At 21.9% G+C, this 125,258-nt stretch overlaps 22 protein-coding genes across 22 annotated transcripts in view; 11 read left to right on the forward strand and 11 right to left on the reverse strand. All coding sequences in view use genetic code 6, as the record gives it.

Annotated features, from left to right (window-relative positions):
- Positions 1 to 2,132: 2,132 nt before the first annotated feature.
- TTHERM_000488179 (transmembrane protein, putative) lies at positions 2,133 to 5,458 on the reverse strand (the record flags this gene model as incomplete). The annotated part of the gene is made up of 15 exons (XM_012797798.1): positions 2,133 to 2,481; positions 2,730 to 2,819; positions 2,897 to 2,989; positions 3,059 to 3,148; positions 3,378 to 3,467; positions 3,574 to 3,663; positions 3,724 to 3,807; positions 3,947 to 4,036; positions 4,221 to 4,310; positions 4,375 to 4,464; positions 4,584 to 4,673; positions 4,818 to 4,907; positions 4,975 to 5,067; positions 5,285 to 5,334; positions 5,387 to 5,458. The coding sequence occupies 15 exons, from the start codon at positions 5,456 to 5,458 to the stop codon at positions 2,133 to 2,135; spliced, it is 1,551 nt and encodes a 516-aa protein (XP_012653252.1).
- Positions 5,459 to 6,182: 724 nt separating this feature from the next.
- On the forward strand, positions 6,183 to 6,779 carry TTHERM_00488180 (hypothetical protein; the record flags this gene model as incomplete). Its single annotated transcript, XM_001016793.1, has 1 exon — positions 6,183 to 6,779. The coding sequence occupies one exon, from the start codon at positions 6,183 to 6,185 to the stop codon at positions 6,777 to 6,779; it is 597 nt and encodes a 198-aa protein (XP_001016793.1).
- A 960-nt stretch (positions 6,780 to 7,739) lies between these two features.
- TTHERM_000488184 (dynein motor region D1 hydrolytic ATP-binding site protein) lies at positions 7,740 to 34,230 on the forward strand (the record flags this gene model as incomplete). Its single annotated transcript, XM_012797799.1, has 44 exons — positions 7,740 to 8,045; positions 8,215 to 8,307; positions 8,366 to 8,476; positions 8,546 to 9,290; positions 9,636 to 9,887; positions 10,004 to 10,309; positions 10,608 to 10,661; positions 10,715 to 11,859; positions 12,007 to 12,046; positions 12,353 to 12,656; positions 12,720 to 12,903; positions 12,967 to 13,431; positions 13,481 to 13,781; positions 13,979 to 14,636; positions 14,702 to 14,759; positions 14,822 to 15,010; positions 15,377 to 16,498; positions 16,926 to 17,153; positions 17,218 to 17,510; positions 17,567 to 17,691; positions 17,745 to 18,005; positions 18,062 to 18,446; positions 18,632 to 19,159; positions 19,361 to 19,631; positions 19,691 to 19,918; positions 19,979 to 20,179; positions 20,234 to 20,509; positions 20,982 to 21,688; positions 21,741 to 21,962; positions 22,096 to 22,654; positions 22,784 to 23,142; positions 23,193 to 23,461; positions 23,633 to 24,343; positions 24,660 to 25,555; positions 25,663 to 26,515; positions 26,789 to 28,272; positions 28,761 to 29,675; positions 29,725 to 30,246; positions 30,433 to 31,474; positions 31,674 to 32,386; positions 32,445 to 32,636; positions 32,919 to 33,245; positions 33,297 to 33,512; positions 33,718 to 34,230. 44 exons carry the CDS (start codon positions 7,740 to 7,742, stop codon positions 34,228 to 34,230), a joined length of 19,629 nt encoding a protein of 6,542 aa, XP_012653253.1.
- Positions 34,231 to 35,666: 1,436 nt separating this feature from the next.
- On the forward strand, positions 35,667 to 41,710 carry TTHERM_000488189 (cytoskeleton-associated protein, putative; the record flags this gene model as incomplete). The annotated part of the gene is made up of 9 exons (XM_012797800.1): positions 35,667 to 35,727; positions 35,847 to 36,283; positions 36,353 to 36,820; positions 37,518 to 38,494; positions 38,610 to 39,310; positions 39,569 to 39,879; positions 39,966 to 40,374; positions 40,426 to 40,919; positions 41,078 to 41,710. 9 exons carry the CDS (start codon positions 35,667 to 35,669, stop codon positions 41,708 to 41,710), a joined length of 4,491 nt encoding a protein of 1,496 aa, XP_012653254.1.
- Positions 41,711 to 42,480: 770 nt separating this feature from the next.
- On the reverse strand, positions 42,481 to 44,171 carry TTHERM_00488200 (erythrocyte-binding protein; the record flags this gene model as incomplete). The annotated part of the gene is made up of 2 exons (XM_001016795.2): positions 42,481 to 43,512; positions 43,575 to 44,171. The coding sequence occupies 2 exons, from the start codon at positions 44,169 to 44,171 to the stop codon at positions 42,481 to 42,483; spliced, it is 1,629 nt and encodes a 542-aa protein (XP_001016795.2).
- A 2,428-nt stretch (positions 44,172 to 46,599) lies between these two features.
- On the forward strand, positions 46,600 to 51,395 carry TTHERM_00488210 (hypothetical protein; the record flags this gene model as incomplete). The annotated part of the gene is made up of 3 exons (XM_001016796.3): positions 46,600 to 48,997; positions 49,165 to 50,036; positions 50,094 to 51,395. The coding sequence occupies exons 1-3, from the start codon at positions 46,729 to 46,731 to the stop codon at positions 51,393 to 51,395; spliced, it is 4,443 nt and encodes a 1,480-aa protein (XP_001016796.2). The 5' UTR covers positions 46,600 to 46,728.
- A 1,249-nt stretch (positions 51,396 to 52,644) lies between these two features.
- Positions 52,645 to 54,847, reverse strand: TTHERM_00488220 (transmembrane protein, putative; the record flags this gene model as incomplete). Its single annotated transcript, XM_001016797.2, has 3 exons — positions 52,645 to 52,814; positions 52,864 to 53,105; positions 53,166 to 54,847. The coding sequence occupies 3 exons, from the start codon at positions 54,845 to 54,847 to the stop codon at positions 52,645 to 52,647; spliced, it is 2,094 nt and encodes a 697-aa protein (XP_001016797.2).
- A 746-nt stretch (positions 54,848 to 55,593) lies between these two features.
- TTHERM_00488230 (AMP-binding enzyme family protein) lies at positions 55,594 to 57,784 on the reverse strand (the record flags this gene model as incomplete). The annotated part of the gene is made up of 3 exons (XM_001016798.2): positions 55,594 to 55,757; positions 55,806 to 56,050; positions 56,106 to 57,784. The coding sequence occupies 3 exons, from the start codon at positions 57,782 to 57,784 to the stop codon at positions 55,594 to 55,596; spliced, it is 2,088 nt and encodes a 695-aa protein (XP_001016798.2).
- Positions 57,785 to 58,327: 543 nt separating this feature from the next.
- TTHERM_00488240 (hypothetical protein) lies at positions 58,328 to 60,529 on the reverse strand (the record flags this gene model as incomplete). Its single annotated transcript, XM_001016799.2, has 4 exons — positions 58,328 to 58,494; positions 58,548 to 58,792; positions 58,854 to 60,189; positions 60,445 to 60,529. 4 exons carry the CDS (start codon positions 60,527 to 60,529, stop codon positions 58,328 to 58,330), a joined length of 1,833 nt encoding a protein of 610 aa, XP_001016799.2.
- Positions 60,530 to 61,475: 946 nt separating this feature from the next.
- Positions 61,476 to 62,453, forward strand: TTHERM_00488250 (transmembrane protein, putative; the record flags this gene model as incomplete). The annotated part of the gene is made up of 2 exons (XM_001016800.2): positions 61,476 to 62,164; positions 62,243 to 62,453. The coding sequence occupies 2 exons, from the start codon at positions 61,476 to 61,478 to the stop codon at positions 62,451 to 62,453; spliced, it is 900 nt and encodes a 299-aa protein (XP_001016800.2).
- Positions 62,454 to 62,983: 530 nt separating this feature from the next.
- On the reverse strand, positions 62,984 to 65,159 carry TTHERM_00488260 (AMP-binding enzyme family protein; the record flags this gene model as incomplete). Its single annotated transcript, XM_001016801.2, has 6 exons — positions 62,984 to 63,165; positions 63,221 to 63,465; positions 63,518 to 63,669; positions 64,224 to 64,338; positions 64,393 to 64,443; positions 64,516 to 65,159. 6 exons carry the CDS (start codon positions 65,157 to 65,159, stop codon positions 62,984 to 62,986), a joined length of 1,389 nt encoding a protein of 462 aa, XP_001016801.2.
- A 920-nt stretch (positions 65,160 to 66,079) lies between these two features.
- Positions 66,080 to 68,293, reverse strand: TTHERM_00488270 (AMP-binding enzyme family protein; the record flags this gene model as incomplete). The annotated part of the gene is made up of 2 exons (XM_001016802.2): positions 66,600 to 68,293; positions 66,080 to 66,545 (listed from the first exon to the last, which is right to left on the reverse strand). The coding sequence occupies exons 1-2, from the start codon at positions 68,258 to 68,260 to the stop codon at positions 66,080 to 66,082; spliced, it is 2,127 nt and encodes a 708-aa protein (XP_001016802.2). The 5' UTR covers positions 68,261 to 68,293.
- Positions 68,294 to 68,848: 555 nt separating this feature from the next.
- TTHERM_00488280 (AMP-binding enzyme family protein) lies at positions 68,849 to 71,006 on the reverse strand (the record flags this gene model as incomplete). The annotated part of the gene is made up of 4 exons (XM_001016803.2): positions 68,849 to 69,012; positions 69,067 to 69,311; positions 69,364 to 69,890; positions 70,035 to 71,006. 4 exons carry the CDS (start codon positions 71,004 to 71,006, stop codon positions 68,849 to 68,851), a joined length of 1,908 nt encoding a protein of 635 aa, XP_001016803.2.
- A 1,175-nt stretch (positions 71,007 to 72,181) lies between these two features.
- Positions 72,182 to 72,715, forward strand: TTHERM_000488289 (hypothetical protein; the record flags this gene model as incomplete). Its single annotated transcript, XM_012797801.1, has 1 exon — positions 72,182 to 72,715. One exon carries the CDS (start codon positions 72,182 to 72,184, stop codon positions 72,713 to 72,715), a length of 534 nt encoding a protein of 177 aa, XP_012653255.1.
- A 2,789-nt stretch (positions 72,716 to 75,504) lies between these two features.
- On the forward strand, positions 75,505 to 91,079 carry TTHERM_00488290 (hypothetical protein; the record flags this gene model as incomplete). Its single annotated transcript, XM_001016804.2, has 46 exons — positions 75,505 to 75,639; positions 75,701 to 75,853; positions 75,916 to 76,004; positions 76,098 to 76,284; positions 76,336 to 76,384; positions 76,468 to 76,609; positions 76,672 to 77,021; positions 77,073 to 77,226; positions 77,283 to 77,472; positions 77,527 to 77,575; positions 77,630 to 77,774; positions 77,919 to 78,271; positions 78,322 to 78,475; positions 78,528 to 78,717; positions 78,777 to 78,825; positions 78,877 to 79,021; positions 79,154 to 79,491; positions 79,544 to 79,691; positions 79,779 to 79,968; positions 80,030 to 80,084; positions 80,135 to 80,273; positions 80,361 to 80,707; positions 80,854 to 81,007; positions 81,060 to 81,240; positions 81,305 to 81,353; positions 81,410 to 81,566; positions 81,614 to 81,915; positions 81,960 to 82,005; positions 82,071 to 82,177; positions 82,226 to 82,514; positions 82,568 to 82,644; positions 82,696 to 82,745; positions 82,799 to 83,009; positions 83,270 to 83,696; positions 83,793 to 83,984; positions 84,035 to 84,189; positions 84,246 to 84,551; positions 84,951 to 85,282; positions 85,357 to 85,504; positions 85,557 to 85,926; positions 85,976 to 86,837; positions 86,914 to 87,924; positions 88,176 to 89,840; positions 90,109 to 90,712; positions 90,768 to 90,858; positions 90,980 to 91,079. 46 exons carry the CDS (start codon positions 75,505 to 75,507, stop codon positions 91,077 to 91,079), a joined length of 11,637 nt encoding a protein of 3,878 aa, XP_001016804.2.
- Positions 91,080 to 94,251: 3,172 nt separating this feature from the next.
- Positions 94,252 to 94,815, forward strand: TTHERM_00488310 (hypothetical protein; the record flags this gene model as incomplete). The annotated part of the gene is made up of 1 exon (XM_001016806.1): positions 94,252 to 94,815. The coding sequence occupies one exon, from the start codon at positions 94,252 to 94,254 to the stop codon at positions 94,813 to 94,815; it is 564 nt and encodes a 187-aa protein (XP_001016806.1).
- Positions 94,816 to 102,290: 7,475 nt separating this feature from the next.
- Positions 102,291 to 104,369, forward strand: TTHERM_00488340 (60S ribosomal protein L18; the record flags this gene model as incomplete). Its single annotated transcript, XM_001016809.3, has 4 exons — positions 102,291 to 102,579; positions 103,036 to 103,094; positions 103,274 to 103,298; positions 104,077 to 104,369. 4 exons carry the CDS (start codon positions 102,291 to 102,293, stop codon positions 104,367 to 104,369), a joined length of 666 nt encoding a protein of 221 aa, XP_001016809.2.
- A 2,129-nt stretch (positions 104,370 to 106,498) lies between these two features.
- On the forward strand, positions 106,499 to 110,919 carry TTHERM_00488350 (coatomer subunit beta; the record flags this gene model as incomplete). Its single annotated transcript, XM_001016810.3, has 10 exons — positions 106,499 to 106,771; positions 107,005 to 107,459; positions 108,312 to 108,725; positions 108,778 to 109,262; positions 109,366 to 109,577; positions 109,636 to 109,868; positions 109,922 to 110,467; positions 110,564 to 110,685; positions 110,741 to 110,823; positions 110,881 to 110,919. The coding sequence occupies 10 exons, from the start codon at positions 106,499 to 106,501 to the stop codon at positions 110,917 to 110,919; spliced, it is 2,862 nt and encodes a 953-aa protein (XP_001016810.3).
- A 1,313-nt stretch (positions 110,920 to 112,232) lies between these two features.
- Positions 112,233 to 114,256, reverse strand: TTHERM_00488360 (DNA-binding protein Mel-18, RING finger protein; the record flags this gene model as incomplete). Its single annotated transcript, XM_001016811.2, has 7 exons — positions 114,083 to 114,256; positions 113,877 to 113,976; positions 113,456 to 113,710; positions 113,098 to 113,337; positions 112,643 to 113,033; positions 112,425 to 112,578; positions 112,233 to 112,373 (listed from the first exon to the last, which is right to left on the reverse strand). Exons 1-7 carry the CDS (start codon positions 114,143 to 114,145, stop codon positions 112,233 to 112,235), a joined length of 1,344 nt encoding a protein of 447 aa, XP_001016811.1. The 5' UTR covers positions 114,146 to 114,256.
- Positions 114,257 to 115,382: 1,126 nt separating this feature from the next.
- TTHERM_00488370 (hypothetical protein) lies at positions 115,383 to 118,051 on the forward strand (the record flags this gene model as incomplete). Its single annotated transcript, XM_001016812.2, has 6 exons — positions 115,383 to 116,060; positions 116,197 to 116,451; positions 116,515 to 116,542; positions 116,596 to 117,522; positions 117,577 to 117,803; positions 118,040 to 118,051. 6 exons carry the CDS (start codon positions 115,383 to 115,385, stop codon positions 118,049 to 118,051), a joined length of 2,127 nt encoding a protein of 708 aa, XP_001016812.2.
- A 1,586-nt stretch (positions 118,052 to 119,637) lies between these two features.
- TTHERM_00488380 (cell surface immobilization antigen) lies at positions 119,638 to 120,342 on the reverse strand (the record flags this gene model as incomplete). Its single annotated transcript, XM_001016813.1, has 1 exon — positions 119,638 to 120,342. One exon carries the CDS (start codon positions 120,340 to 120,342, stop codon positions 119,638 to 119,640), a length of 705 nt encoding a protein of 234 aa, XP_001016813.1.
- Positions 120,343 to 124,196: 3,854 nt separating this feature from the next.
- TTHERM_00488400 (cell surface immobilization antigen) overlaps positions 124,197 to 125,258 on the reverse strand; it is a gene marked incomplete at both ends in the record, with an annotated part of 1,342 nt that continues 280 nt past the window's right edge. The window contains 3 exons of the mRNA XM_001016815.2: positions 124,197 to 124,876; positions 124,977 to 125,003; positions 125,228 to 125,258. The exon at positions 125,228 to 125,258 is cut by the window's right edge and continues 123 nt beyond it. Of these exons, the coding sequence (XP_001016815.2) occupies positions 124,197 to 124,876; positions 124,977 to 125,003; positions 125,228 to 125,258 (738 nt within the window). The remainder of the gene's footprint in view (positions 124,877 to 124,976; positions 125,004 to 125,227) is intronic.

Consider the following 125,258-nt stretch of genomic DNA (forward strand, 5'->3'; position numbering starts at 1 on the left):
ATAAATAATAAGATTAAAAATAACATTTATCTGGCTAAAAATATCATTTTAATTATTAAGCAGCATATTAATCTACTTTTTAACTTATATTTAAAAAAATATATTTTCATTTTGATTCTTTCATTTAAAATAATTTCAAGTTGGTATTAAATTAATTAATTAAGGAAATAAATAAGAATTTAGTTGGATTTAATAATTTTAATTTCAAAAAGCATTCATTATATTAGTTTGCTATTAAAAAAGTAAATAATTTAATAAAATTTAATACAAAAAGATAGTATAAATAATAAGATTAAAAATAACATTTATCTGGCTAAAAATAACATTTTAATAATTAAACAACATATTAATCTACTTTTTAACTTTAATTAAAAAAAATACATTTTCATTTTGATTCTTTCATTTAAAATAATTTCAAGTTTGTATTAAATTAATTAAGGAAATAAGTATGAATTTAGTTTGATTTAATAATTGAAATTTAAAAAAGCTTTATATAAATATACCTAGTATTAAAAAACTAAATAATTTAATTTAATTTACCACACACAAAAAGGTAGAATAAATAGAGTGAAATGCCTATTTAATTTACAAAAGGCGAAATGTAATATATCTTAATAACATAATAAATGCAGCTAAATAAGCTTAAAACAGCTTTATTTTTGAGTTTTTAGAAAGCTTTAAATTCGCAAAATATAAAATTTGAAATAATAGATACCGTATATTCTTATAACATGTCATTTTTTTTGAAAAAAATAAATTTTGAAAATTTTTTCAAAATGGGATGAAAAAAAATTCACAAAAAATATTTAAAATTTTAATTTTATTAAATGTAAAAACACGGTATATAAAACTCGCTTTTTGTAAATTTGTATGGCAACTTACTCTAATATGATTAAAAATAAATTTATCTTACTAAAAATATCATTTTAATAAAACAACAAGATATTAATCTACTTTTAAACTTATATTAAAAAAAATATATCAATTTGAAGACCTATGTTTTCTGATGTTAATTACTTAGTTAGATTTTCTATTTGCAAAAGAACTTTTAAAAAACTTTCTATTAAGATGATATTTTTATTGTTTATGTTAAATACTGATAATTTAATTTAAGATAAAAATAGATAAGTGATTTGCTATATTTAGATTTAAGCAAGTAACAAGAAATTAATTGTTGTCTAAATTTAATTTTTACTCTAGACTCAATTTAATTTTTCCGATCTATCTAAAAAATTTACACCTTAATAAAAATGTTTACTATTTGTGATTGTAACTAAATTAAAGAAATTTGTAATATTTATTTTTGCTTAAAAACTCGGTACTCTATTATAAAGTTGGTTAATATTAGTTGTCTTTTATTATTGTTTAAAAGGGATGGATTTATTTTGCTTAACCTATTATTATTGCTCACAAAATACACTTATTTTTTCATATTGCATGTAAAATTAAACAAAATCTTTTATATTTTATTTATCTTTTCTATAATAATGTTTTTTTTAAACTTTATAAGCAATATTATGAGAAAATCCTCTATCTAACTTATAGTAGAATATATTAATTTTTAAATAAAATAAATTTATTTCAATTCTTCTTAATATAAATAAGAATTTTTGTAAAAAAATTAAATAAATTGATAACTGACTAAAGAGAAAAAAACTAAACATATTAATATTAAATGGATAATATTCTAGAAAAGCAATTAATTATACTAAAATCTATTTGAATTACATAATTAAATATATTTACTAATTGTTCAAAATAAATAAAATGTATTAAATTCTAAAAATTTATATCTAAACATTTTTAAAAATACATTTGATGTAAATAAAATAAGTAACTAGACATTCATTTTATGTTGAGTGGAAATGAATTAATTTAATTTATAATTTCTTATTTACATACTTACTAACATAACATATGTAATGCTTTCAAATTATTATTTGTTGTAACCTTAAATATTTATTTAATTTAATTAAATCTTTATATTATTTTCAAATGCAAATCTTAATTACTCGAAAATAAAATAGTTAAAAAATATTAATATTCTATTCACACATAAATACCATTTTAATATCTCATTTAATATACTTAATTAATTTTTTAAAAATGTAAGTAAAACAATATCGATAACTTCAATGAAAAATATTGTTCAATAAGCAAAATATAATTTTATGCTTTTTGAGTTTTTAAGCTTATTAGTAAACAAAATTAAAATTTTTTAATTATATATCATGCATGCATATGCCATTTTTTTAATTATGCTTATTCAGACTAAATTTTTATTTATTAATAATAAAAATTATTTTTGATTAAAAATAAAAATTTACTAACATTAAAATATATTAAATGAAATATAAAAATATTTAATTATTCTAATAAAATGCTTGTTACTCAAAAAACAAAGATAGATGAGAAAGACAGCTAAGATTAATTAAAAAGTGACCAAGGCTTGAGATAAACTCTTTGCTAAATACTTAATTACTTATTTTAGAAATAATAAATAAAATGAATTTATAAAAAATTAATTAAATACTATGAATTAAAAATAAAAATTAATTAATTGAAAAGTATGAAATAAATTTAGTTATATGAGTATAAAAGATATTTTCTAGATAAAATAAATTAACATTTTATTTTTAAAGTAATCTAAAATTAGCAGCGATAAATGAATTTTTTACATTAAAATTAAATTTACTTTATATTAACTATTTTAAAATTTCTGATTTTACCTTAAGTCAAAAGAAAACTTTCTCAGTTTAGTTGTTTTTTCTAATTTAAAAATTCCATTCTAATTTTCACTAACATACTATTTATTCCAACTATTTATTTTTAAAGAAGAAAAAAATTATCAAAAATAATTTATCTTTAAAATATAATAAAATGAAAATTAAAACACTTTTTTAAATTAAGATGTAAATGTTCTAGAGCAGATCCTTCAACCAAAGCCGAGCACATATTTGCTAAGTCTGTCATGTTAACCATATTATCTCTTTAAAATAATATTAATAAATTAAAATACTTATAGAATAAAATTAACTTCATGTAATTAATTAGTTACGAGAGAAATAGATGTAAATCATTCAGATTTTTGCATTTTGAAATATTCTAACCTAAAGCTGTTGTCCCTAAAGATCCAATATTGTTGTTGCTTTTGTTATATTTAAAATAATAAAAAACTTATTCATAAATAAATTCAAAACAAACAAAATGTTGTTTGAAGAAATAATTTAAAACGCAAAAGTGTTTTTATAAAAAAAATAAATAAATAAAATTAAGAAAAATAATGACATAAGGACAAATTTCGTTTAATAAGAATAATATCGATTTCATTTCTTCAAATTAATAAAATATGTTTTTACATAAATAAAGTTATTTACCTCAAATGAAGATATAAATAAGAAAGATTATTGCATTAGCTAATACTTTATGCTAAATTAGATAAGCCATCATTTCCAATTTAATTTCGCCTTTTTTATTAGAAGAAAATGATAAGTTTTAATTTAGTAAGTAAGCAAGAATTAATTAACTTAAAATAATTAAATTTAAAATTTTATAAAATAAAATAATTTATACTCGAGTATAAGAGATAACTTTTAAAGATTTAATAATTTAGCTATTAAAGATCCTAAACTTTATGCTGCCTACTACCCTATTTATGAATCACTTTATTATTTAGTAATAAAAATAAATTAAAAACAATTAATTAATTGTAAATTATTTTACTTAAGATCCATTTTTAAATGAAAAATATTAGAACAATTTTATAGTCCTAAGCATAATCCAGTTAAATCTTTGATTTCATTATTGCTATTTAAATAAATTTTTTAATTTATGAATTAAAATATTGTTTTAGATTTATTTTTTAAAGAGAAATTTGATTAAAAATTGTTAAGTAACTTTTAAGTTGAAATTTAAATAAATAAATAAATAAATAAAGTAATTTAACCTCATATCCATATCTAAAATTTAGAGTTGATAGCAGTTTTATAGCGCAGAGCCTAAGAATGAAACTCCATTTTCAGTATAGCCCAATCCACTTTTTAAAATAATTTATTGTATTTGTAATTAGTTCATTTTAAAATAATAAAATAAAATATTACTACAAAGAAAATATAAAAATTTTAAATCATTTTATTATTGTAATCTTCAAATATAAAAAACAAAGATAGTTAGAAAATTGTTTAATTAAAAAAATTATTTCAATATTTGTATTTTTATACCTAAGACCAAGAGTTAAGATTTGAAGATTTGAGCAATCTTTTAAATAGCTACATAAATTGGCAAGACCCTCGTCTTTAATTGCATTATGACTAATATTTAAAAAAATAATTATTAGTTTTATTATAAGTAATTTATATATATAAAATTGATTACGATAATTTTAGATCTAAATGCTCGAGTTTCTTTAGTTTGGACAAACAAGAACCTAATGATGTAGCTGATTATGGTTATAAATGGTTAGCCCTTTTTAAATATTAGATTAGATTGAAGATTTAATAAGCTAAATTTCTTAGTTTGTAAATATTAAATTTAAGATTATTTACTATAAACGAAAATACCAATTAAGATATAAATTAATTTACCTTACAAAAAGTTTTAAATATGACAGAGCAGTACATTTTTCTAAAGAAAGACTCAAATTATTTAATCCTTTATCATCAACGGAGCAATAACTTTTAATTTAAATTATAAAAATCAATAATCCTAACTAAAATATTATGAAATAAATTTGAATAAAATATGTAACTTTACTAAGAAATTTAAATTTAAAGTAAGATTTTTGTAATTATCTAAAGATAAGCTAAAAATATATATACTCTATATCTATTATCAAAGATTAAAGATGAGTGCATTGTTATAAACCTTAACTTATCTTTGATATTTCATCAGGACCAATTTATTTTTGTCTTTTAAAAATTAGTAGATTTAATTTTTTCATATTATAAAAAATAATATTGAAGTTAGATTAAATACTCTTAAATATCAATATTTAAAATAGATAGATTTTCGCAGCGAGATAATGCAGTAGCTAATTCAGAAACATTCTCTTAACTTAATAAACAATCCCTTTTATTATAAAATAATAAATAAATTTTCTTTTGTTAATTACTTTAATAATAAGAAACTCAATGTTAAAAAATGTATTTTCAAAGTCAATTCAATAATTAAAATTTTGAAGAAATTATATTTTAAAGTTATAATTTGATAATCAGAAAAGTTACTTGTATTTAAGTAAATAAGTAAGTACTTTGATAAAGTTTTAAATTAATATAAAAATTTTTACTTAAAATTAAGACTGATTCTTTAATGACCTTTCAAATTAGAGTTAACAAACTTTTTTTTTAATAAAAATGTTTTAAATGTGACTGATTATTAAATTTATAACTTATTGGAAGTCTTCAAATGACTTATCATATTGAATATCGTTTTTTATTTTTCTACAAGAAATGATCCCCATTTTTTAATTAAAATATTCAAAATATTTCAAATAATAATTAATTCTGTAGAAATATATTATGAAAATAAATAAAAAATAGTTATTACTAAGAGTAAATAAAATAAATAGATCAATTATTCAAATCAAAATTTAGTATATTTTATATTTAAAATATATTATCTTATTTATTAATTGATAATTCTAATTTATTAAGTGTGGGTGCCAATTCGTTTTTATTATTAAAAAATTGATTTTATTCTTAAAGTGAAACTAAAATTTATTTCTTTGTTAATGTAAAAATTCATAATAGCACCCTCCTTGAAGAAACTGTAAAATATTAATGAAAAGTGATAGTTTATCAAAAATATGATGAGCTACAAATGAATTTTCGATAACCTGACATTTTTATAGTAACAAAATTAAAAAGGGTACATGAATATTTAATTTGTTTTTTTTTTAAAACTACAAAAATAAATCCTTTCTTCCATCAATTTATTTTTTATTTTAAAATAAAATATTTATACATTTATTAATACTTTTATGATTAATTTCTATTATTCAAAAATAATAAATTTAGAAACATAGAATATTAAAGCATTAAATCAATTATTTTATTTGTATTAAAAGTGATTTGCATATTTTAAATCAGCAAAGTCACTATACTTAAATTGATAGTAGAAGAATTGAATCTAATTTGTTAATATATAATTTAAATTAGTTTGAAAAAATAATTATAAATAAATAAATGAGTAAACTTTTGTTTAGCATTTTTGTCTTTTTTTAGTTAGCAAGCAAAGTGCTTGCAGACGTAGATATTAAAATTTACAATCTTAAATACAGAATATCTGTTTAAGGTTGGCTTACTGAGTTCTAACCTTAGCAGGATGGATTTGATGTATGCCTTTAACTAGAGGGAGCATGTTGTTTTTTTTATAACTAAACAATTACACCAACATTAACAACTTTTAAGGGGTAAAAAGCTATCCAATTTTAGGGAAAAGCTTAAGGATATTCACCTTAAAATTGCTATAATAACCAACTAACTATCTTAGTTATCGGATCGAATGGGGACTAAGATCTTACTAGCACAGTTGGATAATACACCTATGTTTCAGACATAAATAGTTCTACTGGATAATTGTATGAAGGTGCTAAATTTTAGTTTGTGCTTGATATAGATGATCAGCAAAGTCTTTATGTGATTAAGCTACCTTGTCTTTCCAACACTTACGGGGATAATAGCTCATATAATTAGCTGCAAGTATTGTTGCCATCTACAACACTATCACAAATCAAATAAGTGTCACTAATAGCTCTATTAATAGTCTTTTCAATACTTTGATCATCACATAAATTCTAAATTTTAGCTTATGCTTGATGTTAATGAGCAAAACATCCTTTAAGCAATTAAACTGAATATTCTTATATTTTTTAAGATGATAAAATATATTTCTTCAAGTAGTTTTAGCAAATTCTACTTCAGCTTATAAAATATAAATTATTGTAATCTTGTCAGTTATTGTTTGTTGTTTGTTTTTTTGTTTAATATTAAAATGAACTAACTTAAATAACTAAAAGAAATTTTGATAACAATAGCAGAACTCAGTGAATATAGCATAATTTATTCCACAAATATAATTTTTAACTTATTTTAGAGTTTTCGCATTTATTAATTTGATTGATTTCATTTTTTCATTTAATTTAAATTATAGTTTGTAAAAAATCTACAAAAAAATTAATTCATTGTTTTTGCTTGCTAATTCATTAACTGTTTTAAATTAATTATTTTTTGCTTTCTAAATACATTTTGAAATAAATGCTTAAATAAAGATATTTTGTAAAATAATTTATAACACTCTGATAATGTTTATATTTATATTTGAATTAAATATATTAAAAATTAATATTTTAAAGGATAAATAAATAAAATATTTTTCTAAATGATTTACTTAAAATTTTTGTTTAAAAATATTTATTCAAAAATGTTGATAATTTAATTATTATCTTGTTTGAGAAAATAAAATAAAGGTTAAGTTCTACTAATTAATAAATTAATATGGATTATATAGGTTTAATTGGTTTATAAGTAAATTAAATGATCAATATGAATATTGATTTGAATGTAAATCAATTAGAAAATTTAATAATTAATCAAATAGGTTCTATCTAGATTTACTAATCTTTTTACAATTTTTAGATTAAATAGAATAACAGATAGATAGTTATATATTTAGACAACAAAGCGTCTTTAAAAGCTATCTTACACCTCATTTTTATCTATATTTTTATAAATTTTACTAGAATGAATTCTAAAGAAGGAGAATTTTCAAGGTCCCTTTTCAGTTTGTTTAACTAGAGCGTTAATTAGGGAGATTAATCCCATTTAGATTTCTCTGCGTTTGAAAATTAATAATCAATAATAAGTAGAAAAGCTAAATTTATCTTGAACTAGTCTAGTGATAAGAGATATTCAAGCTAGGAATAAATTGATAATGTTGCTAAGATTAGAGAGAATTACCCCTTGGAAAGTCTAAAGGCAATAGATGATTTTATCACTAACAGCAATGGGATTAGGAGGAAAGTACATCTAGGAGAATTAAAAGTTTAAGTAAAAAATATCATTCATTCACTTTAGAATCTCATGCAAGCAAAATAAATCGAACACTCAAAAATGATTATTAGTTTATTAAAATAACTTTTTTGGATGGAAATTATTTTAATTTTGTTTTAAAGATTGAAATTGTATTTATTTAAATACGCTTACATTTATAAATTAGAAAAGAAGATCTCCAAAGGCTATAAAATTAGGCTATTCTTACTTAAATAAGAGTAAATTAGAGGAGTCTATGAGAATTAGTGAATTGCAGACAGTAATAATGTTAAGTTTTTTCCCAATATAAACACTACATTTTAAAAAAATATTTTTAGAACTCTATCATGAACGCAACAAGCAAAGTCACAGAAAATTCAATAATTTCAAATAAATCTTCCAAATATGCTGAGCTATTTCCAAATGTACAAAAAAAAAATCAATCTGAAGTAACTCAAAAATTATCTAATAAAATCAAAGACATTTATTTACTTATTTAAATAAATAAACTAATAAAGGAAGACTAGATTATTGAGAGATCGAGGAATAATTCTTTGAATATTAAATAAAATGAATAAAGAAACAGCTTTAACAGCACTAAAAGCAGAATTTCACTTCATTATACTCCGATTTCAAATAATTTATTTATGAATTAAAATAGAATGAGCAAAATTTCAAATTTAAGTCTGTATTTAAAGGATTTATCAAATAAAAATGCTCTTAAAACAAATGAAAGCTATGATATAACATTCTCATAGATGTTGAACAAAAGTTAAAAAGACTTTTCTATTTTAAAAGACCATCATGAGATATCTTAGCCAGTCATTCCAGTTTAAAATAATGCAAATTTTTTTGGCATTTAGAATAAACAAAATTAGAATTCAATTTAGAAAAAATCCATCTTGAACTTTCTTAAAAATAAAAAGGAAGCAAATACATCGATTAACAATGACACTATATGTAATTAATCACAAGCATCATTCTACAGTAAAAAGAATAAAGTTTTAGATTTAAGCACATTAAATTTATTCTAAAAAATTAAATCTTCTAAAAATGAACCATAGTACTAAATTAAAGACTATGTTTTTTCATTTGAAAGGTAGCTCGATAATTCCCAATTTAATGATGAACATAATGAAAATATGAGAGACTAATACTTTAAACTTAAAATTAAAAATATTAACAATTTTAATCAAGAACCTCTCTCTAAGTATGATATATTTTAGTCTGATGAACATTACTTAGAAGATAAGCTAGAAAAAGGTATTTTTTTTCTTTAATTTATATTTCAATTCTAAATTTATTTTAGAAAAAACAAAAGAAAAAAATATATTAAAATCAGATTCAAGAGTTAATAAAATATTAATTTCTAAAAATCTACAAAAAATGGATTTATAAATTAACTATTTAAAAAAAATTTATTTATTTTAAATGTCCTCTTGTTTAATTATTCAAAAATAAATGAATAAATTTTAATTAAAATAAATTTAAAATCAAAAAACATAAAATTAAAAATTAAAATATCTAAAATATTTATTCTTTGACTTAATATAGAGATAATGAATGAATAGATAAGTTTAATTTATTTTAAATTATAAAATGAAATAGGATTTTTGGTCAATGGATTTTCTAAGTGGGTTTAACAAGATGGTTCAATTATTTGGAAACCTTGTTTAATTACTAAATATAATAAGGAATCTGGATTATTTAAGATATAATGGGTTGATAATGCTTTGCAAACAAAAGAAGTACGCAGGCTAAATCTTCTGATTGATACTGAAAATTTGCAAAGCTACAATTAAAGAGTAGTTGATGCCTGTAAAATTAGATAGTAAAAATTATAGTCAGAATCAATAAAAGGTAATATATTTAATTTAATCATTAAACAATAAATAAATTTTACTATAAAATTTAACTTTAACTTATTTTTTAGTATTATTTTATACTAAACATGTATGTATAATATTTTTATATAGATATATTATAGGAAGATTCATAATTCGCAAACATTCTCATTTCTAAAAAGCTTTTTTACAGCATATTAAATAAGAGTTTAATTGGGTTTAGTGAAGCTGTTTAGAACGAATACAAAGATTATATCAAATAATTAATTATAAATGAGTATAAATTCTCAGTTCAAAGCTTCATTTATTATTTAGGAGAGGTTGAAACTATTGATGAATTTTATGAGAAGCAGTTTTCTGGTTTTTATGCTAAATTTAGCAGAATGAGAGAGAAACAAGATTTGGCGATCATTGAGGAACACGTTACAGTTAAAAAAGGTAATTAATTTACTAAAAATATTTATTTTTATTTAAAATAAATAAATTAATTAATTTTAAGAATAAAAGATTAAAACAATAAAAAGTGATTAAAATTAATGCCAATTTGAGTATCAAAAGAATTATTTGGAAATAAATTAATACTTCAAATAAACTTAGAGATATATTTTTAGTAATATTTATGGATCATCTTCCATTAATGAGCTCGATTGCAAAGAAAATATTCTTAATATTATGCTGGAGTCTTTTTAAGTTATAGGATAAATTTAATTTTATAATTTGTTCAATTTTTTGTAAGATCAAACAAAGGATGAAGAAAAAACAGAAGATTTTAAATTAAACTATTTTCAATGTAAATTCATTATAGTATAGTTCAATTGTTAATAGCTTTATAATGTAAAAAAGATAACCAAAAGAAATTCATGAAGCAAGTCGATAAGATAGAAATGGCTATATATAATGCTGAGAAGAATATCGATAAATGCTAAACTTTCTTAAAGGAGAAAAGCAAGCATATTATTTATGTGGTAAAAACATCAAAGGAGTTGCCAAATTTTGATTTGCTAATCAAAGAGTTTACTTAGAAACAAACTATTATTTATAATATGGCTTTAAGAGGTGCACTTAAGCTTTGTTTCACTCAATCATTATTGAAAAGTTTGGAATTCATTGAGAATTATTATTCAATACTTCCTCTTAATAATATTTCTTTAGAATTTTAACTATTATTACCACTCTCCATCCTTTAAAAGAGGAGCAAGGCCTAAATTGAGTTGAATTTGAAAGAAAATACTCAAAATTATAATTAGATAGACAATCATTCACAAAAATAGTATGAAGACGAAGAAGAAAGCACACTTCCATTTAAATTTGATATGAAAATGATATTTTTAACCTATAAAAACATAACAAGTAAGTGCCTTGATGAGTATTTGGGAGGAAACATAGATTTCCAAATTAACAAAAAAAGTATTGTTAAATCCTTTATTAAGCTTAAATTTTCTTTTCTGTAAAAAAGCAGAAAAAATCCACCAATTAAAGATATAATTTCTTATATCCTGAAGAATAGAAATAAAGTTTACTCTCAAAAATAGCTTAGTCAATCCATTCATAAAATAGATGGAATTGATGATAAAAATGTGTATGACATGAATGACGAAATTTAAGAAGAGACTATAAGATAAAGAAGCTCAAATGTTAGTCAATCAGGAAGCAGCTCCTAAAGCAATAACAATCCCTATAAGCAAATCATATTAAGAAACATTAATAAGGATGAAACAGAAAGTCCTTTATCTACTCCTAGATCACCACATCATAGCTTTTTCACTTAGCCTGTCTTGCAATAAAAGAAACAAAAATAAAAGGATACTAAAATTAATTTTAAAGACATGTCAAAAATTAAAAGCCTCAAAAAAATGCAAAACAAATAAACTCTGTAAAACCAATCTTAATTCGAATTTGAAATGAATTATGTCATGTATGATATCCTAAGACTCAATCTCTCAGAATGCAAAAATTACGAAACATTTCTTTAGAAGAGCAAAAATAGAGTAAATAAAATAATTAAATTCTTCAATTAATTAAATTAAAATAGGATTAATAAAACTAAAATTAGTAAATTTTTTACTAAATAATTTTAGTTAAAATTATAATTTTTTCTTATTTTTTAAAAAATTTAACAAATTAATAAAAAATAGGAAGTAACTTATAAAAGACTTGGATGGTTCTCAACTGAAGGTATTTAATCAATCAAACATTTTCTTGAAATTTTAAAATTAATTATGATATTTTTTATAGAAAACCAAATGATAGAACTTTTGAAAATAACTTACTATTACTTTAGTTAAAATCAAAAGGAATTAAACATTTTTAAAATAAATAAACAAATAGGATTTTAGTCTGCGATATTTTTTATATAAAGAATAACTATATTAAAAATATAAAGCAAAATATTAAAAATACTTTATTTTTTATATAAAGATTTAAAAAAATAAAAATTAATTTAAAGAAATTATTAATTTTACTTTCTTATTTATTTAATAGACATGAGAATTTAAATCGAGCCTAAATTACAACATATTGAGGAGCAACTTTATGAAAGCTTTTAAGTTCCTATTGATAAGGTTTTGAATTTAGAGGAAATCTATGGGTGCTTAACAAGAAAAAACTTTTAAGATTTGAAAAAAGAGCTAGAATAGGAATATAAAAATTTTGATAAAGAGTTTTAAGTTTTTTTAAGGTGGAATATTTACCCAGTTTACTCTCTTCTTATATTGATAAATTAGTTTGATTTTTATCTGTTTGAAAAAGACTATCTTCAAGAGCTTATTGTTATATTTTAAAACAGGTAGAAATAATTTTTCATCTTTTTTTATTTATTTATTTAAAATTTTTTATTTATTTATTTTAGTAATCAAATCAAATTTTTGGGAGAAGAAAGATAAAATATTTTAAAGGATAAGATTTTTATTTCAAATAAAATACCTGATGAAATCTAGCTTGGAATTTTTACTGTAGATTTAAAAGAGATAAAGTAATTGTTGATAAAAAAGATGAATTTCTACATACAAACAATAGACAAAGCTTTGAATATTGTAAAAAATTAATATTTATTTTTTGAATGAATAACTTTTATTTATTTTTAAAATATTATTAAGAAATTCGAAAATCTTTTGAGCAAATTGCATGATGAAAAAGATTTAATTTTAAAATAACTCAGAATAGATCCTTATAGTGTGGAAAAGTATATTTCCCTTATGAATAACTTGCTTGATAAGAATTTGAAAGAGTAGTTTAAGGAGTGTCAATATAAGGCAAGGTAAGCTTAAATAGCTTTTTAAGTAATTGAAGATAATTATATTGAATATGATATTGAGCATTTTAAAAGTCTTTTAGAATCATAAGAATGGATTAACATTCTTATTTAAGAGTAGAAAGTGGCTTAACAAAAATTAGAAAAAAATAGAAACATTTTCCACAAAGATTTCGAAACAAGGAAGCAAGAGTTGTTTGAGGAATTTAAGGAAATTTATCAAAAGTAAAAAGTAGTCATTCAATCTCTAGAGCTTTCAAAGTATGAGCAAAACTTAAAGAACTGCAAAATTATTGAAGACTCATACAAGGTTTTTAATTAAAATTTAACAAATTTAAAAACTAATTTATATTGAATAGGTAATACTAATGAAAGGAATGTAGATAAATGAATAAGAAACTTAGCTTGGATATGAGCTGAGTGACTTTACTGAATTCGAAAGAACTTTTAATGAGTTTAGCAGGTATGTATAATTTTGGGAATTCACTGAAAAGTGGTTTAGACTTAGTGATAATTGGAATTCTTTGATTTTTGAAGAGGTGTTTTAAAATGAAATGAGCTAAGAAATCAAATACGAAATAATTAATACTTGCAGAGAAGGGAGTTCTTTACTCTAAAAGCTAAGACAATTTTACATTCAAGAAATTGCAACTCCAAAAAGTAAATTATTTTTTAATCAATAAATACAAATATTGATATTATAGATGAGTACTTACTGTACATTTATCTTTCTTTGGTTACAATTTTCCATGTATTATTTGAATTTATAAAACGGATAAAATAAATTTTGGAAATTACAAATAAATTTTTGGAGTAAGTAATAAATTAGATTACTAATATATAAAAATATTATTTAGGTAATGCTAAATAAAGTGGAAACAAATTTGAATTTGGAGACACTGATTTTCTTCAGCTAATTTCTCAGGTCGAGGAATCAATTAAGAAATTCGAAGAGTATGTTCCAGTGACTGTAATTTTAATTGATAAGTTGTTTACTTAGGAATACCAAGATTTGTTCTTAAAGCACTTAAATTTAAAAATAAAATACGAAAAGCTTACAATAAACAAGCTGAGAGAATTAAATGTAAAGGAGCACATTTAGTTTATTTACTAGCTTTTTAACTAGGCCAAACATGAAAATTAAATAAAGGAAGATATTCTTAAAATTTAAAATATCATCATAAAAGAAATCATCCCAATTTGTGGTGTTAGCAAGATTCCAGATTTCCCAACTAACTATATTTAGAATGGCAAGAATATAATTAAAAAACTTAATGACATATAATTTAGCTGCAATAAAATAATCAAAGATACCCATTTAGTAGCTTCCAAAATTGATTTTTCCTATCTTTTTGTTAAAAACATAGAGACCCTCATTCAATCATTCATAGAATTACTTTAAACTCAAGAAATTATGGTAAAAGTTTGCTCATTTTTTGGTTCTTCCTTTGACTTCATTTGCCCCTCTTCATTAAACATATGCAAACAATACGAAACATTCAAAGAAGATTACAAGTAAAATACATTTTTTGTTAAAAATTAAATAAAAAATAAATAAATAAATAAATAAATAATAATAGAAATAAATTATAGAATGTAAAGATGCACTTCCAAAGAGTAACTGCAGATGATGAACATGTATTTTTTATTCAGCTAAAAGTAAATCCTTAATCTAAATGAATATTTTCTAATTATAATAGGAGCTGGTAATTTCATAACAAAAGCTAGAATAAATAATACAACTCAAAGAGCTAGGAAACAATCTCCTTTTGTTTCAGAATCAGTTTATCAGCTAAGTCAGAACTAAAAGCCCTAAATTTTATATGCTCTCAGACAACTAAATTATTCAAATTTTACAATCCACTCATAACACAGAATTAATTCAATATGTAATTTTTGTTTTTGCTTCTCTAAAAATATTTTTAATTAAGTCCTTTTAACGTTTGTTTTAATCCAATTTAAAAATAAATATTTATTTAAAAATTTTTGAATAATTTCTTCTTACAATTAAGAATTTTAAATTTAAATAAAAATTTGATATGACAAAATAATATCTTCTTTTTGATATTTTTTTCAACAAATTCTAATGTTTATTCTATATTATTCTCTAAAACACTTAAAATCATAAAGCTTAGCTGTTCGTTTATTTGTATAATTTTATTTATAATTACTTGCATGAAATCAAATAATTTTAATGAAAATAGATTTTTAATTTGCTTTTAATTTATAAAAATTTACTTAAAAATATTTTTTAGATAGTTAAACATTGCTTTCATGGTATTAAGCAGATAGAGATTGAAGATTTCGATAATAGATTAATAGTTAACTAATACAAGAATTTCAATGATGAAGATTTCCATCCAAGCGATTATATATAAATACCTAAATATAATAGACCAAGTAATTAAAAGTGTGACCAATAAATTATAAACCAGATGAATGAGTAAAAACTTAATCCTGTTATGAAATTATTGATTATGCTTGAGGAATTCTCAACAACAACAGTCCAAAAGAATATTTACTAAAATATGTAGGCTGTTTTTAATTTGAATTATGATTTTGTAGGATTGATTAAGCTTTATTTAAAAAAATAAATAACTTATTAATCTATCCAGCTATTGTTAGATTTGTGCTTTTACCATGATCTTACTGTTATAATATCACTAGTTTAAGATTCATCTGGTTAAAAAGAATAGCAAAATTAATCAAATACTTTGAAAAGTTAGTTTATACTTTAGCAATCTTAATCATAATAACCAATAGACTATTTAGACGTGATGAAATCTCATATCAAATAAAATTTATAAATCTTTATTGATTTCATAAAAGAGAGAAAAGAAATGAGCCAATACATCCCAAAAAATCTTAGAATCATTTAACAGAAAATTATTTTGCAGGTTCTAAATCAGATAGAAATACTATACTAGATGAAGAAATAAAAAATAACCTCCTTAAACTGCTTCGAATACCTTGCTCATCCAAAAATTTCTTTGGAATGCAGTCTTTCTATGGAAGATTAGATGCTTAATATTGAAAATAGGCATGATAAATTTAAAATAAAGCAAATAAAACAAGTAACAAAGGAAGGAATTGTTTTAGATCAAAGTGATATAAGTAAGAAATAAAATTATAAATTTCCTAAAATAAGCCAGAAATCAGATTTTTTAGATGCGATTATCAACAATAATAAAACAAATAAAAAAATTAGCATAATTTTGTTAGCTATGAACTATAAGATAGAATATTGCTATTAACTCTAAAGAAATGATTAGCTTTTCATCTAAACATTAACTTCTCAAAAGATAGTCTTTGCCTCTCTCTAAGCTATTTACACTCTTTATTCCCCTCTCATTCGCTCTCAACCAAGCTCTGGAAAAGTAAGTTTATTTCAAAAAAATTATTTTAAATTTAAACAAATTCACACAAATTATACCCAAATATATTTCTTGAAACTTACAAAAATCTAAACCTAAATATCAAACTTACTGTTTAAAAAGGAAAATAAAAAAAAAATTTATATTCAAGTAAATTTTTAAATTCTTTAAATCCTTTTTTAGTTAGACTCAAAGAAATAAATTCTAAAAAAATTTTTGAAATTAACTTTATTCATAAAAGTAGTTGCTTATTGGAAATTCTTCAAAATACAAATAACTGATAAGTAAGTATTCGTATCTCAAAAAGAGTATTAATATTTTAAATAAAAAACTATTTAATGTAGAAATATGAATGAAATAAAATATAAAAAATTTTAGAAAAAATAAATAAATAAATAATTATTTTAAATAATAAATTTAAAAATAAAAGGAAACACTCATTAAATAGTTTGCGAATAAAATTGGTAAACAAATGTACAATTTTTAAATTGAGTAAGACTATCCTATAAAGTAAATTTATAATATAATTGCAGGGGCTGTTTAAGGAGGATTTCTTCTTTGCTTCTGTAATATTGATTTAACTCCTTTGAATTAGTTGTCAATCATTTCTTCTTTAGTGTTTCTTGTCAGGAAGGCCTTAATTGAAAGATAAAATACTGTAAAATAAATTAATAAACTTTTTACTTTTTCTTAATTTGTTTGTATTTAAAAATATAAAAAAGATAAATTTTGAAAATGGAATAGAAATAACCCATATGAATTAGCTACCAATAATCAGTAGCTTTAACATTTCAAACGATGAAAAAGGAATTAAATTTAATGAAATCCCTAACTCAGTTCTCGAGTCTTTTAGGATAGTGAATTTCGTTCAGTAAGATATTATAGTAATTATCAAAGACTACTTTTATTTGATGAATTTCAACAAACCTTAAGAATTAGCAGTTAAATTTAATTACTTCATGATCACTTTTTGTGAGTCTTTCTTTACTAATTTTTAGACAGACTTTAAATCAAGGTTATTAATTAATAAACTATCCAAAATATTTTAAATATTACTTATATTATAATTAGCAACATGCTTGACTAAAATATTGTGAAAATGATAAATTACAATAGTTACATTAAAATTTGCTAAAAGGCTCTCGATATCATAGATTAAAGAGATAGTTGTGATGAAGAAAATCTAACTCCAATTGGTAATATTTTTGTCAATAAACCTTTATAAATGTAATTTAATTCAATTATGTAGATGCTTTGAAAGCTTCGCTTGATATATTTTTTGGAGGGATACTATCTTTGTAGATGTTTGAAATTTATCAAGAGTTGTTTCCTAGATTCTTTACTGAGAAGAGTTCTTTGTTAGTTGTTGACATTGTTGAAGATAAAGATATTATAGATCCAATAAAAGAATACTTTTTATCGAAACAAATGGATTTGCATGAAAGTTTTATATCTATAGCAACTAATTTTATACATCTCATTAATTAAAAAAATAACATTATCATTGGAGGTAATATGAAATATTTTAAATTAACATCAAAATAAATTATTTTTTATTTAATAAAGGAAAATGTGGAAGTGGTAAAACTAAATTCTTGTAGATAGTTTCATTTGTTTAACAAAGAATAATTCAAGAAGAGTTCTCAGTGAATATGATTCCAATCGATAACTTAAGCAAATAATAATTTGAATTAATAATTAAGAATATTTGCTATTCCAGTATGATTAATTAAAAGTATATATTGGATGAACTTCGTGATTTTGCATTCACTAGAGAAGAATTCAATTCATGGGTTTCAAATACACTTAATCACTCTAACAATGAAAAGGCAAAACAAAAATGCTTACCAACTTCTAAGGATTGGATCGTTTTTGATTGTGGAAGTTTTACCTAAACAGATCTACAAATAGCTTATTTAGAACCGCTCTTAAAAAGTATTGAGTCTAAAATGTAAATTTTTATTTTTATTTTAATTTTAATTTTAACAGAGGGTCAGTCGGTCTATTTTTAAACTATTAAATTTTTTACTTTTTAAATATTATTTACAAATACTCACTTAAAAATTCTCATATCCTAAATTAACCCTCCCTCTTCTTAAATATTAATGGCAAATAAATAATTTTAAAAATCAAAAGATTTAGCTTTATAGAAGGAGAAAAGTATAATTTATCAAATGAAATGTAGTGCATAGTTGAAATAGATGATTTAAGCAGAATTTCTCCAAGATTTTTAAGCACTTTTAGTTTAATTTACTTGTATGAGCCAATTACTCCTTGTAAAGATGAGTTTTAGACATGGTTAAAAAACTTAGTCGCTATTCAACCTAAATTCAATGCTTACTAAAAATATTTAAATCTATGCTATTCAAATATATTTGAGGATGTTCTTGGAATGCTTACTGTCCAAAATGGAGTTTCTGTTGTTGGAATACCAAATATAAACAAATATTTTATATTTTCTTTCTTGAGTTTAGTAGAGTCTTTACTTAATGAAACTAGAAAAAGAGAAATAGCTCTTGGATTGTTTGATAACTCTGAATTAACTAAGTATGAGCTTTGCAACATTTAAGATCCTGAAGAGTTAAGAAGACTCTCAAATTCTCATTCAGAAGTGGAAAATTACGAGTGCATAATAGAACCTAACAATATTATCAATGATGAAAGGTAAATAAATATTTCAATTCTATCAAACTATTTTTACTAAAGTTATTCAGTAAATAACAAATTAAATTTCATACTTATTTTACAGATTTTATTTATTTTATTAAGTATTTTAAAAATAAATATAAAAAATTTATTTGTTTGAAAAAAATTTAATTTTTGAAAATAATAATCGATTTAAAATAAATATTTATTTTTTAAAAGGAAAAAAATGTAAGTTGAAGCTATATTTATATTAAGCATTTGCTTGACACTTGAAAGTATTATTTAAGAGGACAGAAAATAATTGATTAGTGAGAAAATAATCAAGTCTATTAAAAATTATAGAAAATTACAGCAATTTAAAATATATAAAAGAGACAGATTCGCTTTTGGGTTAGTGGAAACAGCAGAAATAAAAAACTATTAAACTACCTTGTTTGATTATTACTTTGATTTAATTAATTTGAAATGGGTTAAATGGTAACAAGCTAAAGTAAAATAAATTCTTATCAATTTTATTTAATAAAATTTTATAATATATTAATTTTTTAGCCTACCTTTTACAGTTAAGTTCTACAAAATTCATTTAAATCAAATATAATTCACCCAAGGGAAATATGTAGACTCAATCCTGAAGCATAGAATATGGAATAATTAAAAATCTACATACAAAATGAGTTAGAGTCTACATTAAGTTAACCATTTAACAACAAATTCTTAGAACTTTAATGCTAAAAAAAAAATTTGTTTACTATTTTAACTCTTTTAAATTACAACCAAGTAAATAATTTTATTCAAAATATTAAAAAAACATTTGCATAAATTTAAATAATTTAAAAGAAAATTTTACTTGCATCTTCTTCATACAAAGGAAAGACAACAATTTTAAATAAATTGTATGAGGATTCTATTAGAAGGAGTGATAACAATATTATTAAAATAAGTGTAAATGAGAATCTATCTGTTTAAAAATTCTAGTACTCTATTGAAAAGAAAATCCCCTTTAAATATTAAAATAACTAGAGCGATTATCCACCATAAGTAATTTTATATTTTTAATTCAATAAATATTGTTAATACTAAATAAAAAAATAGAATATTATTTTTATTGATGATCTTAATTTATCAGAAAAATATCCAAATATTTTAAACCCTATTAGTAGTCTAAAATGTCTACTCGACAGCTAAGGTTGGTACAGCTAAGAAATAAATAAATTTGTTACTTTCTAATCACACTCTATAATTTCCTCCTATCATTTTCCTAAATCATTTGAAAATACAATCACTCAAAAACCCTCTTATATTATGTAGAAATGCTATTTTCTCTAGTTAGAAGACTTCTCATTATAAGATATTCAAACTATTGCAAATGTAATCAATTATATCTATTAAAAGTATTTCTAATAAGATGAACAAAAAATTTAAAATTTAGCCTATTAACTAAACAATTATAAAAATTTTACAAAACAATATTTTAAAATACATAATTTCCCTTAAAAATATAAAAAAATTAGAGGAATTTTATACAATTTAATATTTTAAATAAAATTAACTCTATAATTTAAAAGTTTTTTAATAATTATATCGCTTAAATTAAAAAATATTTCTCATTAAGATATTTATTTATTTTAAAATTTTTGTTACTAATCACAATAAACAAATTCAATATCATCATTTTATACTAAAAAGATAAAATTTTGTTAAAAATACTTTATAGCACAAAAAATTAAATTTTAGTTTATCAAAGGAAAAATTTATAATTTAATTTGTCAGTTTAGATTTAATATAAGATTTAAATTTTTTATAAACAAGTAAATAAATAATTTATAATAAAAATAAATAGGTTAAGGTGAAAAATATAATGTAAAATGTTAAAATAGATAGCTAATCAATGTAGGAAAACCTAAAGTATGGTTTAGAGTGTTTTATTTTGTAGCTTTTTAAGAATTCAGATCAAATTTACTAAATAAAACAGAGATACGGTGTTAACTTAACAATAAATCATTTTATGCAAGCTATTGAGCAAAATAATGCTTGCTATTTTGAGTAAAATAATCAGGGAAATATGAAACAGTTTATGGCTTCTATAATTTACACTTTTAATTCAATATGTTGTGATAATTTTGAATCTAATTCTAATTAGCTGGATAAAGCAATATAATACTACTCTAAACACTATGATTATGTAATGGATAAAAAAATAGACTATAAACCTAGCTCAATTAAATCATTCTACTCTAGAACTTCGTATAATTTCTAAATCGGTGGAACTGATAAATCTTACTCTGATATTTAGTCGTAGGTGGATTAACCAAAAGAATTTAGTTAATTCAGTCTTCATGAAATCGAAGAAGATGTTTCAGATGATGAAAAAAAAAATTCACCAAATAGCCAAGAACTAAAACTGATAAAACCAATTCTAACGTTAAATTCTAGCAAAAGAGGATCTGTTAAGATTTAGTAGTAGAAAAACTTACTAAGAAAACCTAGATTTTCATATAATTTTGAGCAAACAAAAACAAAATTATTTTAATTAGCAACAAGTCCTAAGTATATTTTTTATTTAATTATAAATTTTTCTCAAATTAATTCAATATAATAGGAACTCTATTAAAAATAAAAATGATATCACTAATCACTTAAATTTATTTGCACAAGAATTAAAGTCAAACTAAAAACCAAAGATTTAGAATCAGTTTGTTATTGAAGATACTTTTATATTTGATTTCTTTAACTTGCCTGAAAATCTTATTTAGTTTTTTATTGGTTTGCCATTCCAAATGTTTTCATAAAATGACGCTATATAAAATTTAATGAAAAACAGGTAAAGTTTATTCCTCTTTTTAAGTTAGCTTAAAATTTTTCCCTCTTCGAATATTTCATCAAAGAGGATATTTTTTTATATTTCTTTTATTAAATTGAATGGAAGGGATTGAATTTATTTTTTAATTGAAAAGATATAATCTAGGGTTAGTTGATAAGAAACTTATTGATAAGGATGATTTTTAATATGAAGAAATGCAAACTTATGATTAAAATTCATTTGTTAGGGTTTCAAGCAAAAATTATAAATAAGTAGAGAAAAGCATTTACTTGGATTTGATCAGTAAAAGCAATTTAAAAGAGAGATTAAGATTAATTTTAAGTATGACCTCTAGCACTTTAGTGATGAGAATGCTCTAACTAATGTATAGTTTTAGTCTTTGTAAGCAAATGAACAAAGATGAGAAATTTTGGAATATTTTAGTCAAACATTATCACGATGAAGATGAAATAAAAATAGTTGTAGATTCAATTATATAAATTCAAGGAGACTCTGTTATTGAAATTTCTTCATTATTAGAGACTTAGTAACTAGTTAACTAAATTATTCCTTAGCATTTTAAGAATAAATAAAAGAATACAGTTTATATCCACATAAAGTAGTTCAATAACCAATAAGAACTCATCAAAATATTTGAATTCTTCATGATGCTATTTAGTAGTAGTTAATACCATTAATTATTTGATGATAAAGTATTTGAAAATATGTTGATTTCTTTTTCATGCTTCCAAACAAATTTAGAACTGATTCATCAAAAAATTCAAAACTAAATTAAAACTTAATTTAAGCTAATTTATATTTTAAAAATAAATTCCTTCTAGTCATAAAAAATTCTTCAGAACTCATTTTTCTAAAATTTTTTGACAATAAGCCTAGCAAAAGATTCTTTCTAAAGTAAATATATCAACGCTGTTGATGAGTCCACAGTTTACGATAAAATTAATGAATATTCTCCTTACAGTCTAAATTATCTTGATTAAAGTAAAATAAAAATGACTAAACAAGCATATGAAATATACAATTCACTGTATAGACATGAAGTTTTTACAAGCCAATCTAGCATCTATGTTGAAAACTAATACAATACTTGCTAAAATAAGGTTTTTATACTATTTACTTAGTTGAAAATCATATTCACTAAAATTATAGAAAACTTTAAGAAACAAGACGGGCAATACAAGTAAATTTGCTGTTATTTTTGATTAAAATTAAATTTATTCATTAAAATAGAGAAATAAATGAAGCTATGAATAAGCAGGAAAAGTTTTTAGAAAAGCAGTTAGAGGCACGTCTAGAGCAGCAAAAACAAACAATAGCCTAAATTACAGATTCTAAATAATAGCTTGAGTAAGCACAAATAAAAATTGCAGAAACTAATTCCAAAATATCTTAACTTGCTGAATAAAAGATTTTAGTTTTAAATTTGATTAAAAATTTTAAGTAAAGTTTAGAAATTGATTTACTCAGGGCTAAACTTTAAATCTCTGTATAAAATATAAGTAAGTAGTTTTTTCATTTCATTTTCATTGATTTTTTGTAATTAAAATTAATTAATTAATTATTTTAAACCCCCTTTTCAAGTAGAAATTTATTCAAAATAAAATTTGAATGATTGATTTAAATCAGAATATTTGAATTAAAAATAAACAAACAAATAAATAAATAAATAGATTCAATTAGAGAAGAGAGTATTTGGTAAGAGATTTGGTAGCATTTAGTTAAACATGAGAATGAGGACAGCTTTTATTTTATTCTTTTCTTGATAATTATTAGCGATGATGATTTTTTTGCTGATAGATATATAAAATTCAACCAAGAGGAAAAGCAAAAAATAATCTTAGATATTTACATAAAGAAAGTAAATGTAAAGCAGATTAAGTAAACTTTAATAAAATCTTACAACATGTTTGTAGAAAACACAAATTTTAACTTTGATAAATCAATTGAATTTGAAAAACTCAAGCTTATCTCTTAAATACATTAGTTTATATAAAATCCTACAAATGATTAAAGCTAAAGCAATGACTAAGAATATTATTTTGAACATGAAGAAAAATTTTAATATATTAAATAATTCATGTTACAAATGATGATATTATCTAAACTGGAGGAAGATAAAATTTTGTAAGTAAAATAGTAAAATTCCAAATTAGAATAGATTAACTAGAGCATTCTTATTCTAAATGAAGAATTAAATAAAATTAAAGAATAAATCAACAATATCAATTTATTTATTTAGAGCAAGCAAAATTTCTTTTAACAAGAAGAGAAGTAGTTAAATGATTTTCAAATATTTTAGTAAAAAATATTAGCAAGATTCACTGAAATCAGATAAAAAGTCCTTAAGTCAATTAAAATGAAGTAACTTTTGTTATCAATTGGTAAAAAGCCATTAAATTTAACAAATTAGCAATTTAATAAATTAAATATATTTTCTTATTTTATTTTTCAAAAACTATATTTCTTCAATATAATCAATCTATTTTAAATTTTTTGCTCTTTAAATTCCGTATTACCTTCAATTTTTAATTTTGCCTATTGAGAGAAGGTATAGAAAAATATGAAAATTAGATTAAAAATGAAGGATTAAATTAGAATTTTAATTTTAATTAATTAAATATTTTAAGTGTTTAAAATATATAAATTGGTTGCTGCTATTAAAATAAATACTAAATTTATATTAAATAAAATTTATAGATGATCAAGTGTTTAACTAATAAGTGATGGTTGTTGCAATGTATTTGGCTTTTTTCAGTGGCTTAGAAGAGAAGTTCAGGTTTAAAGGACTTGATTTGCTTAGTTTTCTTGATGAAAACATCATTTTCTTTGCTAAAAGATTAGTTATTTATACAATCTAAGGCTAGAAGTTTTATTATGATATGATTTCTCAACAAAATTACTCTGTTTCAAATTCTGTCATTTACTAAATTGCATGGATTGAGTTTATTATTAAGTATTAGTAATAAATGCCTTTTATCATTGTTAAAGACTACTCAGGAGTAATAGAAGAATATTTTATTAAGAAGAATCGTGAAGCTGATTCTGCAGAAGACTAAGAACTAAAAAATATTATTCACTTTATTTATTTCAAAGATGATTTCCAAACTGCAGAGGAATCTATTCAAAAAATATTTTAAAGAAATAAAACCTAGAAAAAAGATGCTTCTCAAATTCTTAAGAAACAATAATCTCAATAATATTCTAACACTTAACTTTAAAATATTTTGATCCTTGTAAATCCCCAAGACTCTTTTCTAGAAAAATACAAAAACCTTATCAACAAAAAATACTGCGATGTCTTTATAGACTCTTTAACTTAAAATATTTCCAATAATCAAAATTCAAATTAAAACTAAAAATAACAAAATGAAGCTATCTTTTGTTTAATTATTCTTTACACAGACTAAGTTTATTTTTAGTCTAATCTTGTTCAGCAAATATCTGAAAAATGTATTGTTATTGACTGTTAAATTAAATAAGAATTTAGTTGGAGATATTTGCAAAAAGATATTATAATAAATGAAATATACTATTAAGAAAAGCTTAAGCTCATTAAAAGGGAATAGATCTTAGAAAATTAAAGACAATCTTAAGTAAATTTAAATATTAAACATTTTTTATTAAAAGATAAAATTAATTTTTTAATTTTAAAGAAAAAACTATTTTTTGAAATTTAATTTATATTTTTATTTTTTGAAAGGATGCGAAATAAATTGATAAGGTGAAAAGCGCTATAATCCATCTAAGCTAAGAAAACTGTGGACTTTTAAATAGCTTAAACTTAGATGAATATGTTGTTAATTTGAAGAGTCTGGTTAAAAAAACATAGAAATAATTGTTTTTTAAATTGAAGATTTTGGATCAAACGTATTATCCTCATGAAAGTTATGAAATAAGGGCAAATTGTGTTGGATAAACGGTTAAAAGAAAGATTTAAACATAAGAAAATTCAAAGGATGATCTTATCTCATTAAGAGATAATAATTTTAAGAGCAGTTAGAGTATAAAGTCTCATTCTTAAAGATCTTAGAAAGATAATGGTGCTTTTAAATAAGCTGGCAGCAGCTTGATGGCAAGAATTCATTAAAAATCTCAACAAAATATAAAAAGAGTAGAAGCTAAGCAAAACAATAATACAAGCTTTACCGAATATGAGAGCCACTCTGATATAGAAATTAATAATTAAGGATACAACTTCAGTTAATTTTAAACAAGCAAGAAGCAACACAATGTTTCTGAGCTAATTAGATACTGCTATTTAGTTAAAGATCTAGAGTATTTTAGCTAGTAGCTCAATGATCTTGTTGGATTTATTTATGTAATCAAGCAAACTATTGATTCCCTTTAAGGAATTATTGGAAATGTTTATGGATTTTCAGATAGCTATTTTACTCTGATTAATAAGCAAGTTTGTTAGAATCTTAGAAGAAACTATATAAGCTTTACAACTGAAAAAATACATGATTTCAAGAAACAGTATGCTCATTTCTTTTATTAAACCATCATCTGCTCACTAAGAGAAGATCATAGAGATTTATTTAATTTTTATTTAGGTAAAATTTATTTAAAAATAATTTAATATATAAACCGTAGGTACCCTTCTATAAGGAGGGTTCAAAAATAACTAATTTCTAAATTTTACTCATCTTATTATTATAAAATTTAGAGTAAAATTAATTGGCTTAATATCATAAAAATTAAATATTTTAATTACAGGATTAGCAATATTTAAATAAATAATTTAGATTTATAAATAAAATATTAATTTTTATTTTTTTATATTTTCAAAAAGTTAAATTTTATTAATTACTTTTTTAACTAAATAGGATTAAATTATTTGAAAGCCTCTGAATAAGTAAATGATATATTACTTAAATTACTTTTTGAAGATGGGGAGACTCAAGACTAAGATACAAATTTAGAGTTCTATGATAAGAAAATAATAAATAAATACTAAACAACTGAAAGTAAGTTTAACTCCTATTTTGGAATTAAATGTAAACTTTAAATACCTAAATACATGAACAATTTATCTGCTTTTATAGAAATTCCTTTCAATTTACCAACCTTAAAGTATTGGACATATCGTACACCAAGAGATAATGATAAGTTTGATATAACTGAGAAAAACTTAAAATCGTTGAGGAAGTAAAAATCGGAAGGTGAATTATCTATTGTTTAAGAAAATGAAGAACAAGCCTATTTAAATTAACTTTCTGAAAAGGGGATTCTAGACATTCCAAAAAAATATCAAACTTCAAAATAAATTAAGGTTAATACAAACAACATCAATAAATCTGCTAAAAATGCTAAAAGTTTAATATAAATTTAAGAAGGTAACACACCAGTAATTGCTTAGCCTAAGTTGCATAAGATAAAAGACGATTTAATAAAAATATAATATCCGAGCCAAAAAAGTATATTTTCAAAAGTAATAGACTAAAGTAAGGAGCACAAAGAAGAAGAATAAGAAGAAGAAGAAAAAGAGTTAAATCAATCTTCTTCATTATCATCATCAACACCATATTCTTCTTCTTCTTAAAATTCATAAAAGGTGAAAAAGTAATAAAAATTATCTGGTGAAGATTAGGACTCATTTTCTTCTTAGTCATCTCTTTCATCATCTCTATCATTAGAGGATTCTAATTCTCCCTCATCTGCTTCTTCTATTTCATCTAAGGAATCATCTTCTTAAGTCTCTTCTGGTAAATCTTCACCTAGTTCATAAAAATCCTCTAGCTAAAATCTAGTTGAAGACTCTTATGAAGAAATGTCATAAGAGGATAGTAAAAAAAATAATAAAAACAAAAAAGAAAAAGGCCATTCTCACAATAAAATTAAATAAAAACTTGTTGGAAATAAAACAAAGTTATCAATATTTTGTATGAATTCAAGTTAACACATACCATATAACTAAGATGATAGCAGATATGATATTTAAAACACAGAATTTAAGCTTATAGAATCGATTAAGAAGCAGTAGCAAAAAGATAATGAAAATAATACAAACATTTCAATAGAAGATGATTTAAAAGAAAAGCAAGATGATTTAAATCAATTAAGTAAAAAGAAATAAAAAGATTATCTAAATGAGATGTTCAAAGTTAAAAAGAAAATAAGATTAGTTATCTAAGTAAAAACCGTGGATGACGAAGTTAACTCAGCATCTTTACTTAAGGAACAAAATAAATCAAATATTTCAATAGATTAGCAAGTCAAGCATAAAAAGAATAGAAACTCTAAAAATCTAATGATTGAATAGCTCATTAAATTTTACAAAGATTCCTCCGTACAATTTGATACACCACTTGTAATTATTTTTTTAACCTATTCGAATCAGTATATTCCATCCACTTCAAAGCCATCTATTTATTTTTTAACTTTTATTCATTTAATTTAAATTACTTCTATTTTACTATTAAAAATATTTTAGAAAGCAAATTGGAAATTTTATTAAATTTTTAACAACTATAATTTTAAATTTAAATTAATTGATTTATATTATCTGAGCATGTAATTTAACAAAATTTTTAAAATCTCTAACTCTTTTCAATAATTTTATTTTTAAAATATTGAAAAATTAGTTTAAATGAAATTTCATTTAATAGATCATTCTTTCAAATCGCATTTATTGAAATCATAAAATATATTTTTAGAATTTACTAATAAAAATCAAATAATTTTTTTAAAGTGGTAGTTGTTTAAATATTTAATTGCAATAAACATGATATTTTTCTGATTAACAAAACTATCAATTATGTTTTGAATTTTAAATAAATTTTTGTTTTTTGATAAAAGATTTCTCTTTAGATCTAGAAATAAGATATAGGTTAAAAGGAATCAAGTGAGAAAGAAGAAATAACTTGTACAAGCAGATAGTATAAATTTTTCTAGAATTTTATAATGATGATTATCAACTAAGGGTTATCTACATACAAAGATATCATTCGAATGGGAAATTTTAATTAGTAAGGCTAATAAAAAATGAATAATATAGAAATAAAGAGACTAAAATATTCTTAAGAGTACTAGAGGATATAAGAGAGGCTTAAGCAATAGCAAAATATCAAGGTTGATAATAAATAAAATAAATTCTATAGTTTACTTGAGGATGCTGTAAACAAGAAAATCCTCAGTGAAATTTAAACATTTTAAAACCAACATCTCATAGAATCTGTAGCAATAAGAGGAAAGTTAAAGCTTACTCAAGCTATAATAAAAAGTCAAATGAACTAAAAAGAGAAAATAAGATTTTAGCAATAAATAAGATTAATAAGTCAAGAATAAGAGACTTAAGAAATTCCATAATAACTTTAAAGGCAACAACAAAAATGGTAACAAGATTTGTAAAGAAACAGCTCAAGTTAAGAAGAAATTTAAATAAATTAATAAAATGAAAATCAAAAAATTTAATTTGACACACTTTTCCTTCCATAAAGAGTAATTAGGAATTTCTATCATTACTTAGCTATTTTAGATAAAAGCAATAGTTTTTTGCCTTTTTAGAAAGCTCTCTCTATTTCTATAAGTGAATAAGCTCTTCTAAAACAGTTTATTTACAACACCAATTTTAATTATGCTCATCGTTAAAATGTGTTTAAGATTCCGCCATTCTTAAGTTAACTTAATATAAATCCTGTTGAAGCTTGTTTGATTGTAAAAAGTATGAAGCCATAAGATCTTATTTTCTATTTATAAAACCTTTTCGCATAAGTAAAAATTTTTTAATTAAATTTTTAAAATATTAATTTTGTTTTTGTAGTCCTTTTCATCGAATTTCTCCAAGATCAGTACCTAAAATCTTGAAACACTTTGCAGAAGTAACTCATTTGAAAGGCCAATAATACTATTTACTGAAGATTTGAATAGCAGTATTTCTAAGTTGATCGAAATTAAAATGCTTAAACATTCTTAATAGTAACCAAGCTAAAATAATAACTTAAAGCTCTATAAAATAACTTTAGATGGATTAAATTTTCAAAATCTTTATGATAAAATTCTTGATCTTGTAGTTTAGGGTTGTTGGATTATTATAGAAGGCATTTAATACGTATCCTAATCGATATAAGCTGAATCTGTAAATGCTATATGCAAAATCTATGCAAATAAAAAATTTCCCATCGATTTTAAGATATTTATCATTTATAAATGCTAGTAAGACAACAAATATTTGGAACATAGTGACTCTCTTTCACCGTTAAAATATCTCTTCAACCTAAGCCATAAAACTTATATTGCTACTCCCTCAGCCATCAAGCAGAATCTCTCAAACTTCTACTACTGCGTAAAAAAATTTATTTTATTCTTAATTAAATAAAATAAAAATGGGATTTTACTTAATAAAAATAAAATAAATGTTTCTATCAAACAAATTTAATGAAAATGAAAGAATTTTCCCATTTAATTTTCTTAGATAAAAATAACATTTTTAATTTTTTTGATGAATAAATTTGATAAAATATCTATTTAGGAAATAAATCAACATATGATGAATGTAGAGAAAATTCTAATTGAAAGCTAAGAGTTACCTTAATAATATCAAAACAATATTGAGAAAAAAACATCCTAGATTCATCATTAGATTTATTTAAGGAGGCATCAAACAAAAGTGGAAAATCCAATAATATTTAAAAACATAGAAGGCTTGGATAATATTTATGAAAAGAATAAAAAAATATAATGTGATTTACAATAAAAAAGTTTCTTAAACCTGCATTCTTTTGTGGTACCAGAAACAAAGAACGAGAAAATAATTAATATGATTATACACGGTGAAGAAAGAAACAAATTCAATAGCTTATTTGTCTTTAGCATAATTCGTCAACGAGAGTAACTTATTCAGAAAAACAATCCAAATTTTATCAATTTGAATTTCCAGTATTCTTCAGACAATGATTTTTATCAAATGATTACTGATTTGCTTAATTTTATTGGCTATCACAAACCAAGTCCTTTTAGATTTATGATTGACTACTTTTCCTTTATCTTTAAGGAAAGAGAGCCTTTTAATACTCAAGCACCTTATGAATAAATTATAAAGTTGCTATTTTAAGATTTTGTATGTTACAAATTAGATAAACAAAGAGTAATTCAATTAAATAACTAAAGTTATCCATTACTTAAATACACTCCTGAAATATATACTTTTACCATGTCATACTAAAAGAAAGATGTTTAAAGCTTTTCTTCTTAAAAGATATTCCTAAATATATTAAATCTCCCATCATAAGACCCAGTAGAAATTTTAGGTCTTAGCCAAAATTTACAATTTAATCAATAGCTTGTACAAAGTTAACAAATGCTAAACAGCATAAATAACCACACTGAATCTCTAGAAAAGGAAAGAGAAAATAAGAAACATGCTATGAAAAGTATTGAAAAACATTTCTCTAGCAAGTAAAACCAAAAAAATAAACACACTCCTGAAGAAACAATTATTGATAATGCACTTCTAATTAACATTATCAATTTCAATCAAAAAGCAAAAGAGCATGAAGAATTAATCAACCTATGTAAAATTACCTCGAATATTTAATTAATTAAAAGCACCATAAAAAATTTTTGATAAATAATTTCAATTTTTAATCCATTTATTAATTTAGCAAATTTTCTCTGAGTTAATAAAAAATCAAAAGAATTAATTAATAATAAATTAATTATTTTAAATTATTGAAAAATTAGATTAATATAAATAAAATTTTTTTAATACAGTATAAAGCATAGATTAGTTATTTGAATAAGGAGAAATTTCATTAAAGTTACTGAAATTAGAGAGCTCTATGACTGGCTTAAGCTCTCCTGATGATGGAGAATCCATAAAACATGAAAATAATATGGATGATAATCTAAGTAGGGCATAAAGAAAAAGCATATTTTAAACAAAAAGATCTTCCCTACGTTAAAGCTACATGAATTCATCTGAACAATTTATTAACAATACTTTAAATTCTTAAAGCAACAGTAGAAGACCATCATTCAAATAAAAAAGATTTGGAGTTTCTATTTTAAATCATATTGTACAAGGTAAGAGAAATAGTGATGTGTCTATCTATAACAATTAAATGGAATAACAGGAAGACTAAATTCAAGAGAAGGAAAAATTAATTTAAACAACTGAAGAGTTAAAATTAAAAATGAAACTTAGTCCTTTAATGAGTCTAACAGAATTAAAATTAATTAAAAAAAGCTCGTCAGGTAGAAGTTCGATTCTAGCTTCTCCAGAAATAGTGAGAACACCAAATGCCCAACAATATATATAGATTTAGAACTAAATTAACAATTTTTCTCCAACTAATAAATTAGATTAAATGATCCACTAATAGACTTAGTTAGTTCCCAATCCTTAAGCACTAAAAATTAAGAATTAATTTAATAAAACCTGTTTATACGATAGAATCAAAGACTATCTTCCTGTAAAGAAAAAAGTAAATAAATAAATATTTTTAAACACTAATAATTTAAGTTAAATAAATATTTTTATAGCAATAATAAATGAATGCATAAAAAGATGTTTTGAAAACATTTTCATAAATGCACAAGAACCTTAAAGAAAAGCCAAGGCACAGTCATAATATTGAATACTCTAAAATTCATAATTATAAGCTTAGAAATATTTTACTAAATAACGATTTCACAAATTTAGTCTTGATGAACGAAGTTTTCACCTGCAATAGAGTAAAAATTTGGTTATTCCATATTTTATCAGAATTTTAAAATTATTTTATTAAATAATTTGCTTTCTTGTTTGTCTAGATAAAATAATAGTGTTTCTAAACAAAATTTGTTTTAAAAACTTAAACTAATAAAAAATAAAATAAATTTTTTTGATTAAAATTAAATTTTTTGTATCTTATTGATAAATAAAAAAATTAAATAAATGAGATTTGAGTACTTAGATTTTTTTAATATATTAAATTAATAAAATATAAATGAATTTATTTTTAAAATAAAAAATAGATTGTAAATTGCATAAGAAATGATATTAAAAACATGATTGGGTATCTCTAATAAAATTAATACAACTAATCCAATGAAAGAATTTCTTCCTTGATTTCATAGATAAAGAAAAATGCCGTGCCAAGGTAATGGGAATTCTTCTCCCTTTTGCCAACTCAAAGCAACTTAATTGATTTTTTGAAGCAGATTTTGATAAAGTACGAACATATTTATGAAATTGTTGTTTGGAGAAATTGTGAATTATTCCCTTCGCTGAGCTTGTTTAAAATGTTTGATCCTTTTTGTTTAATTTATTCCTTGCTTTATGATGAATCAAAAAAATTAAATGTAAATATGATTTTTACTTTTATTAGCTAACTTAACATAATTTTATTTTAGGTACCTATACATATGCTTAAAATATAACTTTGCAAACTAAAGAGACCACCAGTAAGGCAGAATCCTGAAGAAGGTATTTGTATAAGAGGAATAATGCTTAAAGCAGCTTCTCTTAATCCAATAAATGATTATTTACAGCCTGAGAGCCTTTATGAATTTGAGTAAGAACTTACTTATTCTATCATTAAGGTGGTTTTGAGGACTGATACTAAATATGTATTTATTTTATTATTTTTATTACTAAAAATAAATATTTAACTTAATTTAAAAAGCTCTTTATTTTTCAAAATAATAATTTTAATTTTTAAATAAAAATAAATTATTTAAACGTTAAATCAATTAAATTTGGATTTAAACTACTTAAAATGTTTGTCTTTTATTTATATTTTTAATTAATTAATTTATTTATTTATTGAATAAGGATGATGAGATATATATTCCTATTGAATTTATGGATTAAGTTCATCACGATTTAGAAAATAGATACATAGAATAATAATAGGAATTTTCAAATAATTACAAATAATATGAAAAGGAGTTTTTAAATGATTCCCTATTGCCTAAAAAATAGAAGAATTAAGGTTAAAATGTTATTGGAAGAGGTGGTGGAGGTGGTAATTAGAAGGAAGGGTTTGGTATATAATCACCAACAAGAAGATTCTAAACTAATTACAAGATTTAAAATGTTACAGTCCAAGAAATTCAGTTAAATCAATAGAATAATTAAGTAGAAGAAGAAGATGAGGAAAATATAGATGAAACAGAAAATAATATCATTCATTTTATACGTCTACCAGTAATTAGCAACAACATCTAGAAAACCTTAAAATATTCTCACCTGAAGATTTATTTCTTCTTCAAAAGCACACTTCCTCAGGTTTACTGGTCTTAAAGAGGGACACAGATTTGTTTTCATAAGGCTTAATAAATTTGATAAACTAAATACATCCTTAATCAAATATTTTAATTTTTTTCAATAATAATTAACTTATAAAAATTTTAAATAAATATTTGCTTAACTAACCAGCTAATTAACTAATTTATATTTATTTATTTGCTTTCAATTTAAAAATTTTAAATTATTTTCTTATATTTTATGTTTAGTTGTTACTCATCTCAGCATTCTAAGTTTAAATTATGCATTTGTATTTATAAAAAAATTGAATTCTTAGTTGATGTTTTTTTAAAAATAAATTTGTAAAATTTATTATAAATTAATATTAACTTTATTTATTTTTATACTCTAAATTCTCTTGAATTCAAAATAATTTTGAAAAATACAAATTTAAATTTTTTCATTTTTAAATAAGTTAATTTTTAGGTATTTTAAAGCCTAGGGTAGTTCTTAATATATGAGTAAATACAGTATATTAATACCTTAGATAAGAATTTATTCAATGCCTTATTCAATGAGAGTAAAATTAAAAAATGATAAAATAAATATTATAAAAATTAAAAAAAATTCATTTTTAACATTTATAGAAAGTTTAAAATATTATTGTGGTGAATTTGTTTTCAATATTTTAACTACTTGAAACAATAGTATCAATAGTATTTGTTTAAAAACTATTTTAATTAAATTTCTATTTTCTCTTACTATTAATAATATATCTAACTACTTTCTAAATTTAATGCTATTTGAATATTATTTCAATATTAGATGTAAAATAATTAATTGGTTAAAAATGAAGATTTAAAAATACCTCTTTTTGAATCAATAAAAATTAAAAATTAGATTTATATGAAATCTATTGAAGAGAGAATTTAAAGCAATTTAAATTAAATATTTATTCACAGTTTGCTACTTTTAATTTAATTATGCTAATTAGAATAATTAATTTAAAATTTGACTTGAAAATTTGTTGATAAACATATCAAAAGATTATATTAAATATATTTATTTTAGGGAATTAATAGTTAGATAAATAAATAATAACTTTTATTCTATTTTATGTAAGATTTTCCTCTATTAGATTTTAGAATAAGCTTAAGAATAATATTTACATTTATTTTGCTTGTCTAATAAATTCTTGTTAAATTAATAATTAGACACCCGCGAAAATTGTGCTTAGAAATATAAAAATCAAAAATTTAAAAAAATTTCAAAATTTTGGTCTCTTTTGGTTTGTTTTTTATTAATATTTGTGATTTTGAAATTAGTTTGATTTTGCATGCAAATCAAATTAATTTTTACTTGTTGCTTGCTTGCTTTATTTTTTATCTGCTTATTGTTTCTCGCTGCAAAATTAAATTTTTTGATGTTAGCAGAATTAATAGTTAGTCAAAAATTAAATAAATAAATCAATCAATTATCAAGTTAATAATTAAAGAAAAGCAAGAATTAGGATTTCAATTATTTAAGATTGTTTGATGGAGTTCGAAGATAAGCCAATTGGAGGCACTAAATTTGTGCTAGATGAGTATCCTCCAGGTAATAAATTAACTATTTTGCAATATTAGCTTTGCTTAAATAAACAATTCAGAAAGATAGAATATTGCTTTTGAGTTTTTTGCTGGTAATCCTAAGGTTGTATTTATTATTTTTAATAGGTTATGATCCTAATGCAAAAAAAGAAGAGACATAGGAAAAGCTACCTCTTCAAACAAGAATTAAGAGTACTGTCTTTAAAAATAGAAAAGAAGCAATTGAGGAATTAATAGAGTTGTTTAAGAAAACGGAGGATGTAAATGACGCAGTTTTTAGTGAATATACATCAATGTTTTCTAAATTTGTTAGTGATTCCAACCCTGCTTGTTTGGAAAAGGGTCTTCAAGCAATTTAGATTTGGTGCGAGAAAATGGAATCTTTGTCATCTCTTTCTGAGCCTTAAGAATTCCTTAAACTTACTGTTGAAAAGGCTTTGTCATAGGGAAAGCAAAATATAACAGACATTATTTACGAAATATTTTCAATTTTCATAGAAAAAGGACAAAAGGATGATGTTTTAAACTCCCTTAAGATATGTTTTCCTCACAAAAATCAAAAAGTAATTTGAAAATATTTTAAACAGAGTTTTAAATAATTGAAAACATTATTTTTTCATTTTTTCCATCAGGTTCAGTGCTGTTCCATTTAAGCCGTTTTAGAAATTTTAAAGAGATTCGGTGCAAGAAAGTTAGATTATCTCAAGCAGTTCCTTCCAGAAATTTAGAAATTATCTGAAGTAACTATCTCAGGTGTCAAAGCAGCATGTATGACATTTTTTAAAGAAGCATTCAAATGGTTGGGAGAAGGAATGAAAATCTTTACAGATAAGTTAAGTAGATAGTAACTTGAAGAACTTGAAAAGTTCTATGCAGAATACAAAGAAGAAGAACCTTTGAAGCCTACAAGAGAGTCTGCCCTAAAAGAAGAACAAGAGTTAACCAAAGGTGGTAAAGGAAAAGCAGGAGCTAAAATTGATGCATATGATATGGCCATAGCCCAAGATATATTTTCTAAATTTAACGAAGCATGGACAGAAAAAGTCCTTGCAACTTAAAAATGGAGTGAAAAGAAAGAACTTCTTGATGCCTTAATAAAAGTAATAATAAAATTATAACCTAAATTAGAATTTAACTTGCTAAATAGCTTAGAGTATCAATATATAAATTTAACATAAAAAGAAATTCTAATAAGATCATAATACTTAACTAACACAAAAATGGAAAGATAAAAATTAAAATATAATGTGATCTATTTTGATTATTTTGATGAGAGATATGACTTAAGTGATAAAGCAATTTGAGCAAATAAAATTTTAGAAATTCTACATAAATATTTCATATCAAAATGAATTATTATCAAATTTAATTAAATTTAGTTTTGATTGGTTGATTGAGGATCTCAAAATTAACCTAATAATATTTTTCAAATTGTAAAAATTGCAAATAAAAAAGCCTCTAAAATGAAGAAAATATTTTAATTCATTCAAACTAGCAAGAAAAAAGGATTTATATTATCACTTTAAAAATTAACAAAATTAGCATTTATTCGATAAAACAACTAGATGAAATGAATAGAAAATAAATTGAAATTCATGGTTTTTTAAATCAAAACATTTATTTTAAAAATTGTTTTTAAAATTTACTGTTTATTTAAAAAAACTCCACTTACAATTAATAGAAATAAAATCAAAAATATAACTATTTTTTAAATTTTAGATTAAAAATAATTTAAATATTTTTAGAATATGAGTTAAGTTTTTTTATAATTTTAATTTTTTATTTATTTTATAAAAGGCTGCTTCAGTTCCAAAACTTGCTCCAACTAATTACTATCCTATTGTTTAGATGTGTAAGAAATTATTGAATGATAGCAATGTCAATATTTAGGTTTGTGCTATTAAAATTGTTGGGTTATTAGCATCAGGACTTAGAAAACAATTTTCGTAGAGTGCTAAATTGCTGAGTTCATAGATAGTTGAAAAATTCAAAGATAAAAAGCAATTTATTGTAGATGAAGCATTAAAGACTTTAAAGAATTATTTTTACTGTATTACTTTGGATGAATTAACTGAAGATTTAAAGGAAGCTTTGAATGATAAAAATGCAGGATCTAAATTAAATGCTATAAATTTGTTAATTAATTGCATTGAAGATGAAAAATATAAAAACACTTTTAAGCTGTTCTTTTAACAATTGAGAAAATTACTTGATGACAGCTCAGAAGATGTTAGAAACAAAACTATTCAATTAGTAGGAAAACTTAAAGGTTACTACACAGATTCTTACACTTAGAGTATCACATTAAATTTGAATCAATAAAAAATGTCTAAGATCGATTAATATGCTTCTTAAGTCCAGCCATTTTAGTCTTCTGAAATGAATAATTCTCAATTAGGGTCATAAATGAGTGACAGAATATCTCCTCCTAAGCCAGCTTCAAGTGGAGCAACCTTAAAAAAAAATGCTGCAAATGGTACAAGCAATAACTCTACAAACAACAATAAATTTTAGAAAATAGGATTATAGCCTGCATCTACATAAAATGGAAATAAGGCTAATACTTCCATGGAAATAGAAAACGACAATATTCATAGCATATAAAATTCAAATCCAAACGCCAGAATGGATATTTCTAAAGAATTAGAAAAACCTCTTAGAAAAATACAAGAACAAAAGCAACAATCTAAAAAAGAAGGTTTAGATATTTTAGAAGTTCTTTTGCAATAAGCAAATTACAAAATATCTTCAAACGGAATATCTGAATTGGTCATGTAAAATACTTTGATTTTAATTAAATGCACTTCATTTCAATTCAATTCAATTTTATTTATTTTTATTTTTAAATATTTGTTTGAATTCTTTTTCATTGATTATTTATTTTAAAAGTGCTTTGAAAAAGTGCCTTTCTGAAAGCAACAAAAGTTTAGTCAGACAATTTATTTCTTTTGTGGCTAAGTTTGGTGAGGCTCTTGGAAAGGAAGCTAAGGTTTTTGCCAAAACTCTTGTACCAGGAATAATGCAAAATTTATCAGACAAACAAGCTTTAGTCAGAACAGAGGCACAAAATGCACTTGAGAAATGGGCAGAATTAATTGGAATCGAATAAATAATTAATTTTATCCCTCCATTTTTAGGATACGAAAGCTTAGAAATTAAAAACGAGTTGATGAATTATATTATTAAAAACTCAGAAAGTTACTTAAAAAGTGATCTTAAATCATTCACTGTCCCGATTCTCTAGCGTTTAACTGATAAAACGAAAGAAATCAGAACACTTGCAGAGCAAATTCTCGAAATTACTCTATAAGTATTCCCTATTTCTCACTTCTACGACTCTGTCAAAGATTTCAAGCCAGCAGTCGTTCAATAGCTAAGATCAATCTTTGAAAAGTACTCAGGTGGAAAACCTGACCAAGGAGTTAAAACAAATTAAGTAAATGAAGATACGAATAGTTACTCATAACAAAACAATCCCTACGTCAACAGATAAATGCCCATAGAACATAACACCAACCAAAATGCCTATAATCCACATAGAAACAACATTCAGGCAAGAAATATTCAACAACAACAAGCTCCTCCATAATGTAAAAAATCATAAATTTTAATTAATTACTAAATTGTTTATTTTAAATTATATATTTATTTACTAATCAATTATCAAAGTATTTTTTAATCATTTTTAATTAAAATTTTTGTTTTTTAATAAAAAATTATTTGAAATTATTACATTTGAAAATTTTTTTAAAGAATATACTCAAGTAACAATTAATTTCACTTTTTTAGTTAATATAAAATGTTTGGATTTAATTATTAATTTTTGTAATTAATTAAATAAAAAATAGTAAATACATAGACTCTCAAAGAAAAAAGAATTGACATGGAAGAATAAAGACCTTGGCCTCTTGAAACGATTCATGATGATTTAGTGGAAGATTTAATAGAGAACTTTAGATAAGTTGGAATTCCTAATGAGTTGAGAATGAAAATGTTTTCTTATAATTCAGCTAGTGTGATTGAAGCAGCTAAGTATGTTAAAGAAAAAATATCTAGCGCTTCATAGATATCAGATATTCTAATAAAATGGATTTATTTGAGATTGTGGGAATAAAGAAATATTGAGGTTTGTAAAGTCATTCTTGAAATGCAAAAGCAAGTAAATATTTTGTCAATATTTTTCTTAAAAATAGTTTCAATAACTCAAAAATTTGACTTTGAAAATAAACATTTTTTAATGAATAGATATTTGATTGCTTAAAAGGTGAATAGTACTATTTGGCTGATTATGAATTGAATATTATTTTGTCAAGCATGTATTTATGTATGGAATTGCATAGCAAGAGCAGTGAAATTCTTAATTTGATAGTGTCAGCTCATGAAAGACTGAGATTGATTTGCTCTTCTTCAAAGATTATGAAATTTTGGGTCAATCGTCTTTAAGTTAACAGTAGTTTTTGTGAATTAATTATATTGGTTCTGAATAGTGGACTTTTTACTTCTGAGCTAAGCAACGAGTTAGGAACACTTAGTAAAATTGAGGCTATTGCATAAAACTAAGATATAGTTACTGCTTTATTGAATACTTATGGTGATCATGTCATGAAGGCTTACGGATTCTAGTTATAAAGCAACTCATTCTAAAGTATTAAACGTAATCAACTAGCTAAAATTTTAAAAATTATAATTTTTTTATTATAAATAGAAGAAAATAAAACCAACGAAATAGGCGAAGATTAAGGTTTCTTGGAGATAAAACAAAATCTCTATAAACTTGGAAATAAAGATATAAATTTAAAGCTCTACACAGTTCATTTTTTGAATGAAGCATTTTAGAATCCAGAAAAAATATAAATCATGATTAAACATAGTGATTTAATTACATTAGAAATTACTAAGTATTTGAGCACTTGTATGATAGAGCTTAAATAAAAGGAAATCCAATATGAATTTTTCAATTCTTTCTTGAATCTTTTCATTAAAATCACCAATACCAAGTAGTTCTTCTGCTCTATCTCCTCCGCTTCTACCAAAAATGTTGCTGAAACAATCTTAACTGAGCTCATATAAGCTGATGAAAACAAAGAAGATAAAAACTCTTAATAAGCAGTTAAGCAATTAAATACATTGATGCTTAGAGTTTTAGAAAATGGAGAAATTAACAACATGCTCTAAATATTATTTGACTTGCTCATCTTTGTAAAAAAATTATTATTAAATTATTCTAATTTTGGTTTAATTCAATTATTGAATTTTCAACATTTTCAATTCAGAATATTCTAAAACAATTAAGGATTATTTTATAATTTATCATTAAAAGATTTATGAAATATTCAAATTTTTTTAATTTTAAATAGTATCGTAGAAAGAGTGAATATTCTAAGTATATTGCTATTATAATAAGATGTATTCTTAAGCTTGCAAAGGTTCTGAGAGATGATATCAAGGAAGTTAACTTGGATAGTTTGTTCATTAAATTCCATTAATATATCTCTGAATTTAACCATGAAAATTAAAGAAGTGATGATATTGGTGTTAAAGCAGTAAAAACTATGATTGATTAAATAGCTAAAGCAGTAGACATCCCTGTTTTAATGCAACACTATAAAGTTTTAGAAAACTAGCCAATTAAAGACCAGTAAATAATCAAAATGATAGAAATTATCTCAAACACAACCACTATTCACCAATCTCCTCTGACTAAGGCTACTCCTGTAAGTAATGGAGGAATAGACAAAATGTCCTAGCTTAAGTTGAGATACGCTTAAATGCTTGCAAATAAAAGCCCAAACTCATAAATCGAAGAAGAAAGTGTATAAAGAAGTATCCAAAGACTGAACAACAGCATTCAACAAGCAAATAATATGCCAGTTCTAAATAACATTACAAACATCAACCAATAAAACATAATTGAAAATCAAAAAATAATAGAAGAAAATAGCTAAATAAATGACCAAAACCATAAGACGAATTTATTTGCCAATCATTGAAACTAAACAATAAAATTTTCTAGTATTAATTAACTAATAAAAAAATTAATTAATTAACAAATAAAAATATTAACAACAATTTCTACTTCTACTAAACTTTAAATATATTTATTATTTATAATTAAAAATATCAATCTAATTTCTCTAAGTACTTTTAATGCGTTTAATAACTTTGTATTTATCTATTTATATTTACTTAGTATTATTTATCATTTTATATGGAGAAATTATAAACAATCTTATTATTTCTCCTATTTTTATCTCATTAATATCTTAATGTAATTATCATTATCTAATATTTATTTATATACTTATTTATTAATTATGAGGAACTTTTAAAACCTATTCCTAATATCAACCAAAATGTTTTTCTATATTTATTTTCTCTTAATAAATATCAAGGTGTTTTATGATGTTTGTTAAATTTTTCATGTAAAATATAACGAATTTTTTTCTTTAAATATTTTATTTAGAATAATTAGTTTATTAAATTTTCTTATTTTTAAGTTAAATAATTTTATTTATTTTTTCTTTCTTATTGATAACGAATTTTTCAAGTAATAAGTGTTAAATTAATAATTTCTTATATAAAAATAATCAAGAAATTTGACACATTTATTTTATTTGGAGTTAAATAATTAAAATTTAATATTTATTTTATATAAAAAGAGATTAACTAAATTTAATTTTTTGATTTTTTATTTAATTCATATTTACATTTATTTATTTATTATTTATATTTTAATTTTTTAATAGTGTATTACATTTAATCATTTTTTCTTCCCTCTTTAAAAGAAGTCATTTATTGAAGTGATGGAAGTCTTTTTTTAATTAGTGCTTTAATCAGCACAGTTTTGTGTTTGTTTTGTTTATTAGCTTTTGTTTAGAAGAGAGTTTTTGTTCATAGCAATTCCAAATAAACCTTATCCGCTAGTTTTTTTTAGAAAAGCTGGAGCTTCTGAGGCTTATTAATTTGTTTAAAACAATTTACTTTATTCATATTTTGGTGTTTTTTTTAATTGATTTTCTAAATTATATTCGAAAGTTCTTTTTTTTATTTAATTGTCAACTTCATTGATATTTATGTTATTGCTGCTGTTTTCTTTACTCAAGCTTTCCTTTAAAAAACCAATCGAATCCTAGCTTTAACTTATCATGCTTTCTAAAGCAGTTTCTTTTTTCTCCCTGTTGTTATTCATAGAGTACTATCTTGTTTACTGAATTTAATCATCCTCACTGACCATTTTATTCTTTTAATCTTGAATGTAAAATGGATTCTAAATAGAAGCTAGATCATTACTTGAAAGAGAAGAAGAATTTTTATTCAGTTTTTAATCTTCAATAGAAAAAATAGAGAAATTGCTATTTTCTTCATCTAAATTAATCATTCCACTTTATTTGTTGTTATTATTACTATGACTGCTCATAAATATATTTTAATTTTAGTTTATTTGAGATTTAAGATTTGTTAATTTATCTTAAAATAACTTCTTCTAATTATTCATAACTTCTTATAATCTTTTTACTTTTTCTTAAAGTCGAGAGATAAGAAGATTTTATTCATTTAATTTGTTATTTTTAAACTTAGCTTCGCTCTTTTAAGATTCAATCTCTTGTTGCATTTATTTTATTTGGCTTTGAAGCATTTTATTTTCCTAAGACAGTTCTTCAAAAGCTCCTTTCTTCATTCTAAGCATCTCATAAAATTTTTATGCCTGTTCTTCAATAGGCTTATTTTTTTTAATATCCTCAATTACTTTATGTTCATTGCTTCCACCTTGTTCCATTTATTCCTTCAATATCTATTTATCCAATTAAAATAATAACTTTAAATAACCCACTAAAATACATAAATAAATATTACTTGAATGTGCCTTAGCTCAGATAAATTCTTTTTAAGCTCCTAAATAGTTTCTAAATCGCTATCATGCAAACTTTGTAAGTCTTTTCTTTTATTTTCTTCCAATTCAGCTTTTTATTTCAATTATTCAGCTTTAATTACTAATTTTTTGTAAGTAGAAGATAATTCTTTATCAGATTTCTCAAGATTTTGAATTTTATCTTACTACTCTCTGCACATTACCACTAACTCATCTCGATGTCTTTTAACTGAAGTAAACTCCCTGGTTTAATTTTCAAATTTATTCATAATTTCTACAACATTTTGTCTTTCATTTTATGACAAACTGTTATAAAAAGCTTAAATTTATTCCTCTGCTTCATCATTACATTTCAAATCATAATTCATACCAGTTATATTTGCCCTGGTCATTCTCTTTCTACAGCATGGACACGTACTAGAATTTTCAAAATTTTAGAATATACATAATTAATGGAATACATGTCCACATGGAGCGCATGCTAAATCTTAAACAAGTTCATCTAAACAAATAGGACAATCTGGAACTTCATACACTTTTCTCTATAATCCCTTTGGCTAATCAGCTTGATTTTAATTCATATACTCTATTTTTTTAAATTGATCCAGAATGATTCTAAAATAATTTTATCCTCAGAAATTTTGAATGGCCTAGCACTGATAATCCTTCAAAAGAAAACCTCTTTCAATACTTATTTTAGTTAATTTACAATCTTTACAAATTTATTCACAAAAGTTATTCAAAATTTGATTTTTTTTTCTCTATTAAAATGCTTCCCGCAATTTAGTGTTAATTTTGATTTCACAAAAACAATATTATAAGCAGCGAGGTAAACATTATATTATTAAAAGATTCTATTTGCGAGCCATTAAAATCCTCATTAAATCTGATCTCTTCTTGCTTATGAAAAAAGTAATAAAACATATTAATAAAATTAAAAAAACAAAATAATAAATAAATAAATAAATTTTTAAATTATGAAAAAATTGTTAACTTAAAATAAAGGACTTTATTTATTATTTATAAATTAATGAAATCTAATTCATGTTTTTTAAAAACAAATAATATTATCTAAAAATAAAAATTCTATTAAAATTATAAATTAAAAATAATTCAAAAATCTTATAAATTTAAATCTATATTAAGCCTGATGTTTTTTAATGTAAATGTTCTAATAGTTTACAAAGAATATTATTATCAATTAAATAAATAAATTATGATTATTAATAAACTATTACTTTATTGATTATGAAAATTTTAAAATGAGTTTTATTACTGAATTTGACGAGACAAAGAATCCAGGATTTGGAAGAATATATTAACTATCAAACTTTAGATTTTGAAGCAATCATCAATAGTATCTCTTCTAATATCGATATTGAGGTGTTGGAGACTCAATAAAGAGATCTAGTAGCCTTAATATTTTTAAGTAAATTAAATTGATGCTTAAATTAAAAAAATCAGAGGAGAGTATTACAAATAAATTTGTAGAAGAGCTCCAGATAATCTATCTTGAGTAATTTAGTCTGGTATTTAATTTAAGTAAACATATGTTTGGTTAAGAATAGTAGTTAAAAAATTTTTAAAATTTAATTTCCTGAAAATATTATGATTTTTTACCAAATCAAGATTTTAAATTTTAATAAAGAATCAATTAAAATTTTTGTAAAAAAACATATTTAACAAATTTAGCTTATAACAAAGTATTATACAAAATAAAAACTTAATAACTTATTGTCACAATATTGATTGATATTTAAATCAATTAAAATTATAAATATTTATTGCTGATTTTTTGAGTTTAATTCTACAAGTAAATATATAATCATATATTTAAAATTTTTTATATGGTTAAAGGTCTAATAGAAATTATTAAGATAGAAAATCTGATAAAAATCCACTCTTAAGAAATTAAATTAAGAAATAGAAAGATTTGATAATAAATTTTTAATAATTAATTAATTTTTTCATGCATTCATAGACAAATCATTTGAAAAAATGTTAATTAATCTATCTTTATAAATATATATTTGTATATCAAATTATCTGTCAGTCATTAAATCAACCTCTCTATTTACTTTTTTTTAATTTTCAAATTCTTTCTTTTATTTTTCAAATAATTCACACAGAATTTGTTTGTCTTTAAATAATAATAATAATTCAGCTCAATTATTTATTTAGTTTTAATTTAATTATAAAATCTATAGTAAATAAAATCGAAAAATTGATTTTACTAACAAAAACAAATTATTTTTTTTCTCTAGCTTATTTTTTGTTTGCAATTTTATAAATTATTATTAATATTAAGCAATTTGTAGACTTTTTTTTTAATATTTATCATTTACAATGATTTCAACTGGATAATTAATCAAATAAATTTACATTTTACTAAATATTATTTATTTTTATATCTCCAGTGAAGAATTATAATTAAGATTTGTTAATATCTGATAACATTTAATGATTTGGAATTGATTTAAAAGCTCAAATGCATCTTACTGTATTTCATTTAATCTTCTAAATTGCATAGCTTATATAAAAAGAATGAAATTATTTATGACTATTTGTTCAAATTTTTTGATATTTTTGATAAAGAAACTTTTTAAAATAAATTGATAGATTTTATAATAGTTATTATGAGTTATAGTAGCAAGATAATTGATTTGAAGTTCTTAGCAAAAACTCAAAGTATTTTTTGATGATTAATGAAAAAGTAAATCTTAAATTTCTGAATTATTTATATTCGATTCATATGAAAAATTAAGGCAAAAATTTCTTAAGAATTAATTTGTATTAATTAGGTGTTTTGCTTGTTTGACTGCTTTTTTTGTTTGTTTGTTTGTTTTTGAGGTTTTTTGATTGTTTATTTCAATCAAATTAGTTAGATTTGTTAAATAAATATCAAAAAACAATGAAGCAGAAAGAATATGAATTAAATTTAATAATTTTTAATGATTTCAATGAACGAATATATCATATATTTATATTAATAATAAATTAATTGAATGAATAATTCAATCAACCAATTAATCAAAGAAACAAACAAAATCAAAGCTAAAGTCGATAATTGAAAGAACGAACAAATATTCAATTAAAAAATCAAGCTTGAGCTATTAACAAAAGGAAATTATATGTAATATGAAAAATTAAATTACTCAAGACAAGGTTTAATATGAAGGCTGGGAAAATAAAAGGAGGTCTGCGAATTAAGACATTGGATAAAATAAGTCAGGCTAATAGTCTTAATATAGTAAAGGCATATCACAAGCCAAGAATCTGTTAGCAGTTGTCAAGTTAGATATTGGAGAAGGTCAAACAGACGTTATTAGAGTTTATTAGGGAGATGATATAATTAAAGTTGTAAAGAATTTTTGTTAGCAGCATGAACTTGATGAGAAATGTGTGGTGCACATGGTGAGACATATCACTCATGAAATAAACCTAGCATAATCAAAGGAAACTAAAAGACAAGCTGTCTAGCATAATCATTAAAATGAATAATTTTTACCATAAGATGCTTAGTAATAATCAATTTAGAGTAGTGAGAAGGAAGATATTTAAAGTTAAACAACTAATTCTTCTTCAAAGCAAAACTATCTTTAATTTAATAATCCACTTTCACCTGGATAGGCATAGGGAATTAATTTAGACTAATTTTCTTCTACATCAACGAACAAAAGTCATAATAAAAGTAAAGAAGGATTAGTTAGAAATAATGTTGTAGAAAAAGGCTTGCTTTAATAAGAGGGAGAAGTTTTAGATGATTAATTGGGAAGCGATAACGATAATTATGAAATATATAAAAATCATTACTTTTCCAAAAATCCAGTTGATTTTAATCCAAGTTAATCTAGACACAAGAATAAGGAAGACATAAAGTAAATACAAAGTAATAGTTCATTAAACAGCTAAGAAGTTTATTAGGCTAGAAATTCTCATAAGGTATAGAATGAAGGCGGATAAAATTTTAAAAAAAGCCAAAAGGAATATCAAAATATTTCAACAAATTACGATAAAAGTGCTTAACAGCTTAATTAGAATAAAAAGCAACACTAAAAAATGTAAGAAAATTATGAGAAATGGCACAAATTTATTGAACTAAAAAATAATTTAAATGCAAGGTCAAGAGAAGATTTAAAATCAGCAATAAATAATTAAAGTAATTTGAATTCTTAAAATAACCAGTAGGATGATAAGCGAGCTAGATCTTAATCATAAAGATATCAGTCACCCATGGCTTCTCAACATACTACTTCTTAATTTTACAATAAAAACTCTTAATTAAAATCAGATAGGAGACACGCAGTTAGTAATCACTAAAACAACAGCTTTGAAAATACTAACGATTTCTTAGACGAATATTAAATACTAGAAAAAATACGAAACGAAGGTTTATTACCAAATAATTTGACAAAAGCTTAATAAAAAATGGTTATTGGAAATACTAAATTCTCTCCTAAACGCAAACAAAAATTTTTAACATCAGGATCTTCTGGCTAACCATCTTCTTCCTCTTCTTCCTACACAGAAAAAAATTTAAAGAATATCGCTACTTAACTTTCTAATATTGAAGAGATGAATTCTTCTATAAGTTAAAATACAAGCAGAATAGATGCCACAAATAATGCTAATTTTTAGAGTAGTAATTCTCTCTTGTCCTCTTCTGTAAATCAAAATATATTGGGTAGTAATTTTCATTAAAACGCTTAAAATCTTCACAGTAGCACCAATTTAAACAAATCAAATAAAATTGATGACCAAATTTTAAAAAAGCATACAAAAGTGTTAAAAACTCCCACCCGAAATTCTAACAAATTCGATTAATCACATCAATAAGTTTCTCCACTTTCTTAAAGAAATAGTATTAAAACTTCTTAATAAGTATAACAACAATTGTTAGGTTCTCTTTAAAAAAGAGTGTAGGGAATAGTCCCTCTATTAGATATAAAAAAAGCATAAGCAGATAATAGTGGGAAATTACACACTGATTAGCATCAATATTCACAAACTCAAAGAAGCCCAAGAAATATATAAACATAAAGAGATAATTATGTTAACGAAGATCCAATAAAAATTAGTGGTAATTTAACTGATAGAGACCAAAAAGGAAGACAAGAAGAATAGCATTTAAAATATAAAAATAAGGTTCCACTGACAATCCGAATGAAGCAAAATGGTTCTCCAGATAACAGTCATAAATCGTCTTTTAACATAAGCTCAAAACTCTACAATTAACAAAAGCAATAGGAACTCAATCAAAAAAATTAGCAAGAAAGTCTTGAGAATAACAGCTTATTGAAATACTTGCAAGAGAGTTCAGGTAAATCCTCTAATTAAGACAACATAGTAAAAGTAGACTTAGAGTCTTATCAAAGACACAAAAAAGTAAAAACCTTAACACCTCAAAGTATTGCTTGCTTTTTAATTAATTCTGATTAATGATATAAATTCATAAATTATGAAATTATCTTTATTAACACTAATTTTTGCTATCAAATATTATAATTGATTACTAATTTTATTTATTTAAAATTAATTATTTTAACTCATTATTAATTAATTTATTTTTATTAGCTGATAAATCTCATAAGAGAGATGATTGCTACAATGATTACTTCTAAAATACAAGTTAACTTGACAAATCTACTGATTTAGCTTCTTCTAAATAGAGCAGAGTAAAAAACAGTAGTTCTATACATTAAACATAAAATATTAACGAAAGAATACAAAAATCTCCAATAAGAAATAATATCTCTAATTTAGAAAAGCAAAATACAACTTTTGACGTTCCTTCTGGTCATAATATATCTTAAATCCATAAATTACTAACAAATGGGTAAATTTAAGCAAACAACTCTGTTATTCATAATCCGAGCTATGAAAATAACAGCAGAAAAGAAAGTAAAGTATCTAAAAACGGTCCCTTTATTTTACCTGGTTCAAGAGTTGCTGGAAACGAACTACAAGCTAGATTATCTCCTCCAAATAAAATAATTTAATAAAATTAAAATTTAATTTAAGATTAAAGTTCTAGCTTTAATCATCCTCATCATAATGAATTGCTTGTCAATAGATTGCTAAGATAAAAGGAAATTTAAAAACCTAATGAAACCTTTGTAAATAACATTATTGATAATAGTAAATCTTCAACTTAACAACCAAAAGAATAGCAAAAAAAATAAGATGTTGTTATTAATTAAGTAAATACTGTGAAAATGGAGTTTTAAGATTTCTTATACCAAAAAATATTTAAAAAAATGGATAGTGATGGTGATGGAACGATCTCGGTGCTAGATGTTGATATTAATTCATTAAAAACAGACATATTAGAGGTTTTACAAAATTTTCTTTTAGATTTGGCTGATAATGGAAACATTAAGTACACATTTAACTCATTTTTAGAATACATCAACAGCAAAAAGTAAATGATAGAAGCTCTTCAATAAGTAAATAAATTTAATATTTTTTAAAAGACTAATTTATTTATTTTTTTTTAATTTTAGATTTACAACAAGAAATATCTCAATAAAATGGACCAAGCTATCTAACATATGATTTAATCATAAACAAAATAAATAGAAAAGCTCCCTGCTCAATCTCCTAAGTAATAATTTTTATAAAAGTAGGACTAGCATTAATTAAATAAGATACTTTTGCAATAGCAAGAATAATAATAGTAACAATAGATATAATAACAATAAATGTACTAATAATAATCATAATAATAAGTTTACTAACAATAGTAATAATAATAATAATAATTGTATCAATAGCAATAATAATACCAACAGTAGTTAAAATAACAGTAATAACATGTTTAATCATAAAATAAAATTGTAAATAATAACTAAAATAATATATAGAAAACTTAAAATCAAAGTTAAATTTAGCAAAGTTATTTGCCATTGCAGTAATAAATAAACTAATTTAATGAATAAGTTCTATTATAGTAATAAAATTAATAGCAACAATTAGGTAAAAAGGGAAACGATATTACATTCAATTTTATTTAGCCTCCATCAAGAAACAGTTTACAAAGTGACTAATTAAGTTAACCTAAATTACACTAAGAGTTTTCATTCCAGCCAAAATTCTTTACTCAATTAGACAAATAACAACTTCATTAAGGATAATAATAAATTTAAGAAGAGGATGATAACAATGAAGAGGATCCTATAACTCATTTTGTAGATCTTTCAAGTCACTTAAAGAAGAAAAATAAAACTACAAATGATTAAGTTAACCAAAAAGGTTTTAATTTCTAGTAAGAATAGGTATAAAATAAACCAATTTAAAACAAAGAAATGAATAATAACTTGAATAAAAATATTTAATCTCCAAATCAATAAAGTAACAATTAAAATGTAGATCACGTCAATTTTTCTTTTAGCGAAGACCCATAACAAAGCAGATTTGTAACGAATACTCTAAATATTAAGGCAAATCATACTGTTCAAAATAACGTTAGGGATATCAATATTTCTTCTCAAAATCACTCTCCCTCATTTCATGAATAAAACAATTCTTATGCTGGTTTTGGTAGCTAGAGCTATAGCAATAGCAATAACAATAACAATCCTTAAGATAATATCGGATAAGAGCTCCTTGTCTCATTCTCTAATTAATCAATCCCATTTCGCGAACCTTCTTTTGGCAACAATAATAATCACTATAATTAATTTTTAAATAGTCATAATGATAACAATGCTTAAAATTCTTAATAAAACTAAGTCTCAGCTCCTTAAATAATTTCAGGGCGCTATAAAAACTTAGTCTAAAAGTAATTTAACATAAATACAAATTGATTAAATAAACATAGTTAATTTTGATTTTTCTTACCAGGCTTTCAATAGTAATTGATTTCTAATTGAATAATTAAAATGCTATGACTTGATGATTAAACACTTTAAATAGACTAATTAAAACATGATTATTCAAAGAATTAAATAGATAATTCATTCATCTTTTAATATACTTATTAGATTTTTTCAAGTTTTTAATAGTTTTACTAAGAGTTTCATTTGTAAGTTGAGAGTTATTCCTTAGCTTGCAGGTTTGATATAATTAAAGACACAAATTTTCCAAAAAAAAGTAAATAAAAATATTTATATGATAAACTAAATAAATAAATAAATAATTAACTTTATATTTTTGACTTATATTTATTAATTTATAATGCTAATTTATTTATATTAATAAAATGTCTTTTAAATTATAATTATAAATGTTTATAAAATTACTTTTAACAAAAATTTATTTATTTTTAACATATTTATCTAACTGACTTTAATATAATATTTTTATTCTCTTTTCTTAAATTGTAATTTAACTTTGAATTAATTAATTTAAATAATAATTTTTTATTATCATATAATATTTTTTATTATTAATTTAATTAAATAAATTTGTTGAGATAATTTAAAAAAACCTCAAAAATGAATTTGTCAAATTCATTTAAATTATAAAAACAAACGAGTAAAATTTATTTAAAAATATGAATTTTTCATATTGTATATTGCTTCTGAATTTATTTTTTAATGAAATATAAAGTTAAATTTTTATTTTAAAATCAATTTCTATTCATAAGTTTTTCTATCTTTATATAATTTGAGATATTTGAATTCTAAAATTATTAAATTTAAAGACATAATCTCTAACTTTATTTTTAAATTTTTGCTTGTTAATAAGGAAAATTTGATAAATTTTTTATTAGATTCAAATGAAATAAACTAATTAGTAATATTAAATAAGATATAAAAAAAAATTGTTAATAAATTTAAATTCTAAAAATTTACCATTTGAATCAAATAACAAAATATGAAAGTTTACAATAAAGATTAATCATATTCTTAGTACAAAACGATTTAAATAAAAATGATTATAAATATTAAATAAGATATAAAAAAAAATTGTTAATAAATTTAAATTCTAAAAATTTACCATTTGAATCAAATAACAAAATATGAAAGTTTACAATAAAGATTAATCATATTCTTAGTACAAAACGATTTAAATAAAAATGATTAATTTTGTAAAGGAAAATAAGCTAGTTACTCACTCATTTGCTTTTTTTTAAATAGAAGAAATGATTCTTTTATCTACATCGTTTAAATAATTTCCTTCCTAATACCTAATTAAAAATTTTTCTATATAATATAACTACAATTACTCACATTGTAATACTGAAAACTATTTTTCAAAGTGATTTAATTTTACTTTTTCTACTGTTTTAAAATAATTATGAATAGTGTTTCAAAATAAATAAAAATTTACATTCATAGTTAACTTTTGAATCTTTACCTTCTAAATCTAGGTTTGTAAAATTATCAGTCAGACTAACAAGTTGAATTGCAGCTATTTAGTCTAAGCTAAGCAACATACATACAGCTTTTTTCAAGAATATAATATCTTTAAAAAACTCATTAATATTTAAATTCTTTTATACTTCTTAATCGATTTTTTTTATTTCTTTTTATTTAATGCCTTTGCTTTGTAAAAATTTAGATTTCAAGCATCTTTTAGTTTAAAAAAAAAAACATTTTGGAAATAATTTAATATGTATTGAATAATTTTACTTGAAATTAAATATTGTATTCTAAATAGACTACTTCATCTAGCTACTATTCATTACCTTTAATTTTTAGGAAATTACATCACCAAAATTCTTTTAATTTTTATTTTGTAAGCTTTTTAAATCTACTTTTAGATCTTTTTTTTCAAAGTCTATCTATTTCTAAAAGAATTTTTATTAGGTAAAATTTAATTATTTCTCCTTATCAAATATTCCATTATTAATTTATTTATCCAGATGAAATTCATTTTTTGCAATTTAGTTTATCTTATCTATTTTAGAATAATTTGTCATATTATTGCAAACTTAACTTTAATTCTTTAGAGAAAATTAAGAAAGGGTATCTTTTACTTCATCTTTAAATTATTATTCATCATCAAATAGTTATTTCTACTTAGATGAGCAACTGCTATCATTGAAAAATGATTTTGATTTAAATGTGTTTTGTAAATATTTAAACTAAAAACTTGGTAAAACTATGTCTTTTTTATTTTGATTTTCGGAAATATCATCAGTGAACTCATCTGTTTCTTCGTTTTGTTCTTTTTTACTATTTCCTTCTTTACTTTAGCTTTAAATATATAATTAGCAATTCTATGTGATTTAGCTATTATTTTGAAGAATTTATTGGCATTTTTCTAAAAAAAGATTTCTCATTATCAGAATAAAAAAGTCTTGTTTGATTAGTTTTTGAGATACATATATTCCCAAAACTCTACACACCATTATCACTGTTGCAACACTATTAACCAGCGCTAATATCTAAGTAATTGTAGCATATTAAACATTAACATATTGTACATATTCATCCATTTAAACTGTAATTTAGTTGTATGGACCAATACCTTATTATAAAGAAAGTTACCTATCTAAGCTAAACATAGTTTGATCATAATAAATAGGAGAAGTGTAAGTTTTTTACTCTTAAATAATCAAGCCCTACTTTACTTGAGTCTCCTACATTTAAGCTTTTAAGTTAGTTATTATGTACTAACTAGATGTACTATAGCTGTAAATAAACCTATAATTTGTCTAAATTTACATAGAGGTTGTGTTATATTATTGAGTTTTTAGTGACATGCTTACACCTGATGCAGACCCATTTATAATAGCATCTATTTCACTTTACAAACCACAATTATTTGGAATCACTGTTTTTATGTTATCTAAATCTAAGCATCCGTAGACACTTATATATAACTAGGAAAAAATATTATTATTATTATCAAGTATTAGAGAGTAGTTTCTAATTTAAGAGAAATCTATACAATTTTAACCTTAAAGCCAAGCATTTGTGCATTATATTATGTCTAAATTTATTATTTAGTTTATATTTTTTTATGGATCATAATAGTAAAAGTATGCTTAAAAAACCAAATAAGTTTTATTCTGCAAAGCCTCGTACTAACTTATTGTTAAGCTAGAATTGTAATAAAATTGAAAAGCTATCAAGTCTTCATCAAGCTAAATTTCTTTTCGACTATCAGTAATAAAACTTTAAGATCTGAATTATGGTTCAATTTGGTTGTTAATATATTGATCAAGTAAATAAATAAAGTAAGAAATGACTAATATCAGAGACGCTAATGATAAAGCAACTCCTTAAACAGTACCTTTCTTGTAATTTTATCCATCTAGATTAAAGTAAAAGCCAGAACTAAATAAATCTAGCTAAAAAATTTTCATTAATTATAAATAATTACTTCTACTTTATTGATATTTCTGTGATTAATTTAATTAAGACAAATTAAATAAGTTAGTTTTCTTTTCTCTAAATTTTTAAAAATTATTTATTTATTTATTTATTATTATTATTATTATTACTCTTTAGCTTTTAAGTTTAATTAATTTAAAGAATATTATCACTAAAGTAAGATAGCATAGATAAATAGTTAGCCATTTTTAATATAAAAAAATAGTGATAATTAATAATAAGCATTTTAAACTGCAATGAAAGTTTTAACCAATAATATCAATTCATTCACACTTAGTTTGCAATTTTATTATTAAAGAATAGTACGTTAAAAATAAATAGTAAGAAATTAATTTTAAAAATTAAAGAAATTTAAAAAAAATAATTTAGAAATATTTTAAAAATTAAATATCAATAATGGAATTACAAATAAACAAAAATTATATTTTTGGTTTTTATAAAAAATTATTTATTAATTTTATAATTAAATAAAGCAATTATTTTAAAAATAAATAAACTAACCATTTATAAAAATATTTTAAATATTATTTTAATATACAAAATATAAAAATGATAATTTTATTATTTATAAATAAGGTTTAAATTATTTTAATTTAAAAATTTTTAAAAAAATATAAAATAGATATTGATGAATGAGATCCACAATATAAATAAGTTTTTTTGGCAATATCTCCCTTTTGTAGGTTCCCTTCTATTTATTGCTATTAACTTAACATATTCATTTATTTTAATTTATTGATGAAATAATTCTTTTATCAACTTCAGTTAAATCACTGCCTTCTTAACATTTTACCAAAAAGCGCTCTATGTAATTAACTTATAACTCTTCATATTACAATATCAAATACTATCTTTCAAAGTGGTTTAACTTTTTTTTCTCTTCTAAAAAGGATAAATTTGAAATGATTGAATATTTTTAATAAATTTTACATTCGTAAATAACTCTTAAATCTTTTCTTTTCAAATCTAGATTAAGTAAATCTTCTGTTAGACCAACAAATTGTAAAGCAGCTATTTAATCTGAACTAAGTAACATACTAATTGCTTTCTTTAAAAATGTAATATCCTTGAAAAACTCATAAATATTTAAACTCTTCAAGACTTCTTCGCGTATCTTATCTAACTATTTTTGCTTTAATCCCTTTGATTGTAGGAAATTTTTGGATCTAAAGCATCTTTTTTATTAAAATTATAAATCAAAAACTAATGAATTATTTATAAAAATTTTACTTAAATTTAAATATTATATTTTATAAAGATTCTTTTATAGACTTGCTTTGCATGATACTCAATTTTTAAGAAATCGCTTCTGAAAGATTTTTATCGTTTTTATTTACTTGCCCTTTTAACTTATCTTTAAAATTGCTCTTTGGCCTATCTAATTTATTGTTCAAGAATTAAATTTAGCTCACACTATCTTTTTTCTATAAAGTCTATGTCCTACAATCCATTTACTATGTAATCAAAGACTCATTCTAAAAAACGGTATCAATTTTATCAAAATTTAATAGATTTCCAAGTACTTATAATTTTACTTAATTTGTTGATGGAGAAGTAGAAGATTGTATCATACTATTATTTTTTCTAAATTATTCATTTTAATCTTTTTCTTCATCAAAAAATAATCTATTCTTTTAACTACTATTATCTAAGTTAAAGTTAGAATTTACTCTCTTTTATAAATATTTAGATTCAAAGTTCGGTAGAAGAAAGTTTGTTTTGTTATCCTTTTCTTCAGCATCAACAACTAACTCTTATTATCTATTTTAAGAAGCTTCTTCTTCCGATCTGCTTTATACTTACATTAAAGTGCCACTTTTATTTATCAAATTATTTATTTAAAGTATTTCTTAGCATTTCTATTAAAATAAATTTCTTAAAATTAGAATAAAAAAATCTTCTTTTATTAATTTTTAAGAAACCATTCTACCTAAAAATCTTATGATCATAATTATTGCGGCTACGCTATTTACAAGTGCCAAAATCTCAGTAATTGTAGGATATTTTATTTAAGTATATTAGACTATTTCATCAATAAAAATATTTATTTGATTGTATGGTCCAACACCAGCTTACAAAGAAACATTCCTATCAAAGCTGTACATTGTAGTTTCATAATAGATAGGGGAAGAATAATATTGCTATGATTATAGAAGAAATCCCTACTTTACTTCAGTATCTTATATTTATGTTTTCATAGAACTTAAAATGAACTAATTTTATAGACTGTATATCTGCATAGATCTATAATTTGTCTATATTTCTTTAGAGGTAGTGTTATATTGTTATGTTTTCAGTTTAAGTAATATACCAGATGCATCTCCATTTATAACATTGTCAATTTCACTCTAAGTTGCACAATTATCAGGAATCGTTGTCTTTATATCATCCAAGTCTAAGCAACCATATACATTAATATACAGTGATGACAAGATATTACTAATATTATCAAGAATAAGAGTGTAGTTGCTTATCTGTGAAAAGTCTATGCAGCTAAAACCTTAAAGCTAAGGGCTAGTGCATTAAGTTATATTCAAATTGATTGTTTAGTAAATATTATTTATTGGATCTTGATAATAGAAGTAAGGATAATAAACCAAATAAGTTTTATTTTATATTATTTGATACTACTCAACTGTGAGACTTGTGTTATAATAATAGAAAAAGCCAATTAAATCTTAATCCAACTAAACACCATGACTAGAAGAACTTATAAAACTTTAAGATCTAAATTAAGGATCAATAAAATTGTTTAGATATTGATGTAATAAGTAAAAAAAGTAAGAAAGCACCAAAATAACTGATGAAAATGATAGCAAAACACCTTAAATAGTACCTTTCTTGTAATAGGGTCCATCTAGATTAAAATAAAATTCAGAAGAAAACAGATCCAAATTCAGTATTCTCATTTCTAAAATAATTAAATAGCCTTAGCTTTTTTATTTATTTACTTCTACTTTTTGTAATTATTTGTATTATGCTCAAATATAGTTTTTTAATTTACTATCAACTGTGTGTTTAATATTTCTGTTTAATTTTTTATTTATTGTCAAATTTTTAAAAATAATACTTCTTCAATCAATTTCTATTATTATTTAATATTTGATAGGCAAAAATATTAAAGTAAAAATGAACATATGTTTATAAGCTTAAAAGTAATTTTTAGATAAGTGAAATTTCAAACACCAATCAAATATAATTAATGAAAAAACTTTTATTTGAAAATATACAACATGATTGACCAACATTAGTTAATACGAATTATTTTAAAACCTAAAAATCTTTTTAACTATATAGGAATTTTTAGAAATATGAATAATTAAGAATATTCAATTTTATTAAATATCATTTACAGTATCTTTTTTAAAGTTTTTTATTATGAAGTATTTGTAATTAATGAGCTTTAAAAATATAAATAAATAATTTGATTAATGTATACTAATTTAACAAAATCATAATTATTTTTTATAGATAGATGAAATTATTCTTTAATCAATTTCAGTCAAATCACTATTTTCTTAACATTTGGCTATAAAGCTCTCAATTTAACTAATTTACAATTCTTCGCATTGCTATATCAAATACTGCTTTTCAAAGTGGCTAAGTTTTTTCTTCTCTTCTATTTAAGGTAAATTTGAAATAAATGATGGAATGTTGTCAAATTAAATTTACTTTCATAACTTATTCTTAAATTTTTTTCGTCTAAATCTAGTTTCATAAAGTCATTTGTTAAACCCACAAATTATAAAGCAGCCATTTAATCTAAACTAAGTATCATGCTAACAGCCTTCTTCAAATAAATTATATCCTTGTACAACTCGTAAATATTTATACTCTTCTAGGCTTCTAAACGAATCTAATTTAATTATTTTTACTACAATCCTTTTGATTGAAGAAATTCTTTGACTTTGATACATCTTTTTTATTAAAATTTATATAAAATCATCCTTAAATTTTTCAAATTATAAAAATATTTACTTGAATTTAAATATAGTATTTTGTATTAACTTTTTGATAGAATTACATTTAATAACTTTCAATCTTTAAGATATAATTTGAGATAAATCTTTATTTTCTTACACTTTAGGCTCATTTTTATAATTATTTTTTGGTTAATTCTGTTATTTTTTGAGCAATTTAGTTTAACTAATACTTTATTTTTTCTACAAAGAAGACATTCTGCTATTATCAATTTACTATGTTGTTGTAAATGACTCATTCTAAGAAATCATATCAAACTTTTCAAAATTTATTAAATTTAAAGTTTTTTTTTATTTCACATTCAAAATTTTAGGTGAGATAGAAAATAGGTTATTATTATTATTAATTTTACTTAGATCTTTTTACTCTTTTTCTTCATCAAAAGAATATTTATTCTTTTAAAAGCTACTACTATTATCGAAGCTAAAATTAGAAGCTTCTCTCTTTTATAAAAATTTAGATTAAAAATTAGGCACTAGTAAATTCGTTTTATTTTCCTTTTCTTCAGGATCAAAAGCTACTACTTCATCTTTTTCTTCCTCTTCCTTTTATTTTCTCAAAATTTATGTTAAAGTGCCTTTTTCACTTATGAATTTACTATTCTTTAGTATTTCCAAGCATTTCTCTTAAAATAAATTTCTCAAAATCAGAATAAAAATATCTTCTTTTATTAAATTTTATGATAAAAGTCTACCTAAAATTCTTGTTACCATAACTACTGCTGCAAAGCTATTTACTAGTGCTAAAATTTAAATTATTGTAGGATATTAAATTTAAGTAAATTAAACTATTTCATCCAATCGAATAATAACTTGATTGAATGGTCCAAGACCTGCTTCTAAAGAAGTTTTTCTATCAAAATTATACAGAATCTAATCATATTAAATAGGAAAAGAGTAATATTACTACTCCTGAAATAGCAATCCTTGCTTAACTTCTGTATCTTGCTTTTAAGTCTTAAAAGAACTCAAAATAAACTAATTAGATATACTGTATATCTCTAATTATCTATAATTAATCTAAATTTATTAGGAACTAGCATTATATTGTTATGTCTTTAGCTGAAGCGTTAAGCTAGCTTAATTTCCATTTATAACAGCATCAATTTCCCTCTAATTTGCACAATTATTGGGAATCGTTGTTTTAATTTCATCTATGTCTAAACATCCATAGATATTAATATATAGCTATGATATTATATTATTGGAATTATCAAGGACAAGAGAATAATTGCTTATTTTAGAAAAATCTAAGCAATTATAGTCTTTAAGCTAAGGATTAGTGCATTCAGTTATATTCAAATTAATTGTTTGAAATAAATTGGTGCTTGGGTCTTAATAAAAAAAATAAGCATAGTAAACTAAGTAGGTTTTATTTTTTTAAATTTAATATTAATCAACTGTTAGACTACTATTATAATTGTAAGTGAACCCAATAAAATTTTGATCTAATTGTACCTCTTACCTATCAGAAGTTATAAAACTTTGGGATCTAAACGAAGGATCAATAAGATTATTTAGATATTAATAAAATAAGTAAAAAAAATAAGATAGGATCAAAGTAATCGATAATAATGATAATAAGACACCTTAAATAGTACCTTTCTAGTAGTGCTTCCCATCTAAATTGAAATAAAATTCAGAAGAAAACAAATCGAAATGAATAACTCCCATTAATAACAAGATTAATCAGCTTATTTTTATATTATTAATTTATTTATATGTATGTCTAAATACTTCTACTTTTTACTAATTTTTTAGAGATTTAAGTATATATCAATTAACTCTCAGGTTTAATAAATTAATCATTTGTATAAAGAAGAATTTAACTAACAGACAAATTTTAATTATTAAATTTTTTTTTAATGAAGTCAATATTAATATATTTAGGGGAATGGGAATCAGATAATGCCATTTTTTAGATTTTCATTTTTAGATATTTAATAAAAATTTCCAAAAAATATGCTAAAAATTATTAAAATGCCACCCTCCAAGTAAAATTTGAAGGTTATTTTTTTACAAGAGGATGCTTTTTCAAAAGGATCTAAAAATACCCCTTTTGTAAATTCTCTCTATTCTATGCATCAGATAAATGATTTGCCTGATTAGTTATATAGAAAAGTAAATTTAAATTAATGTTAGTATTAAACTGGTATTTGTGAATTTAATTAATTTAAAAAAAATTTGTCTATTAATTTATGATCATATTGATATTAATTTTTTAGATATTATCAAAAGAAAAAATTAAAATTTGAATTTTTATCAAATAGACAAACAAATATTAATGTTTTAAAATGAATCTAAGCTAAAAATTTTAAATATTGAATCCATTTTATCATATTCAGTTTATTTATTTTGCTATATTTTGACATAAAATATGGAAAAAAAAGTGTATAAAAAATTATTCGTATTTCTAACATTATTATAAATTCTTTAAAATTATATAATTTTGTTTTATCCTTTACAAAAAATGTCTATTCCAATTAGAAGAATTTTTGATTTGATCTAATTAATATATTAACTTCAAATAATTTTAATTAGTATTTCATATATAAACCTTAATTAAAAAAAAATAATAATTCCATTAAAAATAAAAAAAACAAAAATAGTAAATTAAAAAATGAATAATAGTTATAATCAGTATCACAATTTGTAAGATATACCATAAAATAATCATATTGGTATGTAACCTTATCAGATTGGATAGCCAATAAATTAATAATAAAATTATAACAGTAATTTATGCAATAGCAATAACTATGGCTATTAATACCCTTAGCAATAAGTAGAATTAAATTAACTTTATAATCAAAATCCATTAGTTGTTGTAAATACTGATGCTAACCTTATTAATGTTTAATACTCTAACCCTGAAATAATATATTGCTCTAGTCCTATAAGATCAAATAGGAAGTATGGTAATGACGGAGTTGGAGTAAGTGGAATAATCAATGCCTTACAGTAGATTTACTCAGAATTAAATTTAGTTTTTCCTGAACTAGACTTGATTGGATAATTTAATTTGCTATCAACTGATAAAATGGAAAGTAAAGTAATTCAATCCATTATTAACAATAATAGATATATTTCTAGCGAAGCAATTAGAAATGGAAAAATATCTTTTTGTTGTAAGTCTTTACAATCAATGGTTATTAAATACTTTTATTACTTAATAATTTTACTCACCTTTATTGTTATCAGCTTGAGTATAGGATACTAAATTTATCTATAACAATCTGCTTCATGGTCTTAGTTAATTATTCCCTATTCGATTCAAGTTCTATCATTTGTCCTCTAAACAATAGTTTTGTTAATTTCCTTACTATATACTTTTCCGAAGTTACTTTAGTTCAGTCTATTATTATCGATCTTAAATTTTATTTTTAGTTTTGTAATAATCGTTGTCTCTGGATTTATAGAGATGAATAATAATAGTCATAATAGTGTAGGAACAAGATTAGCCGTATAAGTACCTTGTATGTTTATGCTTATGCTTTCTTTTATGCTCTATTAAGTTATTTTAGCTAGCACTAGAAGACTTCTTATTTTATTAAAACAGTTAGATTAAACTGAGTTTATAGATGGAAATTGTATTTGAATTGAAAAATCTTACAATTAACAAACAACATTAAACTTTATCTAATTATAAATATTTAAAGTAATAAAAATTTTGAAACTGTCATGTTTTATTTCTACATTCAGTGGAAACCTTTTATATGTTTGCAATATTCAATCTTATTATAAATAGAAATTCAATACATTTTATAATTAATAAAGGAATATATAAAATTAATAATAAAATAAATAATTCAAATATATCCTGAAAGTTTAATTCAAAATAAAAGATTTATTTTCAAAATTGAAGGATGAATTAAAAAGTATTAAATTTAGTTTTGTAAAATTAAAATAATTACAAATAAAAGAATTAAAAATATTTTAATTTAGAATTCCAAAATTTGTATTGTAAAAATAAATAATTATATCATTTAAACTAATAAAATAAAATATATTATGATATTTTATACAAAATTATTGATTGTATAAATCAAAAGAATTTTAAGAAATATTTTATTATCCAGCATAAAATTTTTATAAAAAAAGAAGTTTAAAACAAAATTAGAAATATTATCAAAAATAATTTATTAAATTATTTTTTTTTGTTATTGAAGAAAAAATTCTTTAATCAACTTCACTCAAATCACAATTTTCCTAACATTTGATTAAGAATCTCTCTATATAATAGGTTTATAGTTTTTCACTTTGCAATATCGAGTACTGTCTTTCAAAATGGTTCAGTTTTTTTTTCTCCTCTTATTATAAAAGATTTAATTAAATACTAAGTTTTATAAAGTTAATTTGAATTACAGTCGTAGCTTATCTTTTAATTTTTGTTTTATAAATCTAGATTCATAAAATTATCAGTCAAACCTACAAGTTGAATACTTGCCATTTAATCTAAACTGAGCAGCATACTCATAGCTTTTTTTAAAAATATCACATCCTTATATAGCTCATTTATATTAAGATTTTGTTAGACCTCTTGACGCATTTTGTCCATTTATTTTTTTTCAACACCTTTAGATTGTAAGAATTCTTAGGATTTGAAAAATCTTTTAAATAAAAAAAATTTGTAAAAATTAATTTATGTAAAAATAATTTTACTAAAATTTAAAAATAGTGCTTTAAATAACTTTTTTAATCTCGCTGTTTTTCATAATACTCAATTTTTAAGCAATTGCATTTCCTAGACACTTATTAAAGTCTTTTTCTTGTGTTTTTAATTCAACTTTGAAGTTGAGCTTTGGTAAATCATGCTATTTCTAAAAAAATGCTTGTTAGAGCTTTATAAAATCTTTGCTTTACTTTCTATTGATTTTGTCACAATAGAATCTTTCTAAGACATTAAATCAAGTTTATCAATTTTTGAACTAAAAATAAAGTTTTTTGATTTGAATTTTTGATTATGAAAAGAAGAAAAAGAATTCGGGCTACTATTAATTTTGATTTCATCTTTAGATTATTTTTCATCTTCTACATTATATTTTTATTTTTAAAAGCTATTTATATGATCAAAATAACATTTAGAGCTTTATTTTTTAGATAAAAACTAAGATTAAAAATTTGGAAGAAATAAATTGGTTTTGTCCTATTGAGAATGAATTTCATCAGCAATTTCTTCTTATTAATTTTAAACTTGTAATAATATTTTATTTTTACTAAATAAATTATGATGCTAAAGTATTTATGAGCACTTATCTTAGAATAAATTACTCATGACTAATGTAAAAAAGTCTTCTTTGATAAGTTTTTATGATAAAAATCTTCCAAAAACTCTAAAAATCACTATTATAAAACTGATACTATTTACTAGTGCTAAAATTTAGGTAATTGTAGCATATTAAACTTGAATTTATTATACAATTTCATCCAATACAATTGTTATTTGATTGTATGGTCCAAAACCTGTTTGCAAAGAAAATTACCTATCAAAATTTTACATAGTCTAATCATACTAAATAGGAGATGAAAAATATTACTATCCTTAAATAATCAGACCTTATTTTACAGTAGTCTCTTGCATTTAAGTCCTTAAATTATTTATTATAACCTGATTAGAGTAACTGAAAGTGTAAAAAGACCTGTAGCTTGTCTATATTTACATTGAACTAGTGTTATATTGTTGTGTTTTTAGTTAAATGTTTAACCCAGCCTAGCCTCCATTTATGACATCGTCAATATCTTTTTATGGAGCACAATTACTTGGAGTTGTTGTTTTAAAGCTATCTAAATCTAAACAACCATAGATATTAATTTGCAACTAAGACATGATACCATTAGAATTGTGGCGGAGTAGAGTATAATTTCTAATTGGTGAAAAGTCAATACAATTATAACCTTTTAACTCTGGAGCAGTGCATTGAATTACAGTCAAATTAATAATTTAATATATGTTGTTTATAGTGTCTTGATAGTAAAATAAAGGATAGTAAACCAAATAAGTTTTGTTTTGTTAGACTTCATACTATTGAATAGATAAACTGTTGTTGTATTAAAATTAAAATCCAACAAGATCATCAGTTAGTTATATTTCTTTTCTATCAGAAGTTATAAAACTTTATGATTTATATAGCGGATCAATGAAGTTGTTTAAATATTAATTTAACAAATAAGCGAAATAAGAAACTACCAAAGTTATAGATGCTAATGATAACACAACTCCTTAAAGTGTGCTTTTCTTGTAATGTGATCCATCTAAATTAAAGTAAAATTCAGAAGAAAATAAATCGAATAGAAACATTTTCATCTCTTTTAATCAAATTTTTTGACTATTTAATTTACTTCTACTTTGTTTTAAATATGTTTATATTATTGATTAAATTTTATATATTTTAATCTTTGATTAAATTCCTTGTATTAAATATCATTTCTTCACCATAGAAACTAAAAGAATTATTTATCATACTTTGCTTCTTCATAAAGTAATTAATTAGAAATAAATTATCATTAATTTTTTAATTACTTTTTCAAAATCATAAAATGAGTACTTTATCTTCAAATAAATTATATGCCACGAATTTTTTGAGTCTATTATAATTAAAATTTAGTCATTCATTAATACTGACTGGCAAATAAGATATAATAAAATTGAATAAAAATTTATACCAGTAACTAAATAATTAATATTGTCTAGATTGGCAAACAATAAATTTCAAATATAAATACATAAACAATAGTCTTTTTAAATTTAATAGTTTATCCTTATTCAATATAATTATTAATATAATATTTAAAAAAACGAAAACATAAATTATAAATGAGTATAAATATTAATCAATAATTATAAATAAATTTGATAATATATTTTTAAATAATAAAAGTATCTGTTTTTTTAAAAAATAAAAGCAATATTTTATATGTTTATGTATACATTTTTGATAATTAAAAAATTCTTACCCCTCTATTATTATGGGTTAACCATTTATTTTTTAACTAAATTTTAATTTTCTTTTTTAATGTTCAAATTTTTTTATTTGTTAAAAGTTATTTTTAAAATTAAAAAATGGATTTTAATAGAAAAAAATTTATAAAATAGCATTTCATTATAAATATAAAACAAATAATTATTATTAAACGAATAACTGATTGAATGATTATTAAAATTATTTATTTTATGGCTTAAATTTTTATTAATGAATTTTTACAAAACCAAACTTACTCTTGTGATCATTTTTTTTTTATTACTGAATAAAGTATTCTTTTATCAATTTCACTTAAATTATCTGACTCCTAGCATTTTGTCAAGAATTTCTCAATATAATCAATTTATAATTACTATTATTTTAAAACTGTATAAAATTTTTCAAAATGGTTTAATTTCTTTCTTTCCTCTATAAAATAAAAAATTTGTTAATGTTTAATAACATCTTTCAAAATTAAAAAAATACATTAGTAAATAATCTTAGAATCCTAGCTATTTAAATCTAGATTCATGTAATCATCAGTTAAACCAATAAGTTAAATAGCAGCCATTTAGTCCAAGCTGAGAATCATACTCATTGCTTTTTTTAAAAATATCAAATCCTAATACAATGAATTAATATTCTGATAATCCTATACTTCGTTTTACATTTTCTCCATTTATTTTTCTTTGATACCTCTAGAAGTTAGGTAATCTTTAACTTTAAAGCATCTTTTTTTAAAGAATTAAAAAAATAAAAAAATATTTGATTTTAAATTATTTTACTTAAATTTAAATATAGTATTTTAGATAGCTTATTTAATTGACAAGCTTTTCATAACTTACAATTTTTAAGAAATTGCATCATAAACTTTTTTTTTCTTTTCACTTTATTACTTTTATAATTAATCTTTGAAATTACTCTTTTAAAATTATTGTTATTTGCTCTAAATTTTTAACTGTTTTTAGGCTTAACTTTCTTTTTATTACTAGCTCAATATTTTACTATCTATTTGTTATGTTGATAAATATTCGTTCTTATTAATCAAATCAACTTTATCGACATTTGATAGGTTTAAAAATAATTTTTATTAATTTTAGTTATCTTTTTTTGCTGCTAAGGAATTTAAACTATTATCTAACTTAATATTACTTTTTTATTCATATTGAGCATCTATTTAAAGTATTTATTTTTAAAAACTATTACTTTTATCTAGTTAAAGATATGATTTCTATCTTTTTTAAAAGAATCTATATTAAAAATCAGGTAGAAATAAACTCGCTTTCCTTTAATTTTCTTAAATATCATCTAAAAACTCTTCTTCTTTTTCTTAAGTTATCACTTAAATATCACATTCTCCCATTAAATTTTCTTTTTAAAGTATTTACTAGCACTTTTCTTAAAAAAGGTTTCTTAAAATGAGAACAAAAAATTCTTTTCTAATCAAATTTTAAGATAAAAGTCTTGCCATAGTTCTAAAAATCATAACTACAAAGCTAATACTATTAACAAGTGCCAAAATTTAGGTAATAGCAGGGTATTAAATTTATATAAACTACACAATTTCATCTAACTAAAGATTAACTTAGAGGTATGGTCCTAGACCGGTAGACAAAGAAAATTACTTATCATAAGTATATATTGTCTAACCATATTAAATAGGGGAAGAATAAAATTACTATCCTTAAATGATTAATCCTTGCTTCACATGAGTTTCTTGCATCTAAGCTTTTATAGTGCTCATCATGAATTAATTTGAGTAGCTGAAGCTTTCTAAAAACCTATAGTCGGTTTAAATCTCCATAGATGTAGTATTATATTATTATGTTTTTAGCCATAAAACCAAACCAGCTTAAGCTCCATTAATAACAGAATCTATTTCACTTTATGAGGCACAATTATTCGGAATTGTTGTTTTAATTTCATCTAAGTCTAAACATCCATATATATTTAAATATATCTAAGAAATAATGCTATTTTGATTATCAAAGATAAGTGTATAATTGCTTAACTGAGAAAAATCAATACAATTGTAGCCTAATAGTTAAGAACTAGTGCATTAAACTACTTCTAAATTTATTACTTGATAAATATTATTATTTGTGTCTTAATAATAAAAATAGGGATAATAAACCAAATATGTTTTATTCTAAATTGCTTGATACTAATCTATGGATAAACTATTATTATAATTGAATTAAAATGCTAAAAGATCTTCAGTTAATGGCACTTCTTTTATAGTATTAGTAATAAAACTTTGTGATTTATATTATGGATCAATCATGTTATTTAGATATTACTAAAGTAAATAAGCAAAATAAGAAAGGACCAAAGTTATAGATAAAAATGAAAAAATTACACCTTAAATCGTACCTTTCTTATAATTCTAACCATCTAAATTAAAATAAAACTCAGAAGAGAATAAATCGTATTTATTAATTTTCATTATTTTATTCAATTTCTTAATATACTTATTTATTTAATAAGTTCTACTTTCTATTAATAATTTTAATAATCTTTGAATAATATTTAACTTTATTAATTTACTAATTAACAGCCCAAAATTATTTACTAAGCAAACCCTATATTTTTCATGTAAAGCATTATGGATTTTTATTTAGCATTTTATTAGTTATTTGCCAATTTAAAAAAACTTTTGACTGATGTAAAGAGAAAATAATAAAGGCTATTTTTAATTATAATTTTTTTATTTAATTTAGGGTTATCCTGATCTATAAATTTAGATAAGTTGAAATAGATTTAAATATATTTAAATTAACTTAAAATAAATGAAGAAATAATTTAACATTTTAAAAATATTTATTCATAAAACATATTATATGTCGTAAATTCAAACTTAATAATATATAGTTTTAAGTAAATGGCTAGTTTTATAAAATGGAATTATCAAAAACATATCACAAATAAAAATAGTCTTGATTTTGTAAAATTAATGTTAACTAAAGTAAAATTTTACAATATTAATATAAATTTTTATAATATTGTGTCATGAAAGTAGTAGCCAAGAAAGGATTCAATGTTTTTTTGAAATTGATTAAATTATTCTTTAATCAATTTCACTTAAATCATCACCATCCTAACATTTTATTAAGAATCTTTCTATGTAATTAATCTATAGATTCTCTGATTATGATATTAAATACTACTTTTCAAAGTGATTTAGCTTATTTCTTTCCTCTATAAAAATAAAAATGAAATGAAAAAAAAAAATTTTAAATATTAAAAATTTACAATTGTATTATGATTCATTTTCTCTGTTTTCCACATCTATATTAATAAAGTTATCAGTAAGACTAATTAATTATATTGCAGCCATTTAATCTGTACTTAGTAAAATACTAACAGCTTTTTTTAAGAATATTATGTCTTTATACAATTCATATATATTTAGACTTTTCTATACTTCCTATTTAATTTTGTTCATTTGTTTTTCTTTCAAGCATAAAGACTATAGGTATTCTTTAGCTTAGAAGAATCTAATTTTACAAAATATTTTTTCATAAAAATAAATATCAAAAAATAGTTTACTTATACTTGAATATGGTTTTTTATATGGCTTATTTCATTTCATTACTTTTCATAACTTTCAATTTTTGAGAAATAGCTTCACCAAAATTTTTCTTCCATTTAAAATGATCTTTCTTTAAAAAGTTGCTCTTTGGTAATTCAGATTTGTTCACAGATTATCTTTAACTTGGAGTTTCTATTTTCTGCAAGCCAAATATTTTACTTTCTATTTATTGAGTGAATTGAGATTGGTTATATGAAATTGTGTCACTTTTATCAAATTTCTATATATTTATAAAATTTTTTTATTTTGTTTATTAGCTCTTTGTGGAAGTTAAAGATATTAGACTGTCATTAAATTTAATACTATCTTTTTATTTGTTATCATCATCTACTTATAATTTCTATCTTTAAAAACTATTACTTTAATCAAGATAAAAATTTGTATTTTATTTCCTATCTAAAAATTTAGATTAAAAATTAGGTAGGTTCACATTCATCTTATTTTAATTTTCTGAAATTTCATCAGCAAATTCTTCTTCTCTATTCTATATTTGTATTTAAATATCTTTTTTACTTATTAAATTCTCATGCTAGAGTATTTATTAGCATTTATCTTAAAAAAGATTTCTCAGAATGAGAACAAAAAAGTCTTCTTTGATTAAATTTTAAGAAATGAATCTTGCTATTACTCTACAAACCATAACAATGAAACTGACACTATTAACAAGTGCTAAAATTTGTGTAATTGTAGGATATTAAATCTCTATATATTATACTATTTCATCCATTAAGAGAGTAACTTGGCAATAAGGTCCAACACCTGTTTATAAAGAAACTTACCTATCAAAGCTAAAAGTTGTTTAGTCATATTGGATAGGAGATGAATAAAATTACTAACCTTAAATTAATAAACCCTTTTTTACTTAAGTTTCTTACATTTAAGTCTTTAATGTATTTAATATGAACTAGTTTGATAAGCTAAAGGTCTATATGAACCTATAGTTTGTCTAAATCTGCATAGAAGTAGTATTATATTATTAAGTTTTTAGTTAAAGTACTAAACCAGCCTAACCACCATTTATAACATCATCTATTTCACTTTAGGAAGCACAATTATTTGGAATAGTTGTTTTTATGCTATCTATATCTAAGCAACCATAGATATTAATATATACCATTGACATAATATTATTAGCATTAGCACTGACAAGAGTGTAATTGCTAATTTTAGAAAAATCGATGCAGTTAAAACCTTTTAAATCAGGACTAGAACATTAGATAACATCCAAATTAATTACAGAATAAACATTTTTTTCAGTATCTTGATAGTAAAAATATGGATAATAAACTAAATATGTCTTATTTTATAGGTTTTGATATTAATCAATTGATAAACTATTATTATATGTAAATTAAAACCCTATAAGGTCTTAAGTCAATTCTACTTCTTTTCTATTATTTGTAATAAAACTTTGAGACTTAAATAATGGATCAATTAAGTTATTTAAATATAGGTGGAGTAAGTAAAAAAAGTAAGAAAGGATCAAAGTAATAGATGCTAATGATAAAATCACACCATGGACAGTCCCTTTCTTAAAATGCGTTCCATCTAAGTTAAAGTAAAATTCAGAAGAAAATAAATCGAATTAAACTATCTTCATTATTTAAAAATAATTTATATTTATTTATTAAGTTCTACTTTGCCTTTTCTTTTAAATAAACGTATTAATTGATATAAAAATTTGCCTATTATTATGCTAAAAAACTCAGCTATTTATTCATGTTACTTTGTTTAATTAATTTGAATTGGTTTAATTTTAGAAAGTTCTTTTTTACATTAACTTTAAATATTTGTGTTAATGAAAGTATTTTTTTAGTGTTATAATTGTATTTTTTAATTTTTAAAGTTGGTAATTTTTTAAATTTTGATTGAGATCAATAATAAATATTTTTAAAAAAGTAATATGAGTAATTTATTTGAAGTATGACATATAAATAGGTAATGTATATTACTAAATATTATTGAATTAAAAAACTCATTTATTAAAGATAATGCTTATATATAATTTAGATATTTTTCTAAAACATCAAAAAAAATTAATCACCCTTTAAAATAATTTTTACAATAAAAATCGTAGGAAAACAATATTTACAAAAATCCCATTAAAATAATATGGAAAAAGAATAAATCTTTATAATGAAATCAGTTAAGTTAAATGCATAAAAAGCAATTGTAACTTCAAAATATGTTCTCAAACATAGAATGATATTTCAAATGAATGACTTAATATTTTATTAATATAATTTGCTATTTAGGTTGTGAATTTAGAGATTTACTAAGATTAAAATAGACATCAAACTTTTTTCTAGGTTAAATTACTTTTAATAAAATATAAAATAAAAATATTAAATAATTCTATTTATTATTTAATACATTTTTTTTATTATATTCATTCAGTATCTTTCCTTTAATTATACATTTATGGAAACAAATCTTTTAATTTTAAGAAAAGGTCTTTTAATTTTTTATATTTGTGAGTCTTCTATCCCATTAAACCTTTAAATTTATTTTTTTTAAAAATAATTTAAATTTTGATAGAGAAATTTGTAATATCTAAAACAAAAAAAACTGTTTTTACTCAAGGTAAAGTCTCAAAGTTTTGAGATTAGTGCATCTTGCTAATTAAAGACCTAAAGCTGATGCACATGTATTACTTAGAGAATTGCGACTTTTTAAGTTTTAAAAAAAATTAATATAATAATTAAATAGAATTTGAATTTGTGATAAAATAATTAAACAGAGTTTATTGCTTTATATTTATTTTTAAATTAAAAAATGAAAATTAAAAAAAAAAAACAACTATTTTTACCGAAGATCGATTATCAAATTTTAGAGATTAGTACAATTTGCTAAAGCAGAACATAAGGCAAATACCCCTTCATCATAAATTTAATTGTCACTATTTAAATAAAGAAGAAAATATAGAAAAAAAAGAAGTAATAAAAAATTATTAATCAGAAAAAGAAGCATTAAAAAATAAGTTAAATTTTGAAAAAATAATAATATGAAAAATAAATCAAATTTTATATCCATTTATATATTAAAAATATGACAATTAAAACAGATAAACTCATTTACCCTAAATAAACTTATAAATTTGTGATATTAAGGCACTTTGCTAAAGCTTATCCTAAATCTTTTACACCACTTTTACTAATTTATTTGCTACTTTTTAAATATTGTAGAAAAAATAATTAGTTTGTCTAAAGGTAAATAAAAATAAATAAAATATTATATATAAAGCAAGAATCAAAAAAAGTTAAAAATTAAAAAAAATAAGAAGAAGGAGAAAAAAAATTTATAATTTGAATACAAATTCAAGAGTTAAGTTACTTTAAATTTATTTTTTATTAAATAATATCAAAATAGTATATTAAATAATTTTATCTACCATAAGTTAAGTTTCAAATCAGAGAGATTATCACATTTTGCTAGAGCAGAGCTTAGATTTGATACAACTAAATCACCGTATTCATAGGAACTTTTTAAAAGTTGAAGAAAAAGAAATTATTAAGAAGGAAAAAATCAAGAAAAAATATGAAATAAATTTAATAGTGTATGAAAAATTAAAATTAAAAAATTTAATAAAAATTTAAAGAAAATAAATGATTTTATTTATTTTAAAAAAATAGATCTCCATATTTCCTTAAAGTAAACTAAAATTACAAATAAATATTTTACTTTTATTCATAATATATTAATTTTTTAAATTATATGAGATTTTAATGAGGAGCTTTAAAACTATTTTAATTAAAAAAAAAATTAAAGAATGACTAATAATAAAAAATTATGTCTTGTAGTTTTTTAAAATATTTCTACTATTATATCATCTATTTTTTTTTTTTGTAAATTCAATAACAATTTAATATAAAATTAATTATACAATATTTAAAAACAAATAAATAGCAAATTTTAAATTAATCAAAGTATATTAAATATAAATTTATATCAAATTTGGACTGAGTACAACCAGATACTTTACAATAAATATTTGTATTTTTATATTATATCGTAAATCTATTTTTGATTTTTAAAAAATTTTATATTGTTAATATTAGTATTTATTCTGTCAACATTTATTTACATATATTTATATATTTGTATTAGCTTTATTTGAAATTTATTTTATACTTTACTTACCTCTATTATAATTATATTTTCTTTAGTGTGAAATTTCTTAGCCAATTATTGGTATTTCTTACTGTAAGAAATTATATATTTATTTAATGAAATACAAATTAAGAGTATTTAATCTAGCATTCTTAATTATTATCATAAATATTTCTCAATTAATAAGTACTTTTTTTGATTGGTTGCATTATTAATTTAGTGAAATCTAGCCTATTTTTTTTATAAAAGAAATTTACATTTAATTTTACAAATATTTTTTTTAATTCTACTGTTTATAGGATATAACATATATTTTCATGCAAGTTTGACATATTTGTTAAACCATTATTCAAAATAAACTTTTAAAGTTAATTATATTAAAAGTCTTTTTTACTTCAAATACTTTAAAAATAATTTAAGAAGTAAGTAATTTAATTTATTTTGTCTATTTTAAATTGATTATTGGTTACATATATTTAAAAAGAGAACTTTACACTTTTTTTCTTTAAAAAATACAATTTATTATCATAGCAATATAATTTATTTTCAAAATATTTCAAAGACGCACTTTTATTTTTTTAATTAATTATTTTACTTGAGATTTTATTATTTTATTTATTTAAATATTTAAAAATATTAATCAATTATTTATTTAGATTTTATCAAGTAAGTTCATTCTATTAAGACTAATTTATTTTATTATCAAATATTAAGAAAGACGTGATTCGACACCCATTTATCTAGAAATTAAAAGAAATTTAGTAAATAAAAATAAAGTAACCATTTAAAACCAGTTTAAATATTTATTTTAATATTTGAATAAACGGCATGAATTTTGAAGAAAATAGAAAAAAAATCATTTTTTTATTTAAAATATTTAATATAATTTAGAATTTTCAGAATTATTAAATTTCCTTATTTATAATTTACAAGTAGTAGAAGAAGGTAAAAAGTAAATATAGATTTTTTTAAGTTAAGATATCTTTATGTTATGATAGGATAAGATTTTTTCTTTTTATTCACTGCAATTTATAGTTCATTTAAAAGTAAGGTATATTTTTGATTAGTTATCATATGCATTTTCAATTAATTTTGAGAAAATTTTAATTTCTTTACTTTTAATTTGAGAAATAAAATTAAACAAAACAAGTGTATTTAAGAAATTAGTTTATCAATAAAATAAATAGGCTAAAGAGTGTTAAAAAGTAATAGTCCTTGTTTTGCTAACAACTTTTTATAAAAAACTTTAAGATTAATAACTAAGTTGAAATGAAAAATCCCTTCATTATTTTATGCTTATTTAGCTTTATAATTACAAATATTAAATGTTATTGCAGTAAAAAATAATAATGCTACGATTCAATTGATAAAAAATGTAAGCATATTGATGGAATAAACTTTATAGGCAGAGAAAAAAATCATGGCTTTTGCGTGATTGACTCCAAAATCTATGATTAAATTGATTATTGTTTTGATTTATTAAGTTATGTTTGCTAAACTTAAAATAGAAAAAGCTGCGTTAATATTACGAATAATTCACAATATATAGCAATATAGAAAAAGTCAAAAATCTGCTTAAGTCTCTATGATTACTTAGAGCCAATAAATGGTAGATTAAATATCTTCTATTAATTGATTTTTACTTAAATGAAATATATTTTGAAAATTAGATTCTTTAGATTTCATCAAAGACGGGTACTGTCTTGATATTGATGGCAGAATAGTAATAGGACATGCTTTAAATGTAAATAGTTAAATGTATTAATGCTCTAATTAAAAAAGAACAATAAAGATAGATATCAAGTGCTAATTAGAGTAATAATCTTAATAATTAAATGCAATAATTTCAAATATTTTTTATTTCTATTATTTAAATCAAGTTAATGCTTTGAAGAAAAAACTCAAATTTGCGTAGATTTATTAAAAGCATCTGTAACTCTTCAAAATTAAGATTATACAAAATTTAAAAGAAATATTTAATTTAGGGAATGACTGATGATGGCATATGTGTTTTTGAAAACAACTTTCATGAAAAGGGAGTTAGTTGTAATCAAAATTATTGTAGTTATACTGATAAATTAAATTTTAGAACCTGCTTGCCTTATATTTCTCATTAAGTTACAGTAATTATATTCTAATTGTTTATTACATTTAATTTATCTGAAACTTTATTGTTCTATATAGGGAAGAGTACTAAGTAATAATTAGTGTATTGTAAGAGGCGAAAATATAAATGCAAATGTTAAGTCTATTTGTAAAAAAGGGTACTGTAGATTGGTAAATCAATACCATGTAAGCTGCGTAGATGTCAAAGATTAATTTTATATCAAAATCATTGTAAATTAAAAAAAAAAAAAAATTATTTTTTAATTTACATATCATTTAATTATGTTGTACAGGGAATTTCTAAGGCAGGAGATTGTGTTTTAGATTTAAAATAAATTAAAAACGCTCATAGATTATCTTAAGGTGTAATTTGCAGTGAGAAGTAAATTTTATTTTATTTATTTACTCATTGATTTAAAAGGAAATTAAAATATTTATTGAATTATTTCTCAAATATTTTTATCAAATATCATAGCGAATGTTTTGATGGGATAACCTGTATTCCTCTTGGGTCTAATTAAAATTCCCTTTCTAAATTAATAGATCAATCTTGCGCTCCCTTAAATACCGAAAATTCTATGTCTTGCTTTTAAAATTATCCAGCCTGCTTAGATTAAAATAATACTTGCCAATTAGTATCTAACATCAACCTGTAGTCAATAGTAAAATTTATTTCTATTTGTATATATAATTATTTTAATTTTAATAAAAAGGGAAATACATAATAAGGATTGTGTGTACAAATAAATTAGTCATATAAAAGTATTTAATTATATAAAAAATATTTAAATTATAACTAGACTTATCTTCTTAATATTATTATGATTGTTCATTATAAATTAAAGATATTGGCTTTTGCAGTAGTTAGTATTGTATTTAAGAGTAATCGGATTTAACATTTTCTTGTGTACCTTTTGATGGATCTCCTTAGGCTATAGGAATTGACTAATAAGGATACTGCCTTACTTCTACTAAACTAGCTCATTCGTATTAATCAAATTTTATATTATGATTTTTGAATCAATCATTTATATGAATATTTATAAAAGTTGCTTTAACTCTAAGAATGTTTGTTAAGACCCCTTAACCAAATTTTGTATAGATATCTCTTAAAGTGACAACATTTGTGCTATCAATGGAATTTGCTATACAATGTCTTTGAACTAAATACCATAATATATTGGAAGAGATAAAAATTATTTATGCTTATAAAATTCATAAGTTTCTCCTTAAAATCTACTTGTAGATAAATGTCTTAATATACCAAGCTCAATTTGCTAAAAGAGTGATTAAACTTAATGCATCCTTTATAATGGTTCAACAACTTATTTAGGATATATTAGTGGCACAGGATATTGTGCATAATTAGGATAGAGTACTTCCTTAACATAATATTAAAGTAATTTAATTTATTATATATTATTGAATGATTAAATTTATTTTCGTTTAGACATTATAAATTTAAGCCAATCTTATTGCCAGGACAACAACTTTATTATTTAATAAGTTAATCCTTAATTTTAGGGAAGGTATTAATAATATCAAATATGCATTTCTACATTACAGTCATAAAATAATCTATCAGTCGAATTTTGCATTTCAGGGTAAATTGAAATAAAAAATAAGTAATACTAAGTTTAAATTTTTTTATTATAATTAGTTACTGCATCAGTAGCTCTAATTCTTGTAAATAGATAGGATTTGATGGTGTTTATATTGCTAAGTTAGCAGATGGAACTTGTGGTATAGCTTAGTAGGCAACAGCTATTTAATGTGGTTGTATAAACTGTGATGTTTGCTTTTATAACTTTTAGTCTTGTTATTTCTTGTAAGACTAGGGCATAACTTCAGTAGAATTAATTATCAATTAATTCTAACTTAATTTTTTTTATTAAAATTTAAAGGGGGTTGATACTCTAGGAAATTGTTTAAATGCTGGAACTTATGTTTCAAGTAAATAGAAAAACAAAAAAAATGTATTCATTTATTAAATATTTTATTAATCAGATTTATTGAAGTGTCAAGAAAAATATTGCCTGAAAAAGAATCAAAGTGGTTAATTAGCATGCTTCTCAATAGATGGATTATCAGGTTAGTTCGGTATAGATAATAAAGGATATTGTTTAAATATAAACTAATCTGGAGCAGTCAAGTAAAAATTTTAATTTAATTTAAAACTTTAAATTTTATATATTCATTCTATTGAAATTATTATATTTTATTTTCCTTTTTTAAAATTGTTAGTAATAATTTTGTTTTAATTTGAATAATTCATATTTAAAAAAATAATATTTAGGTGTACATAGAAAACTCAAAGTGTTTGCTATGACTAGGATAAGTAGATGTGCGTTTAAACTCTTAGTTATGGCGTAAATTAAAATGGCTGCAATTTTAATTCAATATGTTATTAGCTTTCACTGCAACAATTTATAGGAAGAGATAAAAAATACAACTGTTTATTGAGTTAATAATCATCTCCATAAAATTCGTTAATAGATAAATGTCTAAATTTACCGAATTCTATTTGTTATAAGAGTGATTAAACTTAATGTATCCTTTATACTGGATCAACAACTTATTTAGGGTATATTGAAGGAACAGGTTATTGTGCATAAGTAGGTTAGAGCACTTCTTTAACGTAATATTAAAGTAACTTATTTATTTGGTATTATTGAATCATTAAATTTATTTTCTTTTAGATATCCTAAATTTAAGTCAAAACTATTGCTAGGATAGTAGCTTTGTTATTTAATAAACCAGTCCTTAGTTTTTAGGAAGATATTTACAATATTAAATGTGTATTTATTCACAATAGCCACAAAATAATCTAACTATTGAATTCTGTAGTTCAGGGTAAAGTTAAATTTATAAAAAGTTAAAATTTAATTTTAATTTTCTGTAATAGGTATTGCCTTTATAATTCTAACTCTTGCAAATAGATAGGATTTGATGGAGTTTATATATCTAAATTAGTAAATGGTACTTGTGGTAATGCTTTTTAGACGATAGCTATTTAATGCGGTTGCTTAAATTGTGATGTTTGCTTATATAATTCCTAATCATGCTATTTCCTAAAAGATTCAAGCATCACTTCAGTAAGTTTATTTTAAAAATAGAATTTTTATAAGCTTAACTATTACATTTACATTTATAGGGAATAGATACTAATGGAAATTGTTTGAATGTTGGAACTTACACTTCAAGTAATTTTGATTGAAGTAATCTAATATTGAATTTAATATTTTTTTTTAAAGATTTATTAAAGTGTCAATCAAATTATTGTATTAAAAACAATTTAAGTGGTTAATCAGCTTGTTTCCTAATAGACGGATCACCTGGTTAAGTTGGAGTAGATGATAAAGGAAATTGTTTAGATGCTAATATGCCAGGAGCCATTAAGTAATACCATAAGAATTTTTTTAACTTAATTTATTTTTTTTAAATTATATTATTTTTAAATTCTAAAATAAAAATTTAATAATTTATTAATTTATATAAATTTTATATTTAAGTTTTAATATATTAATTTAGATGTTCAAAAACGAGTTCTATTTGCTATGAATAAGCAAACTAAATGTGTGTTTATTATCATTAAAATTAAAATGGCTGTATTTTAAACTTTACTTGTTAGCAGTTTTCTTTACAACAAAATATAGGAAAAGATAAAAATTTCTAATGCTTACTTGACTAGTAAAATATTGATGGGACACAAGTCGACATATGCATGGATGACCCTGATTAAGTGTGTAAATCAAGTGATTAGATGAGATGTGTTTTATATAGAAATTCAAATGTATACTTAGGATACATTTAATAGACTGGAATTTGTGCTTAATTTAACCAAAAAACATCCACAATTTCATACTAAAGTAATATTATTATAAGGTTTATGATTTTATTTTAATATTATCAATTATATAGCTGTGCTGAATTTAAATTAAATATACTGCTAAAATAGCGATTTCGTGATATAAAATATATAGCCTCAATTTGTAGGAAGAGATGGTGTTTACTAAAAATGTTTAGTAGACTCTTAAATATCTGCATAAGTAGAGTTTTGTATTTAAAGGTAATTATTTTTAAATATGAACTATAAAATAATAAAAAATATATTATTTATTCATTATAAATTTATAATTTAAAATTTTATTATAAGCTACTGCCTCGCTGCTGACAATAGCTGTAAAAAAATAGGCTTTGATGGAGTATAAATAGCAAAACTTCAAAATTAGTAATGTAGCACAGATTCATAAAATAATTCAATAGAATGCGCTTTTATAAATTATGACGTTTGCTTACTAAATTAAGTTTGCTATTGGTTGTCTTACTCTAATATAAATACTGCTGTAATTGTTTTAAAATAAATAAAATTACTTTTTTTAACAAGAATTTAAATTTTAAATAAAGGGAATAGATATTTTTGGTAACTGCATATAGAGAGAAGTATTTATTGCAAAATAAAGTAGATTTTTTAAATTAGCAACAACTATTACATTAATTTAAATAAACTAGATATAAAAAAATGTGAAATTCATCATTGCTTAGTATTAAATCTTAATAATGCTAAATGTACTCTTATAGATGGTATTAATTTTGCTGGAAAAAATGAAGAAGGATTATGTTTAACTCTTAATTAATCAATAGCAACAGTGTAATACTTTTTTTATTGTATTTATTATTATTTAAGTAAAATTAATAGAATTATAAATAAATAATAAATTGATGTTTAATAAAAAAGATGCACTATTTTTAACTCCTATGTTTGCTTTGATCAAACCAATAAATATTGTACTTTGACAACAACTTTTGGAACTTAAGGAGGATGCTCTTTGAATGGTAATTGTTATCCTTTATCTAGTACCTAATACATAGGTAGAGGTATCAATTAGTAATGTTTGACAAGTTTATAATAAGCAAGCGATAATGTTGATATTTGCTTTAATGATACTAATTCAATCTGCTTTGATTAAATAAATCATTGCTGTGTTAATTATACAAATTCTGCTTTTTATTTAGGATATATTATTGAGAATAAACAGTGCGCTGTAAATAACCAAATTACTTATTAATTAGGAGTGATAGCAAGTAAGTTAACTTTTATTTTTTTACAATAAATAACCCACCTCTATTAAAATTTTTAAATATTTATGAAATTTTTTAATTATTTGTTTAATTTCTTGAAGGGTATATATAAGTAGTATTAATTATTTTTAAAAATTAATTTTGATTAGATGTAAAGAATTTGCATTAAAATTATTGCTAGGATACTAATGGATTTATTAGATAGTTAGATGGATAATTAAATGTTGGAGTAGACTCTAATATGTTTAAGTGCTTAATTCCAAATTAGTAAGCTGATTCTAAAGCTATATAATGTTACGAAGGGTAATTTAGTTATTTGAATTTTAAATATATAAAAAATTAATTTTTTTATTAGATACTGTGTTAGTAATAACTCTTGTCAACTATACAACTAAATCATGATAGGAAGAGATCCTTATTATAATTGTTTGTCAGAAGGATAGTAAATAGCCATTTAATGCTCTACTGCATATGCCTGTTTAGATACTGTTTTAAAAGCTTGCTTTAAAATTAACGATACTAATGCTAATCACTCTGTAAATTTGAAATAAAATAATCCTTTCCTTTGATATAAACTAAATTTGTAACCTAAAATATTAGGGTATGTAAACAAACGGATAATGTGTAGTTAGTGGCTAATATTATTAAAGTATTCATTATTTTAATGTAATTTTGATAATATAATGTAAAAAAAATTAAATAAAGGTATTTTTAAATGCTCCTATAACTATTGTAAATAAAAACTAAATCCTTCAGATCCAAAATCTTTTGAAACATGTTTACCTTTTGATGCTAGTTAATAAAGAATAGGAATAGACTCAAATGGTTATTGTGTTTAGTAGGATATTCCAAATGCAATCAGGTAATAACTTATTAATTTAATTATCTTAACACCAATATATTTTAAAGATGTATGGAAGGGTAGTTCTGTTTAAATTAGTAGAATGGAAATTCCTGCTAATCTTTGCTCTTTTCCCACTAAGAAAAGAGATTTGCTCGTCAAAAGTATACAAATTATTGCTTACCTTATTTAAATCAAGATGGCAAAGGAGACAGTATTGAAACATGTGTACAAGGTTCTTGCCTTTATACTTATCCCATAAGTGGAAAAGACTATTGCTTTACTGAAGGAGGATAATATTTTGGATATTTTATAGTAGGAACAGACATTTAAGGATATTGTATAATTGAAAACGAAGTTTCAAATATATGTATCAATTTTATATTATTTTCTTTTTCTTATTTTTTTTAATAGAAATAGCAACTTGTTATGGGATCACTTATTGTATTTTAACAATTAGGTAATTTAAATACATTTTTTTCATATTTATAAGTAAGTATATTTTTAATTATTATTTTATTTTAGACCAGGAATCTATAAATGCCAAAAACTATCAGAGCCTCTTCCAAGCTATCCAAATCTTATTTTTAGGGCTAAAAATGTTAATTAAACTTGTTAGGATATAAATACTAGTAAATATTAATTTTATTATAATTAAAGATGACTAAAAAAAATTATAGTAAATAGTATAGGGTGCTTAGATGGACATTATTGTTTAGACATCTCATCAAATCAATGTGTAAAATTAAATCCTGATAAAATGCAAAATATAGGTAGAAATGCGTCTGATCAGAAATGTATACCATAGGGTGTAACTATAGCTATATAGTGTGCTTAAAGTTATTGTATTAAAGCTAATATTTGCATACCTTTATCAATTGAAAATCCAGGAAAAGAATTAAATACTGACTATTGTTTACATGAAAAAATGGAAGGCAAATTTGGGGTTTCTGATTGTTTCAAATATGGGTAAATTCATTTTTTTAAATTAATAAAAAATAGTTTTATTAAAATTTTAATAGATTCTGTTCTATGAAAAACTCAATAACTAATTTACGCTCATGCTATAAACTTGATTATAACAATTAGAACACAATAGGTATGATTTTTTTCTTTCTGTAAAATTATTTAGCGTTTATAAAAATTATAGGTATTGAGAAAGATACTCAATAATGCATTCCTTAGAATTAGTCAGTAGCAGTAAATTAATTTGTTTCTTAAAAAATATTAATTTATAAAAATTTACACAATAGGTAATGTGTGCAATATAAAGGTATTGTCTTGATATATAAACACAATAATGCAAATACATAGATGCTAAAAAAAATATGTGTGTTGATTAGTTCGGTAAATGTGCAACATATGGCTAATGTTTTTCTTGTAATATTGATTAATGCCTAGCTCCAGATTTATCTTGTTAAAATTTAATTTCAGGCTCTAATATTTATTGCACAAATAACTTAGGTATATAATAATATACATAATTCTTCCACTATTAAACATTTAAAAAATTTAAAATAACCTATTTTTAAAAAGTTAATAATTTTAAAAAGAAAATTTAAAAAACATAAATCCAATTTTATTAAAATAAAATCTTCTAAAGTAGCTAATATTTTTTTTATATTATCAAGAGTTTATGTAAATGAAAAATATTTGTAATTTTAAAAATATACATTTTTATAATTAGAATTATTTTATCTATAATATTTATTATAAATAAAAAGGTTAATGTTCTTAAATTTAATATGGAGGTTGTATTATTTGCCCTGATGAATTTTGCATGGTTAACAGTTATTGTTTTAGTTCTCTTTAATTACTAAACCAAATAAAATTAAATTAATGCTTTTAAATAGATGAATATAAAAAGTGTTTGTTGAAAACTATAGATTAAACTGACTCTAATGGCAATAATTTTTGCTCTAACAATAAAGGATTTTGCTAAAACTTGTCTGTAAGCAATGATTAATGCTTGTAGTGCCCACAATATTATACTAACCCTGGGAATTAAAAGTGTTATAGTATAGATTAAAAATATTCTTTTTAATCTAATAAGTAATAAGTTTATTTTTAAATGAAATTGACATATGTAAAATAAGACTGCTATGATTAAAATTATTGCCAGTCAAATATCAAATCAAAATGTCAAACTGGGTAAATATATTTTAAAATAAATAAATAAATTCATATTTTCAATTTTACTAAATATTATTTTTTTTCTTCAAATATTCATATAATTTTTTTTGTTAGGTGTTATTCGTGCTCATCACAAAATATTTGCACTTAATGTGTAGAGGGGTATTTTTTATTTTAAGAGTCCACTATAAATTAGATATGCATTTAATGCCCTAATATTTAATATTAATACAACGATCTTAAGCAATATTATAAAAATATTCCAACTTATCGATGCTTAGATTGCTCTTCTGATTATGGGTTGTGGTAAGTATTATTGACTTATAATAAAAATATAAATTAAATATAATTAATAGGAATAAGATTGGATCAAATTATAGAACTTGTACAAACTATATTATATTGTTAGACAATGTATTACAAATTGTTAATAATAATCTTCATGCTACTAATTTTATATTGAATAATAAAAATGGTTAATATAGTTTGAGCGCATTGGATATTAGCACATGTAACTTATTTTTCTTCTAATATTTATTAATTTAATTTTAATTTATTTATTTGAAGGCTCTAAGGATTGCTTTTCTTGCATGTAAATATCTTCGTTATAAGCTGTTTGCTTATAATGTATGTCAGGATATATTTTATCGAATGGAGTTTGTTAACCTTGTCCAAATTAATGTATTAAATGCTCGTATGCTACACTTATTTAGGGTTTTATTACTTTGCTCAATTAATAAAATGTAGATTCTTCCTAGATTTATAATGGAAATATTATTATCATCTGCTTGTAGTGCTAAATTAATTATCTGGTTTCTTATAATCTTCAATATTGTACATAATGTGGCGATAAGTGTAACTATTGTTAATATGGTAAATAATAGTTTTATTTTTTATAAAAATTTACAAAAATAAATAATATGCAAATAATTTAAATTAACTTTTTTTAAAAATATAGTCAATTACACAAAAAAATTTATTAAGCACAGATAGTTATTTTTTTATAACAAAAATTAAATTGTTTTATTATAATATTAAATTAGAAAATTCATAATCTGTTTGGAACTATTATACTGAATACTTGAGGATAATATCTCTAAATGACTTTAATTAAAAGTAATTCATAAGGAAATGTACTTAATGCTAAGATGGTTATTTCTTATCCTAAAATGGTAAACAATAAATAAATAAAATCATATTTTTAAAAAATGATTATAAATATAGTTTTTAAAATGTTTATATTAAAATGAAAAACATCTATTAAATAATAAGGTGAGGATTGTGTAAATAATATTCAAAATTGTGAAAGAAATACTATTGTGGTAAATAATGGCTCCTAAATAAAAGATATTTCTTCGTATTTATGGTCATTTGTTTCACCATCAAGCTCCTTTACATTCTAATATTAATGCAAAAAATGTAACTCAGGGTATTCATTAATTAATTAAAATTAATGTGACTTAATAGGCTGCTAATCTATTAACTAATGTAACAGTTGTATTTATATAAAAAACTAAAATGTCTGCTAATATTGTTTGGATGGGAATGTATTAAGTAATTTATAAAACCCTCCTAATTGTCAAAATGATATTTGCTCATAAAATGTAATTAATAATTAATTGAAATTAGTGAATTTTAAATAATTTTTTTATTAACATTAAATATTCAAACCTAATAGATTTATAATTGCTCTGAATGTTATTTATATTTAGACTCTTAACAAGGTATTAATTTTTATTAATGCACGAAATGTATTGATTAAAACAGTACTCCATCATTTTATGGTTGCATAAAGTGTCCTATAGGATGTTCAAGTTGCTATGAAGGTACACAAAAATATAATTTAAATACAAATTTAATTTTTATTTATATTGTTAGGTACCAGAGAATTTAATTTGACGCATTCAATAATATATGATAAAAATTTTTATACTCTGCAACAAAGATTGGATTATAATAAAGACAATAAATATTCATTATATTGTACTTAATGTCTTGATGGATATTTTTTTGATCAGCAATAAAAGTTATGTTTACCAATTTAATGTGGTCAATATTGTCTTTTATGTAAATTAATTAACAACAAACCATAGTGCATGCAATGCAATTATGAAAAACTCTAAGCTTTAATAAGCAAGATATCATATTTTATTGGAAAATTATATTTTAATCAAAATTACATTCTAGATTTTAATTCTATGGTTACGATAACAGCTTCTAGTGATGATTGTCAAATTTGTCCTATCATGTAAATAAAAAATTTTAATTCCTTTTTAAAAATAATATTAAATTAATAGGTGCGAAACATGCATAAATAATAACGATTTAAATATAAATCCTCTATATTTATATGATTCTTAGTGCCTATCATGTAAAAAATCATATGGTTCTAATCCAGATTTACTAAACTACAAAATTACATATGATAAAGTAAGAAGAAAATGTTATTTATGTAATAACTCTGAATAAGGATGCTTCTATAAAAAGTAGAGAGTTATTTACACTTAGTGCTTAGATGCAGAAAGCAGTTTAGGTATTGGTACATAATCAAATCCAATAAATTACAATAAGCTAAACGAGATAAATTTTGATTAATTAATCCTTGACGAAATAAATTACAACTAAGCTATTGTTTACTATAATGAACTGCAAGTAAAACAGTTAGAGGTGTAAATAATATTTTTGGGAGAGCTGTGTGTTGAGTCAAAGCACTAAACATTAGTAACTACTCTGAAAGACCAAGTTAGATCTCTTGAAACAGCTATTTTAAATATAACTACTTTAAACTCTAATTTAAACAAAACTATGACTTTTTAATAGTAAGATGCTATCAGGATCTAAGGATTTGACTAAATAAATATCTAAGGAATACTATTTTAATAGAGTCTAAGTATGCAAGATATTGGATTTGTTGCTTCAGATAAAAATCTTTCTAGCTTTAACTTATTTAACTGTTCTTTCTCTTAATTCCTATAAAAAAACCTCTCTAAATAATATTTGATAATAAATTTATCAACTTTACAATAATCAACAATAATTTTTAAGGATGTATCATTCTAAAATATTTAAATATTAAATCAGTAATAGCTTATTTAGATTAATAATACTTTCTCAAATTCTTCAGTTTACATCAAATTTGACTCAGTACAGTTTAATCATGTAATTTAAGATAAATTAAAAAAAATAAAGAAATTTTTAAAAATAACAAAATATTTTTTTTAAATCAAATAAAAAGGTAACATTTAGTAATTCAAAAATGGTGAAGCTAAACTTTAAAAACTCTACTTTAGATATGTCAAATTTGATTTTTACATAATCAACAATAGAAGATTAGACTTTGTTACTTGATATATAGTAGAACTCATTATAAAACCAATATGTCAGAATTTTGTTTGATAACATCACGTTCTTTCAGAGCTACTTTTTTAACAAATCCTAAATCTTAAATTCAAACTTTCTAAACTAACTATCAATAAATAATATGGCTTTCAATCAATGCAGTTTTTCCTAAATCTTATCAGATACAAATCCTCTTATAATTTCTAATTAGTTTGATATAAAAGGATTTCAGATTGAATCAAGCTAAATTAATTAATACAATTTTTTTTAATAGGTAGATAGCTTATTTTATTAAAAGGGCAAAAAGCAATAATATTCCTTTTCAAACATTTTTATATAAAATAATAAATTTAATCTAAAAAACAATTTTTTACTTTTATTATCAACCTAACTATCAACTGATTTGACTCTTGAAGGAATATTTTTAAAATAAAATATATTTCAAGATAAAATTAGCTCTTCTTTGATTTAGCTAATGAATTTGGGTTAAGTTTTAATCAGCAATATAACAACCATTGACAACACTTACTTTATAGTTTTTAGTGCTGATAATTGTAAAAGTGTTTTCCTTTCAAATGTTTTTTAGAAATAGAACAATGATTAGTTAATATCTCCATAAATATGCTAGCTTAGCTAAATATAAAATAAAATTAATTTAGTTAATATAACTTAAGAAAATATTATAATATCTTCTAATATAATTTAAATACAAAATAGCTTCTAAAAGCTGAATAGCAATCCTTTATAAATTTAAATATTGAACTATAATAGCACTTAAACTAAATTATTATATTATAATGTCACTTAAAATTGCGCTCTTGTTGCTATCACATCTAAATTAAATTCATATTTGAATTTGACTAACATAAATTTTAAATATTTTGGAGCAATACCATTGATAAAACAAGTAATTAATTGTTTAAATTATTTTTAAAATATATTTCATCTTGAAAAAATTCTTATTTAAAATTCTCTAATATCAGTATTTTTTAAATTTAAAAAACATAAAAAACCAAGCTCGGTATTTAGTTTATTAGCAAGCATTTTATTTTATGTACCATACTTCTCTATAATTAAACATTTGTTTATTATTTTCAACAAATACTTATTATATTACTGAAAATTTTTAAAGCTAATATTTATCTTTTAAAAATAAAGAATCAAATTGGATAGATATCTTATGGTATTTATTTTAATTCTCCAAACCTTATTGCTGATGTTTTAAAATCTAATTTCACCGACTTGTAACAAAACAGCTAATTTAACTGGATTTCAGGTTTTCTCAAATAGATCACTTTCGATAATTGCTAATTTTAAAATGACATACAGAATTTTAACTTAAATAACTTAGTATATGGAGGATTCTTTAAATTAAGTAGTGAATAACTAAATATTAAAAATTCTTTTTTTATAAATGGAAATGCTTTTTGTGGAGGAGCTTTTTATTGGGTTTCTTAAAACAAAGGGGGCTTATATTTACATAATTGTATATTTTTAAACAACACTGCTTCTAATACAATTTATTCTGAAAGTTCAGGAGGTGCAGTTTACATTGATGGGCTGCAATCTTTTAGTTAAGATGTATTAATTGAAAAATCTACATTTTCAAACAATTTTGCTTTGTTTTATGGAGGTGCTTTATAAATAAAAACAACTATCAGTCCAAGAAGTGTTGTTTAAATATAATATAGCTAATTTAATGACAATCTATCAATCAAAGGTAGTATCATCAACGTCGATAGCTCTAAAATATCATAGACAGCTATAATTTTCTAGAATATAACATGCATTGTTAATATTAATAATGTAATTTAACTTACTCTACCATTTAAAGATTAATTAATTGAATAGCTCAAATAAGGTGTATAAAATTAAGCTTCCCTAATCTCAATTAATGATGTCTATGAAGTACAAATCATGAAGTCTTATTTTTAAATATCTTCAAAAAATTTTTAATAATAAGTTGAACCTTTAATAATATATTTAGTATATTAAAAGATACTATTGATTACTAATGTTCAATTTTTCAATGAATTAAGCAATATTTATGAAGGTAGCTTATTCTTTGGAAATTTAATTACTCTTAAGCAAATAAAAAAAATACAAATAGTAAATATTACCATAAAAAATAATAAAAGCATTTAAATGCCATTTTAGATCACTACTTAAAATGAAAATTTAGCAATTTATAATAGCTAAGAGTGCATTATAACTTTATCATAAATAAATTCAAATATATGCTAAACTTGTAGTTAAGGAATTTTAAATATAGTAACTAATTATCTGTATATATAGAACACAACTTTTGACAAAAATATAGCCATGTATGGTTCTGCTTTGTTTCTTGAATAAGCATAGAATGGTTAAGTAGATCAAATGTCAATATAGTATGATACAAATAATTTTTAAATTATTCGCTCTTAATTTAGTAACAATTTAGCACAGAATAGTGGTGGAGCAATATTCATAAACTAATCTTCTCTTTATATAATTTAAACTGTTTTTGAAAACAATAGAGCAAACTTGTATGGTGGAGCTATTTTTTTAGAAAATAAAGATGAAAACATTCTTAAAAGAACCTTATAGATATCAAAGAGCTCTTTTTAATCAAATTAAGCATCTATGGGAGGAGCAATAGCTTCAACAACATTCTAAGGAATAAATTATTTTTCTCGAAATGAGTTTAAATTCAACAAAGCTCTTCTTAACTATGGATAAACTATTTAAGCTTCTCCAACTCATATTGCTACTTACCTTAACGGTAAAAAATAGCTAAATCTTAAAGTATTACTGATATAAAATCACCAAGGAGGGTAGTTAAAAGTAATAATTTTATAAAATATTTAAAATCGTTAATAAAATTTTTAAACAAGCTTAACCTGAATTAATTAAATCATAATAATAAAAAGTACAAATAGTAAAAATTATTCTAAATTGAAGCATTAAATATCATTTTAGGAACTTTAACTTTCATTGAATAATTTTAAGAGGAGATAAATTTTTTATTTTGTTTCCTGATTATTTATTATTTATCATAATTTTAATAAAATTAAAATAATATTTTAATATAATTTTGTTAATTAAATAATAGGATTCTATTTAATTTAGGCTTTCTAACGACTAAAACGAAGAGCTTCTAGATTTTAATTCAGAAGAAACATTATAAGTAACCATTGAAAAGGGCTTTGGTTTTATTAACTTGCAAGAATTAAGATAAAACCATGGAAATTTTGATCTAACTAAGTAAATTTAGATTTATGGGAAAAGAGGTTAATAGTTATAACTCCGAGTTTCTAGCAGACTAATAAAAGCACCTTAGTATAACTAATAAGAATAAATTATTAACTATAATAACACATACACCTTTACAGTTCTTATTTAGTTCAGTTAATACTGCCCTGTAGGGTATGTAGTTTAATAAATTCATGAAAAATATGATTTTTGTGCTGAATGTTACGAGTCTACTTACAGTCTTCAAGTTTCTGATTCCTGCTATAGTTGTCCAAGTAAAGATGTATTTTGCAAAGGTAAATTGATTCTTCTACCTTCTAATTTATGGAGAGTCAATCAAAACTCTTCCAAATTGTTTGATTGTAAAAATTGTGTTGGAGATTTAGAAATTCAAAGAATAAAATCTTCTAATTTATTACTGCTTTAGGTAAAGAAAACAGATTTAAATTATTACTGTAAGGAAGGTAATTAATTAATTTAGTTAATAAAATTAAAATTAAATTTGAAATTTTTATGAAGGATATGTTGGAGCTCTATGTGAAGATTGTGATAGAAGTGGTCAATATTGGGGAGATAAATATTTTCTAAATTTAAATCAAAAGTGTTAAAAGTATTTTTTTAATAATTTATTAATTAAAAATAATTTTTAATTTTTAAAAAATAAAGATGCAGCGATTTCTAAGCAAAAGAGATAGTTTATATTTTGATATTTATTTTAATACCAATTTTAGTTGTTGCATGGTTTACACATAGTTATTAAAACCAAATACAAATCAAGCTTAAGGGTAAAGTATTATCCCTCCTTTTAAACAAGCATGTCGATAATTTTGACTTGAGCTACATCAGAAAAATTAAATTTTTTTTATTTTAATCCTATTTAATTGGCATGACATTATCATTTGACTCAAATATTCCCAATATTATTCAAATTATTTTTATAGATATTGGAAATTTACTTAGTTCTTAGTTAAGATTAGTAGAGTGCTTCTTAAATAAATTATTTAGTTATAATTTGATAATTTTAACTTCTACTTTCTTTTAAATTATTCTTCAAATTTTCATAATCGCTTTGTTTACGATCGTCATTCTATTCAAACGTTAGAAAAATATTAGCTAGCTAATTCTTATGGGAATATACATATTTACTTTTTATTCTTAAACAGCGATATTTTCTAAAATGTATAAATCAGTAATTTTTTTATTTTTAATTTCCTTTCATTAATTTAAATAAATTTACATTTTTAAAACAGATTCTTTGTTAGTCTTTTGATGGTGTAAGCTTTGTGACTGAATTCCTATCAATTTAATGTGATTAAAATTAATAAGAAATTTCTTATAAAATTATTATACCTTTAATTTTACTAAGCTTTATGCTACCACATGCAATATTATAAAGGAATATGCAAATAAAGAAATACAAACTTTAATAATATGAAAATTAAATTATTTATGGATTTTTCACAAACGATTATAAGCTTAAGTTCTATTATTGGGATTTAATTAAGCTAGCTTATAAAAACCTTATGTGCATAATTCTATATTACTCTTATTAAATGGCAGTATTTCCCATGGTTTTCGCACTTTTAGTCACATTAATTTATACCTTGTTAGTCTTTCTATGTAATCAATTTAATTATAAATTATAAGAATATATTAATTTTAATTAAAAAAGGTCAACCATTCGAAAGCAAAAAATTAAATAAAGTAGAATTTAATATACAATGCTTAGCTTGTGCTTGCTTTAGCTTGAACATAATGCAACTTAAGATTGATTAAATTTTTTTATCAATAACAATTACTTCATTGATAGTATTATCTGTGATGCTTATGATCCTTCTAATATTTTCATAAATAACTTAAAATAAAAAGAGCATTTATATTCGTACAATAGAATATCTATAATAAAATTCTAGTACTTGTGCAAAAATCATAATTAAACTCAAGTTAAACAAATAATTAATAATAATGAAAAATGCTGAAGAAAAGTGGTAGAAGTTAAGGAGTTTTGTAACTATTTAAAAACAAAAATTAGATAAAAAATTCCAAAATGAGAAATAGAAGCTTAAGTTAATAGAGATAATTTTTGCTTAAAGAATAAATAATTAATCTAAAATACCATAATTTAGTAAAATAATACATTCATATCAACATACTACTTTTAAATGAAAATTATTAAGAATTTTTTTTAATTAAATAATCAATAAATACTTAAAAAGCCTTTAAATAAAACTAAATAAACCAAAATAGCTAGCAATATATAGAAATAAATTATTATTAAATGTATTTTTATGTAATTTAAAATGTATTTTTTTTAAGGAAACAAATAACTTTTTAGAATTTAATTACTTTAATTTTTAATTTTTCAAAAAAAAAATTTCCTTATTTCTAATCTTGTTTAATAAGTGCATCAAATATCGTAAAATTTTATAATACTATAAATAATTCAAATTTTTATCTCTTAGCACTTATAAAAACTACCTCCACAAATAATAAAAATAATCTTTGCAAAAAATTTTATTTAACTTGTTATTATTGAATTTTTAATTAAGATTATTTTAAAATTAATCATATTTTTAATATTTATAATAGCTTTTCTTTTTTTAAAATAGAAAAATTTTATTTTTAAATATGAAATTTAGTCCAGATTGCCAGATTGTGGACATCTCGAACTCCAAACATTAGCACCAACTCAGAGGGTTTTTCCTATTAACTTTGGTTAATTTGATAATTAATATACTATAATTTTGAAAATATTTTCTTTCTCATTAATCTAATTTTTACTTAATACAGTAATTAATAAATTTATGAAATACTTTCAATAAGAATTCATAAATCTACAAAGTAAATAAAAAATTATTAATGATTTTTATATTTTAAGTTAAATCATATTTAGAAAAAAAGATCATAAATAATAATATATTTTTTATTGTATTTTAAAAATAAATTTTTTATTAAAAAAACAAAAGATATAAGGGGCGGATACAATAATAACATATTAAAATTTATAGTATATTATTAATTTATTTGAAAAAAACAATTATTTAATATCTTAATATAATGCAAACTTCTTGATTAGCCCTTTTATTTGAGCAACTTAATTAGTTGTAAGAAAATGAAAGATAAAAAAATGACTCATTTTAATCTTTTTCATAATATCTCTACTTAATTAATTAAGAAAATATTTAGAAATCCTAAATTAAAAAGATTAAATATAATTAAAGCTAATAGGTAATTGGTTAAATATTAGATGAGGGAAAAATCTAAATTAATTAAGGAAGTCAATTTTTTACTGATAAGCATAAAGATTTTGTCAGTATAAATTTAATTTTTGAAATCTATATTTGATTCCATTAGAAGCTAATCCTTATAATTTAATAAATAATTTGATCAATCTTTATCAAATGATTTAAATTTTCTTTATCATTACAAACTTATAAAGAATATATTAACAACTAACATTAGCTTAAAATAAATGATATTAACTCTATTTAAAATTGTTTTTGTAAAATTATTTATTTATTATTTTATTCATAATAACTGTTTTTAGACAAAAAATATTTACTTTTAAAAATAAATCCTATTTGAAATAAAATTCTGTTTACATCTTTTAAATTTATCAAGCAAATATTAATTGTCTGTAAGATATTTGACGTAATGATTTTTGATTTTCTACTTTTTTTTGGTAAATCAATAAATGATAGATTCTATTCTATTATTTTGATGAATATTTGATCAAAAACAGCACTAGTAAATAAAAATGAAATTATTTTTTGATAGTTATTATTTAAGAATATTTAATTTTATTATGACACTAGTTGTAATTGATCCTTTTTTGATATATTAAAATTTTTTAGCCAAGACTTTACATTGTTACCTTACACGCATGAATAATTCTTTCTTTTTATGCAATAAATTTTTTCATTTAAATTAAGTTATTATTGTGAAAATCAAAAATAATAAATTTTAATAATAAAAAATTGAATCCAGAATTTAACTAAAGTATATGAAAAAAGTATCTCTTTTCGCTTCTTTATTAGCAACTTGCATATATGCTTAATTGGCAATAGATCTCACTTAAAACTTATAATTAATTCATTAAGATTATCCTGCTGGTGTTGATACCAATGGTCTCTGCTCATTCATAGGGAATGTTACGTTAATTCCTATACCATAATAAAATGCTAAAGGTAACTTCACTGGATTTTAAGTTAAAGGAACAACAAATAAAACTGTAGATAATTGCCCCTTTGTTGATTTGAACTTTGTTACTTCTGATGGAAAACCTATTTCCATAAACAATACAGAATTAACTACAGATTTTTTAAATATATATGTTTTAGAAGACTATACTGAAACAGGTTCTGCCTTCAAGCTTTTTACTTCTTTTGCCTCAAAAGGTAATAATAGAACGGGATCTGCTATTGCTTAACTTATTGCTATCAGACCAAGCAAACCTTTTCCTTATTAATATTAAACATTTACTTATATTTCACCTTCTTCTACTGATACTTTTGGGTACTAATTAGTTATTTCTATTATCTATGCTTTACTAGCTTTTTTGCTCTGAAAATAGATTAATATCAAAAAATATAAATTTATCAAATATTTGAATCATATTACAATTATATTTTTATTAATAAATATATTCTAATAATTAGAATTGAAAAGTATTATACATTAATTATAATTTAGAAAATTTTAATTTTAAAATACATTTTCTGCGTAAATTGTATCTTAGGAATTATGAAATCCAAAATACCGTAGATTCTCCTTAATTAAGACACTTTTTAATTAAGACACTAAAATTCAAAAATTTTAAAAATTTCAAAATTTCAGAGAAAATAGTGAAAATAAAATGTGTGAGAATTGATGAGGATTTATGGTTGAAGGATAAAGTTTTTAGAAAATTCTTTTGTTTTTTTGAAAATTCAAAATTCTTCAACATTTTTGTCTGTTTTCATTTAAAATAAATATAAAATTAATATTTAATCAAAAAATTTTCAATTATTCCTTAAATTTTTCTAAACATCAAGTGAAGGTATATAAAATGTAAAGATCCACCAATTACAAATTAAATAGGAATTTACTCTAAAACTTGCCACTATCAATTAGTTTTAATTTTATTTATAAAAAACAAATATAAATATTAAGTTATTTTTATTTTTGAGGAGTCATCAACGATTTACTTAAACTAATCTCTTCATTCTTTTTTTAAAGAAATTTATTTCATTTATTTCAAAAAAATTTATGCTTAAAAATTAGACTTGTTATAGTCTTGCTAGAGAAAATAAAATTTGTTTTTTACCAAATGAATAAAATTCCCAATAATAGGAACTAACTTTCAAAGAAATTAAAGAAATTTTTTCTGCTAGCAAAATTATTCCAATAATTTCTTCAAGAGAACTATCTTTTGAGAAAATATCTATTATTAAGTTTTTCTTGAAATAATTGCTTAAAAGAACTTCTTAAATAAATAGCTTGAGATGTTAATTTATAATTTTATCGCCTTGATTTAATGAAATAGTGATGAATTTTATATTTTAGCAATTTAAAATATTATATCTGAGTTTGTCATACTCTTTTTTATTTTTATAGATATCTGATGTATAAATTTATAATTTCGTCTAATTTTGGCTTTCTTATTTATCTTAAATGCTTAGTTTTTTATATTTAATAGTTATTGAAATATAACAATCCAATTTTATTTCTTAAAAAAAAATTCCTTTTTATTTTTAGATAAGTTTTTAAAAACTTTATAATATTTATGAGCAAATATTAGTATTTAGTAATTCAAAATCAAAATCATAAGTTTTCTATTGATTTTAAATAATTTATCTCTCTTATCCTTAATCAATTTATTTTTTTAAGTGACTATATTATATCTATTAAACTATCTTATCTACCAATGATCCAATTTATAATGTATTAACACTTAAGCAATAGTAATCTATTAATTATTCTTGGAATTCTGAAAATAAATTTTATTATTGTTAATAATATTATATTACGAAAGAACAATCATAAAATGACGATAACCTAATATTGACATCTAAATATATTTTTTTCAAATATTTTAAAAATCTATAAAAAAAATTAAAGTTGTCCATATCGAACTCTAGTTATAAATCTAAATTTTCTATTTTTAGTAATTTCTTTATGGGAGTTAAAATAGAATTTTTTGAGATGAAATATTTTAACTTGAGCTCTTATAAATATTTAAACTAAGCAATATTCTATAAAATTTATTTATCTTTTACTATTGAATTTAATCTCAGCACTTGAAGATTAGAGCTTTATAACAAAGTAGTTTATAGACAGTGAAAAGGTAGCTGCTCTGTATCTAAGATTTATAATTGAAGACCTCCAAATTTAAGTTCCTAAAGGCTTTATTTAATTTCATTTTACAAAAAGTACCCTTCTTATTTAAAATAAAACTCCTATAAATCTGTTAAACCTTATAAAAGTTCAACTATTTCGCTAATTCCTTCTTAATTTAAATTTTCAATCAAAAATATTTTAAGTTTTTTCACTCTTTCAATCAAATATAGTAATTCACTTATTGGTAAATAATTTTTAAATTATAAATAGTTGAGTTATAAATAATTTATTTATTTAAATGGATCTCTTTTGTATTTTAAATTAAGTCCATTTATATTTATCACATATTTACTATTAATTTCGTGAAGACAATCAATAAGTCTCAAAGCAGAACAATTAAATATATTATGATATATATTTCTAAATAGTGTAAATTTACTAATTATTTTTGGGATAATATAATATCTATTAAAAAATCATAATCTATTAAAAAATCATAACTAAATTCTTAATTTTTCTTATTTTTAAATATCAATTTCTACACAAAATTTGATATTTAATATGGTAATATAGTAAGTTCATTCTATTACAAATAGCTTTTTGTTATATGTAAAGAAATAGAATAAAGTTAAACTTCAATCATTTTTTATTCTAAGTTTTACTGAATTGAACCATTTTCTTCATTAAAGTCAAATAGATTTTAGAGATTGTCACCTTTTATTTTTACAAATGCTATTCCGTCATTTTTTTATTTTACTTTTATTTTAATTGTAATATCTCTTTTCAATTTTTACGTTATTAAACAAATTTATTTGTACAATTCACTCTATTTGATATTGAAATGGATATATCTTTAACTAAGCAAAATTTTAGAAAAATCAATAAATTCAATTAGCAATTTCTAATTTTAAGATTTTAAATTATTATTCATCAATATTGATTTGTTGTAGTTTAAAATTGCTTGCTCAAATTATTAATCTTTAAAAAAAGCTTTTGCCAATATATAATGAAATTAAGGCAGTAATTTGTTATCATTTTAACTATCTTCAATAGCTTTTTAATAGTATTTTATAGCTTACTTTTAATTGAAAGCGTTTTCTTTATTTTTTTCAAGATGATTTAATTTTTTTAGATATTTAAATGCATTATTATCTAAATTTATTTCAAAATAAATCTAATAAATTCGTTTGAAACAATAAATTTATTCTTTTGCATCTAAATTAGCTATCTTTTTATAACACTTAATGGATTATTTAAATTTTTTTTTAGCATAATATGCATTTGCCATTATTTTAAGGTTTTGTATATTATTAGGATCAATTTTTATTGGTTTATTAATCCAGTATATTGACTGTTCTATGAAACCATTTTTTTTATATTAGTCTCCTATAATAAAATAGCTATTTAGTGGATCAATTCTAATTGCTTATAAATAAAATTTAAATGAGATATTAAATTGCTTCAGTTCAAAATATAAGCTTGCTAAATGTATATTGGATTCAAAATGGTTTGGGTTTATTTCAAGTACTTTTTTTAAGCAAAATATAGCTTATTAATATATTTTAAGTTCCATATAAGCTATTCCTAATTGATAATGAGATTATTGACAGCTAGAATCAATTTAAATTGCTAATTTGTAATAATTAATAGATTTTTCTAAATTATTTTAATATTTAAATAATAGTCCTAAGTTTTAACAAACTGACTTTTATTTTTTATCTATTTCCAAAGCCATTAAATAGTATTCAATTGCCTCATCAATTTAATTTTATTCCTAAAATATTAATCCTAAATTAACTATTGGTTCTGCATATGATTCATCTATACTGCTAGCTTTTTTAAAATATTTAATTGCTTTATCTATCCTGTTTTACTTTTTGTATGATACACCTATTAAATTTAAAGCTTTTATATTCATTTAATCAGTTTCAATAATTTTTTTAAAGGAAGAAATAGCTAAATCAAAATTGTTTCTATTTAGATGAATTAATCCTTAATCGTAAATTATTTATTATTTATTTTTTTAAGAATCCTTCTTTCTTTAACCATTATGTTGATTTTTGAAGCATTTATCATAAATTTCTTTATAAATTAAAACAAATAAATAAATAATGCTTAAATATTTAATTAAATAATTACAGTTTATATTTAGTTGTAAACCTAGATAATTTGATATCTTAGTTTTTATTTTACTAAAAATTCCCAAATTTTCTTGTTGAACTTCAAGCCTTTCTGTATTTTTATTTGATTTACTTCTCATTTTATATGTTTGTTTTTTATTTTTTTAACTTATTTTTTTTTGTTGATTTATTTATTATGTTTTTTATTACATTCATTACTTCATTTTTAAAGATAGCTATAAAAAGAAAGATCAATTTAGTAATTATTGAAAAAAAATTGTTAAATAATATTATTAATTCATCATATAAATTCATAGATCCAAATTAATTAGCTTATTTAAAATTTTTAATAAGTAGAATAACTTTAAATCCTACTAAATTATTAAAAATATTTTTAAATATTTTATTTTAAACATTTTCTAACTTTCAGAGTATAAAAAATGCAACATTATAATCACCACCATTTATTTGACCACGTTTAATAATATAAATGGCTAATTTATATTTTAAAAGACACTTTATTTTTCATTTGACCTCTACTCTATTTATAGATAACTTAAAATGATGAATCCAAGCATAATTAAATTACAAACACGTGTTTAAAAACTTTTTAAATGCTACTTAAATTAAAAAATAATAATTGGATGAAAATTTTAATAAATAAATATTTTGTAACAAATTTACATGTTTCATTTATGTGTTAATGAGAACAAATAAATATAAAAGACACTTTATTTTTCATTTGACATCTACTTTATTAATAGAACTTAAAATGATGAATCCAAGCATAAATAAATTACAAACACGTGTTTCAATATTTTTTAAATGTTATTTAAATTAAAAAATAATAATTGGATGAAAATTTTAATAAATAAATATTTTGTAACAAATTTACACGTTTCATTTATATGTTAATGAGAACAAATAAATATAAAAGACACTTTATTTTTCATTTGACATCTACTTTATTAATAGAGCTTAAAATTGTTTTAAATATTTTTTAAATTTTATTTAAATTAAAAAATTATAATTGGATAAATAGCCTTTAAATGCATATTTTATAACAAATCCACTATTTACATGTTTCATTTATATAATAATGAGAACAAATATATTAAACTTTAATGAAATGTAATAAATTAAAAATAAAAAGACTTATAATCAGTGGTAGAATTTAAAAAAAAAAAAATTGGAAAAATATTTTTAATTTTTTTGAAAAAACAACTTAATTAGTGATTAGTGATAATGTACAATAAGTAAAATTTTTAAAAATTATTTAATTTACATTCAAAATCTATTTTCTTAATAATATAAATAAAAATAAAATTTTATAGATCTGTTTTTAAAGAGTAGTTTAGTGTAATTTTTTGAGTTTATTTTAAAATATTATTTAATAGAATATAATAGTTTTTGTTAAAAAATTTTAATAAAATGCATTTTAAACAAATTATTTTGAATTAATCTTAATTTTAGTTATTAACAAAATTGTTTAAATTAATATTTCTTTAATAAATTAATTAAAGAATTTTTTTGGTATTAATAAATATTCTAATGATTTTAATAATTTTTGAATGTAAATTTAATACAAATAATAAATTTCAAAAAAATCTTTTTTTTTGAAATAGTTATTAAATTCTTAGTAAAAGAGTTGTTTTTAGATTGTATGATAGTATTAAAGATATAAATAAGTAAATTATTACAAAATAGGATTTTGAAGTTATTTTACTAGCCACAACTTTATAAAAAAATTTAAAGTATTCTATTGTAATAGAACCTATTTTTATTTCAAATAGGATTTGTCTAACGGTGAAATAAAATTAGTTTGTTTAAATATTCTTGAGTTATTAGATATAGTAATTAATTATAAATAGTATTTTAAGCCATTAGCAAAATTGCCTAAATTAGTCATTTCTTTAAAATTTATCTTGAGGAAAGTTAAGTAAGGTATTATGAATATTAAAAGGTATTCGAATTTACTATTGCGGTTTTAATGATTTAGTAGAAGCTATGAATTCAGTAAAAAAGTAGAAAATATGGAGTCTTCAATTTTATAATAAATTATGATTATTAAAAAATTAATGAAATTATAAACCAAAATTGTTTTAAGTTAAAAATAGAGTTAAAAAAGAAAGACTAAAATAAAAAAATCCATCAGCTTTTTAAAAAAAAACAATTTTTTAATAACTTTTGATAATATTTAATAGTGTATTTTCTATTTTATTTATCAAAACATAAAAGATCTTAAGAAATATAATATTTATTAAATATATTTTTCAAGGCTTTAAAAAAAATAAATATATAATAATTAATAGTTTAACTAAATTGGATATTTTTGCAATAAAAATTATAAAATATTTTCATTTTAATTAAAATTCAAAACAAACAGCTGAATATTTTTATTTTGATATATTGATAAAATATTGAAAAATGATTGACTATAACAACTAAAAATATATTTAAGTTTAGTAGAATATATTAACATTTTTACAATATATTTTTAATATTTAAGTTTAAAATATTAAGGCTATTTTTTAGGTAATAATTTTTCATGTAAAATTTATCAGAAAGGGTTTCTCAGCTAATAATATGCATGTATTTCTAATTTAAAATATTATTAGAATATTAATTATAATTTTACATCTGTTTATAATTAACTTATATCAGTAATTTAAAACAATAAGTATATATGGCAAGCAATTGTAAACCCATAAAAAGTAGGATTAAGCGTATTTTAATATGATTTTAGATAAAATTAATAAAATTTTAATTTAATTTGTAGATAGCTTGATAAAATTAAGAATTATATATTCTTTATCAAATTTTTTATGAGAATAAATTAGAATAAAAAGAATCAAAGCTTTATTTATATATTATAGTTGTGTAATTAAAATTAACTGCTGTTTTAAATCTTTTCGTTCATAATTCTCATCTAATTTTTGAAATATTTTAGTTAGTGTTTTGTAATCTATTTTTTTCCTTAAAAAATAGACTAATCAAATTTTTTTAGTAATTCCTTAGAATATTATTATTAAAAATTTTATTTATTTTAGATTTTTTAAATATGTAATTTATTTAGTTTGATTTAGTTTTAAAATTAGATTAAAATTTTAGCTAAATTTTTAGAAATAGAATATTTAAATTTATTTATTGAATAAATCTTAATTAATTAATTATTTCATTTAATTTATTTTTATTTTAATATTAAAATAATTTTTTATCCAAAAAATAAATAAAAATTTTTTAAAGAAATAATGTTTAATTTTAAGTATAAAATCAATTTATCAAAAAAAATGGACAATTTTTATGTTGATTATTTTGAAAAATCATAAATAAATCAATAAAAATGCAATCTAAGCAACTAAATGTGTTATTAATCGATTGATTTATTAGTTATTGAATATTAATGAAATAAAGCTAATAATGAAGTTGATTGATATTAAGTGAAAATATATAAGTAAGTAAATAAATAAATGAATAGAGCAATTTGAAGAAATTAAATAAATGAATGAAAGAAGTGAATATTTAAAGAAATGAAGGAAATATATGCTAGCATGCATGAAAGAGATAGCAAGTAAAAATGAATGGAGAAATGTTAGAAAAATGAATGACTATTTAAAATAAGAATGGGCTAAAAAAGAAAAATAAAATAAGATGCTTTGAGGAGGAAATTCAATATAATTTTTGGGAGTGCGAAAATATAGACGGGTAGAGGCAAATTAATTAGAAAGAGGAGAGATTAAAAGGCTAAAAGATATAAAAACAATTTTTAAAGGCAAAAAATAAATTAATCAAAACAAAGACATATATATAGTAAATAAAAATGGTATCTCACTTAAAGAAGACTAGAAAGTTGAGAGGTCACGTCTCTCACGGTCACGGTAGAGTCGGAAAGCGTAATTAAAAATCCACTATCATCTTATTCATCATTTAATCTCAATCCATCTCATGGGATTCTTCTTTCAGTCCATCTTCGATTCGCTTCGTTCGTACAAAAATCATGATTTGATTTTTTCATAAAAATAAATCAATCTGTTAAAGAGCGAGCAAGATGGTTCAAAGCATCCTTTAATGCAATCAAACGTTACTTTATCTTTCGAAAAACTAAATAATCTAGGACTTAAGCTCAGTCCCGCTAATGAAACAACTAACTAGGTCGTTCCAAAATAGAAAAATAAGAAAGAAAAAATAGATTTAGTAATTTAAAGCATGCATTATTGTAGATAGTTAGCTTGAAGGGAGACAAAGTCAACCCTCAAGCTAATTTTGAAGGAGGACATGAGATAAGGGATTAGAGAAAACAAACAACTAAATAAACAAAATTATTAATACAATTTCATTCTAAAATATAGACAGAAAGGGTGGTTGCAGAGGTGGTCGTGGTAAGGCCGGTGGTATGCATCATCACAGAGTAATTATTTCTTTCTTAATTTTTTTTCAATCAGTTTAATCGAATTCTACTTCGCTTTTGCATACTGTTTGAAAGCTCAATTAGTTTGCAAGCAAGAGTGAGTAGAATTGGAGATAACTTTATTTCTTTGATTTATCTATCTAGTCACCAATATTGATAAATTTATTTTAATTAAATAGATCTTGATGGAAAAGTGGCATCCTGGTATGATATCAAATTAAATACAAATATTCATATATAAAAAAGCAAATTTAATACTTCTTTATAAGGGAATTTAGTTTATAACAGCATCTTAAATATAACAACAAAAGCAATTTATTTATTCATCCATTGCTTAACTACTTTTCAGAAAAACCAAAACAATAGAGCAAAGATTATTTCTATCAACAAATTTTTGTTCAATTTACAATTGAAAAATTGCAGCTAAAAATAAGAAATTTAAAATAAGTAAAATTTTCTTGATAGTAATTAACTTAAAAGTTCAATGAATCGAATTTTTCACCTGGTTTACTGAATGAATCCAAAATTAATTCTATCTGAGCTAGCTCCTCTACACACACAATTTGTTGAAAAGACTTATCAAAAAATAATGAATAATTAATTAATTAGCCATCTAGCAAATATTAAGTTCAAATAAATACCTATGAAGTTTCTAAGTATTTTATTGATAGAATTGAATCAAAGTCATAAATAAATCAAAGGATATAAACAAATTAACAGATAGATATGCTTATAAATACGAGAAGTAATGATAAACAGTATTGCTTATTTTTGATTAGAGAAAGATCATATATATTCAATAAGATTGAATGAATAATTTCTTCCTTACTTACTGTTAAGCTGAAAAGAGTTTAGAATAAATAAATAGAAAGCATTTTTGTTAAATTTGAACGATGCTGCTACTTAAGCAAATTCCTTTTTATAAAATTTTAAAACGATGTTATTTTAATATAAAAACTAATATATTTTTTGTTTTGATTAGGCTACTACGGAAAGTTGGGTATGAGAACCTTCCACTTAAAGAAGAACCCTCTCCACTGCCCCGTTGTTAATATCGACAAGCTCTGGAGTTTGGTTTCTGATGCTACCAGACAAAAGTACGCTGAAGATAAGAAGAAGGTCCCCGTTATTGATGTTACCAAGGCTGGTTTCTTCAAGGTTTTGGGTAAGGGTAGACTCCCCAACCAACCTGTCGTTGTTAAGGCTAAATACTTCTCCAAGACTGCTGAAAGAAGAATCGTCGCTGTCGGTGGTGCTTGCGTCCTCACTGCTTGATTTAACAAACAACCAACCAAAACTTCTATTCATAAATTATACTAAACTATATGCTCATATATCATACAAAATATCATATTTTTTAAATGCCATATATATGTGCGTGTACTTTATTTAAATTTTTAACTCAAAACTATTTTTCATATAAACTTATTCATTCTTCCCTATAACTTAACAACAACGAAAAAAAAAAAATACTTCTCAAATATTCAAAACAAATATTTTTACATTTTTCTAATTCCAAATACAAAATGTAAACAAATATTCAAAATTTTTAAATAAATTAATTAATGAATGAATGAATGTATCTTTGTTAATTTCAAAATAATTTTGATGTTCATTCAATCAGTCAAATAATGAAAACTTCTCAACCTTAAACTCATTAATATTTAATTTCGTATAATAAATCAAATTTATAAATAGTAGTTATTTAATCCCTTCATAAGTAATTTTGAGCAATAAATTCTTAAATATTTCAAAAAGCTTTATCAAAAAAGTAAATCAATTTAAAACAAAATAATTACAAGAATAAAAAATTTATTATTTTACAAAAAAATAAATCTACTAAACTAAATTAAAATCTAAATCTAATTTAATAAAACTTTCTTATATCAATTTTGAAATTTTAATAAAATAAATAGTTTTGAATATAACAATTTTTTAAATGTTTGTTTAATTTAAATTGTTGATTGTGCTTGTAATTTAGAAATTAAAAATTATTTTAAATTTTAATATAAAAATAATTTATTATTAAGTAAGCATATATAAAAAATAATTTAAACTAATAAAATATTCTTTTATCTTAAATAATATTAAATATTAAAAAAAATAACTTAATTATACAATTTAATATAAATAAATTCAGATAATTATTTTTGATTTATTGAGTTTACTTAATTCCTTTTCAAACTATAATTTTCATATATTTTAAATTAATTTGATCTTAATTTTAATATTATTTGGTTATATTTATCTCAATATTTCATAAAAATTTAATAAAAATTATGATAAATACTACCTTAATTTCATTTGTGTTTGCTGATTTCAAAAACTAATTTTAAACAAGTACTTTAAATACCTATGAAAAGTATTTAATTTAAACATGAAATATATCTTAGGATTGCAATATTATTCAAAATAACATATTTCATTTTTGAAATTATATTTTTAATTTCTGTTTAATAGATATTTATTTAATTAATCTTCCTGAGTATTTTAATAATTTTATTGACTTATTTATATATCTTTTATCACCAAAATTAGATTATTTGCGTTTATTTATATTAATTTATTAAGATTTTTAGAATTCTCTATTTAAACTAAACTAACCTTTTTAAATTTATTTTTATGATATTAAATTTGAATTTCTTATTTATTTTTTTGTGCATTTTTAAAGATAAAATTAGTTAGTAAATAAATTATATCACTCGATTTAGAATACTATTCAAATAAATTTAAAAAACCTGAATATAGCTCAATTTATGTGTCAAATTTTATTTTAAATAATCATTAATTTTGGAATAAGTTTGTTTCAACATTTTTTTGTAAGTATTTAAATTAAATTTTAATCATTAAATAATTATTTTTTTTAATAGAAAACCAATCAAAAAAATAATGAGTTGAGTGTATTAAATTAAAAATGAATATTTAGGAGTTTATTAGAAAAGCATTCTTCTTTTGAAATTGAATAAAAAAAAATAAATATATTGAATGAATCCGAAATGATTGTTTACACGCGTTGAACCATACGATTGAATAATTGAAAAATGAATGAATATATGTATTATTAAGTTTTTTTTTCATTCTAATTTTTAATTAATTAGATTGATGATAAAAGAAAGTGATTATTTAGAGAAAAAGCATACAAAAAACAATATCTGATATAAATAAATGAATTTAATTTATTATCCTTGTTTTATTTAAGAATATCAATAATTTAGTAAAGCACTTAATATGCATGCAAGTAATTAAATAAATTAATTAACAAATAAACGACCTTATAAATCAATATATAAATTCACATACTGTTTTAGGTAAAGAAGATATTTAATAGAAATAAAAAGGCAAATAAAATAAGAAATATATTACAAAAGTTAATTTTATAAGCAACTTAGTAAGTTCAAAGAAAGATGGCATCAGCAAATATATAATAAGCTAGCGAGCACAAAGAACGTTATTGTAGCATTTATATTAGAGCTGAATAAGAGCAGCTCACTCCTTAAGAAATTAAGACTCTTCTTATGGGAAAATATGAAGAAAAGATTAAAGGTCTTAAGTCCCTCATTTATGCAATTATTCAGGATGAGAATTTTGATAAATTGACCATGACTATTATAACTTACTTGGTTCCTTATCAAGCTGAAAACCATGACCTCAAGAAGATTTTGTTGTACTACTGGGAAGTAAATAAATAAATAGATCAATAAATTATGAGCAATATTTATCATGAAAGCAAGCAAATATTCAAAAGCTGAATAAAAACCAGATAAATTAATTTATTTTAATTGATTTTGCAGTAAATAAATATAAATGAAATCATTTAGAAATATCTATGAATATGTTTTTGAGCTTGAAATGATGAATATTAAATAAGAAGAAGCATATTAATTTTATTATAAAATGAATATAAAAATAGATCATTGAGAAGGTCAATAAAGATGGTAAGCTTAAAGACGAAATGATTTTAGTTTGCAACAGTTTGAGATCAGACTTGTTGCATCCAAACGAGTATTTAAGAGGAAGAACTCTTCGTTTGGTTTCAAGAATTATGTATAAGGGTATTTTAGAGCCTTTAATTTCAAGTATTATGGAAAGCTTAAATCACAAGCACACTTATGTTAGAAGAAATGCTATTATCGCTATTTACTAAATATTTTTAAATTTCGGTGATGATCTGATTAATGATATCGATACTGAAATGGAAAAGGTCCTCTAAAACGAAACTGATTTGTCAACCAAAAGAAACGCTTTCCTACTTCTTTATCATACCAACCTTGAGAAAGCTATGGCTTACCTCTATTAAATTATTTAAGATGATAGAGTTGACGAAATGGGAGACATCATGCAACTTTCAGTCTTGGAACTCTTTAGGTAATTTAATACTCAAAATATTTTTTGGATACAAAAAAAATGATATTGTCTACAAAAGCAAACGATTTTCCTCAATTTAAATTTAAGACTTAAAGATTCAACCTCCTTTTATATATATAATTTGGAATTGGAATGTATTTAGTTAAATAGCCAACAAATTGACTGATCATTCATTCTTTGAATAAAGCATAATGTATAGTAGCAAAGAGTTAGAAATAATGTTAAATAAATAAAATTACCACAAAATAAAGCAATAAAAAAGAAATGGTTTAATTATTGTAAACATATATAAATATAAAAATACTAAAGGCAATGTTATTGATTGTGTACTTAAAAAGGAAAGACACACAAGTATTATTTGTCAAATTTTAGGTTTTTAGATCTCATTATTTAATTAATAGTTCAATAGTTGGTTTAAATTCTCATCAATAATTTTCGATATTAATATTATTATATCTATTACTCATTTTAAACTCTAAAAATAAATTCATATTCCAATTTAATATGAAACAAAAAAGCAATTAAACTTGAAATTAAAACCTAGATAGATTTTAAAAACAAAATATAAATTAAGCAACTTTCTTTAAGTTCCATAAGTCAATAAAGTGCAATATTTTTAGAAACAACAAATTAAACAGTGGATGTTATGATTAACCTTTCACCTCAAATTAAGAATATCAATAATTTTATTGATAACTAAAATAAGGAGGATTTTATTAATTTTACAAAATTGAGAGATACTTTCACTTATTTTAAAAATAAATATCGTCTAATAAATTCAATAAATAAAAATTATTCTATTTTTTTCTATAAAATTAAAAATACATTTAAATATTTATTTAATTTGAATAGAAAAACTTGCAAATATGATCCTAGCTAGAAATCTAAGCTTATGAAATGCATTTTATTCTTCTAAAAATCCCGTAGTCCTTCTGTTTAGTTTGAGTGTGCTAATACTTTAATATAAATATCTAATACACCTACAACTTTGAAGTTAGCCACTAATATATATGTTTAACTATTGTTAAATAACTCAGAAAACAATGTTAAAATGGTAGTTCTTGATAAAATTTAATATATTCTCAATATTGAACCTAAATATCTTGAAGAACAAGTTATTGAAATTACTAAAGTATTGAACAATCCTTCTAACTAAATTCGTAAAAATGCCATTGATATTATTTCAAGCTTAACTAACTCTAGAAACGTCAGCTATATCTTCCCTAAGGTTGTCAAAGAAGTAAAGAAGACAATTTCTGAAGAAAAGTAATTTTTAGCTAGATTGCCATCATATTTTTAATTATATTATTTTTATTAGTGGAAAGGAATTTACTAAGATTCTTCTTGATTTTGTTGAGTACTGCGTTTTTAACTTTGAAAGCGTTTTAGACGATGTTATGAATTTGATCAACGAAGTATTCTTAACTAACAGTGGCTTAAAACAAAAAACTTAAGATCAAGTAAAAAGAATCCTTACTGGAATTGTTACAACCTATCCTCAAAGCAGAGAGCGTTTGATGTCAAAGTTGTTAGAAAGATTTAGAGACATCTCATCTCCTTACATATACAATGGTGTTCTCTGGATTCTTGGTGAATACTCCTCAGGAGAATAAGTCACCCGTAGCTTAGATTAAATCTTAGAAGCAATTGGTTCACTTCCAATCACCTATGTTTAATAAACTACCGACGACCAAAAGTCAGAAGAAAAAGAAGCACCTAAACCTACTTAAAAAAAATACAAAACAGTCATTTTAGCTGATGGTAGCTATGGTACTGAAGTAATTGAAGAAAAGGAAGCAAGAAGTAAATCTATAAATTAAATCATAATCTTATAAATTATTATAAATTTCTAATTTTTTTAAAAATAAAAAATAAATAATTACCATAATTTTTTACAAAAAAATAGAATAATCAGTTGATGCTAGTGAACAACAAGATTCTTAATTCAGAATTATTCTTTCTCAATATTCTTACATAGGTAGTATTGCTGCCCGTACTTTACTAAAGCTGGTTTTCAAGATCAAGCTTGATGCTAAGAAATACAACAAGTACACTAGCTAAATTTTGTTAGTTTTCTGTTCTTTGATTAGATTGTACACTGCTAAGCAAAGCAAGAAGGTAGAATAAATTATTGCAATATTATAAAATGTATTAAAATTATTCATATTTAATTTAGAATGAAGAATATGATTTAGATTCTCTTGAAAAAATATACCTTGGTGTTAAGTTATTGACTGAGCCTAAGAAGTTTGTAAATGAAAAGATTTAATGGTTAGAAAGCAATGAAAATATTGTGAAGCACAAAGAGAAATTGACAAAGAGAACTGATCTTGAACAATAAAGAGAAGAAAAGAAAGATTCACATATTGCCAAATAGCCTGATGATTTAATTGTTATTAGAGCCTTGAAGTAAATAAAAAAATAAAATTGTAATAATTAACTTTTTAAATGTAAACTTAAAGGGGTAAGCAAGCAGAAATTGGTGATTTAGATTTGTAGGATGAAGAAATAAATTAAATAGAATTTAAAGGAGTTGGAGAAGACAATGATTTTGCAAGCAAATTAAATAAATTGGTCTAATTAACTGGATATAGTGATCCAATTTATGCTGAATCATTTGTTTACATTCATAAATATGATATTTAATTCGAAACTTTGTTAATAAATCGCACAACCAAGCCCTTACAAAAAGTTCAAATAGAATTCTTCACTCAAGAAAATGATTAAAAGAGAGTAATTGAGAAGGCATAGGCTGTAACCTTATAACCTAACTAAAGTGCTTATGTAAAAACTTCTCTTAAATTCACCTCAATAGATATAGGAGTTATTTTCGGTGCCATCAACTACGAAAATATTGCTGGTATTGAACAAGCTTATTTAATCACTAAAGAAATAGATATTGACCTAATTGATTTCGTATATCCTGCAGAAATAGATTTTAATTCTTATAGAGAAATGTGGGCTAAGTATGAATGGGAAAACCGTATTGTCATCAATCCTCAAAAGATGTAAATAATTATTTAATAATTAACCTTAATATAAAATTTAAAAAAATATTTATTTATATTAATTAAAACTAAAATTTATTTTAATGTCTAAAAAAGCGAGATGTTATAATTCTTCCTCTAATTCAAAGAATAATTTAAATTATATATGCTTAACGACGAAGAGGAAATCAAAAATGCTACAGTAATTTGTGTCAATTTCTATGCTAAGACCAAGCTAGGTAAAAAAATGATAAAGAAATAACTTTAAACTAAATTTAAATTATATAATATTAGGTGATGATTTCCTCATAAACATCAGCGCAGAGTCTCAAAATGGTTCTGTTACAGGAACAATTAGAATCAGAAGTAAAGTTAAAGTAATTTTAATAATTTATCTAAATGAAGGTCGTTAACAATATATAATATAAAAAAAGGGTGTAGTTGTAAGCATAGGATAAAAATATAGGTAATGAAAATAAATATCTAAGAAACATAAATAAATCAATCAATCAGAATGTCTATCTATCTGTATTTCTATTAATTTTCTATTTTAGTGTTTAATTTAATTTTTAAAATGCTAAAAAGTATTTATATATATATAATCAATTTCTCATAACAAATTTATACATATTTTTTTATATTTAAGAATATAATCTTGGATTAACTCGATTTAACAAGATTTAAAATTATTTTTGTTAGTTAAAAGCTATATTATTTAAAAACAAGTAAATACAATCTAATAGATAGTTTAAAGTTAATTAATACTAAATTATTTTTTATCTTAAAATTTAAGAGTATTTTTTCCAAAATAAAAAATATATCAATAAATTATTTATTTATTTATTTAAGGTTTTTTATAAAATTTTTGCAATCTAAATATTAAGACTCTCTATATATTAGTTGCTTACATATTTAAAAGTGATTTTATTGAAAAATACATTTTTAATTTTCATTAGTAAATTTCTTGAAAATTTATTATAAACCTTACTAATTTAATTAGTAATTAACAAGATATTTACTTTAAATAAGATTTTAAAAATAAATGTTTAAAAATTTAATATATATTTTATAAAAGATCTTTTAATATTGCTTAATATTAATTAATTCTAATTAAATAAATAATAAGTTTTTACTTATAAGATAATAGATTTTAACTTTTACTGTTTAGTAAAAAATACCAAAGAATTATATAACTAAATATTACTTATTCCATAAAAAACTTTAACCATATGAAAAATTTAAAAATGGATAAGAGAATTACAAAAAAATGAATTTTTAGATTTTGCTATTATTTTATTTTGATGGCTTTGATAATTTTTAGAAATTACAGTGTTATTAATATTAATAATTTCAATTTGAAATGTAGAAAAAAATTCTAAAAACTGGAACAATTAATTAGTAAATTAAGATTAATTAGACAGTATATGTAAATAAATTTGTATATTTATAATGATATTTTATAAAAAGATAATTTAAATGTTTTTAATGATAAACATGATATTAATTAAGATATAGAAAATATTAATTAACTACATTATTTAGTAGGAAGATGCATGTAAAAGATTACTTTTAAAAGAAATAAATAATTAAAATTTAGTAATAATTAAAGATTGTTTTTATTTTGATTGTCTTTTTTTGTTATTGGTTTTTGCTCTTGTATTTTTAACTCTCTTTATTTATTTTATAACAAACAAATTTAGTTTTCAAATTTTCATTTTTTCTGATATTATTTAATAGCAAGATAGCTTAAGCTAGTTATTTATTTATTATATTATAATTAGTTATTTCATGAAGAATTCTACTCTAGATTATCAAGAACAATTTCGTAATCAAATATAAAAGGTTGACTATCGTTAACTTATTCATAGATTTCTTTAAGAGGAGTGCTTATATCGCATAAAAGTTGTTCGCAAAAGTACAAATTAACCTAAGAATAATATAGCAATTTATATTCAATTTTATTTTTTGAGTAATTTACATTATTGGATGAAATTGTAGGGATATCAATATTCTTTTATTAAGTGTGGGCCTTAATGGTCTTAACGAAAAAGCTCTTTACTTACTTAAGGCTGAGTTCTTGGACATTACTCTTCTTCTGTAAACGTAAAATATTTTACAATCCAACATATTCACTTATTAATTAAAATAAAATATTAGTCAATTAAATTGTTTAATTAACTTATTTAGATTTTTTACTGTTCTAAATTCGTAAGTGGATTGACATAAAATTTGAACAAGGTATCATCGTGCTCTTAGATACTCTTTAATGTTTTTTCTGATATATATCTGTGTCTGTCTGTTTTTGATGTGAATACTTCTAAGGCTCTTTCAGTTGGAGCACTTGTTTTGAAGGGGAACTTCTTTAATTTTACTTAAGTAGGAGGAATTTGAATTTGATTTTAAGGAGGAGAAGGAGCTCTACCTTAATTTGATTATGTTTAATTTTAAGCTGGTGCTTAAATTTAACGCTATGCAGGAGATTAGTTTGTTTATTATTTTTTTTGGACTTATTGTTCATATTAAACACTAGGCTTTCTCTTACCATTCAGTTACAGAGGATCTTTTTGTTTCTCTTCGCTATCTTCTTCTAATTTAAATTAATCAAAATTTAATTAATCAATTTATAACTTTGCTGGATATATTGTTTTTACCGTAGGAACTACTGCTATTTTCTTCCTAATCTGATTTGTTGGATGTATCAGCTTGTTTTTTGTAGTAATCAGGGTATTTTTCAAGAAGAATTTGCTTCATTTTTAAAAAGCTGCTCTCTTCATAAAGGTCTTAGACGAACTTATCAAAGGGAATGTTAAGATATTTATCGACAACCATTTTAAGGTTTAATTTAGGAGAGTCAGAGTGCTTTTTCTTCCTTTGGTATTGTTGTTGATTGACTGTTTAAGTAATTATTTAATTTATTTAAAATTATCACAAAAAGGATTTATTTGAAATTTATAAAATTAAATTCCATTTATTTATTTATTTAAAAAATAAATTAATAAAATGTTTTACGATTTTCGTAGTTAAATTCGTCAAGTAAGAATTCTAAATCAATAAGGGGAAATAGCTCTTTTACTCTTTTAACGATCAACTGCTCTTATTTAGCAAATTGGGGGTACAAGAAATCTACCATTTGCTGTTTGTAGGGGTCTTTTCTGATGGATTTACTGAGATGGATTTCAAGTTCACCTTTGCAAGATGGACACTTTCTTTTGTTTTTAGTGTTCTGGTTTTTGGAGATGTAGTCATGAATGCATATTTTGCAAACTTTTTATATTATATAAATAACATATTATTTTAATATTTACTACAACAAAACAAAAATTAGTGATAGAAGTAATAAAAAATATTTGATATCAAAAAATAAGCAAAGAATTTAGTTTAAATTAATCCATATTTGCTAAATTTGACCAAACATAATCAACTTGCTTACAAGTGTGTCCACATTCTGTAATTGTGTGTGCAAAGCGGAAGTATCCATCACAAATCCCACAGACCAAAAATGAGTTAAGCAAGTTTAGAGGGAATCGTTTCTTTTTGATAATATTAAGAATAATAAATATATATATGATGCGTATTTGAGCAACTAAATCAAATTAAGAATCATTAAAATTCTCCAATATGATAAATTTAATTTACCTTTTCCAAAAATTAGTCTTATTCTTGTTAGATAAAATCTCCTTTGTTGTTTTCTTCAAGCATTTTACTCTCTTGGATATTTCTTTTAAGAAATTTGTTTTTTGATTATTGTTTGTTTTCGATTTACCAAGGTGTTTAAGATTCTTTTGAAATCTTTAATTAATTATTTAATTAATTAATTAAAAATATATGCTTCATAAATCTTTAGATTATCATCATCAATTAAGACATTATAAAATTTGGTTGAGGCAATCAATAGTAATTATTATAGCAAAGCTAGCAATAACATTTCATGTATTTTGGTAATCAGCTATTTATTATTTTGTATATAGTTTTAATTGATTTATATATAATATGAACATATTTATGTATTATTAAATGAATGAAATATTTATTATTCACCTTTTAAGCTACTATTCATTTTTAACATTATATTCTTTCATTAGTGAATAACTCTTTTGATAATCTAATTAAATTGTATAAAATAAATTTAATCACACTCAAATATTTATTAAAATGTTTTTATAAAAGATTGAATTTTTATTCCTATTAGACGCTATTTATAAGATAAAAATTTAAATAATTGAAGTGAATAAATTACATTAAATTGAATATTTAATAAGATTGTCTTGATTGTTAACAAAAAGATGTATATTGAGAAGAAATACTGTTTACAAAGGGCTACGAAATATTTTATTTTATATATCAACCAACCTTATTTATGACAAATGAAATTTGATAATTTATATTTATTCTTCATAAAAAGTAGTAGTCTTTCTTTTGTTCGATCTTCCTTCCTTCTTCTCTTTAATAATTTAATTAAAATGCGAAGGGGTATCTAATATTACAAATATATTTTCTCTATCCAAAAAAGAGGAGAGAGATAGTTAGTTAGATGAATATTGTTTATTTTAAGCGAGCTAGAGAGAATGGAGTAATTAAACATTGTTTGATGTTGTAATATGATTTATTTAATAGTTTTACAGCTTAAGATAACAAATAAGAATATCAACTGTTTTAGAGAAAAATTGACAAGTGAAGATTTTTTTGAAATACAAACTTAATTTGTTTATTTATTATTAATTAATAAATAAAAAACAAACATATTTCTTTTGCTCTAATTCATTCACAAAAAGAAGAGAAATTGACAAGCTATTAATTAGATAGTAATTATTGATTTAAAGTAGAGTAAAAGCAAAAGACAGCTAATTCACTAATAAAATATTTTAAAAACAAAACGCGAAGTTTTGCAAACTCAAAAAAGGAAGGTGTATTTGGATAGTAACCACTATAAGTAGATATGTAGTTAAGGCAGTAGCCTAATTAAAGTCAAACTGCTGACAAAAATTTCTAATGTCTGGGTTGCCCAATGGACATAATGTGCGCTTTTAGTTAATGTGAGAGAGGGAACACCTTATTTTGCTTCAATTGTATCTAGCAAAAACATGAAAATTGCAGCGACCACAAATGGGACTAATACGCATGTTAAATTACAAATTGGACTGAAATGATTTAGGATTTGAAAGAAAAAAGCTACAACGAACTAGAAAACAGTGCTGTTATTACAGCTTACGAGTAGTTAGAGGTCATGAAAAGTACGCTGGTCAATGCACTTGAAAATATGTAATCTAAAATTGTCGAGTACTGTCCCTCCATCAAGACTTATGCAAGAGTTTATAGTTATAAACCTGATTCTGATTTTATTACTAACTTTACACTTAGGAAATCCCTTGTATTCGACCCAGCGAAATAGTCACTCAAGTTCAAGCATCCTATTAACTCAGAAAATGTAGACTTTCCACACATTCTTACCCGAAAGCTCATCCTATAAGCTTAAGATCTCCAGAGGAACTTCAGTCACCAGTGCAAGAAATTCCTCATAGACATCGAAGAAGTTGATCCTTCCTTCTAGAATTTTCGTAATACTTTGCGTGGAGCATCGAAGCTAGCTTTCAAAGACATTATAAAGAATCAAAGAGTAAATTTCTAATTATTACTTACTTTTGTGTCTAAAGCAAGCACACACTTTTTTATTTCATTCAGTAATATCAGTCATATCCTACCTAAATATATTATTATTTCACCATTTTAATCTTAATTTATTTGAAACCTAGGCTGAAAATTACATAGCTGAAAATTTAAACTAGAAGTAGTAAAAAGAGCAGATATTTGCTAAAGAGAATCAAAATATGCTTCCTGACACTCCCAAAATAGAATAGTAGCATGCTGAAGATTCTGCTTCCTATACACTTAGGAGTAGAAACAAAGGTTCAAGCATGAATCTTAGAACTCTGAAGCCCTACAGTAACAATATTAACAATAATAATAGCAATAGTATCTACAATTATTCAAGAAGCCAATCCAGCAGAGTAAATAAAATAATTTACCATAATGATTTATATATAACTTGATGTTAAAATTTTAATTAATAGAACTACAGCCAAGCCGTTGAAAATAAGGGTAAAGAAATATAAATTAATTCTACTTTAAGATATATATAAAACAAATTATAGAAATCACCAATGGAACATCCAATCTTCTAAATAGAAAGAGAAGAAAATTCTACAGAGAAGAAAAAGAAGAGAGAAAACTAAAGATCCTCAAAGATGCACTCAAAATGGGAAACATAATGAAGGCTGCAAAAATCCATGGAGTCAGTGGTTCAGTCATCAGAAAATGGAGAAAATTGTACTCGAGTCTCCCAGAAATTCAAGAATATAATAGAATCTATCAAGAAAACAGGTGTGCATAAGAAAAATACTCTGCAGCAGAAAAGAAGGTTATTCTTATGGAATTAAAATTAGGTAGCGTCAAGCAAAGTGTAGCAAATAAATATAGAATCCACCCTACGACTCTTAGAAAGTGGGAAAAAAAGTTTGGTAAAGAACTTGGTTTTAAAGAATTTGCTGATAGCCGAAATGAATCAATTAGAGAAGATCATGAAGATGGCTACTATGATGTAAAAGAAGAGTACTCAGATGAAGAAGCTGAAGATGGAGATATTGATGGTGATGATGATGAAGATGATGATGAAATTGATATATAAATTGAATAAGAAGATTTAGAAAATGAAGATGCTGATGTAGAAGATGATGTCGATATTCTTGATCACTAATCTTTAGTTGATAACAAAAACTCAAACAGCGTTCAGTTAATAAAAGATCCAAACAATCATATTGAAAGCGTTAGCAATAATAGAAATAATAATGTTAGCAGCAATAATGAAAATAACATAAATAACAACAATAAGAATGACAATAACAACAACAACAATAACAGCAATAATAATAATTAACCTGAGAATGCTAAAACATAAAGTAATAACCAAAGTATAGATGATAAAAACAAAGATAATAACAGTCAGTCTTATTCTTAAGAAAAACCCTAGAAAAAATAGTAATAACAGAGTAATGAGTAGAGAATGAGTCTTCGTACAAGAAGTATCTAATTTTATTCTATATGAAATTCTAAATTTTATGTTTTTTAATTTTTAGGGTAGTAAACAGCAGATTCATCTGTTGACACAAAAAACTCGAGAGCTAATTAATCAATAGATTTGGAAGGAAGTAACAATGAAGAAGATAGTCATGAGTCAGTGAGCCAAGAAGTTCCGAACAAAGAATTGTATAAGCCCCATGCTAGATTCAATAAAAACTTTAAAATTAAAGAAGAGGATTAAAGTGATTCAAACTCAAAGAGAAAAACAAGAAGCACAGTTAATGTAAAAATATTTTAATTTTTTATTTTAATTAAGCTAAGAAATGAAAAAAGTTTATCTAAAATCTCTCAAATATTTTTTATAATTTGGATATTTGTTAATAAAAAAAAAGTTAAGATTTAATTTATTTTCAATAAATCAGCTTAATAAATGATAATTAATTACTATTTTAATTAATAGCTTTTGAAATATTTTTTATTATTTTCTTAAGTAACTCTTTTCTTTTAATAAATAAATAGTAACATTTATGAATGAGTAAGTTAAATTTATTAATATATGTAAGCATCTATATATAAATAACTTAACATAAACAACTAATGATAATTAATTTATTATTAAATGACTACTTATTTATTTTGTTAATCAATATACCTATTAATCTATATTATGTAAATATTTATTTAGGAAAATTATATTTAAATTAATAAATGCTTATTTCTAAGTTAAGGTTATTTCTAAATTTAGTTCGAAAATTTGATAAAAAATTTTTTTTTGACTTTAACTTAGAGGTTTACTTGTTTGTATTCATCACATAAAGTTTATCACATAAATTTATAGTAGAAAATTAAATTTATCACATAAATTTATAGTAGATACAATTTTATCTACCTTATTTTTCTGATAAAATAATATAAAAAGTTTATTTTTATAACTACTAGTTTTTGTAAATTAAAATCAACAAATTTATTAAAAACTGTTATATTCTAAGTTAAATAACTTTCTTAGATGGTACAAATTAATTTATGCTATTCATCCTTTAGTTTATCTATTTTTAAAAAAATAAATTTAGTATCTCTATATGGCCTTTGACTGATGTTTTAGTTTTTTGTTCCTTTCTCTAACTTTAGTTATGAATTTAGAGATATTTTTGTATGTTAAATTAATTTCTTAGAATTAAGATTACATTATACCTTTGTAGTTTAAAATTCCTTTTAGGATAATTTTTTTACTTTCTTATCTTCTCAAGATGAATTAGTTAATAATTCTTACATCACTCTTTTTAGCTCAAAATTTTTATCTATTTGATTGGTTAGTAGATTAATTAATTTTGGTTTTTTATTAATAGCTGTAATATTTTTAAATGTTAAAAAATAAATAATTGAACCTTTTTCTATTTTTTTAGTTTTTAATAATTGAAATAATATGAATCTATTAATAATTTTTGAATATATACTTTTTATGAATTAAAAAAAAAAACTTGATAATATTAAATTTTTTTCATTTAACTAAAATTGTAAAATCCTTTAAAAATTTAAACTTAAATTCCAACAAAAATAAATTTTTGAATGTAAAAATAAACACTATTTCATAATTTAGAAATTAAAAACTATTTTTCTTCTTTATCTTATTTAATTGGGCATTTATAAACATTTTTTATTTAGAAATAATATATTCTTTAGGCAGCAAAGTGTGCACATATGCTTAATAATATATGTTTGAAAAATATTAAAAAATATAGTTTCTACTTACATCAATGTTATTATCATATTATATTATTATTTAACAATTCATCAATAAAAAAATAGTAAAACTTATTAACTACTTTTCTTGCATTAATTAATAATTATAATAAAGATTTTTAATTTTTAACGTTAGAGGAAATATTTATTTACATTAATTTATGTTTTAAAATATAAAATTGTAAAATGATTAAATCTTAATTTTGAAATCAAAACATATAGATAGATAGATAGATAGATAGATAGATAGATAGATAGATAGATAGATAGATAGATAGATAGATAGATAGATACAAAAAAAATAATATTTATACATACATAGGCTAACAATATCAAAAAATGCTTAATGATTATAATTAGATTTATTTTACTTATTCTCAAATAAGTAAAGAAGCTATGAGCAATGCTGAAACAGCTATAACTGATGAGCTACTGCTGCTAGCAGCTGCAACACATTATGTTTTATCTGAACTAGCTTTAATATTAGCAGAATTTTTACCACCTGCATTACATATTTTGCAATCATCATCAGTCCAATCTTAGTTTCTATCGCAAAATCCACCAGTAGTTTTTACACAAGCTGTTCCATAAGAGTTAGGTTTATCGCCATTCGGAGAGCATGAACCACACAATATAAATGTTAAACCAGAATTAGGAATAGGAGCAGCATAGCAAGATTCAATCATACATTAATTTGGTTATAGACCTGTTTTCCATGTAAATGCTAAAGGGAGAGCAGGACAGCTAGTAGAACAATTACTTCCTTATTAGCATTGAATATTCACACCATTATTAATAGGTGTGTTACGACATCCGCTTTAACTAGCGTTAGCATAAATATTTGAATTTCCACCTTATGGGCAAGAAAGACAGAAAGTATCAAAAATGTTTGTTAAACTGCTACCGACAGCACTACAATCAGCAATTTTGAATTTGCCAGCAGTACTACCTGTAATCCAAGTACTTGCACCAGCTGAACCACAAGTAGTAGAGTCAGTAGTTGAATTACAAGTAACATCTGCACCAGGGGTAGTAAAAATCAAGGCTACTGTAAGAGAAAGTACTAATAATTTTTTAATCATTTTATTTTTATTGAGAGTAGTTTTTTTAATTTGGTATTTTATTTAATTTAATTTTATTAAATATTACATTTTTAAAAATTTTTTACATCTCAATTTAAAGATCAGGTTGTAAAATAAAATTATATATATAGATTAAATTGTATTTAAATTTGTAAGACTATATAGATTGATTAATAAATTAGTTCTGCATGTGTTTTTACTTATGTTTATGTGCTTAATTAATCAATAATAAATAACCTTAAAATTTTTTAATTTTATCTGAATCAAATTTATCAGATCATCAGTAAGTTCAATGTTTTTTATAGGAAATAAATTTAGGAAATATTATACAGTTTAGTTATAAGTTTTCTAAATTCTATGGATGTTATAAGCAAATGTTTTTATTTAAAAATTAAAATAATTATATGATAAAATATTTATTTTTAAAGCACCAAAATTTTTTGATGACTTTTGACTTTACTCAAATTTAAAATTTAGAACTTATGAGTTATTGAGAAATAGAAAAGTTAACCAGCCAGACTTCGAACAACTAAGAAATATCTAACTTTAATTTAAGCTTTACATTAATACGAATTATTCATTCTTTCAAAAAAAATTTAATTAACTATACATGAATGTAAGAAGTCTTTGAAAATCTGTAAATTTTTTACCATTTCTTAAAATCTTAATTAATTAATCATGAATACATCATCATAATTATTACACCAGTTATTTTAATCAACTGAAAACTAATTTTATAGATTTTTTAAATTAAATCAGTGTAAGATAATTAAGAGGAGTAAATAATATTAATCATATTTAAAATAAATCAAGAGGTCAAAACATTTTTTTGGCTTCATAAATCAATTTAATTTGAGATAAAAGATATTTTGATTTTTTTTTCAAATTATTAAACATTAGCCTAAATTCATATTATTTATAACATTTGGCAGATTTTATTAAAAAGAAAAAAGTTTTATGCCTCAAAATATACTATAAACGTGAATTATTTTTTATGATTGAATTTCTTTTTTGTAAATAATTATGATATATTGATTAATTAATAATAGACTTCAAAATATTAATTAACTGTTTTGAAATTTTCTTGGTCATTTACTTAAAGTATATTTTTGCATATCAATTAAACTTCTTCAAGCTTAACTTTTTCTGAAGCTTTACAAATTAAAAAAATCAAATAGATAGAGAATCAAACATATATATTAAGGTATAATTTTTTCATTTGAAATACATTTAGTTAGATAACTTACTTAATTTTTATATGGGTTTACTTAAACAATTAAATAGATAAACGTATTAATTATTTTTATATGCAGAAAGTAATACTAAATATTTTAACTTTATCTCTAAAGTAAATTACTAATATGTTATAAAATAAAGGTAAAATTTAATAAATTTAAGAGTAGATAAATAAAAAAATCTAATCTATTATAAATAAATATTTTTATAAATAAATTTAAATTGTAAAATAATTGTTAAATATTTTAAATTTAATATGCTTAAGAAAAGAAAATAGTCTGCTTGCTTAAACTAAATAGAAAAATGTAATAAATTTTATTTAAAAATTTGTAGATTATTTGTTCTATTTATCTATTCTACCGTAATACCTCGTTTGGCAGATGCTTTGAGATAGATACCTAAAATATAGTACCCCAGAGCTCCAAATTTTACTTAATCCCCTCCTCGAATCATGACTTATTCGATGGTAAGAGGCTTTTTACGGTATTAATTTTTGGTTTTTATCAATCACTAGAACCTATTAAAAGAAAGAAATATCTTTTCTAAACTGAAATAAGAAGCTATTAGTTCAAATTTATTCAATTTAATGATTAGCTTTCTTTTAAATCCATAAAAATATTTTGACTATCAATCCTTAATTTTTAAAAATTTTAAATTCATCAAGCAATTTATTTATTAAGATTATTTTATTTTTTATTCTACTTTTAGGTTTAAAATATTAAGAAATTTTAATAAATAAAATAAATATATTCTATAAAAAATGAATATTTTTTATTTAAACATTTTTAAAAAGAAATAAATGTGCTTCAGAAAAGAAAATAGCGTACCTTAACTTAATAAAAAAAATGTAATTAATTTTGTTTATAAATATTGTAAGCTATTTATTAATTTTACTTTTCTGTTTATATCTGGCTTTTATGGATCATTAGAATCTATTAAAAGCAGAATCTTTTCTAAATTAAAATAAGAAGAAATTGGTGGAAATTTATTAAATTAATTAGCCTTTTTTCAAAATTAATAAAAAAGATATTTTACAATCAATCTTTTAAATGTAAACATTTGTAAGTTGATCAAGATTTACGTTTATGAAGAGAATTTTATTTTTGATTGTACTTTTAGGTTTAAAATATAAAGCAATTTTTATAAATAAAATAAATCTACCCCATAAAAAATAAACATTCTATATTTAATAAAATATTATAAAGTTAAAATATTTGTAAAATATTTTTAAAATCAAGTAATTAAATGCGTTACAGCAAAGAAAGTGTCATACATAAACTAAAATAAAAAAAACTAATTAATTTTGTCTTGTCTCTGATGGTTTCTATGAGTGGCTGTAAGATAATAAAAAGCAGTATTTTTTAGAAATTAAAATAAGAATTTATTAGTTCAAATTTACTAATTTTCATAGTTAATTTTGATTCAATATCCATAAAAAGACTTTATGCTACCAACCCTCAGTTTGCAAAAATTTTTGGATGAATCAAACATTTTATTTATCCCTATTATATTATTATTGATTTTACTTTAAGGTTTCATATTAAAGATGCATTGAATAAAATATTTAATTTAGGGTGATATATAATAGAATTAAAGATAAAACTATAAAGATTAATAATAAAAAGTGCATAATCTTTTATTTTAAAATATTATCTTTTATCAAATAATATTCGTTATGATTTATTTATTTATGAAATAATAAAATATTTATGATAATATTTTCTCTTTTTATTTTTAATTAGAAAATTAAAAAACATATATTTTAGGTGGAGCTGAGAAGTTAAAGGAATAAATATATTTTACTTAGACATTTTTATATTGAATTTAAAATTAACAAAAAGGTTATGCTTAAATATTGCATTTTATGTAGAGACATTTTTATTTAAAGAATAAGTAAAAAATAAATTTAATTGTAATCAGAAGATTAAAGTTTTTAAATGGAATTTAAAGCTCTTTTTTATAATATAAAAATGTAAATATTAAAGTTTTTAAATAAAACATAATGCCTTTTAGGAAGAAAGAAAGAATCAACTTTTCTCTCTTGATTTAGATAAATTTGAATCAATTTTTTCTTCTAAATTTCTATTTAGATTTTGGATAAATTAATAAAATTCCAAATCTGAAGTTTTAAATTGACAAATTTATAATTTAAACATACGAATTTTTAAAATTTTTAATATTAATACAATAGATCTTCACATTTTAAATAATCAAGCATTTTTCATAATTTTGTAACAAAATATTTAAAAATTAATTTGTAAAATTTATTTATATGGCACCTATTTGTTACTCCTGCTGGTGAAATAGCTATCATATTATTTTTAAACTATTCATCAATAAAAAAATAGTAAAATTTATTAACAACTTTTCTTGCATAAATATTAATTAATAATCATAAAAATAATTACTTTGTAACGTTAGAGGAAATATTTATTTAATTAATTTATATTTTAAAATATAAAATTTTAAAAAGATTAAATCTTAATTTTGAAATCAAATCAGCATACATATATATAGATATATACCTAAATAACATTATTTATTTATCATACACACGTACGCCAACAATCTCAAAAAATGTTTAATAATGATTGTATTTAGATTTATTTTGCTTATTTTCAAATAAGTAAAGAAGCTACTAGCAATGCTGAAACAGCTATAACTGAAGAACTACTGCTAGAAGCTGCAACGCATTATGTATGATCTGAACTAGCTTTAACATTAGCAGAGTTCTTACCACCTGCATTACATACTTGGCAATCGCTATCAGTCCAATTACTATTTCTAGAGCAATTTCCACCAGTAGGATTTACGCAAGCTGTACCATAAGAATTAGCGAATTTGTTTTTTGAGCATGAAGTACAGAAGTTATCTGTTAAACCAGAATTAGGCATAGGAGCAGCTAAGCAAGATGTAATCACACAATTTGTTGTATCTGAAGCTTTTGTCCATGTAAATGCTGCAGAAGGGAGGGCACCGCAGCTAGAAGTAGGACAACTTCCTTATGATTAGCATGCAACATTACTACCTGCAGAAGGTGTGGAACTACATCCAGTTTAAGCAGCGTTAGCATAAGTATTTCCACTTTATGGGCAAGAAGTACAAAAAGTATCAAAAATATTTGATAAGCTACCACCCACAGCAGTACAATCAGTAATTTTGAATTTGCCACCTGTAGTACTTGTAGTCCAAGTACTTGCACCAGCTGAACCACAAGTAGTAGAGTCAGAAGTTGAATTACAAGTAGCATCTGCACCAGGGGTGCCAGCAAAAATCAAGGCTACTGAAAGAGAAAGTACTAATAATTTTTTAATCATTTTACTTTTTATTGAGAGTAGTTTTTTTAATTGGGTATTTAATTTAATTTTATTAAATATTACATTTTTAAAATTTTTTACATCTCAATTTAAAGATCAGGTTGACATCTAAGTAAAATAAAATTATAAATATAGATTAAATTTTATTTACATTAGGAAGACTCTATAAATTGATTAATAAATTAGTCCTGCATGTGTTTTTACTTATGTTTATATGCTTAAGTAATCAATAGTAATCTTACAATTTTTTAATTTTTATGTGAATCAAATTTATCAGGTCATCAGAAAACTCAAATGCTTTTATTTGAAATAAATTTAGGTTTATATTATACAATTTAGTGATAAGTTTTCTAAATTCATTGG

The sequence above is a fragment of the Tetrahymena thermophila genome (assembly GCF_000189635.1).
Source record: "Tetrahymena thermophila SB210 genomic scaffold scf_8254636, whole genome shotgun sequence".
NCBI lineage: Eukaryota > Ciliophora > Oligohymenophorea > Hymenostomatida > Tetrahymenidae > Tetrahymena > Tetrahymena thermophila.